General features: G+C 40.4%; 1 protein-coding gene and 1 long non-coding RNA gene across 8 annotated transcripts; one reads left to right on the forward strand and one right to left on the reverse strand.

Moving 5' to 3' along the window:
• Positions 1 to 20,462: 20,462 nt before the first annotated feature.
• On the reverse strand, positions 20,463 to 105,917 carry TNFRSF19 (TNF receptor superfamily member 19). 7 transcript variants are annotated; one of them, XM_037800187.1, is made up of 11 exons: positions 99,855 to 100,016; positions 99,352 to 99,377; positions 98,681 to 98,756; positions 90,382 to 90,480; positions 88,237 to 88,347; positions 77,349 to 77,527; positions 68,441 to 68,526; positions 35,706 to 35,870; positions 35,116 to 35,241; positions 34,031 to 34,130; positions 30,962 to 33,440 (listed from the first exon to the last, which is right to left on the reverse strand). In XM_037800187.1, exons 4-11 carry the CDS (start codon positions 90,448 to 90,450, stop codon positions 33,011 to 33,013), a joined length of 1,266 nt encoding a protein of 421 aa, XP_037656115.1. In that variant the 5' UTR covers positions 90,451 to 90,480; positions 98,681 to 98,756; positions 99,352 to 99,377; positions 99,855 to 100,016; the 3' UTR covers positions 30,962 to 33,010. The 7 variants fall into 7 exon arrangements, with proteins under 7 accessions (XP_037656117.1, XP_037656118.1, XP_037656115.1 ...); XM_037800189.1 differs by lacking the exons at positions 98,681 to 98,756; positions 99,352 to 99,377; positions 99,855 to 100,016 and adding exons at positions 20,463 to 23,132; positions 100,320 to 100,482 and having other exon boundaries at positions 33,038 to 33,440; XM_037800190.1 differs by lacking the exons at positions 98,681 to 98,756; positions 99,352 to 99,377; positions 99,855 to 100,016 and adding exons at positions 28,403 to 30,953; positions 100,320 to 100,482 and having other exon boundaries at positions 33,038 to 33,440.
• LOC119507098 lies at positions 54,722 to 56,980 on the forward strand. The gene is made up of 3 exons (XR_005211136.1): positions 54,722 to 54,755; positions 54,862 to 55,059; positions 56,948 to 56,980. It is a non-coding gene; the product is annotated as an uncharacterized LOC119507098 (long non-coding RNA).
• Positions 105,918 to 144,179: the final 38,262 nt, after the last annotated feature.

Genomic DNA, 144,179 nt, shown 5'->3' on the forward strand with positions numbered 1-144,179 from the left:
CCTCATAAGCTACATTTTTATACAACTGTCTTCGAGATTCATGGGTTCTGGGTTGTAGTTTAATAGTTTCAGGTATCCACCACCAGCTACCCCAATTCTTTAGAACCTAAAAAAGGTTGTCTAAAGTGTGCGTAAGAGTGCCCACCAGAGTGATCTCTCGGCTCGTTTTGGAATCTCTCTGCCACTGAAGCTTATTTCATTTCCTTTCACATCCCCCTTTTGGTCAAGAAGATGTTCTCCATCCCACAATGCCGGGTCTACATTCCTCCCCGGGAGTCATATTCCACGTTGCCAGGGAGATTCGCTTCCCTGGGTGTCTGATCCCACGTAGGGGGGAGGGCAGTGATTTCACCTTTCAAGTTGGCTTAGCCAGAGAGACAGGGCCACATCTGAGCAACAAAGAGGCATTCAGGAGGAGACTCTTAGGCACAAATACAGGGAGGCCTAGCCTCTCCTTTGCAGCAGCCGTCTTCCCAAGGGTAAAACTTATGGTAGAGGGCTCAACCCATCAAACCACCAGTCCCCTATGTCTGTGGTCATGTTAGCAACCATGGAGGTGGGGTAGGCGAATACCCCTGCATTCTCCACAGGCTCCTCAAGGGGGCACTACATCTTTTTTTTTTTTTTTCCTTGTTTGTCTTTTTTCTTTTCTTTTTTTTTTTTTAACTTTCCCTTCTTTTTTCAAATTAACTGTATGAAAAAAAAGTTAAAAAGAAAACAAACATACAATAAAAGAACATTTCAAAGAGACCATAGCAAGGGAGTAAGAAAAAGACAACTAACCTAAGATAACTGCTTAACTTCCAACATGTTCCTACTTTACCCCAAGAAAGTTACATAATATAGCAACATTTCAGTGAACTAGTTCCTACTACATCCATCAGAAATTAACAGACCATAGTCATTTCTGGGCATCCCCAGAACATTAAATAGCTTATCTGTTCTTCTTGGATTATTGTTCCCCCTTCCTTAATTGCTCTCTACTGCTAGTTCCCCTACATTCTACATTATAAACCATTTGTTTTACATTTTTCAAAGTTCACATTAGTGGTAGCATATAATATTTCTCTTTTTGTGCCTGGCTTATTTCGCTCAGCATTATGTCTTCAAGGTTCATCCATGTTGTCATATGTTTCACCAGATCGTTCCTTCTTACTGCCGCGTAGTATTCCATCGTGTGTATATACCACATTTTATTTATCCACTCATCTGTTGAAGGACATTTGGGTTGTTTCCATCTCTTGGCAATTGTGAATAATGCTGCTATGAACATTGGCGTGCAGATATCTGTTCGTGTCACTGCTTTCCGATCTTCCGGGTATATACCGAGAAGTGCAATCGCTGGATCGAATGGTAGCTCTATATCTAGTTTTCTAAGGAACTGCCAGACTGACTTCCAGAGAGGCTGAACCATTATACAGTCCCACCAACAATGAATAAGAGTTCCAATTTCTCCACATCCCCTCCAGCATTTGTAGTTTCCTGTTTGTTTAATGGCAGCCATTCTAACCGGTGTTAGATGGTATCTCATTGTGGTCTTAATTTGCATCTCTCTAATAGCTAGTGAAGCTGAACATTTTTTCATGTGTTTCTTGGCCATTTGTATTTCCTCTTCAGAGAACTGTCTTTTCATATCTTTTGCCCATTTTATAATTGGGCTGTCTGTACTATTGTCATTGAGTTGTAGGATTTCTTTGTATATGCAAGATATCAGTCTTTTGTCAGATACATGGTTTCCAAAAATTTTTTTCCCATTGAGTTGGCTGCCTCTTTACCTTTTTGAGAAATTCCTTTGAGGTGCAGAAACTTCTAAGCTTGAGGAGTTCCCATTTATCTATTTTCTCTTTTGTTGCTTGTGCTTTGGGTGTAAAGTCTAGGAAGTGGCCTCCTAATACAAGGTCTTGAAGATGTTTTCCTACATTATCTTCTAGGAGTTTTATGGTACTTTCTTTTATATTGAGATCTTTGGTCCATTTTGAGTTAATTTTTGTGTAGGGGGTGAGGTAGGGGTCCTCTTTCATTCTTTTGGATATGGATATCCAACTCTCCCAGCCCCATTTGTTGAAAAGACCATTATGGCTCAGTTCGGTGACTTTAGGGGCCTTATCAAAGATCAGTTGGCCATAGATCTGAGGGTCTATCTCTGAATTCTCAATTCGATTCCATTGATCTATATGTCTATCTTTGTGCCAGTACCATGCTGTTTTGGCAACTGTGGCTTTATAATAAGCTTCAAAGTCAGGGAGTGTAAGTCCTCCCACTTCGTTTTTCTTTTTTAGAGTGTCTTTAGCAATTCGAGGCATCTTCCCTTTCCAAATAAATTTGATAACTAGCTTTTCCAAGTCTGCAAAGTAGGTTGTTGGAATTTTGATTGGGATTGCATTGAATCTGTAGATGAGTTTGGGTAGAATTGACATCTTAATGACATTCAGCCTTCCTATCCATGAACATGGAATATTTTTCCATCTTTTAAGGTCCCCTTCTATTTCTTTTAGTAGAGTTATGTAGTTTTCTTTGTATAGGTCTTTTACATCTTTGGTTAAGTTTATTCCTAGGTAATTGATTTTTTTAGTTGCTATTGAAAATGGTATCTTTTTCTTGAGTGTCTCTTCAGTTTGTTCATTTCTAGCATATAGAAACATTACTGACTTATGTGCATTAATCTTGTATCCCGCTACTTTGCTAAATTTGTTTATTAGCTCTAGTAGGTGTATCGTTGATTTCTCAGGGTTTTCTAGATATAAGATCATATCATCTGCAAACAATGACAGTTTTACTTCTTCTTTTCCAATTTGGATGCCTTTTATTTCTTTGTCTTGCCGGATTGCCCTGGCTAGCACTTCCAGCACAATGTTGAATAACAGTGGTGACAGCGGGCATCCTTGTCTTGTTCCTGATCTTAGAGGGAAGGCTTTCAGTCTCTCACCATTGAGTACTATGCTGGCTGTGGGTTTTTCATATATGCTCTTTATCATGTTGAGGAAGTTTCCTTCAATTCCTACCTTTTGAAGTGTTTTTATCAAAAAGGGATGTTGGATTTTGTCAAATGCTTTTTCAGCATCTATTGAGATGATCAATTGATTTTTCCCTTTCGAGTTTTTAATGTGTTGTAATACATTGATTGTTTTTCTTATGTTGAACCATCCTTGCATGCCTGGAATGAACCCCACTTGGTCATGGTGTATGATTTTTTTAATGTGTCTTTGGATTCGATTTGCAAGTATTTTGTTGAGGATTTTTGCATCTATATTCATTAGGGAGATTGGCCGGTAGTTTTCCTTTTTTGTAGCATCTTTGCCTGGTTTTGGTATTAGATTGATGTTAGCTTCATAAAATGAGTTAGGTAGTGTTCCATTTTTTTCAATGTTTTGAAAGAGTTTGAGTAAGATTGGTGTCAGTTCTTTCTGGAAAGTTTGGTAGAATTCCCCTGTGAAGCCATCTGGCCCTGGGCATTTATTTGTGGGAAGATTTTTGATGACTGATTGGATCTCTTTGCTTGTGATGGGTTGGTTGAGGTCTTCTATTTCTTCTCTGGTCAGTCTAGGTTGTTCATATGTTTCCAGGAAATTGTCCATTTCTTCTACATTATCCAGTTTGTTGCCATACAGTTGTTCATAATATCCTCTTATAATTTTTTTAATTTCTTCAGGATCTGCAGTTATGTCACCTTTTTCATTCATTATTTTGTTTATATGGGTCTTCTCTCTTTTTGATTTTGTCAGTCTAGCTAGGGGCTTGTCAATCTTGTTGATCTTCTCAAAGAACCAACTTTTGGTGATATTTATCCTTTCTATTGTTTTTTTGTTCTCTATGTCATTTATTTCTGCTTTAATCCTTGTTATTTCTTTTCTTGTACTTGGTTTAGGATTGGTTTGCTGTTCATTTTCTAGCTTCTTCAGTTGATCCATTAGTTCTTTGATTTTGGCTCTTTCTTCCTTTTTAATATATGCGTTTAGTGCTATAAATTTCCCCCTTAGCACTGCTTTTGCTGCATCCCATAGGTTTTGGTATGTTGTGTTCTCATTTTCATTCTTCTCTATATATTTAGCAATTTCTCTTGCTATTTCTTCTTTAACCCACTGATTGTTTAGGAGTGTGTTGTTTAACCTCCAGGTATTTGTGAATTTTCTAAGTCTCTGATGGTTATTGACTTCTAATTGTATTCCATTGTGGTCAGAGAATGTGCTTTGAATAATTTCAATCTTTTTAAATTTATTGAGGCTTGTTTTATGTCCCAGCATATGATCTATTCTGGAGAAAGTTCCGTGAGCACTAGAAAAGTATGTGTATCCTGGTGATTTGGGATGTAATGTCCTGTAGATGTCTGTTAAATCTAATTCATTTATCAGATTGTTTAGGTTTTCAATTTCCTTATTGGTCTTCTGTCTGGTTGATCTATCTATAGGAGAGAGTGATGTGTTGAAGTCTCCCACAATTATTGTGGAAACATCAATTGCTTCCTTTAGTTTTGCCAATGTTTCTCTCATGTATTTTGTGGCACCTTGATTGGGTGCATAGACATTTACGATTGTTATTTCTTCTTGCTGAATTGCCCCTTTTATTAGTATGTAGTGGCCTTCTTTGTCTCTCAAAACATCCCTGCATTTGAAGTCTATTTTATCTGAGATTAATATTGCTACACCTGCTTTCTTTTGGCTGTAGCTTGCATGAAATATTTTTTTCCATCCTTTCACTTTCAGTTTCTTTGTGTCCCTGTGTCTAAGATGAGTCTCTTGTATGCAACATATTGATGGTTCATTTTTTTTGATCCATTCTGCGAATCTATATCTTTTAATTGGGGAGTTTAATCCATTTACATTCAACGTTAAAACCGTGAAGGCATTTCTTGAATCGGCCATCTTATCCTTTGGATTATGTTTGCCATATTTTTCCCTCTCTCTATTAATATCCTTTATTGTACCCATACCGAATCTCTTTAGTACTGAACCTTTCTCCAGGTCTCTCTGTCCTGTCTTTGTTTCTCTGTCTGTAGGGCTCCCTTTAGTATCTCCAGTAGGGCAGGTCTCTTGTTAGCAAATTCTCTCAGCATTTCTTTGTCTGTGAAAAATTTAAGCTCTGCCTCAAATTTGAAGGAGAGCTTTGCTGGATAAAGTATTCTTGGCTGGAAATTCCTCTCACTCAGAATTTTAAATATATCGTGCCACTGCCTTCTCGCCTCCATGGTGGCTGCTGAGTAGTCACTACTTAGTCTTATGCTGTTTCCTTTGTATGTGGTGAATTGCTTTTCTCTTGCTGCTTTCAGAACTTGCTCCTTCTCTTCTATGTTTGACAGTGTGATCAGTATATGTCTCGGAGTGGGTTTTTTTGGATTTATTCTATTTGGAGTTCGCTGAGCATTTATGATTTGTGTATTTATGTTGTTTAGAAGATTTGGGAAGTTTTCCCCAACAATTTCTTTGAATACTCTTCCTAGACCTTTACCCTTTTCTTCCCCTTCTGGGACACCAATGAGTCTTATATTCGGACGTTTCATATTATCTATCATATCCCTGAGGTCCATTTCGAGTTTTTCAATTTTTTTCCCCATTCTTTCTTTTATGCTTTCATTTTCCATTCTGTCATCTTCCAGGTCACTGATTCGTTGTTCAACTTCCTCTAGTCTTGTACTATGAGTGTCCAGAATCTTTTTAATTTGGTCAACAGTTTCTTTAATTTCCATAAGATCATCCATTTTTTTATTTAGTCTTGCAATGTCTTCTTTATGCTCTTCTAGGGTCTTCTTGATTTCCTTCATATCCCGTACTATGGTCTCATTGTTCATCTTTAGTTCTTTGAGTAGCTGCTCTAGGTGTGTCTCTTCTGGTCTTTTGATTTGGGTGCTTGGGCTTGGGTTATCCATATCGTCTGGTTTTTTCATATGCTTTATAATTTTCTGTTGTTTTTGGCCTCGTGGCATTTGCTGAACTTGATAGGGTTCTTTTAGGGTTTGTAAACCAGTTGAAGTCCTTATCTCTAATTTATCAGATCTACAGCTTCGTGGAGTACACTTTCTCTAACTAACCAGCAGGTGGCGTCCACGAGCCACCTGTTCTCCACAAGCCAGATCTCCCCTGCTTAGCCTTTTTGGTGAGTGGGGGAGTGAGTCTTGTGGGGCCCAATTGGTGTACCAAGCTTGCGTGTGTAGTTGGTGTTGCCTGCCCTGTATGTGGGGCGTGTTTCTGGGCAGTCGGGGAGGGGGCGTGGCCCTAACAGTCAAATCTCCCTGATGATCCTAGAGTTTTAAAGCTACTGCAATAGTCTAATCCTTCAGTTCAGTCCTGCCACAGTTTGTCTCTGCCACTGACCCACAAGTCTTTGGTATTGGCGTATGTCTCCTGAGACTTGCAAGTGGGCCCCTCTTCCAGGCTGTGCACCCCGGGTCCTCTGTTGAGGGATGACTGTGCTATGTCACAGGTGAGTGCCGTCCCCCCAGGGCAGTTCTGGGCTGCTGGGCTGTGTTGGGAGGCTCCCAGTCTGCTCAAATGATGGCTGAATGGGGCTCTGTTAATTCACACTGCTCCCCCTTCCCAGCTCTGGGACATTCAGCTGAGGTTGCAGGGAAGGCTAATGTCCACGCCCAGTTTTGTGGTGTGTGCCTGTTATTTGAAGCACTTCCGTCACACTGGGTTGTCTGGGGCAGCTCTGGGCTATGGGGCTGGCGATGGGCAGGAGTGTTTCCTGTCCACCAGGATGGTGGCTGTGAGCGGACACCCCCCTTTTCTTGGGAAGTTGTGTTGTTTAGTGAATTTTTTCAGCCACTGGATTATTGCCTTTTGTCTCAGAGCTCTCTTAGTTCTGCTCTTGACTTGACGTGCCCAAATTGCAATTCTTTGAAGCTTTCTGTATTGAGCTTCTTAGAGTAATTGTTTTAGAAAAAGCAAAAAGGATTTAAAAAAAAAAAAAAAAAAAAAAACGGCCCTCCTCAGAGATCTAATGGGTTATTGAAATGCTAATAGACAAAGCAACCAGGGCCATTAAGGAAAGGTGCACAGGGCAGAGAGATCAGCCTTGCTTCGGGATTTGCATATGTGCCTCAAGGCCTGATCTCCGCCCTTCCCCTTTCTGTGTTCACCAGAACTCCAAAAATCCTCTGCTTTTATTTTGGAGTTTTTCGTGTTGTTTTTTTTCTATGCCTGTCTCCTCTCTGCTGGGCTGGCTGCTCTGAGAGTCTCTGGTGTCTGGTCTCAGTCTATCTATGGTTGGAGTTTGAATCAGTAGAATGAGTTTCCCATAAGAGCAGCCACTGCAATTCTCCCTTCTCCTTCCTGGAGCTGACAGCCCCTCCTCCCCCGGGACTGAGCCTGGCAGGGAGGGGCGTGGGTCCCCTGGCCGCAAAAACTTACAGATTTCGCTGATCTCAGCAGTTCCACGTTTTCATGAGTGTTGTATGAAGTATGCCCAAAGACAGATTGCTCTGTGGTGTCCAGTCCACGCAGTTCCTGGCTTTTTACCTACTTTCCTGGAGGAGTAACTAAAACATACAGCTCACCAGTCTGCCATCTTGCCCCGCCTCCCCGATCTATTTTTGAACATTTTCCTTATCAAGAAAGAATCAGAATCATCCACTGAGTTTTAAATTTCAATTATTATATTTTTTTCCTTTTTAAAAATTCTGGTTTTTAAAAAAAATCCCAAATCTGCTTGTCTTTTTCCCCTATAATTTTTTTTTATTTTTTTATATATCTTTAATAACTTGAAAAAGGCATTCTATATTCACTTCCAGATTGTGGATCTATTATAGCAAGTTCTTGGATATCAAATCCTGTCCTCTATTGTGTCTGCTGATTTTTGCTCATGGTGGCCAGTTTCCTTTTGTAAGACACTTTGGTGGAAGATGGGGCAGGATGGTTTTGTGCTTGTCTTTCTTAGATTGCCCAATCTGACATCTTTTTTTCCCCTTGGTTCTTTTCTCAGACACACCTCTGTCCCTGCAAATGGAACTCTCCAGCATGTTTGTATGGACAGATCTTCAGCTTGAGGTAAGTTACATAACACCTGTATTCCCTGCCTCTCTGAGCATTCCCTAGTAACTAGTTTTTCCTAAGCCAATTTTCTTTCCTTGAGGGAGAGTATGTAGCTTTATCAAATATGTCTGGTAGATTCCCACATCAATTTCCAAATGAGGATTTGGGAAAACACAAAATGCTACATGGCTCAGGTTATGATAGCTTATATGCCACCACCTATTTCTCAGGTGCTGCCCACTTTTCTGCTGACTCTTGCTGCCTTCCCCATGCCTACCGATCTGGGACCAACAGAACACCCAAAAGCAGTGGCTTTCATTGTCACCAGACACTGGATGATTCCCCTGGGGAGCCTCACCACCCCCTCTCACAGCCCATGGAGTTACACCCTCTCACTGCTACCTTGTTTTTCCCTGCACTTCTAAATTATGGCAGAAAGCCTGGCACCAGGGCCTGGTGCTGGTCCAGTGGAGTTTCTTGCACTAGTATTGGGGTCACTGACTCCAATTTGGAAATCCACCACAGGCCTAGGTATGAAACATCCTGACACCCTCCACCTCATACCTATCCATATATGCACTTCCTTGGAGAGAATGAGGCTGGGCCCCCAGACTACAACCTGGTTATACTATTCCTCCCACCTCCACATTGCTGTGGGAAGCTTCTCAAATTACCCCCTCATGGTTACCTCCTCACAAACCGCAATAGGCAGGTTTGACTCCTTCCATTTTGCTTGCAGAATTTTTCCACACCTTACATATTAGGTTTCTTCAGAGAAACAGAACCAGTAGGACCGATTGCTCTATGTATCTATCCATCCATCCATCTATCTCATAAGATTTATGTTAAGGAATTGGATCATGCAACTGTGAGGCTTTGCAAGTCTGAAATCTGTAGGGCAGGCCAGTAGGCTGGAAACGCAGGCAGGATTCCTATGCTGCTGTCTTGAGTCCTTTCTCTCCGGGAAACCTCAGGTTTTTTGCTCTTAAAGCCTTCAACTGATTGGAAGAGGCCAACCCACATTATTGAGGGTAGTCTTTTTCATAAGTCAACTGATCGTTGATGCTAATCAGTTTATACGTCTTCCATTTCCTGAGCACCTGCTCTGTGACAGAACTTCGTATATTTTATCTCTGATTCTTACTATATTGCATCAGGAAAGTTAAAATTGCCACCATGTTGCCCATGAGCAATTAAAAAGATCAGAGACTTAAATGACTTGCTCAAGGTTACTTGCATTGAGTAAGAGGCCAAGCCTGTCTGACCCCTAGCCTGCACCCTATTCATAAACCCCTGCCAGCTCACCATCACACTGTTTTGTAATTTTAAGTTTACCAGTCTCTCTCTCTCCCACAGGGCTCCTTAATAATAGGGCTCTCCTACTCATCTCTGTTTCAGAGTCTAGCACAGAGCTTGACACCCTAGTAGGATCAGTTATGTTGATTAAACCAGCGAATAGTTGATTATAAATACAATAGAAAAGTAGTCTGTTTTTAAATAATTAGAGTTGGGTTAGGGCTAATTTAACCCAAGCTAAATGGAGTAATAGGTGGGAGCGAGGTGCGGGGGGAGGAGACTGCTCAACAGAGTATCTCACTACGGACCCTAAAAGGAGACCCCCAATGCCAGAGGATATGCTTGGCTTCTACTGCTGGGCTCTTTGTGTTCCCAGGAACCTAGGTCCCCCTGAGCCCCTTTGTGACTGACGCATTCCACAGTGGGCCTAGAATGGCTCCGATTGAGATTGAGAGATTCTGGAAAGCCAAATGCGTTTCAGGTCCAGGGAGCCTGAATCTGGCCCACACATTGCTCAGTTGATGCCTGCAATCGCCTGAGAAGGGGTCACCTGGGATACAGCACAGAGCAGCCTGTCCTTCTGATCTTTCCCCCACAGCCTCAGTGCCAGTGCAACCCCTGCCTGCAGCCCCTGCTCGGTGCAACCCCTGCCTGCAGTCCCCTGCTCAGCAACAGTCTCCGTCTTTCCCAAATCTGGAGGGCAGGTTGGGGGCTGCAGACACACACCACAGCAGAGCCCACTGACAGCTCCCAATTTAGCTTCCCCTTCAAAATTCCACCGGGCTCGTTTGATGGGAAACAGAGCAAGCGAAGTTGGACGTGGCTGTTCTTTTTCCTTTTTCCTGCTAAGGTTTAAGGTTTTATTGCAACAAAGCCCTATTGTCAGCTCCCTGTCTCCGAGGAAAATCGAGCTCTCTGCAGCAGCAGTCTTAATAAGCCGCAGCCACAGTCATGATCCAGCCTAACTTCTGCCTAGAGCATACTTGGGATATTAATGAGTAACACGGCGGGAGGCTGCCCCACCACCTTCTGTTCTGGCTGGCCATTCCCAGCTCTTCTCCTTGCTCCTTTGTGGAGCCATGTCCCCAAATCCAAATTTCTTGGCACAGTGTCGGGAACAAATGTGCTTGCAGAGACGAGTGTTGGACTGGGGGTCTCTCCAGCCTGCTGTATGGCCTCAGGAAAATGGCTCAGGCTTTCTGGCCTCAGTCTTTTCATTTATAAAATGAGGGGATGGATAAGTCGTCCTCATTCTTCAGTTTTATTGAAATCCCTTGGGGAGCTTGTTTGAAGGCAGCTTCTGGGGCCCTGCCTGGAGATTGTCCCTCAGTCTGTCTGGGCTGGACCCAGGGAGTCCTGATTTAGCTAATGGCCTATTTTTTTTTTTTTTTTTTTTTTTTTTTTGAGAAAGAGAGAGAGCAAGAAAGAGTTAGATGACTTCCCAGGGGCCTCCAGTAACTCTAGCATTCTGTAGTCTGCAAGCTTTTTGAGGAGTCTGGAATATTTCTGCTCCAACATCCCTAGGGATGGTGGGTGTGGGTACAAATCACAGCCAGTTTCTCCTGCTTTCCTGGAATAATAATTAAAGAAGGGTGAGGCCGGCTGTGTCCTAGGACTTGAACAGGAAACTAGCCCCCAACTGGCCCATGGCACCTGGGGAAGGTGAGCTTGGCAGAAAGAGGTGGAACCACGCAGGAGATGGGACAGCTTTCCCCTGTGTGTAGCACGCCAGACCCTCCATAACCTAAGATTCTGGATCCAGACCTAAGGACCTGAAAGAGTTTGTGAAATCTGACTCCTTTATTTTAAAGAATAAGAAAAATGAGGCCCAGAGATGTGAAGAGATGTGCTCGAGCTCACTCACTACTGGTGGCAGAGCTCAGATGAGAATGTCATCTCTTTGTGCTTAGTCATAGAGCCTTTTTTCCTCAAGCTATTGCCCACTGGGGAAATATATATAATAATAATGGAAAATTTTCAAATATTAGCTATGGGCTTTTGTGCATTAAATTCTCATTTAATCCTCAAAACAGTGCTACAAGGAAGGTACATTTATCGTCTCCCCTTGGTAATGGAGGAGCCTATTGCTCAAAGAGACAAGGTAACTCCAACAGGGCCATGAGGCTGTGGAGGGCTACAGGGGGGTTCACATTGAGGCCCTCTGACTGCAGAGCCCAAGCTTTTAGCCACTGTTTTATATTATCTTTGTAAAACTATATCCCTCCCCAGGGGAAAAATCTTCACTAGGTCATCTTCACATACAAAGGGCACACATATTGTCTAGCCTGATGTTGGAACAATTTCTGAAGGTGTCAGTGAAGAGCAGAAATAAATGTGTCAGGGGTCAGGGGTAGGCCACAAGAAACTAGCAGCTCAGTAAACCCCAGATGCCCTGCCTCACTAACCATTTACTCAACAAATATTTATTAAGCATCTACTAGGTGCCTGGAAATGTAATGATGAACAAGACAGGCAAGGACCTTCCCTATGTGGAGCTTAATGATATTGAGTTTTCTTATTACCATCATCATTATTATTGCAGATGGTGAGCAAACAGTAAACATTATGCATTATACATTAATAAATGCTGAGCATTGTGATGGATATAAGTTAGGTGGTGGGGATGGTGCAGGCAGCACTTTAGATAAGGGTGGTAGGGAAAGCCACTCTGAGGAGATGCCAGTTGAGCTGAAGTCCTGGGATGAGAATGAGCCAGATATTCATTGGATGCAGAACAAGTGCAAATGCTCCCATCAGAAAAGAAAAGAGCCAGCATGGCAGGACAGAGCCCAGGCGAGCAGAGTGAGATGAGCATGGAGAGGTCAGAAATGAATCCGATGGGAACTTTAGGCCAGACAAAGGGTTGTAACGTATTTCAGGAACCATGAGGTGTTGAGGGATCTGAGACTCATTCATTCACCAAGTAAATATATGTTAAAGACTCACTGTGTGCCAAGCACTATTGTAGGCTAGGAATACAAAGATGATAAGACAAAAATCCCTGCTCAAAATCTGGTGGGAAGAAAGACAAGCACACAAACAATTATGAAATAATATTTAAAAATTGCTAGAATAGAGGTTTGACAAAGTGTTTAGAGAAAACATCACATAGGAATTGGCTAATGATGTGAAGTTTGGATTGCTCAGGGTGATCAGGCGGTGAGAGGTTGGTGAGGATACTGTGAGCAGAGCAGTTATTCTGTGCACAAACTTGGGAAAGCAAGGAGTAATTTGGGAAACTCAGCCATTTCCATAAGCCTGGAGCATAGGTTGGGGACAGGGGAGTAGGAAGTAAGAGACTGAGAGGGAACAGGAGCCTGAGAGAGACAAGCTGAGTTGGTGACAGGGGCCAGGTCAGGAATAGCCTTGTTTTCCCTGCTGAGGAGTTTGGACTTAATGTTGTAAAGATGGAGCGGCATGGAAGAGTTGGAGTGGGAGGTACAAAATCATACCTGCACATCAGAAAGCCCATGTGCAGAGGTGCTATGGACTGTGGAACAGAACTGTCTGTCCCTGGGTCTCTGGTAGTTCGGTCATCTATCTGGTCGTTATGCTGAGGACTGAGTCCCTTTGAAGCCAGTCGGTCTTGTAGCCCTCGGTGATGGTGCGTGCTCACAATAAGCAGAGACGCTGTGCTCCTTTTCCTCGTGGCTCTCCCAGAAAGCACATGGGTAGGCCAAGTGACTCCAGGTATCCAGCACTTGACCCCCTACTAACTGAGAAGATTGGGACATTAGGATGAAATTCAGCCTGGGATGGGAGGAAGATCAGTGGATTTGGAGCTGGGAGACCGAGGATGAAATTGAGATTCTCTAGGTCCAGTTTTCTCCACTGCAAAATAAATATGTTAATGCTCCTGTTTGGAGTCAGGCTGACATCCACCACTTCCTCCCCTTCCAGGCCTCTCTCTCACTTCCTGTGGCCCTTCCTTCAATGTGAAAAGTCAGTTTTTAACAGCATAGCATGGCAGAAAGATCATAAGAGGGAGTCAGAAATCCAGGGTTCAAATCACAGCTCTACCACTTACTGGCTAATTTAGGTTTGGTCATTTAATCTCTTTGAGTCTTGTAAAGTTAGGGAACAGTCCACAAAACTGCCCTCACTTCCGTCACCAATTGCAAGTTCAGCGTTCTCGAGACCACACTTAGTTTTGATAATTCATTAGAAGGACTCACAGAACTCACTGAGAGCTATTATACTCATGGTCACAGTTTATTACAACCAAAGGATACAGATTAAAATCAACCAAGAGAAGAGATACATAGGGTAGAGTCCAAGAAGGTTCCAAATGCAAGCTTCCATTATCATCTCCCATGGAGTCATGGGCACTGTTACTTTTCTGTTATCTGTCTGTGACAAAACACACAGAGTATTGCCAACCAGGAAAGCTCACCTGAGGCTTAGTGTCCACATGGACATGGCTGGTCACCCATATGGCTGATTTCAGTCTCCTGTCTTCTGTAGGTCAAGCTGCTTTTACATGATCCAAAGCCCTCACCCTAAATGATGCTGTTAGACTATCCGGTGTGACCCAAGACCCCCAGGCAAACAAAGACAGATTACCTCCCAGAAGCCAGGGCAAAGGCCAAAATTCTCCTTGGATGAGGTTAAATTCTTTACTACACAAATCTATTTTCTCATTTATAAGATGAAGTTAATAGCACCACTCACGGGACAGTTGTGGAGGTCAAATGAAATAAGGTATGTAAAAGTGCTCAATGAGAGATGGATTATTTTCAAATGTTACATATCATCATTGGCAGAGCCTCACGTGTGGGAGGAATCTGGTTTTGAGTCCAATCATCACTTCTGACAGAAACATCCAGGGTGCCAGGTCTAGCTTCAAAGTATTGAGATTGTTTTGTAACAAACAAACCTTGAATACTAAGATAAATCTCATTATCTTCAAAGATATTCCTTGTTCAGCAATCCGTTATTCCAATAATGTTGCTGTTACTTAAAACTTCTTTAGAACTTAGCTTTTGGCACTATCTCCAAAGCTAGGATACCCTTGGTGATATCTTTATTCATTGGTTGGATTGAAGTTTGGTAAAAAACCAGTAATTATACCTAGAGAGCTCTAGCTTGTGAATATAGGGGCCAATCCAATTAAATAACTCAAATGTGTTTAAAAACAAGGAGGAATATATTCAATGTAATGAGTTTGTTTTCTTGTGTGGTAAATTCTACTGGGCTTTTTAATAATGATTTTTCAAGGCTTCTGGTCTTACACTAACAATTTTTCCATTTGTTTGAAGAAGTGAGGAAAATAACTATATTGGTTTGCTTATGAAATGTCATTTGGGCCTCTAGAACAATAAGAAAAATCCCTTTCTAGAACCTGAAATCCCAAAGTTAGAGAGCAATTTCAGCACGTTTTTAGAATGAAAATTGATCCCCACATGTGATTTATGAGATTGCATAGGTGGGTGTTCCTGTTTCTTAGGGCTGCTGTAACAAAGTCCCATGACTTTAGTCACTTAAAACCTCTGACATTTATTCTCTCACAGTTCTGGAGGCTGAAGCTCAAAGTCAAGGTGCCAGCAGGCCTTTGCCAACTGAGACCTGTGTTTCTTGGCTTGTGGCAGCAGCATTTCAACCTCTACCTTCATCGTCACATGGATTCTTCCCTGGGTCTCAGTGTGTTGGGTCTAAACTTCCTTTCTGTGTAAGGATCTGAGTCATATTGGTTTGGGCCCACCTTAATACAGTTTGGCCTCATCTTAACTAATCACATCTTCAAAAACCCTATTTCCAAATAGGTCACATTCACAGGACCAGGGGTTAGGACTTGAACCTGCCTTCTTTGGAGGGACACAAGTTAACAGTTTGTCAGTGAGTTGGCTGTTGGGGGAGAGAAGAGGTTATGCTGGGCATGGACTCTGCTTTGGATCTAGGGAACAAGTTCCTACTGGACTTATGAAGATGGTGCTTGGGAATGGTGGAAGGCAGGCCTCTTCCTTTGATTCTTTCTCTGAGTCACTGGGAGTCCTCCGGCTCTTTCTGAGCATTATTCTCTTTACAAGAATGTGACTCCCACTTCCTCGACTGCCAAAAAGCTAGACTAATTAAAAGGTCTGGATAGCTGTCAGCAGAACTCATGTTTACAGGCTCCTTTGCATGTCTAATGATAAATGACAATAGTGTGTTGAGGGCTCACCTCAAAAGGAATCATTTTGGCTTTTTTTCCGCAACTTTCTTTCCCTTACTCTCATGGATCTAATGCCTGAACATCATACCAAAACCAACTTGAGCATGACTTTCCCTTAATGGAGAATTTCATCTTGGAGGCACAGTCTACACAGTAAAGTAGAGTAGAGAGTTAAGACCTCAGTCTGGATTACTAGAAGGTAGGAAAGGGGAAGGTGTACAAAGGGATCCCTGCCTGAACTGAAGAAAAAGCCGAGGTGTTCCATTCATTTCAGACGGACATGCTGATTACTTCTGAGTTAAGTGATTTGGGCTCTGAAAAAATTCTTGAGCCCCTTGAGATTCACTGGTTTTCCTTGCAGTGAACATTTCATTCATGTGCTATTCCATAGGTTTTGACAATTGGTGTCTAGTTAGCTCGGGAGTTGTATTTGTTTTCATTTGTTTGTTTTCTAGTCCCCTACACAATATCTAGCTGGGATCCAGTCAGAGAGTGTTCTAGTTTGCTAATGCTGCTGGAATAGAAAACACCAGAAATGGATTGGCTTTTATAAAGGGGTTTATTTGGTTACACAGTTACAGTCTTAAGGCCATAAAGTGTCCAAGGTAACAAACACATCAGCAATTGGATACATTCACTGGAGGATGGCCAGTGGTGTCCAGAAAACCTCTGTTAGCTGGGAAGGCATGTGGCTGGCGTCTGCTCCAAAGTTCTGGTTTCAAAATGGCTTTCTCCCAGGACATTCCTCTCTAGGCTGCAGATCCACAAAAATGTCACCCTTAGTTGCACTTGGGATATTTGCCCTCTCTCAGCTTCTCTGGAGTACGAGTCTGCTTTCAATGGCCATCTTCAAACTGTCTCTCATCTGCAGCTCCTGTGCTTTCTTCAAAGTGTCCCTCTTGGCTGTAGCTCCTCTTCAAAATGCCACTCTCAGCTGCACTGAGTTCCTTTTGTTTGTCAGCTTATTTATATGGCTCCACTGATCAAGGCCCATCCTTAATGGGTGGGGCCATGCCTAAACAGAAATATCTCATCAGAGTTATCACCTACACTTGGGTGGGGCCCATCTCCATGGAAACACTCAAAGAATTCCAATTTAATCAGCACTAAAATGTCTGCCCCACAAGACTGCATCAAAGAATATGGCTTTTCCTGGGGGACCATAATACATTCAAACCGGCACAGAGAGTGACCAAGAATCCATAAAATTCTGGGTATTTGGTTTATAAACTGGGAGAAGAGGCCCCCCCCACCCTCCAAAGAGATATCAGCAGGGACCTGAACTTCCATAACCTTTTTCCCCAGACACCTGCTTCAGACAAGTACATATGCAAACTTGCCTTTTGTTATCTGGTTTGCACACCAAACTCAGATATTCCCATTAGATTTATTAAATTTGAGATTTCCCAAAGCAGTACAAAGTCTACAGTAAGATGTGACTTTGATAAACTCCTGGGTTGCCTTTTCTAATTTTCATTTTTTATACTGCTATGGGAATCTGATCAGTGGTTGTCAAACAATTGGGAAGTCAAGCCCCCAAATTTGGACCCATATTACTAGAAAGCTAGAGATCAAGATTTTAAGTCTTCAGATAATTGGAGAAGGCTGTGAAGGGGAATAGAGGGAAGAGGAGAAAATTCCTTTCTATAAGTGCTGATTCTAATTCCACACCACCCCTCCCAACCCCTGGCAAACCCTGACTTACTGAATCTTGCATTTGAGAAAACACTGTAGATCCTATTTTCCTTAACTTCCTTATCTCTCAAGACCCAGTACTAGTTTTTAGCCACATTAGCTTTAACAATTTCTTTCTACAGAAAGACGTAATCCTCTGGTCACATTGGTGTGGTGCTGCTATTTATTCATTCTAGGCTCTTAGAGAGCACAGAGAGAGAATTAGAATTTTCTGAAGTGTAATAACAGGATTCTGAGTTGGGGTTGCCCAGGGGTCTTGGGTTCTCTGGATGATTCTTCCCCCAGTTTTATGCTTGGGATCCACCTCCAGCTGGTTATTTTTTAACCTAGTTGACTCTCAGTACACTTATTTGTGGTTGAGATCTGTGGAAAATCTCTCCAATGTGGCCAGAATCCTTCTGTAACTTCAGTAATGCCACAGTGCTGGGGAACAGACAGACCAAGATGGATTTCAGCCAGGGCAAAGGATGACTTTATAAGGCGAGGAAGCAGAGAAAAAAGCAACCAGCACGGGCTGCGGCAGTGCTGCCACCCTCCCCAAGCCAGGGGCCAGCCTTCTTGCCTTACAGATTTCCCATGGGAAGGCTAATGATAATTCAGCCATGGGAGGGACAAACAGCAAAGCACCAGCATTTCTAAGACAAATGCATCAGGTTAGAACATATATATATCTGGCAAGATTTTAGTTCGTAGGTAAAGGTGGTTGAGTGAGATTTAGAAATGAGTTGACAATATTTCACCTTGAGTATCCACTCAGATTGGGAGCTCAGGGTTGCCTGGGGCTCAGGGGTGAGCGGGCCCATGAGCTGGAGTCCAGGTGGAGAAGGAGGAGGCCACAGTTGTGATGCCTTCCACCGGCTCAGGAAGGGGAGCAGCTGCACCTGTGGCATGGACGTGCCACTCCTGACTTGTCTTCTCAGGGACGCTGGTGGAATTCTGGCTTGATGTCAGTGGGTGGGTCAGCCAAGTTCTAGATATGTATTTGAATTTGAAATCACAAGTGAACCAAGGGTGACCCACACGCTGAAATGATCTTGGGCTCAGTACCTGCAGACAGGAGACCAGCTGTCTGCTTTTGCCGCCACGTGGGCAGCCACTTCCTCCCAAGTTATTTGAGGTTGCTCTGTTTCTGGAGAGAGGTCTAACTCGCCTGCTATTGAAACTTCCAAGCTTCTGAAAGACTAGAGACTTCAGAGTTTTCATGCCATGTCACTCTTTTACATCAAAGGAAGTAATTTCCCTGCAAGATTAAGTTCAAACTCCTTGGCGGGACCTACTAGACACTTGGCGAGCTGGAGCTTGGTCCCTTTTCTGCTCCATTCACAGAACAAGCTGGGCCTTTTCAGATGCCCTCCCCCCCCCCCCACCTGCCTGGTGAACTCCAAGTAATCCTTCGTGGCCTAGTGCAAATGTCACCTCCCTTCTGGGCCTTCTTCTGACCTCCCCGGAAAGTCACAGAATACGCATTCATGTCTTTGCAATTAAGACCCTATTTTACTTAAAATTGGGTCTTAATTGTACTTAAACAAATAAAATAAATACTTAAGTAGTTGGTCTCCCTCCTATTTCACAGTATCTGCTTTTAGCCCTGGCATTGCATTTGGAACAAACTAAATACTCCAGAGTTCTATATAAATGCATGTTGAATGAATAAATTAAGGGTTGATGTAGGAATCAGCCTCTTATTAGAATGTGTCTTCTGAGAGGATTTAGACTGGTGTTTAGGACTTCAAGGGAAACAAAGTCATATCTAATATATGGAGGTGGGGATGTTGGGCTACAGCGTAGGGCCTACTCCCCTAACCTGCTATTAAAAGATTGCCAGGGGAGTGTTTTGTAGATCTTCTGTTTACTGTAAATAATCATCCTAGGTAAGGAAAATCCCCTGCACAATTCTCTTAGCTAAGTACAACCCCAAACAAAACTTACAGAAGACAGCGATTTCTGTTTTAAGTCAGAATGGCAAATGTCATTAGAAATTTAATAAAAGAGTCCTTTGTCTTTATAGACTAATAATTGAAACCTGCTTTGGAGGACCACCCATGATTCCATAGCCAGCAGTTTTGCTGGTGAGTTCTTTAAATTCAGTCTTTTGGAGAGGCTAATTTGAAAGCAGCCATAAATCACACTAATTCAGATGCCACTGCAGGTTTATGAAATGACCTGCCCCTGGCCTGCTCCATCTCTATAGAGGAAACCTTATGACCTTCCTTTGGCTGAAATGTGACAAAACTAATATTACTGTGAATTGCTGACTAGACTCAGTATAATCATATCTCTATAGCCACAGTCCAGGCTTTATTGAAATTTGTTAGATAGTACAGAAGATTTTTGGAAATTCTGACTACTGCTTAGTTTCAAGATGAACGATAAACAGACCTTATTGTGTGCCAAATTTGTTAAAAATCAAATTGGACAATACTTTCAGAAATGAAAACACACAAAATCAAAAGGACATCTAGCCACCTGCAGACACCTTCATAATAGTGATAATGAAAATATGTTGCTTATGTTACTATATAATAATTCACATTTCCCACTAAAGCCTCAAAAGCTTGGAGTTACCTTCTAGGAGAGCTGATGGATTTGTTCTGAGATGTTCATGAGCTCAACCACTCTCCACTGACACCTGAACCAAGGGGCGGGTGTGGGTACCGTGGTATGTGGAAGAGGGAAAAGTTATTTTTTTCTCTCATGGACTCTCAGGCTAAAGCTGAGAGGACACTGTGGTCACTTTAAAATCACTTTCCCCCAGGAAGTTTAAAGTCCTCTCTCAAAATCTAACAATGTCGTTATAAGTTTTATTGAGGCCAAGGAAGGGAGGGAAGAAATCCCTTGAAAGGAAGATAGGAAGGAAAAAGGACTTCTGTTGCTCTGTGGAAGTGCTTTCCTTCCTTCCTCTTGTCCACTCCAATGCAGGAAAACACCCTATGACTTTCAAAAAGAATGAATACAGTCTTCTCTCTTCATGTCATAAAGTGAAGGAAAAAAATAATGGATCATAAAATCTTGGTACCACAAGCTTCTCATGGTGAGTAATTCACAGCATTTTTCAGTAGCACGACAATGTCTGAGAAATATTGCCAGGTCACTAGTGAGGATTTCAAACCACCCTCTAAAGTTTGAGAGGCCAGAGAGGGTTATATCAGAAGGAGGAGAACTTTGTGAGACCTTTATGCTGGCAAGGAAGGAAAACCTGTCTGTAACCATATACTTATGCAACATAAAATCATTTTTTTCATCAGACACATAAAGATACCAGGTAACACTTTTATTCACAAGTTTTAAAAAAGGCATTACAAAACTATTGTGTAAGGAAACGATAATTTACAGATTAAAAAATCCAGTATGCAACATGGTAAAGATGAAATCTAAATATTGACTCAAGCTGAGTGTTCTACAGCCGTGATAGATTTTTTTTTCCTTTTCTTTTTCTTTTTTTTTTTTTTTAACTAGCACAGACAATAGTGCTTAACCCAGGTAATATCGACATTAACACTTTATCCAAAGTAGAAAAATCCATATTTAAAAAGTATATTCCATATACACAAAGATTAACAAGCTGATGCCTTTTCTTGATTGCTCTCCAGATCCGCGTCTCATTCTTGTCGAAGAGCTTCTACAGTGTTAAGAAGCCACAGTGATCACACACACACTCAGCCACATTATCCGATGCAATTTTCTGGCACAGGCCCCCCAGCAGCTTAGTCCATTGAGTGCTGTAGGATATTACAACAGGAAATGCAAATTGGATTTGTTTTCTCAAGTGTTTACAAAGAGTGTAGGTTATAACATTATTGTATATTTCTATGGTATGTGGTGGTAAAATGTCTTCATCTTGATAAAAAATAACCCAGGGTTTTTCAAATGTAGTATCGAATGAAATTCTCCAGTGATCAAAAGTGATGTTTCAGGACTTTTGGACAAAGTCTTGTGCCCATCGATCTAGCTTTCTCCAGCATGTGTCTGTCTTTGAAGTTACAGGGCTCTACATATGGAAAATATATTCAGGTCACACAAAGGAACACAACCCTGGCATACTTTGATCATCCCTTTGTCATAACAAAAATGATCAGATTGCAAACAACGGCACACACATATGAATTATAGTCAAGACACTCAAGGAAACTCAACTTGCATTTTCTTACAGGCATCTTGTGGTCAATTCCCAAATATTTTGGTGAGTTTCCTAAAGGCAATCCTCCTAAGAGTTGGTAATATTATTGTTTATACTAAAAAAAAAAAAAAAGGGTGAGACTAGGAAAAAGTCAACCAACTATGGTTTTCACTAGGTAGCCATGAAAGATTGGGTTTCTATGAGACACACTGATTTCCTATTCACTGAAAGGGATTCAGGTAATGAGGAGTTCCAATCACAGCCGAGCTAATATACATATATCAGGACACAGAGAAACAGCCACATTTTACTAATGTCTAGTGAAGAAAGAAAACCATGGGGTAATAAATGAGAAGAGAAAAATATCCTAGGTTGGATAGATTTGTAATGTTCGGTTAGGCACAAAATGCTGGTTTCGGAAGGGTAATTCCTAAACAACATATCTTGGTGCACTCTCACATACTTTTACAAGTTTGCTTTTTTTAAAGACCAAGTGTGACAGTCAATAGTAACCAGTTAAAAGACAAAGGCCAGATCTGATCACATAGGTTCAAGCAGGGGGAAAAAAAAATCCCCCTAAATTAATTCCTCTCCAGGGCATAAAGATTAAGAGCAAATGGGCCATTCACTGCTTCCTGACTGAACTGGGTTCATTTCTCTCTTAGTCCTAGAGATAAGCCCAAGGTGGTAGGGGACGAGGCACCTGCTCTGAAATCCAACACCATCTGGCTCCAATAGGAGGTTACGTGTTAGCTAATTTTACAAGACTGGAGGGAACACTTATCACATGCTGAGCCAAGTGCTCTCTGGCAATCACAAACTGCTTACCCCAACGCTGCCTACAAAGTGTGCCTTTTTCCACTGGTCCTAAAACATAGGGCAATCACTAAAGGGTACTCGCCTCTGTTATACTTCAATAGTGAGGGAACCTGATATGTTATAATTTTTAAAGGCCTGCATATAAGCTACAATGCAAAAGAGAAGATAATTATCTTTATGGACACCACCTTTCTATGAAAGAGAAATTCTGGAGTTTCTAAGCTCAGTTACAAGGAGAGATGCAATAAATGCCTCCATATCAACTAATTTTCACCAAAATATGCTAATTTTTGCAAACAAGTCTCAACTAATTAGTGGATCTGGATATTAAGTGGTTTTCAGCTCAGGGTGATAGGCCACCCTGTCCTACCACGTTCTCTAACTGTGTTTGTGAATCACAGGCTAAGATTAGAAATGCAGTTCCTGGAAAAAAAGGCATTCCCCTTTGAGTTCTATTTAGGCCAGTTAACTTAATCCAGTAAACCCTAGATTTAAGCAGACAGTCTAAAGTCACTTCCAGTCACCTAAACTATTCAGCTTAGATGATGAAAAAGTGACCTTCGTCAAAGAGAAACGCTCACTTTTGAACCCATTCAACATAAAAACCAAGTCAGGTAATATGATGTCAGCTTTTAGTTAGATAATTGGCTATATGAAATTCTTTCTGAAAAGAAAATGCAAACGAAAATTTATCCTCTGGGTCTTCAGTCTTGTAAAACCACATTCAACAGGAATAAGCACAGATGCATTTGTTTCTTGTTATACGTCCATAATCTTCTAGGCTGCAAACTCAACCCATCAGGCTTTGAAGTCACTCTTGTAGCACAGAAATTTCTTGTTTAGGAAAGATGAAAAGTATCATGAATCTGTCTGGAGTCTTTCCTCATTACTCCTTGAGGTTTCAGCTTACAGCTGGTCTGGCTCAGATGCAACTGGTTGAAAGGCTGAACATGCTGTCGATTTGATTCAGACTTTTTGTCCCCAGAAGCCATGCAAGGCCCAGACCAAGCTCTGTCCATAAGCCTTAGAGAGGAGTGCCGTTTGGATCCGTACATTTCTATTGTGGAAAAATGACAGTCCTTTAAGCTTCCTAAAATGTCAATAGAAAGAAAGCTTTAGAAACAATTCCTTACAAATTGAGGCTCTTAAATTCTATTTGTAAAAAAAAAGTAATTATGCATAACTTTTACTAGTATATGGACAAAAAGTCCACTACAGGTAGCAGTGGACAAGAAGCTCATCCCACGGTGTTCAAATATCCAGGTACCCCTGTGCGGTCGGGGTTACTGCTTCTAGGGGGAGTGGCGGCCGGTAGCCGAGCCCTCAGCTCTCGGGGCTGCTTAAAGGTTACCGGCGGCGGGGGCTCTTTCCCGGAGGCGAGGGCGAGGCGGAGGACGTTGGCCAGAGTCCTCGGCGAGAGGCGTGCAAGGAGGGCGGCGATAAGGACAAAAACACTCTTCATCCAGTAGGGGTATGCGCCAAAGAGATTTATTCAGGGGTGATTACAGGTTATATAGGCTGGTAAGAGGGGCAGGGCTGGAAAGGAGGTGAAGTAGCCTAAAATGGCAATATTGAAGGGAGAGGGGCTAGGATTGGTTCTGAGAGGACGCAGGAGCCGTTGCAGCGGGCGGGGGTTGTTCTGGCCACGGTGCATGCGCGCTGGCGGTGGCAGGAGTGGCCTTGGCACAAGGGAGCATGTGGGTAAGATAAGGAAGTGGGGAAAGGGCAGTTGGGAGAAAGGCGGTTTCCTCCGGCAAGCCTCCCCTGCCAGTGGCATTTTGGGTGAGGAAAAGGGAGCTGCCTTGACCTCGCTCCTCAGGCTCGGGGGGGCTGCAGAGGGCACTCACGCCCGTACCTACTACCCTCCCCAGGGGGTGATATCAAGTCCCCTGGCCCAGGCCTGGTAAGTCGAGGCACAAGCTCAGCTACCCGCAATTCCCCTTTCTTTTCTAATTAGAGGAAGAGGCTTTACCGGAGAGTCCCGCTAAGGGTGAGGGAAGGGGGAGGTCAGGGAAGGGAAAAAGGGGTTGACGGTGGTTCAGCGAGGCTGGAGCTTAGTGTTGGTGTGGTGCCCGGGCGCTTGACAATGGCTCCGCTGCAGCGGGCTGGGAGAAGGTGAGGGGTTTAAAGTTCAGGGGTTTAAAGTTCAGGGGTTCAGAGAAGCTGGAACTCGAGGTGAGAGCGATGTTCAGGTGATTGAGAAGGGCCTCGCGGTCGGCGGGTCGACCGGTGGCGTTGAGGTCGCGGAGGGTTGACTGTCATCTTGGAGTGGGGGGCGTCAGAGGTGGCGAGTCGCTGATACTGGATTTGCACGAACGAGGAAAAAAGGGCATCTGTTTGTTTTCTTACAAGCTGGACAATTTTGCGGATGATGCAGGGTCCTAAGATGAGAGCTAGAATAATTATTAATAGGGGGCCAAGAAAAGGAAGGATGTATGGGAGGATGGGAGTGAAAAAACTGGACCAATAATTGGTGGCTTCACGATCTCTTTTACGCTTTTCCAGTCCCTCTCGGACCCTTTTCAGACTGTCCTCGACGAGACCTGTGGAATTGGCATAAACACAGCACTCTTCTCCTAGGGCGGCGCAGAGGCCTCCTTCTTTGAGGAGGAGAAGGTCAAGACCTCGGCGGTTTTGGAGCACGACTTCAGAGAGGGAATTGACAGAATTTTTTAGATGGTAAATAGCGTTTTGTAGGTGACGAATGTCCTCGTCAACAGCCGCCCTGAGGTGAGTTAGGGCGGAGCCTTGACTGGCTAGTGCAGCGATTCCGGTGCCAGCGCCGGCAAGACCTAGGAGGGAGGCAATTGTAAGGACGGTGATGGGCTCTCGCTTTTGCAGAAGGGCAGGAGCTGCAGTTCTTTCCAGACGGAGGAAGAAGTCTTCTTCGCTGTGATATAAGACCCTAGGGATAAGGACAATTAGGAGGCAAGTTTCTTTATATTCGCTGATGATATTCGTGCTGAGACAGGGGGTAAGTCCTGTAGAGGAGCAGAGCCATTGGGAGGAGTTATGAGGAATGAGAAATTTTGCCGAGCTACTGGGAGATGAGTAGCTGGCACAGGCAGTGAGGTCGGGAGAGTTACTGGAGCGAGGGCGGACGCACTTTCCTGTATAGGAGACTGAATGAAAGGTCAGGGGGACGGCAGAGGTATTCCAACTGCATTCCGAGGGGCTGTCTTCTGTGCTTTCTGAAAAGGAGAGGTTGGAGGCAACGGGCTCGTACAGTGAGGAAGAGATGGAGAGGCAGAGCCAGCAGGAGGAGGTAAAATTGGGGTTGGAGGAGTTCACTGAGGCAAAGGCGGCTTGGATGAGGCTGAGGAGGGGAGAGGAATAACGAGAAGGGGGCAGAGGAAGCTGGGGTGGTGGGGTTGGCGATGCGCTGTTTGCAGCTGAGGTGCGGCCTCCGGATGCGCTGCTTGTACTTGAAGTGCGGCTGGAGGGCTGTGGAAAAAGGGGTTTAATGACTTGGTTGGAACCTATGCTAGAGGGTGTTTTTAATGCAGTATTTTGGCATGGTTGGCTTACAGCCTCCTTTTTTGTAAGAATAAGTGATTCTCGGTTGGCTCCTTTCTCATAGATTTTGAAGCCCCAAGTTTGACCGAGTAACCAGGAGGGATTAGTGGGGAGCTGCACTGTAAGATTAAGATGTGTGCAGGATCCCTTACTTTCTTGGCCGAGCCAGTTAACAGTAGGGAGTTTGCACCCTGTAGGGGCCCACTTTAGGGTAAGGTAATGATCAGGAACAGGAGGCTTCCAATTAGTGGTTAGTGTTTCATACCCCCAGTATGCACAGTGGTACTTGTTGGGGGAATTACAGTATGATTTTTCAGGATTTGAGGATGGGCACATGTAATATTGGGCTTGGGGATCACTTACCTTTTGAGCGCAGGTTTCTTCGACTCTGGAGACAAAGGTGGCGAAAGGCTTACTCGGTTCCTGGAAAAGCTTGGTGAATTTATTAGGCGGACAGGCAGAGCAATTGGCAAACGTGCGTAAGGCGATGCCTCTGAGGACAGTCCAGAAGGCAGCAGGGGCATTAATATAAGCAGATGCATTTAGAAATGCTCTAGTGCCTAAATAGGCTTCAGGGGGATGATAGACTCCAAGGGCTGCGTTTTGCTCACTTTGCTTAGCTGCTTCTGTCTGGAAGTGAGCACGCCAGTCAACAAACTGACCGGGGTTAAAAATTGAACGGGCAAGCGAGGCCCAGTCTTGGGGGATGCAATAGTTCATGGCGAGATCCTGTAGTATTTGGGAAGCATATGGGCTACCTAACCCGTCCTCCTTGACGGCCTTGCGAAGCTGCTTGATAGTATCTAAGTCAATGGGATACCAGTCATGCGGCCTCTGTGGGGTGGGGGCAAGGTTAAGAGGAAAACAGCGAAAAGCACGAGAGAAAGGAGGACACGCTTGCAGAGGACTTGACGCGGGAGTGGGGGTAGGGGGAGCGTTGCCCCAAGGGTTGCCTTGAGGTGTAGAAGGCAGCCAGGGGTTGTTAGTCTGCAGGGTGGGAGGAGCGGCGGCAGCTGCCGGTAGCGGCTCCGAAGGGGAGCTCGCCGGAGGGAGAGGCGGGAGTGGGAGGCCCCAAGCGTCGCAAGATGGCGGCGCGGTAGGCGTGGCTAAGACACAAGATGGTGGATCAGCCCCGCCCTGTGAAAGGGTGGGGCCCAAGGCATAAGATGGTGGACTAGCTCCGCCCTGTGGAAGGGCGGGGTAAAGCATATGCGGTTTCCGGTCCAGCTTAGGGCTGATGTCATCGCCGGAGCATTTCCTCCCCCCGATGGAAGAAGAAGGAGGAAGTTCGCCATCTTGGCGTGGCGCAGTGTTATTTTGCTTTTTGGGAGTCACCTCGAGCGCGTTGTTAATCTGCTCGACTAAGGACTCCGTGTCTGAGTCATGATTTGAATTAGTATCGCTATCTGAGTCTGTTGGCTGGGTTGATAGGGCCTCTTTGGATTTAACGGGGCCTCTATCAGGGGGGAGGGAGCCTTGAAGGCAGGAGCGGATGGTTATCAGAGTGGGGAGCAAGCCGGGAGGGAAGCGCTTGCTCTCATGTTCCATGGAGTTAGTGACTCGATCAATAAGGCGATCATAAGTAACAGGGTCCCAAAGATGGCAAGTGGTGAGCCATGGGTTAAAGGGCAGCAGGAGATCCCAGTATATCTGCAGCTGCCGGACAGACACTTTACAGCTATGCGTATCTAGGAGACCAGCCAGAGCACGAACTTGAGGTGCCTGACATGTAGATATACGATTACCCATAGCTGAGGGGAGAGGAGGGGGAGTTGCTCCCGAGCCGGGCCGGCCGGCTGGCAGGGAGGAGAAGGAGGAGTTGTTTATCGAGCAGAGAGAATGAGATAAACTGTGGCTGCAAGGCCGAAGGAGACTGCGAGAGCGGAAAGCAGTGCCCTTTGGCAACGAGAGCAGTCAGGGGGGGGGCGGTTGCAAAGAGGCACACGGCACCAAATGAGGAAATAAAGATACAAAGAACTACAGCAAAGTAATGGAGGGGAAGAGGGAGAGTGTTAGGAGGAACGGGGGTCATAGAAGTGCGCATACAAGAGGACGAAGAGAGCGTGGGGGAAGGGAGGAGTTCCTACTGGATGAAGAGAGCGTGGGGGAAGGGAGGAGCGGCTTCGGAGCAAAGAACCTCACACGGCTCCGGAAGCGGCGAGGGAGAGGCGGCCCTACCTTGCAGGCGAGGAAACGGGAAGCTGGAGGGGCATCCGGGCGAGCGGGTGACCTGCCAAACTGTCGTGTGGAGACGTTCCTCACACGGGGGCACCAGTTGCGGTCGGGGTTACTGCTTCTAGGGGGAGTGGCGGCCGGTAGCCGAGCCCTCAGCTCTCGGGGCTGCTTAAAGGTTACCGGCGGCGGGGGCTCTTTCCCGGAGGCGAGGGCGAGGCGGAGGACGTTGGCCAGAGTCCTCGGCGAGAGGCGTGCAAGGAGGGCGGCGATAAGGACAAAAACACTCTTCATCCAGTAGGGGTATGCGCCAAAGAGATTTATTCAGGGGTGATTACAGGTTATATAGGCTGGTAAGAGGGGCAGGGCTGGAAAGGAGGTGAAGTAGCCTAAAATGGCAATATTGAAGGGAGAGGGGCTAGGATTGGTTCTGAGAGGACGCAGGAGCCGTTGCAGCGGGCGGGGGTTGTTCTGGCCACGGTGCATGCGCGCTGGCGGTGGCAGGAGTGGCCTTGGCACAAGGGAGCATGTGGGTAAGATAAGGAAGTGGGGAAAGGGCAGTTGGGAGAAAGGCGGTTTCCTCCGGCAAGCCTCCCCTGCCAGTGGCATTTTGGGTGAGGAAAAGGGAGCTGCCTTGACCTCGCTCCTCAGGCTCGGGGGGGCTGCAGAGGGCACTCACGCCCGTACCTACTACCCTCCCCAGGGGGTGATATCAAGTCCCCTGGCCCAGGCCTGGTAAGTCGAGGCACAAGCTCAGCTACCCGCACCCCTGTACTCTGAGAATAAAATTAAAGTTTTCCTAACAACCACTATCAAGTCACCCACTATCTGCAATTAGTTCTTAAGAGATGATGTTATAACCCACTACAAACAAACTATAAACAAAAAATAATTTTACTACTTTTCAACCTCATGCAAAGTGTCCTATTCAAAGCTTGTTTATGTGTTATGCTGCTGTAAAGCATTTGTAGGTGAAGATTTTAGAATTCTTTCAACCCTCTTTTCAAAGAACTAAGATTGATGAATCATGCCATTCTTAAACGCCAAAAGTCTTTGAATTTAGAATTCCATTAAATAATTGGTAAAAGTTTGGAAATAGTCTGGGAATGGGATTTCTCTTACAGTGAACTCACCGGAACATAGGCAGTCATCATGGGGCAGCTACCCTCAGCAAAGTGGGGCCAACTGGGCACATCCTTGTGAAAAAGGGCACAGACCTCACTTTGGGAGGTGACAAGGCGTCAGCCAACTCGCATCACCGAGAGTGAGTAAAACCTTAATTGTTTAATGCAGTAAACCTTCCTGAACTCACTCACCACTAATCTGGCATTGCTGACATATCACATAAGACTTAGTTTATGAAAGCAATTTTTTTCCTAGATCAAGGAGATTTCCTGGAAATAAGAGCTTCCAAAGTACTCTTGATAATAGGAGATCATTTTATCAAATATGCTGATCAACTGACATGACAATAATAACCACATTAACCTACTGTGACAGGCAAACGATCCTCATTTTGCAGTTAAGTAAGTAGACATTTCAAAAGATTAAGAAACTAGAATCCAGGTCGTCTGGTATCTTTTCTAATGTTCTTTCCATTCTTTCAGGTTGAAATTGAAAACGTTGGATTAAAAAAACAACCAAAAGAAATTTTTTTAAGTAAATAGGCTGTCTTCTTTCTCTCAGATATCTCAGCAAATGATATCTCAAATATCTCAGTTCTGTTCCCGTTGGGAGATATTTGAATAATTGATTTATTTAAAAGTAAACTGATTTGATTACATTTTGATTGATTTTAATAAAGTTGAAATGGAGCTTGATTAAAATTGAGTCATATAGACTCAAGAAGGCTCTCACATCTATTTGCTTTATTCTGAACCATGAATATCATTATCAGATTCCAGGCGGTCTTAACCACCCACAAGAAAACTGGTATGTAAAAATACAGTTTTGGGAAACAAATGCATCATGCATTACAAATTGCAGCCTCACATCAAGCAAAGACACAAGAGCAGTCACGGCTATTGCTACCCCTTGTGTATCTCCCAGACATAAATACAGGGAGGGCTTTCTTGAATTAGGAATGAGCCCTGGTCATGGAGCCATGCTAACTCAGCATGAACTTAAGGAGTGGACAAAATTAACTAGAAGCTTTTTGGCTTTGGTTTATAATAGCAAGTTGGTTTATAATAGCAAGTTGCTGAAATCAGTTCCTTTATGAGGCATAAAGGTATTCTCCACCTTGGAAAATCAGCCTGGTAGGGGGAGATCTGAATTGCTTTTTGGAACATAGTAGACTGGGGGGTGGGGGGACTAGCTGAGTTAAACATTGGTGGACCCTTGAAATAAAGAAGAAGGCTGAGACCCCCAGCTATTTTCTTCTGAAGCTTGAGGTTCATTCACCAACTCTCACACAGTAAATTCAACTGAAGAGAAAGTGCTTTTCAGAATCTGGAAGAGATGATCTCTTAAAATGGGGCTTGTTTTTGCTGTTTTTAATTGTCGGAGGGAAATTGAAATTATTTATATTTTAGCAGTTCCTTTCATGACTTCAGAATGTCATATTTAGATTTACCTAAATAATTAGAAGATAATACTTATCTCAGAAAGTTAATACAGCTGTTCTTTAATAAGTTATATTGCACAACTTGAACTCTATTATGCACTAATGAATTATACTGTGTGCCTGCTCATCAGATTCATTTTATATGTAATTATAAACTTTCTTTTCATAATAATTTGAGTTGAAAGTACCTTTACTAAGATCTTAATCCCTTGACAACTGTCTTTGTAAAGAAATTAATATGCCATATCATTATATACTTACATACTAAATGTATTTCTAAAGTTTTACATACATATAGCTATGATGATAGTGTTTATAAAGGCTTCCCACACCAAAAATAAAAATAAACAGAAAAACATGGTGAATGAGCTTGTACTGATATGACTTAGCATCAAGATGTTTCATTCCTTTGTATTACAATTTACATCACAAACTTGGAGACAGGCTACAAGATTATGCTAAGAGGTAATTCTATTTACTGACAATACACTGAAAAACTGTGGTTAGTCAGCTGGTGGCCCAGTAATCCTAGTTATTCACACCTTGCCCTAAGAATACAGGTGCAGGAAGATGCAACCAATGTGCATGCAGGTAACACAAGCACGTTTTTCATCAAAATCAACTGCTGGTCACTTGATATCTAAGGAACTACAGCATCTGTGCAATGAAAATGAATTCATGTTAGAGTCGTTAGCAAGGCATCCAGTTGCTCTTCCGGGGTCACTTGCTGAAGGGGGAGAAAGCTGCCTTCATCCCGGGCTCTGCTTTTCTCTCGCCTTTAAGTTTCCGCCCTGTGTTGGGCAGGACTGTCACCTGCACTGGGCTGCTGGGTTTTCTTGGTCCCTCAGTTTTATCTGGCACGGTCCATCCTTCAGACTTAAGCTCAACCAGCCCAATTCTTAATCTTTGCTTCTTCTACTTATGAAACAATCTAAAGTAATAAAATTAAAGGATGGCTCCAAAGAACAAGATTAGTAAACAATCTTTCCTTACTAGAAGGTGAGCTCAGAGATACATATTTTATGTTTTATAACAGCCTAATTCGCTTGTCTTTCCTCTCTTCACTTACTTCCTTTCCCTTTCCCTAATTTTGAGAACAAAACCAACGAAATGTTTTTTTTGATACAATTCTCTACTGTTTCTCAATGGAACTTTTTTTTTCATGTTATTTACTTTATTTCTACTGAATTTCATTATATGGATACTCCATGGTTTATTCAACCAATCTCCTGCTATGGACATTTATGTTTTGCCAATATTTTCACATTACAAACTACAATTAAGATCTCTATAGACACTATTTGAACATGTCTTTAATTATTTACTTAGAACTGATAATGAAAATTGGAATTGCTGTGTCTCAGGGTGTTTATATTTTTAGAGTTCTGGATCCCCTTGCGGAGTTGAACTCCAGAAAATCGGAACCATTTATATTTCGACAAGCAGCATAAAACCATGCCCAAGTCTCTTTAATTCTCCCCAAATTAATCCATAGATTTAGCATAATCCCACTTAAAAATTCTAAAGGAATATTTGGAGGAAATAAAGATTTGGAATATTTAGGGCACACAGAAGTATAAATGATCCTAAAGTTCATCTGAGAAATAAGTGTGCAAGAATATCCAGGATAAGGAGGGCTTATCCTGTTGGGTATTAAAATTTATTTCCAAGCTTCAAACAATAATGGAAATTTTTTTAATAATTAAAAAAAAAGTACTGCAGAATTGAGATCCATACGTAACGTATGTATTGATCTAAAAAGAACATATCCGCACTCACACTTTAGATTCAGTTTCTGGTCCAATCAGCTACGGATATAAAATCCAGTGGAAGCAGAGGCCCCCTCGGGACAGGTGTCCATGCAGCAGGGTTTGGAGCTGCCTGAGCAGCCTGGGACCCTGATCTGGGGCAGGGAGGAGCAAGCAAGGAGAACAGCACGATCTGCGCAGGGGAGGGCCTTGAGGGACCTGTGAGCTGACTTGTTGCTGACACTCTACCCTTTTATACTCAGGGCTGATCTTGTTCTTCCCAGGAGAACTTATACTGACAGTACATGTGCTTCCATTTAAGGAAGTATTTATGGACAATGTGCTCTCCTGGTTCTTAAGGCCATACCCTCATCTGGAGGAGAAGAAAGACATGGTGTCCAAGGATCCCTAAGAGCTCAGTGCCTTCAGCTCTGCAGCAGGCCAGAAAGCCCCCATCTCTCTGCCTTCCACCACCTCCCCCTGACTCTGACTTGAAGCCATTCTACCTGGAAGGTTCTTATGTCACATTTGGTCCCAGGATCATAGCCACCAATCACAAACTGATCCGTCAGTCAAAGCAGAGATCCAGCAGACAACAGCACAAGAGGGAGGAAGGAATCCACTGAGGAGATCTAAATTCCAAATAACTTGGGAGAATGAAGATTAGGAGTTGTCTGCAAGATGCTCCAGTAATTCATCTCTCTCAATCAGGGAAGGAGGCAGGTGCCACTGTGCTGGGTGGTTGTATTTACAAAGAAGAATCAAAGAATGTAGCCACCCTTTATGGCCTTACAGATCAGCTCAGTTTTTTAAAAAAGAGACAGAGAGACTACAAATCTATTAAAAATGTCTTCTTATACCATAGAAGCTACAGAAGATGGAAACCCTTCTCATTAGGTTCCCCCAAATTTTAAGGGTGGGAAAAGAATGTCCATTTCCCAGGGTCTACCCTAAGCCAGTGCTGGTTCACACAGTCGTCATTCGGTGCCTTACCTGGAGGGGAGTCTGAACAGTTAGGTTAGTGATCTCTTCACAGTCGTGACCTTGCTGGCTTCTAGTGGTTAGTATGTCCTGGGTTTGTGCTGGTTCTGCCAGTGTGTTATTTTTTGATACATCAGTTGTTTCTGTTAGGTTTTCAGAACGAGTTTGAATTGGAGCAGCTCTGCCAACCAAATCCTGACTACTGTCTGAATCCAAAGATGTTGCGGTTTCATTTTCTGCATTGAGAGCACTGATATCTTCTCCGGTGAGTTCAGGATAAGATTCACAAAAAGAGATGCTGTCTCCACAGATGGGACTTCGCATCAGCGGCCAGGCGTCTGAAAATTCACCCCCGATGGAGGGCGAGAGGGACCCGAAGAACGTTGGCATCATCTCCCCCACTGGGCCTGCGGGTCTGGACACATTTCAAAGACATCTTTACACAGTGTACAGAGAAGAAAAGCACGACTGCAAAGCAGCATTTCAACTATAATGTTACGTCTTCCAGATAAAATAGTAATTTATTGAGAAGGAATTCTATGGCTTCCCGTTGTTAAAAACTTGCCTTAACACAATAAGTTAAATTACCCAATTTACTTTTAAACTGATTTTTTATACCCATTTCTAATTATTATAGTTATACTTAATCTAATCTAAAGCATTTACTATGTCACAACTAAGTTTCCTTGATTGCAGTTTTAAAAGTCTATGAGACCAGGATGTGTTAAAAGTTCCTTACTGATGACAGATGTGTCACAGATCATGAATATGAGGGAAAATAATATTCCTGGAGAGGAAAGTGTAAAGAATGTTCTTTGGATTATCAGCAACCTCGAGAGACCTACTTAATTCTTGCCAATGCCCCCAAATCCAGAATGTCATTAACAATATTAAAAAAAAAATCACCATCAGTGCACTGAAGTCCTCAGAGTTTTGCATGAAAATTGGTAAGCAAGTAGAAGGTCAAGGAATCTGAAATCCAGCTGATGAAAAAACCACCGTTACCTGTCCTGGAGCATGGCCTGGGGATGCACGGCACAGCCCGGTGGCCGGTCTGAGCTGCAGGCCTCCTCCTGGCCCAGGGACGGAATCAGATGCACAGGCCCTGCAGAGGCCAACATGGGTTTTAAACACAAGCCTTTTCTTTAGGAACTTTCCCTTTAATAGGACTGCAACATTCTTCTTTTTGAAAAGCTAGCTATTTTCCTTTGGCTGGCTTTTTGGGAGGGGGAGGGGGTAGGAGGTTTAATGTTTGGTAATAATTGAGCCAGTGAGAATGCATGTGAAATAAGACTCTTGTGCACTGCTGATGGTGGTGCAAATGGTAAAACGTCTCTGTTGAGTGGTCCAGGCATAAAACAAAGACCAGAGAAAAACAGTCACACCCTTTAATCGAACACACACACCCCCTTTTTTTTTTTTACGGCCAGGACTTCAGGAAGATGTTTAGGAGGGGTTGTTGGCCATGTTGTGGAGAAGGATGATTCATTATAGTGGGGATAGGAGTGAGAAGTGTAAATGAAATTTCTACCTTGTGTTGTTGAATATAAAAAGTGGCAAAGAAAGTTTGTATTACCTTTGCCCTTCTTTGCCTGAGTTAGAAGCCCATTTCCAACTACTTTTCCCAACCTTCATTTCTGCTGATAGCCCAAGAGGCAAGGATGGTTTATGGAAAACTGTGGCAGAGACCTCCCTCCTCTCTTTTATTCAAATCAAAAAAGACTTGAAAATGCACACATTAATTTTCAGTTGGAATCCAACAAAGAACAAAGGCTACAAACTTCTACACTACAGACAGTTAATATTATTTTTAATCAACTGACTCAAAACAATGGAGGCAAGCTTGTCTAAAAAGTTATCAAAAAATTCTAGAATGTTCATGAGATGCTTATTTTCATTTTAATACTTAGAAGAGACTCAAAACACCCAACCTATTGATGGACAGAAGAGAATATTTTAACAAGATTGGCTTTGACTAGAAAACCAGGCATAGCAACCTAGCTGGGAGAAGAATGAGAAGAGTTCTTTGTCGCTCAGATTTCTCAGTTCCTTTTGTTCCTCTAGCAGGCCCATAACCCGAATGAACCTACCACAGGTCTGCGCTGAGTCCCAGCGGCACTGACAGCACGTTCTCGGGCCGTACTCGTTGAGCCTAGGCCTGTCAAAACATGACAGCTCGGAACTGTTGTACCGAATGTCCTGTGATCTCACAGACCCTAAAGGACAGGAAGAGAATTCTGTCAGTGGACACAGGCTTCTTTACCAAGGAACACCCACCAATATCACAACGCAGACCCGTAGCCTTCCAACTTTTAAGTTTTAAAGAAAAAAGATGCCTGTCATTCAAATTTCTTCATATTTCTTCTTATATTGAGGCACAGTTAGGGAAATAATTTATTAAGAGAGCTCCAAATGTAGGGTACTTATGTGGCCAGAACTTAGAAAGTTTTTTATTTTTATCTGGTGGTACTGGGACATCACAGCTGGTTTCATATCCTTTTAAAGTCACGCCACCCCTCAGTCCTTCTCCCCAGAAGGGCTGCGAGTTTATGCCCACGTGCGCCTTGGTCCTCCACCAGCTCACTGAACCTCCTCTTAAGTTTCTGGTCAAACTTGAATGGCAGTGATGATAAACTCCCTTCACCAAAATACTAAGAAATATAAAGAGCTCAAAACTCACAGCTGGGTTTCTTCTCCATGAACTGCCTCTTGCAGTAGATGACACAGAGAATGAGCAGGGCCAGCAGGACGGTGGCCAGGGCACTGCAGATGACAGCGGCCAGGGCTGTGTCCCGCGGGCTGGAGGCCGTGGATGGGATCTTCACCAGGTTGACCTTGATGGTACCTGAGAACCACAGGAAGGAATCAGCAGGCTCTGAACAATCCAGGAGATGCAGGGCTTAGACCCAAAAGGATGGTCACCTTTAGTAATGGCCTTTGTGTGATATAAATAAAAACCGAGAAAAAAGAGTGCTGGGTGTTTTAAGATGGTTCATTCACAGCCTTCTCTGCCTCTGTACCTTTACCCCAAAATGTGTTGGATATGCCTCTTCTCTTCCCTCAACACTTGGGACATACAGCCCTTAATATGTTGTATTGCGGTAATTCGCTTTTAGGTTCACTAGACCAGAAATTCTTTGAGAGCTGGGAATTTGTCATCTCCATCCTTGTATCCTCAGCACTGAGTACAGTGCCTGGCACACAGTATGTGCTTACTATTTCTGATTTAATTGGAATCAGACTAAGATAGATAAGCTTTTAAGATATGCCATTTTGGGTAACTTTAGGAAAAACGAGCTGGCTCCTTCACGACCCTACAGTAGGCCCCCAATATCTCAGACAGTAAACATTTTTGAATGCCTTAGCTGTAAAATTACTAAAAAAACATCTAACTTTTGGAGAAAAGACTTGTTATAATATGGAGAGGCAGGCATGGTACTGTGAGAAGAAGAAAGTCTAGAAAAAGGCACTATTTTGGAGGGTGATATAATGTCGGGGTTAAGAGCAGAGATTCTGAAGCCTCTTGCCTGAGCCCACCATGAGATGGGAGCCCTTGAGCCAATTACTTAATCTCTTTGGGTCTCCATATGGGCGTCTGTCGCCATGGAGATGATGATATCCCTGCCTCTTCTGGCAGTCGAGAGGGTTAAATGAGTTGTCCTGAGAGTGCTAAATAATCATTAGCTACAGCAGTGATAGTGATTATGATTAGCATTTGCATTCTCTTTAAGGGTACTGAGATGAACAACCTTGTTTAAATCAGAAATCTATATTCAGTGGAGTCACATCACGTCCTATTCAATTAACACCAAATGAGTTTGAGAGAGAAATGGAATTTGTATAGAGGGCGATTATGGCTTTTTTTCCACCCAACTGGAAGGTGACCCACAGTGAGCTGAGGTGGGACCTCTTTCTGCTTCAGCTGCTCTCAGCGTCTTGTTGAGCTCACAGGCCATGAACCTTCCACTCTGCTGAGGGTTACTCCAGACCAGCGCTGGCTGATAGAAATGTAATTCTAAGTTGTTAAGGTGCCACATTAAAAACAAACAAACAAACAAAAACACTAAAAAGCAGGAAAAATTAATTTTAATATTTTACTTAACCCAAAATATCTAACATATTATCATTTCAACATGTCTTAATTAGGTATTTTACATTCTTTATGGCATACTAACATTTCAAAATATACTCATAGCACATCTCAATGTGGACTAGTCACATTTCAAGTGCATGAGAGCCACCTGTGGCTAACGGCTATCAAATTGGACATTGCAACTCCAGAGATTAGAGACTTGTACCTATATCTGTGCAACATGGCTTGTTGTTTGGTGTCTTTCTCCTTGTCCCTGACTCCACCTTTACCACCAAATAAGATATGTCTCCACTGTATGTATGGAGGCTAGAACCAGAAGGGGAACTTTCAGATTGATATTATTTCATCATAAAAATAGGGTAGTAGGAGCTTGCAAAGTCGTCATCTTGGAATGTGAGTTTTGGTTTTCTAGGCTCAGTGATTCAGGGCCACACTGATAAGAGTTCTTGACTGACACCTGGAAAGGCACATAAGCATATGCCTTGGGCTTGGATAAATAGGAATCACAATCCAGTCACACATTTTAAATGACATTTATTTGTAAACATGTTTAATATTTATAAAATGTATTTTATCACTTAGAGCTATGCAGAGATATTATTATAATAATCAGATAGTGCACATTAAATGTTCATCTCTTCATACAGCAAGTTAAACAAATTAGGTCCCTGACCTGATGCAGATTAAAATCTAAAATAGTCTCCATCAGTGGACAAATTCACAATAGGATGTACGAAGACAGGCACAGCTGTACAAACACAGACAAATAAGTAACTAAATAGGAATTTATATCCCATGCAAGTAACACAGCAGGCTACGTTGTGGGGGTGGGGGGGAGTGACTTGGAAAATGGAAGATTACCTTTTTGGACCAAATGATAAAGTTGTAAAAAACTGCTGCTGCTTTGATGCTTGTGAGAAAGGCAGTTTATTTCAGGCTGAGAACTGGTTTCTTTAGCTTAAATTTTCAGTCAAATAACCCAGCCCCACTCAATACAGGGTTTTCGAATGGCTTCCATCAAAATGAGGCACACTACATGATTTGAGTGGAAGAGCTCCAAGTTCCTAACTGTTGTAACTATTAAGTTAGGGTCACCCACTGATAAAGCATTATAGATTCAGAAAAACCCGAGTAAGCATAAGGATTTCAGGTTCAAGTGGAATTGTGATTGGAGTCCTTTAATTTAAATTCTCATTCTTTAAACTCTTTCTGAAATGTGTTAATCTATTTGCGTTAATATAAAAGGAATTGTTCCCAACTTATAAATATCCTCAAGTGGGGCTTTTATTTTTAATTTGGTGGTTTATGACTCAGGATTTATTTTCTCCAAGACTATAAACACAGAAGTCTTTTTAATGCATTTCTTTCTGAGGTAGGGTGCTGAGGTTGTAATTTCAGTGATATCTAATTGCCATAATAACATCATCTTTAAAGGAGAGTACATCCAATATTCTCCTTCTCTAAACATCTCCCCAAACAAGAAAGATCCAGAAGCTTTCTCTCTCAATTCTTGGACACCTATTTAAGAAAAAATATCTCGTTCACTCAGTAACCTTCTCAGAGAGTCCTCATGGGAAGCAGAACTCTGGAACTAGCATTTGGAATTCTTGTTTATAGGCACCAGCTTCTGACACTTACAGTGAATGTAATCTTTTTTAGAGTAAGTGGGCTCATCTCTCTTAGCTTTACTTCTCATATACAGCAATATAGACATAAATATGGAAGCTATGGGAGATTGGGCTGAATATCATTTGATTCTAGAACATTCCCCAAAATTCTCACATACATTCCTGATAAAAGCCTGTTTTTAAAGATTCATTTTAGACTTGAGCAGTAAAAGAGGACATGACACGGTGTTTCCGGCTAGATGAATTGATTTGCACTCTATTAAATTCTGGTTAACTAAGCTGTTGGTTGACTGAGAATTCCTCAAAAAGGACTTATCTACCACAAACGAAAAAGCACTGACCTGGTGTGTGGCTGTTGCATGATACTGAGATAAAGATTCTTTATAACTGTTTGCCATGACTGAATTCCCTGTCCACAGTTCCCTGGGCATACGGAATGCCTGACAGGAATTCTCCTCATACCTCATTATTAGGATTCTGACCGTACTTAGAAGAATCAGGAATAGGACTATTCACATTCTTTGGAAAGTTTTTAACTTTTCCAGCACACAAAGATATCTCTCACCATAGCCAAACATGTTATTATAGTCTACCATAATCTTAGCACTATGCTTTGGTAGTTGACTTCAGAGCAAGAACTAGTCCCTTAGCTGTGACTTTACATTCCATCCCATACATTACATAGCTTCGATTTTATATTATATGTTTCCTTGGGAGTTCAAAAACCAGTTGAGGGCGGGGCAAGATGGCAGACTGGTGAGCTGTATGTTTTAGTTACTCCTCCAGGAAAGTAGGTAAAAAGCCAGGAACTGCGTGGACTGGACACCACAGAGCAATCTGTCTTTGGGCATACTTCATACAACACTCATGAAAACGTGGAACTGCTGAGATCAGCGAAATCTGTAAGTTTTTGCGGCCAGGGGACCCGCGCCCCTCCCTGCCAGGCTCAGTCCCGGGGGAGGAGGGGCTGTCAGCTCCAGGAAGGAGAAGGGAGAATTGCAGTGGCTGCTCTTACCGGAAACTCATTCTACTGATTCAAACTCCAACCATAGATAGACTGAGACCAGACACCAGAGACTCTGAGAGCAGCCAGCCCAGCAGAGAGGAGACAGGCATAGAAAAAAAACAACACGAAAAACTCCAAAATAAAAGCAGAGGATTTTTGGAGTTCTGGTGAACACAGAAAGGGGAAGGGCGGAGATCAGGCCTTGAGGCGCATATGCAAATCCCGAAGCAAGGCTGATCTCTCTGCCCTGTGCACCTTTCCTTAATGGCCCTGGTTGCTTTGTCTATTAGCATTTCAATAACCCATTAGATCTCTGAGGAGGGCCGTTTTTTTTTTTTTTTTTTTTTTTTAAATCCTTTTTGCTTTTTCTAAAACAATTACTCTAAGAAGCTCAATACAGAAAGCTTCAAAGAATTGAAATTTGGGCACGTCAAGTCAAGAGCAGAACTAAGAGAGCTCTGAGACAAAAGGCAATAATCCAGTGGCTGAGAAAATTCACTAAACAACACAACTTCCCAAGAAAAGGGGGGTGTCCGCTCACAGCCACCATCCTGGTGGACAGGAAACACTCCTGCCCATCGCCAGCCCCATAGCCCAGAGCTGCCCCAGACAACCCAGTGTGACGGAAGTGCTTCAAATAACAGGCACACACCACAAAACTGGGCGTGGACATTAGCCTTCCCTGCAACCTCAGCTGAATGTCCCAGAGCTGGGAAGGGGGAGCAGTGTGAATTAACAGAGCCCCATTCAGCCATCATTTGAGCAGACTGGGAGCCTCCCAACACAGCCCAGCAGCCCAGAACTGCCCTGGGGGGACGGCACTCACCTGTGACATAGCACAGTCATCCCTCAACAGAGGACCCGGGGTGCACAGCCTGGAAGAGGGGCCCACTTGCAAGTCTCAGGAGCCATACGCCAATACCAAAGACTTGTGGGTCAGTGGCAGAGACAAACTGTGGCAGGACTGAACTGAAGGATTAGACTATTGCAGTAGCTTTAAAACTCTAGGATCATCAGGGAGATTTGATTGTTAGGGCCACCCCCCCTCCCCGACTGCCCAGAAACACGCCCCACATACAGGGCAGGCAACACCAACTACACACGCAAGCTTGGGACACCAGTTGGGCCCCACAAGACTCACTCCCCCACTCACCAAAAAGGCTAAGCAGGGGAGATCTGGCTTGTGGAGAACAGGTGGCTCGTGGACGCCACCTGCTGGTTAGTTAGAGAAAGTGTACTCCACGAAGCTGTAGATCTGATAAATTAGAGATAAGGACTTCAACTGGTCTACAAACCCTAAAAGAACCCTATCAAGGTCAGCAAATGCCACGAGGCCAAAAACAACAGAAAATTATAAAGCATATGAAAAAACCAGACGATATGGATAACCCAAGCCCAAGCACCCAAATCAAAAGACCAGAAGAGACACACCTAGAGCAGCTACTCAAAGAACTAAAGATGAACAATGAGACCCTAGTACGGGATATGAAGGAAATCAAGAAGACCCTAGAAGAGCATAAAGAAGACATTGCAAGACTAAATAAAAAAATGGATGATCTTATGGAAATTAAAGAAACTGTTGACCAAATTAAAAAGATTCTGGACACTCATAGTACAAGACTAGAGGAAGTTGAACAACGAATCAGTGACCTGGAAGATGACAGAATGGAAAATGAAAACATAAAAGAAAGAATGGGGAAAAAAATTGAAAAACTCGAAATGGACCTCAGGGATATGATAGATAATATGAAACGTCCGAATATAAGACTCATTGGTGTCCCAGAAGGGGAAGAAAAGGGTAAAGGTCTAGGAAGAGTATTCAAAGAAATTGTTGGGGAAAACTTCCCAAATCTCCTAAACAACATAAATACACAAATCATAAATGCTCAGCGAACTCCAAATAGAATAAATCCAAAAAAAACCCACTCCGAGACATATACTGATCACACTGTCAAACATAGAAGAGAAGGAGCAAGTTCTGAAAGCAGCAAGAGAAAAGCAATTCACCACATACAAAGGAAACAGCATAAGACTAAGTAGTGACTACTCAGCAGCCACCATGGAGGCGAGAAGGCAGTGGCACGATATATTTAAAATTCTGAGTGAGAGGAATTTCCAGCCAAGAATACTTTATCCAGCAAAGCTCTCCTTCAAATTTGAGGGAGAGCTTAAATTTTTCACAGACAAAGAAATGCTGAGAGAATTTGCTAACAAGAGACCTGCCCTACTGGAGATACTAAAGGGAGCCCTACAGACAGAGAAACAAAGACAGGACAGAGAGACTTGGAGAAAGGTTCAGTACTAAAGAGATTCGGTATGGGTACAATAAAGGATATTAATAGAGAGAGGGAAAAATATGGCAAACATAATCCAAAGGATAAGATGGCCGATTCAAGAAATGCCTTCACGGTTTTAACGTTGAATGTAATGGATTAAACTCCCCAATTAAAAGATATAGATTCGCAGAATGGATCAAAAAAAATGAACCATCAATATGTTGCATACAAGAGACTCATCTTAGACACAGGGACACAAAGAAACTGAAAGTGAAAGGATGGAAAAAATATTTCATGCAAGCTACAGCCAAAAGAAAGCAGGTGTAGCAATATTAATCTCAGATAAAATAGACTTCAAATGCAGGGATGTTTTGAGAGACAAAGAAGGCCACTACATACTAATAAAAGGGGCAATTCAGCAAGAAGAAATAACAATCGTAAATGTCTATGCACCCAATCAAGGTGCCACAAAATACATGAGAGAAACATTGGCAAAACTAAAGGAAGCAATTGATGTTTCCACAATAATTGTGGGAGACTTCAACACATCACTCTCTCCTATAGATAGATCAACCAGACAGAAGACCAATAAGGAAATTGAAAACCTAAACAATCTGATAAATGAATTAGATTTAACAGACATCTACAGGACATTACATCCCAAATCACCAGGATACACATACTTTTCTAGTGCTCACGGAACTTTCTCCAGAATAGATCATATGCTGGGACATAAAACAAGCCTCAATAAATTTAAAAAGATTGAAATTATTCAAAGCACATTCTCTGACCACAATGGAATACAATTAGAAGTCAATAACCATCAGAGACTTAGAAAATTCACAAATACCTGGAGGTTAAACAACACACTCCTAAACAATCAGTGGGTTAAAGAAGAAATAGCAAGAGAAATTGCTAAATATATAGAGAAGAATGAAAATGAGAACACAACATACCAAAACCTATGGGATGCAGCAAAAGCAGTGCTAAGGGGAAAATTTATAGCACTAAACGCATATATTAAAAAGGAAGAAAGAGCCAAAATCAAAGAACTAATGGATCAACTGAAGAAGCTAGAAAATGAACAGCAAACCAATCCTAAACCAAGTACAAGAAAAGAAATAACAAGGATTAAAGCAGAAATAAATGACATAGAGAACAAAAAAAACAATAGAAAGGATAAATATCACCAAAAGTTGGTTCTTTGAGAAGATCAACAAGATTGACAAGCCCCTAGCTAGACTGACAAAATCAAAAAGAGAGAAGACCCATATAAACAAAATAATGAATGAAAAAGGTGACATAACTGCAGATCCTGAAGAAATTAAAAAAATTATAAGAGGATATTATGAACAACTGTATGGCAACAAACTGGATAATGTAGAAGAAATGGACAATTTCCTGGAAACATATGAACAACCTAGACTGACCAGAGAAGAAATAGAAGACCTCAACCAACCCATCACAAGCAAAGAGATCCAATCAGTCATCAAAAATCTTCCCACAAATAAATGCCCAGGGCCAGATGGCTTCACAGGGGAATTCTACCAAACTTTCCAGAAAGAACTGACACCAATCTTACTCAAACTCTTTCAAAACATTGAAAAAAATGGAACACTACCTAATTCATTTTATGAAGCTAACATCAATCTAATACCAAAACCAGGCAAAGATGCTACAAAAAAGGAAAACTACCGGCCAATCTCCCTAATGAATATAGATGCAAAAATCCTCAACAAAATACTTGCAAATCGAATCCAAAGACACATTAAAAAAATCATACACCATGACCAAGTGGGGTTCATTCCAGGCATGCAAGGATGGTTCAACATAAGAAAAACAATCAATGTATTACAACACATTAAAAACTCGAAAGGGAAAAATCAATTGATCATCTCAATAGATGCTGAAAAAGCATTTGACAAAATCCAACATCCGTTTTTGATAAAAACACTTCAAAAGGTAGGAATTGAAGGAAACTTCCTCAACATGATAAAGAGCATATATGAAAAACCCACAGCCAGCATAGTAGTCAATGGTGAGAGACTGAAAGCCTTCCCTCTAAGATCAGGAACAAGACAAGGATGCCCGCTGTCACCACTGTTATTCAACATTGTGCTGGAAGTGCTAGCCAGGGCAATCCGGCAAGACAAAGAAATAAAAGGCATCCAAATTGGAAAAGAAGAAGTAAAACTGTCATTGTTTGCAGATGATATGATCTTATATCTAGAAAACCCTGAGAAATCAACGATACACCTACTAGAGCTAATAAACAAATTTAGCAAAGTAGCGGGATACAAGATTAATGCACATAAGTCAGTAATGTTTCTATATGCTAGAAATGAACAAACTGAAGAGACACTCAAGAAAAAGATACCATTTTCAATAGCAACTAAAAAATCAAGTACCTAGGAATAAACTTAACCAAAGATGTAAAAGACCTATACAAAGAAAACTACATAACTCTACTAAAAGAAATAGAAGGGGACCTTAAAAGATGGAAAAATATTCCATGTTCATGGATAGGAAGGCTAAATGTCATTAAGATGTCAATTCTACCCAAACTCATCTACAGATTCAATGCAATCCCAATCAAAATTCCAACAACCTACTTTGCAGACTTGGAAAAGCTAGTTATCAAATTTATTTGGAAAGGGAAGATGCCTCGAATTGCTAAAGACACTTTAAAAAAGAAAAACGAAGTGGGAGGACTTACACTCCCTGACTTTGAAGCTTATTATAAAGCCACAGTTGTCAAAACAGCATGGTACTGGCACAAAGATAGACATATAGATCAATGGAATCGAATTGAGAATTCAGAGATAGACCCTCAGATCTATGGCCGACTGATCTTTGATAAGGCCCCCAAAGTCACCGAACTGAGCCATAATGGTCTTTTCAACAAATGGGGCTGGGAGAGTTGGATATCCATATCCAAAAGAATGAAAGAGGACCCCTACCTCACCCCCTACACAAAAATTAACTCAAAATGGACCAAAGATCTCAATATAAAAGAAAGTACCATTAAACTCCTAGAAGATAATGTAGGAAAACATCTTCAAGACCTTGTATTAGGAGGCCACTTCCTAGACTTTACACCCAAAGCACAAGCAACAAAAGAGAAAATCGATAAATGGGAACTCCTCAAGCTTAGAAGTTTCTGCACCTCAAAGGAATTTCTCAAAAAGGTAAAGAGGCAGCCAACTCAATGGGAAAAAATTTTTGGAAACCATGTATCTGACAAAAGACTGATATCTTGCATATATAAAGAAATCCTACAACTCAATGACAATAGTACAGACAGCCCAATTATAAAATGGGCAAAAGATATGAAAAGACAGTTCTCTGAAGAGGAAATACAAATGGCCAAGAAACACATGAAAAAATGTTCAGCTTCACTAGCTATTAGAGAGATGCAAATTAAGACCACAATGAGATACCATCTAACACCGGTTAGAATGGCTGCCATTAAACAAACAGGAAACTACAAATGCTGGAGGGGATGTGGAGAAATTGGAACTCTTATTCATTGTTGGTGGGACTGTATAATGGTTCAGCCACTCTGGAAGTCAGTCTGGCAGTTCCTTAGAAAACTAGAGATAGAGCTACCATTCGATCCAGCGATTGCACTTCTCGGTATATACCCGGAAGATCGGAAAGCAGTGACACGAACAGATATCTGCACGCCAATGTTCATAGCAGCATTATTCACAATTGCCAAGAGATGGAAACAACCCAAATGTCCATCAACAGATGAGTGGATAAATAAAATGTGGTATATACACACGATGGAATACTACGCGGCAGTAAGAAGGAACGATCTGGTGAAACATATGACAACATGGATGAACCTTGAAGACATAATGCTGAGCGAAATAAGCCAGGCACAAAAAGAGAAATATTATATGCTACCACTAATGTGAACTTTGAAAAATGTAAAACAAATGATTTATAATGTAGAATGTAGGGGAACTAGCAGTAGAGAGCAATTAAGGAAGGGGGAACAATAATCCAAGAAGAACAGATAAGCTATTTAACGTTCTGGGGATGCCCAGAAATGACTATGGTCTGTTAATTTCTGATGGATGTAGTAGGAACAAGTTCACTGAAATGTTGCTATAGTATGTAACTTTCTTGGGGTAAAGTAGGAACATGTTGGAAGTTAAGCAGTTATCTTAGGTTAGTTGTCTTTTTCTTACTCCCTTGCTATGGTCTCTTTGAAATGTTCTTTTATTGTATGTTTGTTTTCTTTTTAACTTTTTTTTTCATACAGTTGATTTGAAAAAAGAAGGGAAAGTTAAAAAAAAAAAAAAAGAAAAAAGACAAACAAGGAAAAAAAAAAAAAAAAAAAAAAACGATGTAGTGCCCCCTTGAGGAGCCTGTGGAGAATGCAGGGGTATTCGCCTACCCCACCTCCATGGTTGCTAACATGACCACAGACATAGGGGACTGGTGGTTTGATGGGTTGAGCCCTCTACCATAAGTTTTACCCTTGGGAAGACGGTTGCGGCAAAGGAGAGGCTAGGCCTCCCTGTATTTGTGCGTAAGAGTCTCCTCCTGAATGCCTCTTTGTTGCTCAGATGTGGCCCTCTCTCTCTGGCTAAGCCAACTTGAAAGGTGAAATCACTGCCCTCCCCCCTACGTGGGATCAGACACCCAGGGAAGTGAATCTCCCTGGCAACGTGGAATATGACTCCCGGGGAGGAATGTAGACCCGGCATCGTGGGATGGAGAACATCTTCTTGACCAAAAGGGGGATGTGAAAGGAAATGAAATAAGCTTCAGTGGCAGAGAGATTCCAAAACGAGCCGAGAGATCACTCTGGTGGGCACTCTTACGCACACTTTAGACAACCTTTTTTAGGTTCTAAAGAATTGGGGTAGCTGGTGGTGGATACCTGAAACTATTAAACTACAACCCAGAACCCATGAATCTCGAAGACAGTTGTATAAAAATGTAGCTTATGAGGGGTGACAGTGGGATTGGGAATGCCATAAGGACCAAACTCCACTTTGTCTAGTTTATGGATCGATGTGTAGAAAAGTAGGGGAAGCAAACAAACAGACAAAGGTACCTAGTGTTCTTTTTTACTTCAATTGCTCTTTTTCACTCTAATTATTATTCTTGTTATTTTTGTGTGTGTGCTAATGAAGGTGTCAGGGATTGATTTAGGTGATGAATGTACAACTATGTAATGGTACTGTAAACAATCGAAAGTACGATTTGTTTTGTATGACTGCGTGGTATGTGAATATATCTCAATAAAATGATGATTAAAAAAAAAAAAAAAAAAAAAAACCAGTTGAACAATCACATACTGAGTACCTATTATGAGTGAGATATCCTACAAGTTCATTGAAGTTGAATGAGGATCTGAATAAAAGAATAGAAAACAGAGGTCACTGGCTAGGTTTGGCAAGTTTTTTTATAAAGTCTGTTTTTACCTTCTTTGGAGTCACACAGAAATCCAAATTGCAGAGATGCTTTCCTCTCAGTTTACCCCACCCCCACCCCCGGTCCCCCCAGAGCTTTGGAATGTGGCTGGAGAGACATCAGAGAGACGGGTGCAGCGGGAAAGCAACACCCTCATCTTCTCCAGTGCCACCGTGGACTGGGCCTAGCAGTGGAGAAGCCGTACAAGAGAACACCGCAGATGGTGCAAATGAGCTACACATTTGCAGGCACAGAATTGACCAAAATGTGCACATGTGCTCCCACAGACTTCTGTATGCTTTTGGATCTACGTACATGGCTAACACCGTCAGTGATGTTTTTACCAGAGCGTGCTTCTCACAAAGGGCTCTGCTCAGGAAGGTGTGGTTTGGGAGGAAGGGAAACTTGGACTCTCACCACTTTCCAGGAACAAGGCCTTTCACCTCGCGAATCTCAGTTTCCTCACAGGGTTATTGGGAAGACCAAACAGTATATCATGATTCAGACACAAGATCCACAGTGAGGCAGCCGCGCCACCGAAACCTTCTCTCAGGGCAGATCACCTCACGCGGGACTAGCTTCCGTGTCCGCAGCTCAGGATTTAGTTAAGGAGGTCCCAGGATCTCTCAATGACCTAGCTCATTTCTCCCTACAGAAATGAACATCACCTTTACATTCAAGATGAAGATTATATAGGATGCTGTATTTCACTACCCCGAAATTTATCTTTCCAGCCAGAATTACTTTCTTGATACTCATATATCCTGCCGCCTACTGGATATGTCCACTTGGATGTCAAGTATTTTAAACTTGTCCAAAAAATTAGCTCCCCATTCAACCTTGTCTCCCACCCCCTGCAAATCCTTGCTCCACCCACAGATCTTTCCTGCCTTACCCAGACGTAAAAGCCAAAGTCCTGCCATTGCCTCTGCCTGCCACATGATTCCCAGATTGCCGCGTGGATTACTGTAGGTCTTTCCTCAAACATCCCTGATTCAGTGAGGCTTCCCCACCAAACTATTTAAAATTGTGTTCTCTCTCCAATGCTCCCTACCCCCTTCCCTGCCTGCTTTTTTCCCCATTGCACTTATCACCATCTGGCATCTTAGAGATTTTACTCCTTTGGTTCACTGTCATCCTCCGGTAGGGGGGGAGTAATAGAACCCGCCCCCCTTCTCCAACACGCCCACCTGCCTTGAGGTTAAGCGGGGCCCAGCAAGAGGCCACATTTCCCAGCCTCCTTTGCAGCTATGTGAGCCAACATGATCAAGGTAGAGTCAACAGGGGTGAGCAGAAGTGATGGGCGCAACTTCTGGGTCATCTCCAATTGAGGAATACGTTGCTTGCCCCAGACTTGCCTTTCACCATGAGCTGGAAGCTGGGAGTCTCAGCAGCCCAGCCCGGATGCTAAGATGAGGAAGACAGCCAAAGGCTGGCAAGGCAGACGAGGAGGGGGCCCTGGGTCTCTGAGCAGCACCCCGAAGCAGAGCTGCTCACCCAGGCTGCACTGGCTGGACTATTATATAAAGGAAGGATGGAATTCTATCTTATTTAGGCCTCAATATTTCGGGGTCTTTTTGTTACAGCAGCTTAGCCTTTACCTCACCCCAGCACATCTCGCATTAAAACACAGGTCCCACCAGGACTAGGGACCTTTGTCAGTTTTATTCAGTATTACATTTATAATGTCAATCATAGTTCCTTGCACATAGTTGGTGCCCAATAAATATATGTTAAATGATGGAATGAATATTTATGAAAGAAAATGGAAAACCCTAAGTATTATAAAAAGTTATTTAATAGAGAATCATCCAATCAAGAAGCGGAACATCTAGTAACTATAGTAGGGAAGAACAAGTCATAAATAAGTTATGCTTGTCTGGGCTTCTATTTTCAAGATTTTACTAATGGTTTGCGTTTTGATCAGAGGTATGAGCACATGAACATAATTAATACATCTAGTTTTCTGCTGTATGACATATCACCTTGGAAATTCCAACATAATAGGAAATGTGAGCATTTTTACTCCTGGATGGCCATGTTTTGCACATGAAATTGAATTAAAAATTAATTGAGATATAAATATGCAACGCAGACATTTTCTAGCATTTTGCACTAAAATTTTTTATCCTTGACATTCGTATTTATTTCAATAAACTACAAGCCATTGCTTTCTGTGCTCTTCCAACAATAACAACAACAAAACCACCCATATCTAATAAAAGTTAAACAAAATTAAAACCTGATGAATCCATTATACTAGTCATATTCTTTAATAAAAAATATTAACAAAAGGCTCTTTGCAGTCTTAACCGTTGCAAGGTTATAGTTCTGGAGTATAAACTTTATCTTGCTAATCAAAACTGGTTAAGCAAAAATAGCTATGGCAACACTCAACATATGAATTCCAGATGTGTCACAAAAGAAGCCTGCCAATAAACAAAATAGATTTTGTATCCACTTTATACCAAGCACTTTGACATGGATAAATACAAATCCATGCAGACGTCGAGGGTCGACAGAGAAGAGGAGCTAGGACAGAACTCAGGTACACTCTGAAATTAGGAAATTAGATAGAAGAGGAAGAGCCAGCCTCTGAGATAGGAAAAAATTAGGCAGGGAGTGCCAAGGATGCCTGGAAAAAGACGTAGAGAAGAAGGAAACCGAAACTTAACGGAATTCTTCTGATTATTAAATAACTAGGATACATCAGGATATTTTATTTTGGGAATTAGTTACAGAAAGCAAATTTCAACATTCGGGAAGATCAATCTGTGATTTTAAAAAAATAGTGACCTGCCCATTGTAGCTGCTTACAAATATTTATTTTTTAAGTAAACATTAAAATTAAAATAAAAAATAAAATAAAACATTAAAATTTCAAATGTGGTTTGGGATTGTGATGCCACAGGTAGAGCGAAAGGAACGAAGCCTAGTGTACATTTATAATAAATACTAAACATGATCTATTATTTAAGCAAGATTAAGTACTTAAATTAAGAAAATAACATTTTTCAAGTGAATGAAAGTGGAAGGATGATACTAATATTTGCACCTTTTTCCTAAGAGTCATTTTGACCTTACTTTGGAAGCATCCCCCAAATAAATATACATAGACAGATAGATACTTTTGATCTGACATCTCTGTACCAGCATCTGTAACTGGCAAACGTTGGAGAGACTATTTTCCAATGTCTGTGCCCAGGATGCCAGCTGCGGGCATGGAATAGGTTGTCATGTCAGATCACAGTTTCAAATGTGCTCTGAGTTAGTGCCCTATGCTGTTTTTATTTTGTTTATTTTTTTTGAACCGAGAGCACATCAATAAAAAGTACATCTGTGGTTGAGAAATGTTGTAACATTTGTTTATAAATAAAGGCCTTCTGAGTTGATTCTTCTTTTTAAGTTCCCATCTCAGGCACTGCCTAATTACCGTGGCTGTCCTTTGATGATTTAAATCTAAGTGAATGAAGGCAGACCCCCGAGGTTGTCCCAGCTTTCCTTGGTTTTAACACTAATTCAGAAGACTCACAAGTAAATGCTTTTATTCTGAGCAGAGCCCATCCCTAAGAAACTTTTATGTCTTTTTTCTCACTTGGATTATTTTTGTCACATTGTATCTAAGGGCTAGGCACTGAATGTAAATAAAGTGAAATTGTAAAAGCTGAAGCAATATCCCTGGAAGAAAAGAAATGCATAATATGGCAATGGCACTTTTAGGGTCCCGAGTCTTGTATTATGGGATGGAGGCCATTTAGAACAATACCTTCAGGAAGACCTTTGAGTTCTTTCTCCATCCAGCAATTCTGATTTTATCAAGTTCTGGTTTTCTCCTGGCAGCCTGCCTGTCACTGAAGAAAATGTGAAACGTCCTTCTTGAAACACTCAAGAAGAAAAGTTGGGGGGTGGGGGTGGTTATATTTATAGCCATTCTCAAATGTGAAGCACTAAGGAGCAGCCTTCATATTTGTATTTGTTCTCCTATTATATGAGGAGTCGCTTAAAATATATTCCCTTTAGATTGTTAGTAAACATTACTCTCTGTTACAAAAGACATTTAAAAAGATAGAATTATAGCCAGTGTTCTAAAATGGTTCCCGTTATCCCATTATAATCTTTTGAATTATAGAAGGAAAGGTCCAAATCTTGCAATTAATGTACTCATTATATGAATCAAAGCCATCAAAATAGTTTGCTGAATTGCATATAACAATAGAGACACACTGTAAGAAAAAGTAGAAACTTCTTGGAATGGCAGCTTCTTACCCTTTCAGTTCTTATCTGCTATGTCATCTCTGCTCTTGGAAAATATTAAAGTCAGTGGCTTAAAATTATGACTCAGAGAGAGAAATAGGTAGCTGACTAATAATCATTTGGTAATGATAGAACACTATTACAAAGCAAAAGGTCAAAAATAAAGATGTAGTATGGATATTTTCATTATATGGAAGAATAGTTGCTTTTAATTAGACCTACTGAGGAAGTAGAAAATGGTAGCAGTAACTGTCCAGATACATAATATACATAATAACAATCTGAATTAGCAGATACTATGTGGTATACAGTTCATATATGTAAAACATATTAAAGCTGTGTTTGCATGAACCTGATTTTACTAAGTGAGGAGTAAAATCTCAAAAACACATAATCCAAAAAACTGGTGGTAACTTTTTTTGGTGCTCTTTTATAGGGAGACACTGCTTAAATTGGAATCTTTGCTCACTGATCTTTGCTTCTGAAGGATCATGGATTAAATTTTTAAAAGGGTTAAGGTAGACGCTTAGCTCCACTGGATCCATGAATATCACCTAGCTGTCATCTTCCTGGCTTTGAAACGGTGCACACTGTAATGGTTAAGAGCTTTGTAGTAAACAGTCTGGGTTCAAATCCTGGCTTTGCTATTTACTAGCTGTGTTATCTATCACAGGCAAAAGACAGTCTCCAGCCTCAGTTTCCTTATCAGTAAGCCCATGAAATAATAGTACTTACTCCATAGGATTTTTGTGGGAACTGAATGAAGTAATGCATGTAAAGGGTTAAGCACGGTACCTGGCACATATTAAACCTCCATAAATGCTAGCCATTCTTTCCCTCACTATTATTAGGAACCACATGGAGTATCTCTTAACGCAATAGAAATCTCCTACATAGGAGGCAGGCCACTGAATAAATTGATGGGATGAGTTACTTGCAATTGATTGTGCACACGTGTGCCCTCATAACACATCCCTAAAGCACTGGAAAGTAAGAAGGAAAATGAATAATAAAAAAACCAAAATGGTTCTTTCCAGAAGCACAGATTCATTTCCTCTAAAAGACAGCCACACCAACTTTCCTCTAAGTAACTCAAAGGGATTTACCAACATGATCTAATTGGGAACATCAAGCACTGTTATGTAACAATAAGCAACAATCAGCAAAATAATGAAACATCAGGGAATTTGGTTAAAGAAATGCTAAAGCCATTAGTAACAAAATCTTTTAGAAAAATATCTTTGATAGACAAATAAGAAAAAATTGTAATTATTTGTCCATTACAGATAGCTTTTAGGAGACATAGCAGAGGCACACTTTGCTAATTCTTTAAAGAAACCTCTCTGTTTAAGGAGTAGGCAAGACAAGCCATAGTACCTGCCTTTACTTTTCCTTAAATACTTTTAGAGAATTCAGCATGGATGAGATGCAAGCTGGTGGTACCATAATTGAGCATAATTTTTGAACAAGATTTCCAAATCTTTTTCAAAGGTTTTTTTCCTTAAACTTTTTATTTTGAAATAATTTCAAACTTACAGGACAGTTGTAAAAATAACATAAAACCCACACAGAGAATTACAACATACCCCTCCCCAAGATACTCAAATCCATCAATGTTAACATTTTACCACATTTGATGTGTCATTCCATCTATTCATCCATACATCCATACATCTATCCATCCTTCCATCTATCTATGAATTTTCTAAACATTTGAGAGTAGGTTGTATACATCATGTGCCTTAAAATGTAATACTTCCAGGTACATTTCCTAAGAGCAAGGATATTCGCTTATATAACCACATTAAGTATGGTTAGCAAGTTCAAGAACTTTAACACTAATAAAAAGCCTTCAGTCTATATGGCATTTTTTTCAAATGTCCCAATAATGTCCTTTTGAGCCTTTTCTCCATTATTAGATCCCTTCCAGGATTGTGTGTTGCATTTAATTGTCCTGTCTCTTTAGTTGCTCTTTCTTTTTTAAAAATTGTGTTTAAAAAGCTTTTATTAAGTATTGTTGGTATAGATATTTGGATAGAATGGTCTAAAGCAATACGATTCTTTCATCCCTACCTGCTTGAGCACTAAGAGAGTAATGTGGACTTATTAACTACATAGTGGCAAATAAGTAAAAATGTAGACAAACACTAAGCTAAGTGACAGTACATGTTTAAGTTGCATGCACATAAAAAGGCACTGAAGGACAAGAGATTGATAGAAATTACGGTCTGAAAGGAAGACACAGAAGGAATCTTCTCGGTCTCATCAGTATATTTTTCTGGTTCTTCTGTCCATATTTAAATGGTCTCCCTTACTGCAAAACTATGGCAGAAAAAGAGACCAGTTCACTGGACATACGATATTTCTCTCTGGGACTTAATTTATTAATCCATAAATTACCAAGTCTCTACTTTGTGTGTGTAGATATGGGCTTGGTTCCCTGTCAACTGGAACCATTCGTTTCCACTGCAGACCTCCTCTAACGGAAGGAACTGCCCCCCAGAGCATGTTTTAACAGAGTCCCTTGGGCAGCCACGCTCTTTTCTTCTTTGGGACAGCACCACCCACATCTCCCACCACTGTGCATTCGCCACCACCCAGTGTCTTCGAGTGGTGTCAGGCTGCCTGAAGACTATCAGGTAACTTGACAGCACAGCTTAAGACAGAGCATTGTTACCATGCCAATGTAGCTTTGTTTTGGTCTTAGACAAAAAAACCACAGTATCGTCATTCATTCTGATTGCAGTAATAAGAACTTTGTGCTTCAATCACTAGAAAAATAAAGGATGATTTTAGCATATCCTTTCAAATCCAGCAGTGTATGCTGCCGTGTAAATAGTCTTTCCACACACTTTTCTTGAATGTCTCTCCTCTTCTCCCTTCTGTACCTTACTGCCATGGTTCTCACTCACCACTTCCCCCTCCAGGGACGACAGGGAGGGACAGGCTGAGAGCTGAGCCCCACCCCACCACGCCTGTCCTCACTCAAGAGCGTGGACGACTGCCCATGAATCCTTGAATCTATTATCACCTGTCAATGGTAAAGACTGTTTTGTAATTCTCTAAACTTGGCTTTGGATTTTATTTATTAATAAACAATGTGAATATTTATGCTGAAAACTGAAAATTAATTGGTATTTATGAAGAGCTGAAATGAACAGATACTATTTCTTCTCAACATGACCGAAGAAAATATAGATGGACATGAGAGAGACAAGAGTTTTCTGCTCCCATAACACAGTTGTACCATCAAGCCCACCACCGGAAACGCCAACGTGAGGTCATAATTAATCTAAAGGAAGATGGGATTTAACAGTCCTCGGCAGCCCAGAGGCAGGACTGGGGTGAGTGTGATGGGAAGTTGGGGGAAAAGACATCACAAGTATTGTTAGGAGAGTTGCTGAAGTGAGCGGTGATGGGACTCGGGCTGGGCAGAGATGGAGATAGATCTAGAAGCCCCGGGAGAGAGCGGCAGGGCAGGACAAGGGCATTCACTCCACGGGGCAGAAGGAGTGTGACCCCAGGGCCTGGAGCTCACAGAGGGGGATCCTGAAGTTCAGCCAGGAGCTAAAGAGTTTTCAGAATGGAAGAAATCCAAGGTGGGAGACGGACTACTCAGGAACAGCGATGTCTTCCAGGAAGTTGAGGGCTGGTGCCAATTCCCTGGAAAACATGGGATGCAAATAGGGGCAGCAACGAGAAGGGGAAGCATAGGACAAAGCCAGGTTTTCCCCCACCTTCCAAAGAGGCGTGCTTTTTTCATTGGAGGCTGGGAACCATAGTGTGGATGCAAAGAGTAAGATAAACTATTCTTCAAGGCCTGGGGTTTGTTTTGCATTTTTCTTTTCCAAAGCATGTTTCGATGCATGCATACTCACAAAGACTTTTCTTCCTGATTCTGCAAGTGGTCTTCATGCTCATAAATGACTTAAACTCAGAGGGTTTCTGCTGTTCTTTATCTTGCGTCCAGATCATTTGGCCTAGAGAACTGCTAAACAGAAGTCTCTATACTCAGTTTCTTGCTAGGATTATGTAGGTCAAATACCACCATGCATGTCTTTGAGGGGAAAAAGAAGGAAAAGAAAGGAAGGCAAAGAATGCAATTACCAGGGGAGAGGTGGCCCTGGCAGGGAGGTGAACAGCAAGCTTGCACCCACAATCCTGCCCAGGGGGCTGACTGGTGCAGTTCAAAGATGCTCTATAATGCCAAGAGGGAGATCACTGCTTTAGCTTCTTTGTAGCTCTAACTTCAGCACTTGGTGGATAATAGGGAGAACAGTTTAATTTTTGTACTTTAATTACCATAAATACCATAATTAACACTTAAAAAATTATGAGCCCCCAAACAGCAGATTGTCTACAACAGCTCTCTGCAAAGATGGCAAAGTAAATGGGTTTTTCCTCCTTTCAATGATATTTTCCTTCTTTTATATTTTTCCAGTCCTGGAAGGTCCGGCTGTGTTTATTTGTCTGATGAAACAATGAAGCTTTTAAACTTCTACACCAAGAAACAGAAAGGACACCATAAAAGAAATATGTTATTATGGCCCCAAACATCTGTGCTGAGGCATATGCAAGCTCAAAAATAGTTTTGCTTCAATTGGGACAAACAGGATGGCCACTTGGGAAAGGAACAAAGATATGAAACTTGGGCCACTGCCCTGCCAGTCCCCTGTGCCTGCCTCTCCTTAACCCTTTGGGCGCCAGTCTCCATTTGTGGCCCTGGGCTTCATGAAAGCAGAGCCTTCCTTCCTTTACCTGATCTTTGGAGAAGGCACCGTGGAGAGGCACACTCTCACCTAAGTACCCGGCGTCCTGTAATTCTCCAGCTCCCTGTCATTAGTAAAGTAGGATAATTCGTATTTACCTCACCATAGTATTTAAAGGAGTAATCTTCTGTGAAATTATTCTAAGATGATGAAAGTCAAATTATTTCTGCCCATTAGCTTCCAACTAAGGAAAAATTGTGTGTATGACTATGCACAGTTTAATTTGGCTGATCCGGTCCAGATAGAAAAGAAAATCTGGGTTTAGATTGAGTTTCTTGCTATCCCCTATTCCAGAAGAACTGACACCACTATTAATTTATTTATAACTTTACAGTTGCCAGGACATACAGTAAAGAGAAACACTATGGGTTAGGACAGAAAGAGTCACTTCTCTGTAGGCTTGGAACATGAAGCTAACTCAGGAATTTAATCTATGCTTTAATGCCTCTCTTGAAATTCTTAGGATCTTCTTTTAGGACTTGAAGAAATTGGAGCAATTAAATAACTTATGAAACAACTTGTCTGAAAGTCACACTGCTCTTGGATGGAACAAGACTTAAATCAAGCCTTCTTCACAGTGAAGATTAAATGAGCTAATCCATGAAAAGCATCAAGTGAATATTGGCTCCTATTGGCCTTGGGATAAATAAATGAGGTTGTTATGCGAAAGTATCCTTTTGATACTAATTAGTATTAAAGACTAGAGAGACATTTTCCTCTTTTTCAGTTCTTCATCTGAGTCCCTGGGGCCTAAAGTAATAGGAAACATTGATGATGATATAAAATGAGTTAAGTTAATCTCTTCCAAATTTGTGCTTGCCAGAGTTGAGAAAAAATCAACCAAAAGCTATTCTTCCATAATTTTTATTGACAGCACAATAAAATATAAACCTATCCAATAACTCTTGAGAAAGAGGTGGAAAGCCTGTTCTTCAAACTGCATACATTTATTTTGTATCCACTAAAAACACTGTGCTTACCTAGTTCCCCTACCTCTTCCTTTAGCCTGCTGACGTCTCTTCTCAACAGCAACCAGAAGGATCTTCTTAAACTAAGTTGGATCACATCACTCCTGTATTAAACACTTCTCATCTCATTCAGAGTGAAAACCGGGGTCCTGACACTGGCCTCCGTCCAGCTGCACCTGATCTACAGCCCCCTCCCCAAATTCACCTACGCACTTGCTCTGCCCCAGCCTTGGTGAGAGCAGCTGCTGCCTGGAACATTCTTGCTCCCACCCCGCTCAGGGCCCCGCTCAAGACCCGCCTTATTAGGAGGCCTTCCAGGATCACCTTGTTTTGAATAACACCCCTCTTAGCATCCTCAGGCAGTAGAATGTCAGTTCCTGAGGGCTGGGAATTTAATTCGTTTTACATAGTGCTCAGAACATAGTAGGCGGTAGCTATATTTGTTAATTATTGAGAATACCAGCTCATATGCAGATAATTTACCACATGGAGCGATGCTTTTATGAAGCACTGTCCTGATATCTAGACTAGCCCTAGGCACTCCAGAGGTCCTCCACAACATGCTTCCTGAGTTAGACGGCCTACCATCAAGAATTTCCAAAGTAATTTTCTCACTTTAAAGGAAAGCACACACCCTATGACCAATGACAAACTCTTCAGAAACTACTGATTTTCAGTTGCACTTTTAAGTGCAATGGTCAAGATTTTGCAGAAAATCATTTGAAGACAAAATTTCATAGCCTTTGGTCTCTTGGTAGAAAATGAAACGTGGATAGGAAACAATAATATATACATATATTTTTTTTAAATGCAAGAGAACAAAAAGATGTCCAAACCATATCTTCAAGACAGTTTATAAAGAGTACCCAGAGGCTACTCCAAGAAAGTCAAGAATTTAAAAATCATTTCCTCTCTTTAATTACAATTAAACTAGTATCAAGAAAAAGATGTTTCTTGAATATTTAATTAAGAAAAGGGCTACATAATTCATAATGTAGATCAAACTCTCATGAGTACTTAACATAGTTTCTGTGTGATGGCGAAAGGAGTAAATGGAACAGTTAAACTAAGATTTTATGTTTAAAAACCCTAAGTGGGATATTACCTTAAAAAATATTTTTTTTTTTGAAATTTGACTTCAAGCTTCCATTTTTTTTTTTACTTTCTAATATCTTTTCAAACTTATGAGTTATCTTACACCATTTTTTCAAGTAGGATGATCCAATTATATTTTACTTTATTTTGTATTTTCTTTTTTCAATTTGTAAAGTCTCTTGTTCCTAGTCCTTCTGAGTTCCCCTTGAGCTCAGCACTTCTCTGCTGTCAGATAGATGTGGGTTAGAATCCCATCTCCTCTTCCACGAGTCAGTCAAGTCTCCTCAGCCGTGAAGTGAGGGCATTAATGTATCCACACCACAGAGAATGACAGAGAATCACTGGGAGGTCTGTATTTGGCCCCTCCCTGGCTGAATAAAGCTCCTCTGGCCCAGCAAAAAAAAAAAAAAAAAAAAGGTGCAGATGCAGTGTCTGGCACATTTCAGAATTCTAGAAATACTGCTTTTCTCAACTCTCCAGGTTATTCTCTTTTCCCCTTCAAAATGCAGTTTCTCCAATTCAAACCCCTTCCTTAGGCATCTGACCAAGGAAGGCCAGACACTGCCATTTGAAAATAAAGGCATTCCAGTCGATGGGCTCAGGTCACATACTCGACTTCCCTTTCGGATGTGAATCCACAGAGTTCAAAGAGTTTGTCTCCTGGCTCAACGGGAGTCCTCAAATAACCATCTCGTGATCAGTGAGTGCTCTGCTGGGTGAAAAAGAATGCTCGCTGAGCCTAAAATGTGAGTGTTTCCACTACAGATTTGGCATAAACTGTTAGACTGTTTTTTCCCATCAGCTCACATTCATTTCTCTGAAGCATTTAATAGGTACACACACAAATCACTGGTCAATCTGTAAAAAGTCCACAACTTCAAGAAATAGGCCTGCTGGATTTCACATTTTTTAAATAAACTAGACAATCTAAAATTCATTGAATTTAATGATCACCTTTAACAAACAACCTGTTTCTTCAGGAGTAAATATTTAAGCCAGCTCATTGGCTTTAAATGACTCAAAGAGATGGGAGATAAAAGCCAGAGAAGTTAGATTTATGGCTAACTGGGTAATAATCAACTGCTACTGGTTTTCAGAGGTCCAGATCAAAGTCTCGTGGTCTCCCTCTGAACCTTCGGTTCAGGACGACTGACCCTCTTCCTGACAGTCACAGGCAAACAAGACCTCCCCAAACATCTCCAGATCCAAAGGATGCTGTCAACTTAGGACTGAGTCGAAGCATTTCAGTGTTTCTATTTTTGTTTTTGTTTTTTAAAATTTGTAACAGACAAAGTTGATGGCTTGAAAATATTTATGCAATTTCATATTGGAAAAGAAAAATGAATGTAGAGCACATACGTTTAAGAAACTTTCTCTTTTAGGAATTTCCAAATTTCTAAAGCTTTCATCAGCTAGAAGCTAGGGCCAAGGAAAGACACTTGGAGGACAAATGTTGGAAAGAGCTAAACAAACAGAGGTGGTAATTACATTTATGGTGCAATTTTTCTCTAAAGAGGACAAGAAATTCAAGTTGCCCAGCTATTTTTTCAGCATCCTCAGAAAATAAGGAGTTTTATATAACAAATTTTCAACATATTTTCAGATCACAGTTGTTTACTTCAATAAGTAAATACGCTAAAAAAAAAAAAGAGGATTAATCACTCCAAAATGAATTAGTGTTTTCTGCTATCTTAAAAAGACTTCAACAAACGGAATTTGATCAGCCCCCGCACCCCTTTTTAGAGTCCAGAATAATAACGAGAACTGTAATTATCTTCCTGAGTGGAATCAGAGGGAAAACCTCGGGGTCAGTCAGGAGGGACGCGTCTGTTTGTTCAACACTAAATGACACAAAATTACAGTGTGTTTTGAGCTCTTGCAGCCGCCTTTTGTGGTTTTCCTGCCTCTTTCCTGCTGACCTGCAGGCTTCCCTTTTGCTTCTTGCTGTGTGCATCTAGCTGCTTCTATTAGCTGATTCCCTGACTTACGCTCTTCTCCACCGCTGCTTTGGCTCGTTCCAGCCATGTTTACAATAGAACTAAATAGGCTCCAAAGGGAGGCCTTAAAAGGCTGACCTCTCAGTAAAGCGAGTTTCAGTGCAGACTTGGTTGATTTTTGCATTTTCAGCTGCATTCATTTAGTTCCACATAACCAACCTTTGACCGCTAGTATTTTAGCATATTTTTCAATAAATTAATTAAATTACATAATGTTGGCAAAAAGAAAGAAAGATATCAAATAAAAGTGGGGAACTATAGACAATGGAAGGAAGAGAAGAAGGAGCAATAGAACCCTAAATCAGAAAATAAATTGGCAAGTAATAGAGGGAATCTCTGCTTCAGATGCTGGGGTGGAAGGCTGGGTTGTCATCTGTCTCCCACACACCATGGAATGTTTTGTCCACACTGAGCTGTACTCCTAATCCCTAGCCTGAAATTTCTGGAAACAGCTACCTTTTCAAGACCCTTCTATAAGAAGCTCCCCTTCTCTATTGCATTAGAGATTTATTTAAAATGTACAGTGGCACTCATCTCTTCCTCAAACGATCCTCAAAGCAAGGCTCCATAAACAAAATCCAAGCTAGCAACCCCCAATACAAGCACCTTGGCCTGAGGACCGCAGACCACTTGAAAACCCTCAGTAAACGGAACCCTTAATTAGTACATAGCACTCTGTGGGCCATCCCACTGAGGATCCAGGAAGTACTCTGGAAAACCAGGCAAACTACTAGCAAACTCAAGAAGAAGTCTGGGGCAGAAACAAAAAAAAAGAAAGTCCATGAACAAAAAAATATACCATATACCATAAAAATCTCAAGATGCTGCCACTGCCAAATTTAAAAGATTCTTGGATTATAGCTATATGTCTTCTGCACCCCATTATACAGTATTTACTCTTATCAATTTCAGTAAATGCCTGAGTGCTGCTGGATGGAGAGAACTAGGTGTTGGGTAAATGCCAGGAACTGATTCCTCAACCTCAGGAGTTCAAGAGGAGAAAATCTTCAGATAAAGGCTAAAGCCAGCTTGCAATTCCCATGAGTCACTTGCTGCATGACACTCCCTCTTGCTCCCCCTCCTTAAATAAAACCCGAAATCCCATATTGGTAATGGTTTCCAAACACCCTCAATTTATTTCCTTTTAAATTTGCTGTTTTTGTTTCCTTTAAAAGAGGTGTTTACCAGGCTGTCTTAAGTTAAAATAATTTAGCATTGCATGCCAAGGGACAAAGATATTAGCACCCCTGGACATATAAAGCTGCCTTACAGGAATCGATCTGCAAGTGCACAAATACGGAAAAGTGCCCTGCACAGATAACGTGCACGGCGGCAAAGCCTAGAGGCAAACTTAAAAGTCCAAAAGTAGTAAAATACCCATTTGATACTTTTACTCAATAATGTCATTAAAATAATGCTTATGAATAGTACATAAAATATTTATAACTTAAGTAGAAAAATGATACAAATAGTATATACCGCATAATTATATCTATTTAACAAGTCAGTGCTATGGATAGAAAAAAGACTGGAAAGAAAAATTCCAAAATGCTCCTTTGTTTAGGTGCTTTTTGCTACTGGATTTTAAAATTATCATTAATGAGCAAATACTTTTAAAACTTTTCAATGTTTTTTGTCAAATTGCTTTTATTCTTTATTCAGAAGACATTTTGAATTTCCTGTGAAAATAATAATTTCTTTCTATCTTGAAGTTCTTAGTGGAAAAGAGGGCAAATCTTCTCACAAAGAGGAAATAATTATTTTTTAATAATGTGATTTATTACTTTATTGGTACAAAGGACTTTTAAATGTTTCCTGATTGTATTAAGCCATGTAAAATTCCTAAATTGCTACAGGTCAATATAGCTCATAGCTTTTCTTTCTCCAGCACAATGCAATTTATTTGTTCACTTATCTCTTTAGAATCACGTGGCTTGTTTTACAAAGCCCCGTGGGAGAAAGCAAACATCTAGGTTAAATGCCCTTAAATAATGCCGTACTCTGGTGAAAACCACTTTGAATTTTTCCAAAACCAACTTGTTTCAACCACAGATTTGTTCCAAATAAAGTAAACACTGCTAAAAGAAATCACACAAAAACTGTATTTCTTATCAGACCCAGGGCAGGATAGAGTACTTCTAACATTTCTGATGTATTTTTCCCTATTTCTCCTTAATGTTCTAAATGGGCCCATTTTATTAGGAAGTAAAGGCACAATGAGGAGCAGAAGCCAGAAGCAGTGATTTCCATATAAAGGGTCTTTTATTTAGCTGCAGTTTAGGTAGACACTAATCATGTTCCAAGTTCCATGCCCAACCAGGTACTTCTACAAATTAATGTGACAAAGAAGTCATGGATGGACTGGACGATTGTTATCACACATGCAACCATTATTTGGGGAGCGGTCCATAAAGCTCATATCTTTTGGGCATGGGAAAGCCTAGGGCAATGGGATAGAGAGGAAGGAGATCAGCCCACTAACCCACCAAGTAGGGTCTCTTCAACCTGGTATTCTAAACATTTGAGGTAATCAACACAAAAATACACTACAGCTCCTTTCTAGGCATCCTTCATTGCTTCCCCACCAATGGAGGTGAAGGGCCAGCAAGACAAACCACAAAGCATCACAAGAACCTTCAAGTACCAGTCGACTCCCAACCGCCCGACCCCGAAGAGCACAGCTGGCATCAGGAGGGCGTGAGGGACAGAAGCCAGCATGGAGCCATAGTGTGGAAGACGGCCAGCCCAGGGTGGATGACAACTACCGAGCTTGTTCTGTGGTGGGTGTCATGACACCAGAGACTATCTCATTTAAGTTTTTCCAAAGTCTGCAGACATGAGTATTATTATCCCCCATGAGGGTAACTGAAGGTTCAAAGAGGTGGGGTGGTTCATCCACAGTGATCCAGTCATTATGATGGCAGAATCAAAATTTGAAGCCAAAACTTCTGGCAACAGATCTCATTGTGGGTTGAATTGTGACTCCCCAAAAGACACGCTGAAGTCCTAATCCCCAGGACCTCGGAATGTGACCTTGTCTGGAAAGAGGGTCACCGCTGATGGAATGAGGCAAGTTAACCCAATACGACAAGTGTCCTTACAAGAAGAGGACATTTGGACACAGCGACAGAGAGAGGGAAAAAAGCCACGTGACACCTGAGGCAGAGACTGAAACCCAAGAATTGCCAGCAAACTAGGAAGATGCAAGCAATTGTTCTATCCTACAGATTTCTGACCTCTGGCCTCCAGAACTGTGAGACAAACTGGTTGTTTTAAGCCACCCAGTTTGTGGTGCTTGTTTTGGCAGCCCAAGGAAACTAAGGCAGGTCCCAGGCTGTTTTTTATTCTATTGCCTCCAGTAAACACCAACTTTTTGAGGACTTTTCTAGACTGGGCTTTTATACAAACATTCATACAAACAGAAAGAATCATGAGGGCAAACTTCTTTCTTGTTTTTCAAATCACTTTATAGGAAATACAGGCACACCCTACAAAGAGAGAAAATGTAGATGTTCATTATTACAAATTTAAACTGTAGAGAACTTGTCTGATATATGATAACTGAATTTTAACCCATTTCCCATGCTGCTCTTCCTGTTGAGTGGAGCAGATCCCATGAGGGGCTTCACTGCTGTCCCTGATCCACAAGTCCTGTGCTGTCACCAGCCATTTCCCAAGTCAGCAACTCCTCCAAATGCTGTGAGATAAGATCTAAGCATCCCAGGGGCCCTGCATGCTAGAAGGAGCAAGAAAGGGAGTCAACATACATGCGACCCTGCTGGTTGTCAGACACCTCCCTAGGCAATTTATACATACTAACTCATTTAATCTTCCAGCCACCTTAGGAGGTGGCATTACCCACTTCACAGAGGAAGAAACCCCACCCTAGAGGACTTAGGTAACTTGCCAAACTCACACCAGCCACAAGCAAGTTTGGAATTGAGGTGCAACCTTGCAGAGTTGACAGAAACTCAGGAAGTTTTCAATCTCTTATTTTCTGTTGTCATTTTGGTTTGCAGCAGGTATTATATAAATGTAAGAAAATGTATTCACATTCACTTAACCATTCTTGTGTTATGAACACTGAGACAGCCCTCCTTTTTAAAAATTTGTTTACAGCTTGTTATAGGCTGCACACTTAGGTATAAGTTAAGTATGTCTTGGGGGCATCCTCTGTGGGGACTGATTCGCCCCAGCAGTGGAGGCTCCTAGAGACGGTCACACAAGAAACAAACCAGTAGTTAGCCAAGATCACAGACTTCCCCTGGATCCTTGATGTCATGGGGAACGCCACTATTTTCTCTCATCCACTTTGCCTCCCACTCTCTGTAAGGAGAACCTCAAACGTGCGCTCCTCCAGCCTCACCTCGGTAGAACCCCTCACCTCCCACTTCACAGAAACAGGCGCCATCTCCAAGAACTGCTTCAACTCCTGCCACTGACCGTACACACCCTGTTCATCTGCCCCCACCCACCGCCCCCTCCCTCTGGTAAGAGACCCTGAGAGACCCCTTCCACCTAAGGCCACACCCGCCACCCACGTCTTCCCCAACGGCCCACTCGGGAACATCATGCTACTGATTCTTCATTTGTTCTCTCATATCAAATGGTCAACCTCTCTCAACTGGATCCTTCCCTTCAACCTTCAAACATGCAGATATGTCTTCTCTCACCTCAAAAACAAAATAAAACAAAAACCCTCCCTCATCTACACAGCTCCCTCCGTCACCCTATTCCTTCTTCAATCAGGCAGAGCTGTCCATAACTGCCACCTCCATTCTTCCCTTTTCACCAACATCTCATTTCATTATAATTTGGCTTCCATTTCCATCATCAACCGAAATGGCTTTTGTTAAGGTCATCAGAGGCCTCCATGGTGCTAAATCCAAAGGACATCGCCAGTGCTGATCTACTTGCCTTGCTAACAGCATTCAGCATCACATGCTACAGGTGACTCCTGGACTCCCTAGTTCACAGGGCCCTCTTTTGGGGCTCATCCTCCTCTAACTGATGCTTCAAATGACGGCTCAAAAGTCACTTGTTCAGGAAAGCCTGGTCACAATTTCGCATCTTTTTGTGAATTATCTGAATGCTGTTTTAATTCTGAGTTGTTACTCAACAACTCAAGGACAAGGGTCTGCCCTCCCTGTCATGCTCCAAGGACCCAGCACTGTGCTTGGCATCCCATAGGCAATCAAATACTTGTTCAACTGGCAGAGGAAAGAGGCCTTGCTACACCGGATGATAGTATTTAAGTAGGTCCATCAGATCCTCTCCTTCAGGAGAGTGGACAGGAAGTACAGACCAACACAGGATGTTGGAGGTGTAAGGAGGACCTAAAATATATGAAAGTCCCAAAGATACATCGAGGGCCGAGCACCAGGAAGGGCTTAGGGCCTCCTGCTACAGCAAGTTAGAATCTCCCAGACTCCAGAGCTGCCTTGGATCCTGAGTAAAGGCTGCTTTAGGTACCAGGAGGTTCCAGGTTCTGGAAGGTTCTGGTCTCTCTCACTACCACGTATATCCCTGAAATAAAACCTATTGCCTGAGGTAGCTTGAGTGGTGTCTCTTTCTAATAGCTGAGAGTCTAAATAATACAGGGACTCTTCAGGAAAAAAAAGTCACTAAAGAAGCAGTTCTTTGTGTGGAGGGTTGAAAAGCCCAAAGTAGAAGAAAGGAAAACAAACATAAGGCGCCTTACATAATTTCCCCAAAAGGCTTCAAGATCTCTTTTGAAGAGATTAGTTGTGCTCTGGAATTATTCCCAAAGATGGTGCCAAAGGCAGCAAACTTTTCTTTTCAGAGATAAGGATTACTGCTCACTCAAGACCCCCAGACTGACTGAATTTATGATTCGAAAGGTTACTGTGTAAACTGCATTTCTGACTTTGACAAATAATTTCTTTTTCTTTGCCTTCTAAAAAGTTTCATATATCAAGAAGTATATATCTACAGAAATTAAACTAGTTAATTTTCATTTCAAAATCATAACTTACTAAGGGCTTCACATGAAAGTTAACATGTGAATTCTGTGTTCAAAGGGTAATATATGATGTCCGAGCTTAGCCAGAACCCCTTAGGCGAAACATTCCAATGCCTCAGACTTTTGACTAGAATATATTAAATTTAAATGCAATAAATTAAACCCTAGATCTTTCCAACTTTATACTGGGCAATTTCAATTTCTTAACTAAATCTCATCAAGGTAGGTTGGGATGCAGTTCATAATTTTAAACTGCATTCTGTACAAAAAGGTAGCTGAGTTGACACCTGGGTAGGACGATGTTGCTGCCCAGTTTTAGTTGGCAAGCAGGGGATGTCCTTTTGTGGACTGTGTAGTGTCAAGAGGCTCTCTCAGTATCTCCTATATTTTAAACTTTTAGAGACTTCATTAAATGGCAAACGTCAAAGCAAACAATATGAGAGAAAGTCAACATGTGGTATATCAGCTAACAAAGGATGGATTAGGGAGTTTGATTTTTCTCAAGGAGACAGTAGAAGGTGGTGGAAACAGCAGGACACTTGAAGTGAGACAGGCCTGGGTTTGAATACTCTGTCACTTAGCAGCCAACAATGGAAAGTCATACCTCTCAGCTAGAGTCTCACTGACAAATAGGATTACTGAGAAAATTAAGTAAATCAGAATAGATAAGGTGCCTGTATTATGCCTGACACACAATAGGTATTGATATTTCATATGATATTTTATTTGATAATTGTGATGAATATAGAGCAAATGTTCACATATGATAAAAATGAGGGTCACTATACATTCTATCAATATTAGTCTTTGTTTTTTTTGCCTTCAAATAAAGAATAGAAAGGAATGCACTTTGGTAAAGGATATAATAAAATGGGCTGCAAAATTCCACAATGTTCTTGGAAAGAGATGTATAAGCGTCCTTATTAAATAATGCAGTAACTTTCCACTAGTTCAGAGGGGGCTTTCATATTAGAAAGAAGCATGAAGACAGATCAAACACATAGAAAACTGCATCATGACAACCGTAGATACAGATGTCCATATTCACTTTCAGTGCTCCCAGAGACACACATGCAGCCCGGACATGGGACAAACCACCTTCCCCCAACCTGCCTCCTGGACTGAGCACAGCCCCCCAAACCCCCCTCAGACACACAGGGGCATGTCCTGAGAACACCAGTGAGCCCACCTGCTGATTCCTTTCCTTTCCCTCACCTTTGGCTTTTCATACCTAGGCTTCAGAAGAGTGAGAAGCCACTGTTGATACAAAAATCAATGCAGGTTGATAATAACTTGTAACCAATAACTTTTACATCTGAGGAAAAACAGTCATAGATGAACGCTAATATAAAGAGGAAATGGCACAATTTTCTCATTTACAGCTGCATCCCAAGCAGGCAATGGCTTCTCTGCTCTCAATTGTTAGATGAGAAAATGAACAAATGAATGAAATAAACTAAAATTCACTTAACAATACAATTAATTAGGTGATTCACGGAGAGAAATGTCTCTGGAAAAGCCTGACAAGCCACCAGAATCAAGTGTCTGGGGATTAAGAGGAGAAAATTGTGGGGTCACATCACGAAGACTTTATGTGTCATGGTTTGGACCACGGACTTAACTGGAGTGGCCTGTGTGAGTTATCTAGAATGAAGGATGAGACGCACATGGTGCTAGTGGCAACTAGATATCTGTGTTTCACTTTGGGATTCAAATCAGTGAACCTAGTCTGCTGCCTGAAGCACCCCACAATGGGGCTGTATGTCCTGCGAGAAAGCTTGATAAAAGGACTGTGCACTGTTCAGCTACACAGTGGAGATGGATTTTACACCATTTGCCTATTGAACAAAGGTTAAAAAAGAAAAAAAAAGGCCAAGAATCCCTTCCACTGTGTTTAGATAGAGTTCACTCACAGTGTGGTTCATAAGGAGGAGGAGGATCTCCACATGGTACACACTCCATGTCTTGAAAACCAACAAGCTTTGTCTTCCTGTAAAATCTAGAAGAGAAAGGACAATGATACATGTTAGCTCTTTCATCAGACTTCACCGTTGTAGTACACAGATTTATGTCATAAATTACCGGTAAGCTCCATGACCAGTTCTATTGCTTAAAAAAAACAGGTACTCAAGGGGTTAAAAAAGAGTAGATCTTAAATAGACATTTCCTTGATAAAGCCTTCCCGGACATGCAGCAAACACTTTATAAATACCAATTCCACTAAACACAATTTTGCAGATTGTATTAAGTCTCCACTTTTTCTATATTGGGGTTGGGGACTGGTGAGGAAATAGGAAATCAGTGGTCTTTGCCATTTATATTGAAATTTAAACTTCAAAACTTCTTACAAATCAAGTGCTAGCTTTTAACATTTGGAATTCAGGAAACAAAAAAGCCAAGGAAACCAAAAAAGCAAAGGATATATGTGGGGAGATATGTATCCAATCTTGATATGGGGAAGTCTTTCTAAGTATGACAAGAAACTCTGGAGGCAGGGGGAAGAAATTAACAGCTTTGCCCACTCACAAAAAATTTTATGACATCTGAAGAGCAAATAGATAAGTAAATTAAAGCATCATCAACACAGTTGACAGGCGAAAGAAAAGTGAAAAATATTTCTAATCCTAGTACTGTTATAGTCAATAACTTAAAATTTCAAAATCATTATGGCTAAAGTTAACACTGCAATTGAAAATTAGGCAACGGATGCTAACTCCCAAATGAAGAACATTTCATAATTTAACTTTTTCATCATTCAAACTAAAATCATGATGCAATTAAAATTTTTAAATTTAACATTAAAATGTATAGCCTCACTACTAACCAAATAAATGCAATTTGAAATGAAAATATACCATCTTTGCTTAGACAATTGGGAAAGAATAAAGTAATGTCTTTTACCAGTGTTGGTTCGAGTGTAGGCAAATAAGCACTCGTATATATTGCCAGTGGTAATAAAAAGTGATGCTGTGTCATCAGAACTTAATAAAATAGCTTACATCTTTTATCCCCCACTTTTTGAAATTTATCCTAGAGAAATTAAGTGTGTAAAGGTGTATGTACAAGAATGCATTCACAAGACTGTTTATGAAAGAAAAAAAAACACCACTTGGGAACAATCCTAGTATCTGACAGTAAAAATGACCAACCCAATGCAATGGTTAACAAAATAGCCACTAGAAATGACAAGGCAAATTTACCATATAAATATTTAATTCAAGAAATAGTATTGGGTAAAAAAAGAAGAAATGTATATAATGCGATTACATTTTGTAAAAATGCACACTTAGGTATAGTTTCTTTCAGATTATTACCAATGCAAATAAAAAAATTCACATATATATATTTGCATTGAAAAAAGTTTGGAAGGATATTTATACTAAATATTAACAGTGATTATTTCTAGATGGTAATAACTCAAGTGATTTTCTTTTTCTTTTTTCTTTTTTTCTTCTATAGAATTTCCAACTTTTCTACGGCAAAAACAGTGATATGGAGAATAATTCACAGATCAAGTCTACAGAGGAAAGGTAGATGCAATCAGTTTGTGAAACTGGATAATGTAGGTAGCCAATCTGTATAATTTATGGTTGAAACCATATTTGCACAAATTTGAAACAACCAGGTTAAGTTACCTTAAATGCCCAGAAACACTCAGTAATTGTTCAACCTTCCATTTTAATTTGACTATAAAAATCTGTCCAAAAGATAAGCAATAAGGTGACTGACTTCCCATCAGACTTTAAATAAAAATTATTTGGGGCTTTATAAAGTAAAAATCATAGGACATATGAAAAATATAAGGGAAAGTTCTTCTTTAAGATGTATGTTGTGCTAAACATGGTAACATACACAGACCAGTATTTTTTTTATACTCAAAGCCTGAAAACGTGCCAAATTATAAGTTGATCATATTAAATATAGAAAAAGTCTAAAATAGTATTTTTATAAATAAAAACTCTTTATATGTATACAAGCAAAGCAAAAAGTGAACTGGGAAGTATTATAATATCCAACAATTTTAAACAGTAAATACTGAAGATTTAAAAATACACAAATGAAAACTTTAAAAATTGGGGAAATATAAGGTATTGGGATTCAAATGTAGCTGTTAATATTTTTAAATAAGGAGATCTACTTGTGCCAAAACAGTTCTATGTTCTACGCTTTCCCTGACAATCAAACAGAATATATTTGCTCAAAATATATGTATTAAAATATACTATGATGATTTGAGGACCCCTGCACAAGATGAGCAAATCATGTCATGCTTTAAATGACCATTAGAAACTAACTGGAAACAGTGGACATTGTACAGTAAGTACAATTCATGGGAATCCCAAGTAGTGATGTATTGGTGGGACTATGACAGCTGTCAGCTGCTGTACAGATTATACAGAAGCATTCAGAACCTGTTCTGTTTGTTCTTTGTTCCAATGACTTGATGGCTGAATCTAAGAACTTTATATAACTGCTATAAGATTTTCCAAACCATCAAGTGAATCTAACTTTTTCACTCAATACAAAGAATAAGATCAGAATCTTTAAGAATAGGATAATGATTAAACTACCAATTATGTACTAATGATCAAAGACATTGTTTCTTTTTTTAAATTCATGTCCCTGAAAATTATCACAATCTATGGTGATTACAACTTGAAGATGAAGATACTGAAATCAGAGTTCAAAATGTGACTTTAAAAGACTTAGCTGGATAAAGAAATCTATGTATCTTTTAAAATTATTCTACTTTCTCTTTATTTTGTTAATACAACTGTAGTTTTTGAAACATAGTAATATTTGCAACTCTGCTCCTGCCCAAGTGTGCTGGTTTGCAGCTGTTATATACCCCAGAAAAGATGATGTTCTTTTAATCCATTCTTGTGGAGGCAGACCTATGGTGGGTGGGACCTTTTGATTAGGTTGTTTCCATGGTGATGTGACCCTGCCCATTCAAGGTGGGTCTTAATCCTCTTGCTGGTGTCTTCTATGAGAGGATAAAAGGCAGAGACATTTTGGAGAGAGCTCAGAGACGCTTAGAGAGAAAACATCCAGAGACATTTTGGAGAGAGAGAGAGAGCCATTTTGAAACCAAAACCCAGGAGAAGAAGACTAGCAGACATCACCATGTGCCTTCCCCTGTGATAGAGGAACCTGGATGCCATCAGCCTTTCCTCAGAGAAGGTATCTTCCTCTTGATGCCTTAATTTGGACATTTTCATGGCCTTAGAACTGTAAATTTGCAACCAAATCAATCCCCATTGAAAAAGCCAACCCATTTCTGGTATATTGCATTCAGAAGCTTTAGCAAACCAAAATATCAAGTAAGACAGGACACAATTTTTATAATAAAATGGTCTCTATAGCTGAACTTTAAATTTACTCTGGGCTTTCAGATGCAAAAGTGCAAAAAGACAAAGGAAACTACATTGGATTTTACTTAATCCCTGATGAAAGACAGCATATAAATAATTTGCATCTTGGAACATAAATAATATATTATAAATAATATAAATTTTAATTTGAAGAGGAATTTTTAATTGAACTGAATCCAAATAACACTGATTAGCCTAATGAACACCATGTTTGAAAACTACTTTGGTAAGTCTACAGAAGGTTTCTTCAAACCATTATTTTAATATAGTGTGAATGTAAGACCATCAATTCTTCAACCAGTGAGAGCATTTCAGCAAGTGTGACATAAAGTAGTCCTGCTCTGGTCTCATGATGACCCTGTGTGCCAGTTTGAATGTACTGTGTCCCCCAAAATGCCATGTTCTTTGATGCGGTCTTGTGGGGGTAGATGTATTAGTGTTGACTAGGTTGGAACCTATTGGTTTAGTGTTTCCATGGAGATGTGACTCAATCAACTGTGGGTGAGACCTTTCATTGTATTATTTCCATGGAGGTGTTGCCTCACCCATTCTGGGTGGGTCTTTATTGGATCACTGGAGTACTTTAAAAAGAGCCACACAGGCCCAGACGCAGAGCAGCTGCAGCTAAGAAAGAATAAAACACCCAAGAGCAACACTTGGGAGCAAGCAGAAGCCAGCCATGTGCTTTCAAAGCTAACAGAGGTTTTCCGGACACCAGTGGCCATCCTTCAGTGACATTTTATGGCCTTAAGACTGTAACTTTGTAACCAAATAAACCTCCTTTCTAAAAGCCAATCCATTTCTGGTGTTTTGTATTCTGGCAGCATTAGCAAACTGGAACGCCCTGCTTCATTCATTTTGAATGCAGTTGCCACATCCTGGTCATTGCAATCAAGTGCCTGTATTAGATACTGGAGACAACTTCATTCTTCCAGGACTCTTGCTCATACATTGCTTCTTATTGATCGGGTAGCTGGCTGCTCTTGTTTCTCAGCCATCTGCTGCTTTGGCGCCTTATTTGAAATTCAACCAGTGTTAATGAAAAGCCGCATCATTAGGGTAAGAGTGATTTCACCAATGGTGTGGTGGCTGCTGGAAGGCACCCCAGGAATGGGCCATGGGGAACTGAGCAAGAGGATGGAGAAAGTTGACCATGGAGATTCAGGTGGTTGTCAGGATCCCAGGGAGCTGAGGAATGGGAAAGGGGCACAGATGGACAGAGGCGGTTCTTGTGACCTGGTCACCAGTCAGGGAAGCCCTAGTTGAGGCCCCCTGTGAAATTAGACATGTGGTTAAGCTCTGCATCAGGCTACCTAGGGGTGAATTCCAGTTCTGAGACATATAAGCTGTGCGATTTTGGGCAAGTTGTTTATCTAACCTAAGGATCAATCTCTGCCATGCTAAAGAGAGGCTAAGATGAACCCCTACTTTACAAAGTGGTTTAGGTGATTAAATAAACTAATCTGCATAGTAAAGTTCTCGGTGCATAGTAAGTGCTTGTATTAGCTAGGGTTCTCCAAGGAAACAGAACCAACAGGATGTGTGTGTGTGTGTGTGTGTGTGTGTGTGTGTGTGTGTGTGTGTGTGTGTGTGTGTGTGTGACTATTAAGAAATTTATTACAGAAATGGGCTCACGCAACCATGGGGGGATTGACAAGTCTGAATTTCTTAGGGCAGGCTGCAAATTAGAAACTCAATGAAAGTGACATGAATTTCCCAGAAGCCGCAAGTTAGAAACTCCAATAAAGGTGATGTTAATTTCTCCAGAAGAAGAAAGCAGGAATTCTTCTCCCTGACTTCTAAATCCTCAGTTCTGCTTTAAGGCCTCTAGCTGACTGGATGAAGAGACTCCCTCATTGCTAAAGGCAGTGTTCTTTGTTGACTGTAGATCAGTAGACTGACTAATGATGTAAATCCATCTATGGAATTCCCTAACCCTCACAATCAGGCCAGAGTTTGCTTGATCAAACAACTGGACACCATCACCTAGCCCAGTTGACACATGAAATTAACCATCACATTGCTCAATAAATGTCAGCTATCATCATTACGAGAAGCAGCAAAGAACTGGCAGGAGCCAGGTTATTCTTTTGGGACTGGGTTCCAGCTCTGCTTAGCAGAGAAGGGACCGATGCATTGGGGTTAGGCAGAGGAGGCTGTGGGTCCACTGGCCACAGTCTGAAGAAACAGTCGTGCAAATCTTTCACATGAATTGGTAATACTGTCAAATATTTACTGAGCACTTACTATGGGCTAGGCACTCTGCAAGGCCCTTTATATGCACTATATTTTTAATTCTTCCAGCAATTCTGCAGGTCGGTGTTATTATCAGATGATAGATTTACAGGTGAGAAGAGTAGGTGTCAGAGAAATTGAAGTCATTGAATGTGCTCAGGAACAAGGCTACTGGCTCTGTCTAATAACAGACTATTTTCGCACCCCACTTGCTCTTGGGAAGAAGGCAGATAGGATTCATCTTGTTGGGGCTGAGCCATGGGTAGCAGAAGATCCTTATCGTAGTGAGGTCGAAGCTGCAGAAGGCAGGAGAGACACCAGAAGTAACAATGCCACCTTATGCCTGGCATTGGCATTTTGATGGGAGCAATATACAATTTGCTTATTTTCTTTATGCCTCGGTTTCCTTGTCTGCAAAATGGGTTTCGAACATTTGCCTTCTTGACAGAAATGTAGACAAGCTGAAAAAGTATAAAAGTAATTGCATACATAAACTGTTAAATATCATTCAACTATTTACTCATTTATTACTTTCCTGCATCTGTAAGTACTTATCGAAAGGCTGAACCCAAGCAACAACTAATCTGCTCTCTGTCGCTATGGATTTGTCTCTGCTGGACATTTCATATAAATAAAATCCTATTATATGTGGTCTTCTGTGACTGGCTTCTTTCAGCTGGCATAATGTCTTCAAGGTTCACCCATATTGTCGCATGTTTCAGAATTTCATTTCTTTTATGGATGAATAATATTCCAGTGCCTGGACAGACCACATTTTTGTTTATCCATTCCTCCGTGGATGGACATTTGGGTTGCTTCCACCTTTTGGATATTATGAGTAATGCTGCTATGAACAGCTGTCTACAAGTTGAATGCCTTTTCACTTTTTTGATGGTGCTCTTTGAAGCACAATAGTTTATACTCTTGATGAAGTGTAACATAGCTATTTTTTTTCTTACTTACGTTTTTGGTGTTAGTTCATTTCTTTTTCACCTCCTTAGATATAGGGTCTTTGCATAAGACCAGTTGATCCACAGGTACTTCCTACCCTCTTTCTTCCCTTCGGGCTGAGATTTGATCACCCCCCTCTGCCTTCTACAAGGCCCTGGAACTAGTCAAGACCACCCTGATCTTGTGAGCATGTTCTGGTCAACTCCAGTGAGAGGCCTTTGTCCACAGGGACTGAAAGCATGCATTCTGATGTACTCAGGTTAGTACCTGGAACAATACAATAGTCCATAAATGTTTGCTGCTCCTACAATGTTGTTGTTTCTGGTTATTTCTTACTTGGTAATAAAGTCTGGCTGCTGTGGCCCTGGGAATTCTGGTTCTTCTCTCTCTTCTGTTTTGGTCCTCTTTTCTGCCCAGTATATAACCATTAAATGAATCAATTATCATGGTCTTCTGCTGAGCACTTCCTTCTGCACCCAGAGCAACAATGCCACTTCACTCCTTACCTGATGTCCCCCTGCGGCCCTGAGTCCAGCTCCTCAGACAGATTCTGGCCTTCAACAGTCTGGTTTTCAAGGCATCTTGGTCCCTCGGCCACTCAGAAGCTCTCCCCCCAGGTTTCACCCTTCCACCTGGGCCCAGGTGTATACCCATGGCCTGGGTACATTTTCAACATGCACATATCCACATATCCACTACCTTTTACCCACTGTGTTCTAGTTTGCTAATGCTGCTGGAATGCAAAACACCAGAGACGGACTGGCTTTTATAAAAGGGGGTTTATTTGTCACACAGTTTACAGTCTTAGGCCATAAAGTGTCAAGGTAATGCATCAAACAAGCAGGTAACCTTCACTGGTGGATGGCCAATGGTGTCCAGAAAACTTCTGTTAGCTGGGAAGGCACATGGCTTTGGCGTCTGCTTCAAAGTTCTGGTTTCAAAATGGCTTTCTTCTCTCAGGATGTTCCATCTCTAGGCTGCAGAGTTCCTCAAAAATGTCACTCTTAGTTGCCACTTGGGATATTTGTCCTCTCTCAGCTCTCCGGAGCAAGAGTCTGCTTTCAATGGCCGTCTTCAAACTGTCTCTCATCTGCAGCTCCTGTGCTTTCTTCAAGTGTCCCTCTTGGCTGTAGCTCCTCTTCAAAACATCAGTTTCAGCTGCACTGAGTTCCTTCTGTTTGTCAGCTCATTTATATGGCTCCACTGATTACAAGGCCCACCCTGAATGGGTGGGGCCACACCTCCATGGGAATATCTCATCAGAATTATCACCTACAGCTGGGTGGGGTGGATTTCCAAGCAAATCTAATCAGCACCAAAACGTCTGCCCCACAAGACTGCATCCAAGAATATGGCCTTTTCTGGGAGACATAATACATTCAAACCGGCACATCCTGTCTTTGACTCTTCCCTTCTCCTACAGCACCCCTGGTCTCTTTGCCCTGTGCCCACCTTAGACCTGTCTCTACCTTAGACCTGGTCCTTCTGCCAACCACGTTCTTCCCCCAGACATCATGGCTAATTGCCTCACCTTCCTCAGGTCTTCACTCAGATCTCCCAATAACGGCCACCCTGCTCACCCAGTTGAATGCTGGAACTTGCCTGCTCACCACCATGGGCACTCTGATGCCCCTTCTCTGCTCTTAGTTTTCTTTTTCTCATAGCAGTTATCATCTCCTACCAGCCTACATAATTTACTTATTTATTATTGACTGCTTAGGATTTTTAAAATCCTACTGAAGATAAGCTCCTCCTGGCCTAGGATCTTTGCTTCTTTTATTCCCTGGCATGTCTCAAGCACCTAAAACAATGCCGATTTGCAGCTCCACAGTTATTGGTTGAAACAGTTGAGGGGATGTGATTTGCACTTCTCTGATCACTGATGAGGATGCACATGCTCAGATGATTATGGGGCATATGATTTCCTCTTCTGTGAACTGCCTGACCATTCCTTTGTCCCTCTGTCCATATTTTTCTTTTTTATTGATTTGCAGGAGCTTTTTACTTTTTCACAACACTAATCCTCTGTTGACCTGCTTATTTGTTTTATTTTATAATCAGAGCCTGGCAGGGTGCATGCCACATAGCAGCCACAAACGATCTAGTGAGTAAAGACTGAGAGAAGACAGAAACCCTTGACAGATATCTCAGGGTCAGTAGGAGTGTTATTCATGTGCAGAACAGAACAAGAAAAAAATAATGCCTTTCAAAAAATCACCCCATGAAGTGATTAGGAGGGAAGAGAGATGGTCTGACGTACCCGGGCAGGCAGTCCCCACAGACGGCGTCACTGGTCTGAGAGCAGTTCGCTTTCTGGAAGCGGTTGCCCAGGGCACAGTCTAGGCACGGCTTGCACTTCTGAAAGCCCCAGTCCTCCTTGAACCTGTGCGGCCGGCACGCCACGCACTGGGCGTCCTCCCCGTAGCCAAAGCCACATTCCTGGGGGATTAACAGACAATAGAAAGCTGTTCAGTCACTGCAAGGGTGAAGAAGGAAGGACTGCCGGGTCCGTGGGAGACCTGGGGGGATGATGGTGGAGTGAGGGCCATGCCAGATCCAAAGGCAGCTCTATCAGCACGTTCCCATGCGGCTTCTGAAAGCCACTGCAGTCAAGTAGCTGTGAGTATCTGAGTGACAAAGGGTCTCGAGGGACCCCCATTGCTGCGTTACTACCTACTTATGGCCAGTTTATGGTGCTTTCTTCTTTTCTACTTAAGGCAGTCATGTGAATGTTCAGAATCTAAACATCAAGGCAGAAAATCTGTACATCAATATTAAAGGGCCCTATTTCCAGTATATATATAGGTTCTATTTAACACAGCAAGATGCCTGAAAGGTTACGTGCACAAAATGTTAACACTGGTTATCCGTACTTTGTGATGTTTTTTATAAAACATGTGCTGCTTGGTCATCGAACAAAATGGACGGCAGTTTAAGACCCACCAAAAGGGCATCTCTGTAGGTGGCTTGCCGAGCAAGTCCACAAACGTAGGCTCACGGCCACAGAGGAGGGGCGGGTGTGGACAGAAACATCTCTCAGTGCCTCAGTGTCTTCATCTATAAACTAGGGATGCCAGAAAGCAAGTCTCAACTAGGTCTCAATTCCCTTTTTTCTGCAAAATGTGTATATTTTAATTTCTTTTCACATACTTACATATAAAATCAACTAAGAAGTGCTTATTGGCCAAAAGTTAAATCAGAACTGACATAAAGGATAGTAGTTCCTCAGTTTCAATTGGGTAATATCATTTCAATCTAGATGTTTTACCAAAATTAACTCATGTGCATTTTGGAAGAGTGATCTGAACTTTTGTCCTCTCAGTTAAAAGTGTGTATCTTGAAAATGCATAACAAAGGGGTAGGGAGTTAAAAAAAGACAAATCCCAAAATCTTCACCATGTCCCAGTTAGGCAATGTCCTAAGCTAAAGGCACAATCAGGGTGGGAAAAAAAACAAACGAACAAAAACAACAACAACAAAAAGATCTGATTTCAAAAACCAATTCACAAATCAGAATTTCTTTAAAACTGTTAACAGGGATTATCTCTTGGGGTGGGGGTGGGGAGTGGAATTATGAGGCATTTCCAAATTTTGTGATTCTGAAATGATTTAATTTTCACAATAAGCATTATTTCTCCCATAAGCAGGAGAACCATAAAGATACATATAAGAAAGAGTTTCTTTGGAAATGTACTTGGTCTTTGCGGGAAGGTCACTGTTACTGTTGGGAAGCATCACACATGGGCGACGTGGTTCTGAACTGAGACAGATTTGTGGTTTTGCTGAGTACTTTGGTTGCTGAGAGAGCTATGTGTGCAGCCAAAGACTTCCTTTGAGTGAGAAAGCCTCTCACTCACAAAGTAAGCATTCCAGGATCAAAGCGGGGTACAAGGGACGTTCTGGGGGTGGGGGAATCACCGCTGACATGCTAGCTACCTCTGTAGCAAAGGCTCTTTCTTGCAAGAGCAGAATGTTTCAAAATTGCGCTTTGATCCAGGCAGCTTGGGCTCTGAGAGCTGCATGTACAAGTTACAATGCAACAAAACAGGAAAGGAAGAAGGAAGAGTACAAGAAGGGGAAGCAAAGTGAAAGAAAGGAGAAAGCAGAAGAAATGTGTATTAGCTGGGAGTAAATGGTGTCTGAATTGTTTTTTTCAAGCTAGCCTGATGCAGGACAAAAACTGTATTTTTTGATATTGGAGCCAAACACGCATGAGTTTGAATGTCAGCTCTACCACTTGTTGGCTAAGTTATCTGGGGAACTCTGAATCTTAGTCTCTTCATCTGTGAAATGGGGATCATAATACCTGGTGGTTTTGAGGATTAAATGGGAGAACATATAGAGCCCCTAAACTACAAGACAAGCACAGAGCAGGCACTCAGTAAACAAATACACCGATAGTTATTATTTTGGATCCTCTATACCCAATAAACCACCTTTTCTGAATCAAATGTAATTAAGCCTCACTGGGGACAAAGGGAGTTTCAGACCCAAATTTTCTAGGGTTGAAACATATCACTTTCCATGTAAAATATTTTTACAGAATAAAAATCTTTCATTTTTAAGATAAATCACAACTAAGCACCTTCTTAAAAGAGGTGAACAAAATATCATTTAACCTCACCTTGGTGAATCAACTACTGCATTGGACTATAATACAAAAAATGATGGAACCCTTGTGTCCACACTGGAGTTCTCCTGTTTTAATCCCCTGCCAGGGAGGCAGGCGACGATCATTCCTTGCTCCTAGAGTCTGGTTGTCCCCAAGAGTTGCTTCCACCCTCCATTCCTGAGACACTAGATAAATGATCCAACTAAAAATGAACTTCAAAGAAATAAATACAGGAGTTTCAGTGACCTCATCTCTTTTGAAAAAGAACATACACCTTAGTGTCAGGGCGGTCTTTGTGCTTATTTTTTGATTCCCGACAGCATTCTAGAGTTTATACTGAACATGTGGACTATTCTGATCACTGTGTTTTTGCCTTATGTGGTTCTGTGTCATTACATGTCACTGCATTTTGTAGAATGAGCATTTATGAAACTTTTTCTTTTAATCCATCTATAATAGCAAATCCATGCAAAGAAAGAAAACAAAGCCAGACTCCAAATGCTTCATATTTTACTGCCATTATCTGGATATTAACTATTTCTACCTAGAGTTTAGATGTTTTTGTGGAAGCAATGGTAATTTTCTTTGGGGTGGGTTTAGTTGGGGTGAGATTAGTGTTGCAAAATAGTGCTAAGGTTTATTGACCATGTACTATGAACGATACACTCTCCTGGAGACTTGATGATAGAGAATGCTTAATTTGGGAGAATTTTACCTATAGTATATTTTCCCTAAAGCATTTGCCATTTTCAGAAAGATTATATTAGAAACCTAGCCTAATAATATTTTTAAACACTAAAAATAGCTTGCAGTTTGTGATATTCTAAGAAATTCATGAAGTGACCATTCTACCTGTTCATACAATCCTTTAACTAGAAATTGAGAAGCTTTTTCCAAGGAGTTAAATTACAGTATAGTGTCGATGGCAGCAACCACTTTTAGAGCCGACTGTCACATTTCTAAAGCATCATAAACATAGAGACTGTAATTATTTTAAATCCAGGTTATAAAGTAAACAGCACATAAACATTAAATTGCTCCCAATATAAATGTCTGCTTTGATATGTTTTTATATCATTCAGTAAAAGTGGGCAGTTAAAATGCTTTGAAATTGCCCCCGTTAAATTCAGTAAGTAACCACCAAGAGAAAAAGACCCAATGATAACAGCTTTCTGTCCATCACAATACTTAATAGCATAGATGGGAACAGTGTGTTCACAAACTTGTTCCACCATTCTGGCAATAGACCATTCTTTTCCCCTTTTCTTTTTGATCACTTTTTATATTAAAAAAATAACTACACACAAGATTGGCTGTTTGTTTCTTAAAATAATCAAACAGTGCTCCCTTCTTCCTACTACTGGTCCCCAACTCCTACCCCCTCCACATAGGCAAACACTGTTACCAGGTTTTGGGGTAACCTGAGAGAAATTTTCTATTCCTGTGTATGTGTGTGTGTGTACGCATGTGTGTGTGTTTACTGTTCTGCACCTACTTTTAGTTTTCACCCCACTCTATGCCTCTTGGGGAGTGTTCTATGGCAGGACATGGAGAGAACCCCATGAAGCTTCCCCTCGGACTGATATAGTCTCATTTCTTTACTGGACCTGTTCTGGAACGGAGAAAGCATCCAGAAACGTTTGTTGAGTTGCACTTGGCATTGATCAGATGATGAAATAGTGCATCTGGTGAAAAGAGCATAAAATCTTGTGAATCTTTTCTCCATAAGTTTTAGGTAAAAAGGGACAATTTCCCCAGGCATAGAATTTTCCTCAACAAGCTGGTAGGGGACATTTGGAAATAGAAAAAAGGTATGAATGGATTTTTGGTGACGTAAAACAAAGAGCACTTAGAGAAGGAGAGGCCAAGCTAATAATGCTGACTGCGTTTGGGTTTAGCCCTTACAGGTTGCCCTGGGTGCACACCTTCCATTATTTTATTAGCAGGATTGTATATGTGTGTGTGTGTGTGTGTGTGTGTGTGTGTGTGTGTGTGTGTGTGTGCATGCGCGTGCTTGGCTGAGGGGGACCGGGAATAAAAAGGTAATGGAGTGAAGGGGGACTTGGGAAAGACTAAGCGAGTCACATGGCCTGGGCATCAAAATTAGATAGATGTATTTTCTTTTCATAGAACATGGTCTACCATTAAATTAGTGGCAGACATGCATTTGGGGTTTAAACTACTCTAGTCTTTATTTCTGAAATTATGACCTGAACTTTAAAAGCCAGAAGGAAGAAGGTAGGGTGTCCCTGAGTCACTGAGAAGCCCTTTTTAAAATAAAATCTGAGATGGAAAAATATTTAAATGCATTGTGATTTTTTAAGGTTCCCACTTAATTCCTAAAATCGTACAATAAAGCAACAATCCTTGATATCTGACGCCTGCCTCCCTTCATCTCTCCTTCCCAAAAGCCCACGTAGTATCTGGTACATAACAGGCTAATAAGCAATAAGTAAATGCTTGCTGAATACACACATGGATGGACAAATACTGTTGAAGACAGTATTTCTAAAGTTTTATTTATTTTTTATGCCAGGGAGCAAAAGTCTGTAAGGCCTCCAGCAGTGGCTGTGTGGGCAGGCCAGCCGGTCTCCTGGCATGGTTCTCCTGGGCTGGGGGTGGGCTGGGGGCTGCAGAACAGCCATCCCCACCTTGGTCCCAAGGCAGGAGGGGCTGGATCCAGCTGGACTGCTTCCACCCAAGCTGGCGGCAGTGGTAGTTCTGTCACGCTGCCCAATATTTTTAAGCCACGTTTGGTGGCTTTCCAGTAGCGAAATGACTCAAAGTAAACAGTCCCTAAATCCCCTTCTCTCTCTCTCTCTTCCCTCTGCAAATCCAGCACTTAACAAAAACACTAGCAGACTCCCACGTCCACTTTAGAGCAAGTCCACAGACCACAGGAGGGAACCTCACAGGCCATCAGTTGTCCCTGGAACCCACTCCAGGCCCTCTGCTCTAAACACTATTTATTTGTACAGCCAATAAGTTATTAACTTGGGTTCTCTGAGCTTTAAAAGTTAGATGTTAAATTTCAAATTTGGACAGAGAAGAAGTCATTGGTGGGGAAAATCTAGGGCCCATAAATGGAAATGGCAAATTAGCTTTAAGTCACCAGTGTTTAAATATCAGCTTTTTAATTTCCTTTAATAAAACGACACCAAAGCGATATTTCTGCCCCTCCCCCCAACTTTCAGTTTACGAAAATCTGTAGTTGAGTTTTTAAAAGACAAATGACAAGCTAGAGCTTGTTAGTATCTGCCAAACATTGTGAGCTCTATTGGGTATAATTAAACATAAAGTGAGCAACTCTAATTAAATGGCAGAAATAAATCGTTTTTATGCTTATGAATTACATTAAGTTTTCATAAATTTCTTCAGAGGGACAAAACGGTTTTGTGAAAAGTAGTCATCTTTAAAAATATGAAGCTGGACATGCCTCCAGGTGGAGGAAAGGATGTTGTTTATAAGAGTAAGTTCTTCACCTTAACAAAAGTCATCCCAATAATTGGTTAGAAAAGCTTACTTTGAATACTGTGCCAGAGACTTGAAGCCTGTTTCAAGTGGTTCATGCAAAAACTAGTTTCCTGATGTACTGCTGTGAGGCAATCATGTTTAAAGCACGTTGTTGGCATTGATTCGTGGTAAGGAGGTGGAGCCATGGCTGGGCAAATTCTAGACAGTAAAAATTAAAAGTCTAATGTGGTTACTTCAGGAAAACAAAAACCATCCTCTCCCACAGATCCTGATGAGATGTTTATCTTTACGAATCGAAAGGATGCTAAAGGCTGTGTAAAGTTCAAGCTGTGGAAGCAGGCTCAAAATGCCCAGGGTACCCTCTTTATGTAGCAACAGAAACAATATTTTGTATTTTTGCCTCAGAAATAGGAAAAAGCCATTCTTAATTATTTTTCTCACAGAATCTCAACAACTAAACACTGTCTTGAAAGAGAGACTAAATATGGCCCAATGGGAAAAAAAAAAATCCTCCAAAGCAGACTCCAAATGGCTCAGCAACCTGTAATACACTTTTCTAAAGATACAAAGGAAAATTAACCTGTTCATTAAGCTGAATTACTAAAAAGACCCTAAATGAGAAGAAATGATGCTTGGGGCTCTCAGGGAGGACCCTGGTTGGTGGTGAAGACAGTGACATGTGAGGGGCAGGGGGTACCGCTGAGCGTGAGGAAGGCGAGGGGTCCCGGGTTCAGAAACAGATGCGTGTTTGCAAACTGGGGACAAGGCAAGGGCGGCAGCAGGAAGAAGGCAAGGAAGAAGGCTGGCCAGGGAGACAGCTCCCGTGCTGCAAGGGTAGCTGGGTCAACATGATTTGAATATTGCTTTGTTTTAGAAGCTGGTCCTGAGACAGAATTTCTTGGGGAACATCCATCATTCTGGATCTGCACTCTTCAATACAATAGCCGTAGTCACGCATAGCTAAATTTAAATTTAATTAAGTGAAATTAAATACTCAGTTCCTCATTGACACTAGCTACATGTCAAATGCTCAATAACCACGTGTGGCTAGTGGCTGCCATATTGGACAGAGCAAGTATAGACCATTTCCATCACTGCGGAAAGTTCAACTGGACAACACAGAACTGGAGCATTAACAAAATAAGAAATGGCTCATTACCCCCAAGGAGCCCCACCAAAATACCCCCGACACTGCCCCTTATTAGCAGTGACAATGGACAAATCAATTAACCTCTTTGTGTCCCAGTTTCCCCATCTAGTAAATGGAGATAATCGTACTATTTAGGAAGAATGCTGTGTTGTAAGATATCCATTATTTAATATATGAAGAATACGAAGAGAGTACCTGGTTCGTTATGATAAATGTTAGCCAATATTTCTACTCTGGTTTCATGATATCTAGATACCGAATAAAAATTAACAGCATTCATATTTGTTATGTAAAGAGATATCCTTCAAATGAACATAACCCAAAGTATCAAAGCTGAAAGGTTAAAAAAAAAAAAAGGCAAACATTTGAAAGAAGAGCCAAAGGAGGGGAGGGTATTTGTCTAAATAAACAACATGATATTATTGGACCTGGAGCTGCTCTTCAGATGTCTTATTATCTAACACTTTAAAGGAAGTAAAAAGATGATGGGGGAACCGCTGACCACACACAGTGACATGCCAAAGCTCACCCCATTTCCAGGAACTCTGCCCCTGCACCTTCCAGCAAGCTCCCACTGCATGTTTTAAATGCTGAGACTTAACAGTGGGGAATTAAGCCCAGACACCTTGAGAAAAAAAGAGCTGAACAACTTCCAGAGAAAATAATAATTAGGAGTAATAAAACCACAGAAGGAAATTTTAACTGTACCTGCTTACCCAAAGCACTCCCCAGCTTTAGTTTTAAGACACAGATACATGTTTGTAATTCAGAGAACCTCTGAGCACTAATGTCCATGGCTAGAATTTGCTATTTTAGATAGAGACCTGATAATAGAAAAATGGACAGACGTTTCAAGTTATGTTTAGCAAAGCGGAACAATAACATTTAGGATAAAGGTTATTTAAAAGCTTTTTTAGCTGGTGAAATGCACTTTTTTTAACTCTTGATATAAAACCCACTTTAGTAGGGAATATCAGTTAATTTGACCTAGCATTTCTACTTTTTCATAGCTAACTTCAGAATGTTTACTGTTTACCGTGCTTTCAAGATTTGAAACACACGGGGTAACCAAAATCATAAGCCTCATCCTTTCATTACAAATTAACAGGTATCTCTCAAAACTATACATTTAGTATTCCAAGTGAAAAAAAAATTATCTGGCAGGGAACTAAAAAAAAGGTTACTCTTTGTCAAAAGAATAAATTTTCTCTTGATTTGTAAAGCTTGGAGGTGATGATTAACCAAGCTGAATATATTTGTTCATTTAAGTGATTTGTCTAATTTTAATATGCCCCGAACTCACTTTTTTTTCCTCTGAAAGATCTATGTTATTGCTAAAGACTGAATATAGGCAGCCTGGAAGGGAGGAACTGCCAGTTGATAAATGAGAAGTTTTGAAATTTCTAGTCCCCAAAGTAATTGCTTATAAAAATCTCAAGCTCTCTTTGCCTTGATCAGCTACTTGGGAAATAAGCTTATATTTATATTTTCCTTTGTAGGCTTGCTTTTTTTTTTTTGCCCCTCTTATGTTTTTGCATCTTGGAGCAAGGCTCAGTCTCTAATTTTATTCATTATGAGCTAAAACCAAGACAAAAGTCGTAAAGTAAATATATTATTTGTGATACATACACACACGCAAACACATACACACACTCATTAACTTCTTTATTACTAGATTAGATTTGTCACCTTTTTTGTTTTCAAAATATACCTGAGATTGATTGATTTCTTCAGCAATCTTGTGCCATGTACTCATCAGGAGGTAGGCATTATGTTAGGTTTTAGGGATTCAAAGCTGAATAAGATGAGCTGCCAGCCCTCAGAGTGGAAACATCAAAACATGCAGTACTGTGGTTTATATCTGTGCATCTGAGTGGGTCAGAAGAATCAAATTTTTAAGCAATATCATTACCTTTACTTTTACTCCAACTCATTCAATTTGTCCTCATCTTTACTTTTAATGAAGACAATAATAAAAATTGAAACAGAAATATTAATAAATAAATTAAATGCATAAGGGCAGATAACTAGAATTACTTCTCTTTGGTTGCTTTCAATGTAATAGAGTTGGACAGTATTTTAATACTTAGGGAAAACTGCTATTTAAAGAAAAATATTTCTTCTGGATATCCATGGGAAATTATGAATGCAGAAATTGCTAACAGATAATGTTCTCGGAAGATGGTTTTTTTTTAATTTTAAAAAAATTAAAGCTGATAGGACCTTCATTTTTTCTTCTGTGTCTACAGAATTTCTTTTGAGATAATGTTGTCTATATTCAAGGATGAAGGGTAAGGGAGGAATTCCTTAGAAATGATTTCTTCATCTTTCAGAATCTGTGATGTTTCATCCAGATTTTCACAGAGATTTGGGAAAAGGAGGACATTTGAGGAGTAGAAAATTCAAGATCTGTTTTCCTCATGGGCACTGTCACATTTCCAACTACTTTGCTCATTGATCCCTCGTTATGTAGATGGGCTATAAATGGATCTTCTCATACCTAACATAGCAAAGCATTTGTCTGAACATGCATACTACTGCAATCAACAGGAATTGGAAAATATCTGTTGAGATGCTATAGTTAAAATCAGGTATCACATGGAGTTCAAGGGTCAGCCAGTTTTAATCCAAATGCAAATCCCAGTGTACTCACAACTTAGCACTTGGTGAACACAACCACCAAAGAGGCCCTCTAGCAGGAATCCACTCACTGAATGCATAACTTTGTTTCCTGCTGCTTGTAGATCATTGATCAAAACTCTATGAATGACAAAACTCAACTTTAGATAATGGTGGGCTGCGTAGAGAAAGGACTTCGCTTTTAAAAGTCACTTTAAATCAAAACAAAAATCTATTGTTCCTTTTCTGACAAGACTTTGATCCTTTCTTTAGTACATCAAATTCTCCACAACTAGTAACATCTTCAAAAGATCAGAAAGTAAAGCAACTGAATATATAGCTTTGGAGATTATTTTAAAATAGGGAAGCTAGCTCCCAAGACTATCTAAGAACTGTAATACATGTCCTGATTTAAAATACTTTTTTTAAAATAGGAATATATTTAAAGTGTTCCTGGGAGTACCTTAAACTCAATGTGTACAGACTAATAAGACTAGAATTGTCAAAGGAACATTCAAAACTCTGGTTCAGAAAAGAACTGCATTTTGAAGCTTCTTTACTTACAACCAATTGTCCTCTTGACTTCTTGACCAGGGATAGTAATATCCATTTTAAGGGAAAGGAGCTCTGATCAGTGGTGGCATTTCTGTTAGCAATGCTTTATTTTTCAATTTTCAGTGGAATATGGATTCTTTTTAATTAATGCAAATAAACTTCAAAAACTTGATTCTTTTAATGAAATACTACAAATGTTAAACTACATAAAAAATGGCATTTGTTGAATTCTGGTTATTAGAATCTACTTCTCTTATCTCAGTAAGACAAATGAATCAAAAGTATTGAAAAGGAATTGTATCATATTTGGCTAATGTGACATAATGAACCAAGAATTCTGTCCTACAGATGAGTAGAAAAATGGGAACAAAAATTAAATGAATAATAGGGGAGATGGGGGATAGGATATTTTGGGTGTTCTTCTTTACTTGTATTTTTATTCTTGTTTTCAATTTTTTATTTTATTATTATTTTTGTTTTTTTGGAGTAATGAAAATGCTCAAAAATTTATTTTGGGGAAGAATGCACATTATCTGATGGTACTGTGAAAAGTTGATTGTACACGGTAGATGATTGCAGGGTATATGAAAATATCTCAATAAAACTGAATTTTAAAAAAGAGAATTCTGTCCTAGTCGCCTAAGATCACTAGTAATTCACAACAAGAGTTTAGTTGAAGGGAACGCACTGTAGAAATAGGACGCTCCACTACACCACGTGCCCCCCAGGCCCACGTACCTTAGACAGCTCCATGCCTGGGCCACACTGTTGGCAGAGAACGCAATTTCCAGACCGATCCCTGAATTCTTGTTGTCTGCAGTCTCCCGTTTCACAAATCACTTTACATGACTAGAAAAAAACGTTTCACAAAACGTTACCCTAAAGTACTTTATATTTGTTTGTGAGAAAGGAACAACATCTTCAGTATTATTTGCATGATCACAAAGTCTCCCTTCTTCCTGACATTAACTGCTATCTTCCCCTGACACTCTCCTGATGCCATAGGGGCTGTGGCTCCTTCCCTAAGAGGATGCATGAGAAATGCAGAGACCCCAAGGTTCTTTCACTATCTGAACATTTCTGAATTCAAAAGTATTTTTTGATCTTCAAGAAACATAAACATGTGCATGTATAAGGGACTGAATAAATAAATGGAAGAGATTAGTAGAGCCACAGGAACTTTGCAATTATCCTTCAGACACATCTTGAGCATGGCTACATATGCCCAAAGTTTGATGTAGAAGTTTTGATGTAGAAGTTTCAGCCTTTTCAAGCCGAACTACATTTCTTTCAAAAAAAATACCTTCTGACAATCACAAGATCAGTAACATTCTTGATGATGATGACAACCACAGTGGCCAAACTCTCTGAACTCTTCAAAGTAAAAGTACCATATAAATATGAGGTAACATTCTTACTGATTACCATTTAATCAATTACTGGGATCCAACAGTAGTATACTTTGGTTCTTAGCAAAGGGCTTAAATGGAAAGATTATGCTTTGGCAAAAACAAAGCTTGTAAGCCATTTTCCAAAATATAGCTTTTTTTCTTATTTTATCTAAAAATGATGACATGTTCGCCTTATATACTATCATCCTACGAAACTGTGTTTATCCACCTCTTAACAGAGAGTATTTCATGAAAAATATTGGTATTAATAGAATCTCAGAATTGGTGAAGGCATTCAGTTCACCCTCATATTTTTGACTATACATTTCTGACTATACTTCTGTTTTCCAAATTGAAAGCTGAAAACAGGGAGCACTGGGCGAACAGAAACTGCTGTTAATGTGTGTTACCTTACCGCAGCTTTATGTACACAAAGTTGCACAGTGAATTATTTTTTATGATTAAAATAATGAGCAATTATTCAGTACAAACTACCACCACCTTGAAGTAGGGATACCTATAATGATATCTGTCAACTTCCTTAAATAAAAGCAATACCTGTTAACCTCTAGGGCAGGCAGGAGAATTCAAGGTGAAGTCTGGGACTCCAAATTATTTAGGACTATGGTCTAATAATCTCTTCCCACCTCCCTAACGCCTCCTTAACCACCAATCTTGGAGAAGTCTGATTTTATTTAAAGGGAAGCTGTAGATTCCCTTTCCCCCACAAAGAGATTATAATCTCTTTGAAAAAGAAATTCCACAACCTCCTTCCCAGATTTCTTCATTCCAATATTTAACAACCTTAATTGGCAGAAGGGAAGTTTTCCATATATATATCTGGATCCCAGACTCCAATTTCACCCTATTTTCTCTTACTTTGCCTTCGAAGATTTTCAGTACCGTCTTCAGTGTAAATAGTCAATATAGTTATAGATCATTATTTTATCTCCAGATTAAATAAATTTCTTTTTTTTTTAAATTCTTTTAGTTCTTTTTGAATGCATTCATGGGTCACCTGTGTCAAACTTTCAAACATTAAAATTCTCCATTTGTCTTTAAACTCTTTTTTTTTTTGTAACAAGAAGGATATGAATAACTATAAAAAATAATTGCTCTAAAAAAATCTATTCTAAATTCTCCACACACCATGCAAGTCATGGGCCCAGAAGTAAAATGTACAGTCTTGTGGGGTTTAGGATGTGTTATATGAAATATATGCCTATAAATCCAAAATAACATCACTGTCATTACTTGTCCTACAAGTAATGTTGCAATTTTATGACTTCCTCTAAATTTAAATAATATTATTTTGGCAATTGTTACAAAAGTCAAGACTGAGCAACAGTTTGCATTTAGTTATAAATGCAAAAATGATAAAATGGAATTTGAAGGAAATAAACAATACGGGATCAGAAATAGAAGGCAGTTTGGGTATTTTTGTTCATTCTTCCACCATAGTTTTTATGAAAGAAAAGAGGAATTTACTTACCAAGTAGGCTAGTAAAACTGCAACAGTGAAAAATGTCTTCTCTTGTTCTAGTGACACTTGTAAAGCCATGGCTCTTGGTCAGTGTATTTAGTAAGAGATCTGAATCAAAGAGAAGATACAGTTCACATTAAAAAGCAGGAATGGCTGTGTGCTGTTTATTCTATAATGTTGCCCGTTACCATATATGCTAGGTCATAAATAGTATCTATGTTCTAAAAGAACTACCTTTTTGAAAGATACAAGAGACAAATAACAAATAATTCTTTTAAAATTTAGATTTTGAGAATTGAAGCTGGCGCTGAATTCCCAGGCTGTTGAAGCCTAGATTCAATTACTCAAGCAACGACAGCATGGTAGAGAACTGCTCTCAAACAGTGACTACATAAACTTTCCATTTATCTGGGTTTAGACCATGCCAACAGGATAATCATAGCGATAAAAGGGCAATTAACACGTACTAAGCACTACTATTTGCCAGGCACTATTCTTAGCATGTTAACTCATTTAATCCTCACAACTCCTCCAGAAGGTAGGGTATGAGGAGTTAACCCCAGTTTAAGGATGAGGAAACGGAGGCTCAGAGAGGATGAAGGAAGTTGCTTCAAGGTCACCCTGGAGAAGACGCAGAGGTGGGATTCAAACCCAGTTGGTCTGGGTCCAGTGTCCCTGTTCTTACACAGCCTGGGCCACACACACCCTGCAAAACTGTTTAAAAGGATGCCCGGAACAGGGTTCTCATCTCCACTAAGAAGCAGACAGCTGACCTGTGGGCATTTGTGATTTCTTCCTGGAACTAGTACACAGTGCACATTTTCTCTTAGCAGAAACATAAGCATCCTTTAAAAACATCTAAAGATCATTTACAAATGATGAAATCTGAGGCACTGATCTGACATTCCAACATAAGAAAAACCAAGCCTATTCTTTTTCACCAGAAATGACCTAAAATGTAGAAGCAAATCTGGTTGTGTTTTTTGTTTCCTTTTAACAGATCCACATAATAGCAAGAAAATAAATTTATTTAAGAGAAAAAACAAACAAACATACAAAAACAAGTATCGTCTGGTGGCTCCATCTAGTAGGTAGAGAAACAACAGTTCAGTTTCCCTTTAAAGTTGATTCTTCCAAAACTAACAGAGACCCAGAGTGGATAATCTGACCACTTAGAAAGAAACCAGAGCAGAGAACCAATGGCCAAATAGCTCAAGAAAAGCAATAACAAAGAAGCCAGGAGGGCAGGCCTGCTGTTTCAACTGCTGGTTGAGCAGTGCCTGGGGTTGAGCCCACAGACAGCACAGAATTTGTTCAAACCCAGATGAATCCCTCTAGCTGTCTTAGCAGGACCAGTGACCAAGGCAGGCGGCCATGATTTTATGTCTGTTGAATGAATGACCCATTTTGAGTGAATTCAAGTGGCTTTTTCTTTTTTGCTTTTCCAGCTTCTTGGTCAGAGCTTTTGGTCCTACATATCTCAAAATCATCCTGCAATTACCCAACCATGCAATTTACTGCTCGTGGAGATTCAGGCTTGTGGTCAGAAGATAAAATCGCACTCCCTGAAAGGTAGGCTCCAGGTTATCTCCTCCTGACTTGGATTTAGGAGGAGCAAAGTGATATTCATAGTCCTAAATTTTTAAAATGGTTATTAGTTGTTGAAAGTAAAAGTGTATAATATATACAGAACTAAACTAAAATGGAAAAGACTATAGTGCCAAAGCATTTACACAAAATATGAGAAAAAAGGGTCCGTCAGCACATAGCGTAATCACACAAGAGTTTGGACAGAACGCTCCACTGGGGATACTATCCCAAGTACTGTGGAGAGAAGACAATTAGTATCTTTCTTTAAAGGCAATCATGGATATGCATACCACGTTTAAAGTCATAGCAAAACTAGGCAGGTGAACTCACTGTCCTCCCGCCTACATGGGGGTGTAAATCTCCCTGGCAACACAGGATATGACTCCCAGGGATGAATCTGGACCCAACATCGTGGGATTGAGAAAATCTTCTTGACCAAAAGGGGGAAGCGGAATGAAACAAAATAAAGATTCAATGACTGAGAGATTTCAAAGCGCGTCAAGAGGTCACTCTGGTGGGCATTCTTGTGCGCTATATAGATATCCCTTTCTAGGTTTTAGTGAATTGGAATTGCTAGAAGTAAGTACCTGAAACTATCAAACTCCAAACCAGTGGCTTGACCCTTGAAGACGACTGTATAACTATGTAGCTTACAAGGGGTGACAGTGTGGTTGTGAAAACCTTGTGGATGGCACTCCCTTTACCCAATGTAAGGATGGATGAGTAGAAAAATGGGGACAGGGACTAAATGAAGATTGGGGTGGGATGGGGGGGATGATTTGGGTGTTCTTTTTTACTTTTATTTTTTATTGTTATTCTTATTCTTTCTGGTGTAAGGAAAATGTTCAAAAATAGATTGGGATGATGAATGCACAACTATATGATGGTACTGTGAACAGTTGATTGTACACCATGGATGACTGTAGGGTATGTGAATATATTTCAAAAACACTGAATTTAGTAAAAAAAAATTTTTTTTAAGTCATGGCAATATGATTTTGACTCCACAAGATATACCACTTTTATGAACAAAAAGAAAATATACCAAAATATTAACAGTGGTTGGGTTCATATGGCAGAATTCTGGGTCAATTTTTTTCCCCTCATTTTCCTAAAGATTCTTCATAGTTTATATATCTGATTAATACTGAAAAAATATGCATAATGTTTGGGGCAAAAAGGTAAGTGACATAGTGCTGTTCCTTGAAAAGTTTAGAAATTAGAAGAGGTAATGACAAAAAAAAAAACTGTCAAAGGAAGAAATGCAACAAAATAGAATGATGTTTGCTTTATAAAGAGATGTTTTTTAGATGACAGGGTAGAAAAAAATTAATGGAATTATAGCCTAGGTGCTGATTTGTATTATTCCTCCAGCACACATGCTAAATTGAATATTTTGAATGGCAAATACAAAATTACCCATTCTATTCTTCAATTTTCAGGGGAACAGGTGGGTCTGCCCAAATCATCTTGTAAACACTGTAGCCTGGTACCTAAGCCCTTTGTCTTCTCTACCTATTCCCATCACTGCTCATTTCTCTCATTGCCCTCTCACTCAGCCACACCAAAATACTCATGGATCTCCTGAGCATCCAAGACCTTTCCTCTTGCACAGTTTTTGGTCTAAGAGCCTTTTTCCTACTAGATTTCTTCCAGAACCAGCTCAACTGTCACCCCTGCCAAGAAGCCTTCCAGGACCAAGCCTCAGAGGAGGGAGTGGCCCCTTGTCGTCCTCCAGCCCCTTCTATGCTTCTGTGCGGCATTTAGCACCTTACAGAGCATTTTCTTTACTTATACATAAGTTATGTTCACCAGGTTGTACACTCCTTTGAAACAAGGACAGTGCTGTTTTTACTCTTTGCACCCCCAGTGTCTAACATAACACCTGGCACATAAAGATGCTTAATAAATGCTGAATTAACAAAGTGAGTGAAGAAGCACCAGAAAAAGAATATGCTGTGAGAAACAAGTGAGATTTAGTTGCACCTAACAGACTTAATTCTTGTGTACAGAACAGAATAAACATTCTGTTTTGGATGCATATAAACTAGGTGGTTGCATCGTCAAGATATTTTGTGCATTAGGTTAGTAGATAGCATTAAATGACAGTGATGTATTTAAAAAAAATACTAACTTGTTTTAAAAACGAGAGCAGTTCCTTTACAGATTTCTTACGTTAGGAGCTGGAGATCTACATGTGCCGCAGAAATACATCACTCTCTTTCCTGTGATTTCTCTCTTAATGGGGCTTCTTATACCAGGAATAGTTTAGCCTGTGTAGACAGGCCTCAAGAAGCTGGGAAGACTGAAAGTCCATTTCTGATGACCAGGTTCTGAGAATTTTCTGCACTCAAATCCAATATGGGTAAAAATTGCCTGGGTTTTATTGGGAATTGTCAGGGGAACATGGAAACCAGAGGACGCGGGTGTTCAGACCCATTTCCACCATTTCTTGGCAATGTCACTCTAAGAGTGCACATCTGTAAAAGGGAGGTAGCAATAGCACCTCCAGCTCATAGGGATGTTGTGAGAGCTAACTGGGCTAATGCATAGAAAGGGCTCTGCCCAGTGCTTGGAACCAATCAGAGCCCAGCAGATGATAGCTCCTGATGCTGCAGTTGATGGTATTGAAAACACCACTTACGAGCTGTGTGAACTTGGCTAAGTTACCAAACCTACATCTCAGCTCTTCATTTCTAAAGTGGGCGTAGTAATAGTACCTCCCTCCTGAGATTGCATGAAGACTAAATGAGTTAACTGGTTGAAAACCATTCATGTCTATTAAGAAGTTAATTGATAGAAACCATTTCGGGGACAAAGCAAATGCTATGTAAGTGCTAGCAATTATTGTTGCTGTGTTGAATGCTATTATTAGTGAGGAGCAAATGATCCAACATATGTGATGCTCCTTGAAATCTGTGACCATTAGACCAATGAGAGACAATATTTAGATGGTCACAGTCAAGTATTAGGCAGCACCCCAGATCTCCAGGCCCAATGCCTACAGGAATCGTGCAAAGACTAAAAATAGTTTGCAAGTTTGAACTAAGCATTTCTAATGGTGAGTATCATCTTAAATGCTTTATGACAATGATAACTTTTTCCCTTGACCAACATACTCATATTCATCCTGATAGGATGGGAGAGAAAACTGAGGATCAAAGGACATTCATCTTAGAACTGGTGAAGAACGAGTCCTAATCCATGCCTGGGTGACCCCCAAACAGGGCTCTTAACCAGTAGGACACATTGGCTTAGGGCTATGTCTTATTCATGGCAGCATCCAATGACTCCTTCCATTTAGGGAGAGCAGGACTACACCAACAAAACTGATGACAAGTATGTAATAAAATGATCTATGTAATGATTTATACATTTGTTCCACAAACTTTTATTACAGGGATTAGGTGCCTGAAAAATTGTAGGTAAGGGGCTTATACTTCAGCAGGAGTGATAATCTCATAAATATTTTTTTAATATATCCTAGCCAAAGGATATTTTAGAAATAAACAGTTTAGCTGATGGAGTGTTATAACTGTGACCTTGAATTTCCTGGAATAAAATTAAATACCCTATGAAATTCTTTGGCATTCATAAAAAGCAGGAAAATTTAATGAAATAACTTAAGCATTTGAGTAATAATATTTAAAATAAAAATAAAGCAATAAAAAGGTTATTTATTAAGATTGCTTTTAACTTCTGGGCATTTAAGGTCTGGCCTAAAGACAGAAAAATGCCTCTATAAGCTTCGGTGTTCTATTTCTTTGGGGATGATTTATCAAGCATGAGGCATACAAGTTACTGAGATATGTACAATGGGCTCACTGGGGTCGGGAGGTTCTAAATTTTGCTAAAATATCCAGACTATACAACATGTACCAACAACCTAGCATCCAATTTTGCAAAATGTGTGCAGAGAAACTGGCTGTAGCTAAGCGGTTGAGAAGGCTGATAATGCCTTGTTTAGTGCACTCTAGAAGCACAGCTGATGCTATTAGGGGAACTAGGCACACAAAATAGAGAGGATGCAGTCTAAACCCCCGAGTCGGCAACAATTAGCTAGAGCTGAGTGTCAGCTGTTCGTTGCATGAAGAATAGACCATTTGTGGTACCCCCCCAACCGCCACCACTCCCTAACGCCTCAATCTGGGTGCCTTCCCACATTTTAGGATCATCCCACTTTGAGTACTTACAGACAAGAACTGTGATTTCTCTCCAGAACTGTCACACACTCAAAATAGGTCCCCAATAAATGTTGAATGAATTCATTCATTCATTATTTAGGAGTAATGTTTTACCTCTTAGGGCTGCTGTGAGGGCTGAATCAATATATGTGAAGTATGTGTGTAATTATAACTTGAGATTGAAATATAAGTTACTGTGGGAGAACAAATTTCAGATTAGGACCCTGAAAGTCATGCTCTAATAGTGACAAAGATGACCAAGGAGGAAGACTGATCTTTATCTTTCTAATATTAACTATTTAGTAAACTTTCTTGAGAATGATCTTTATTTTTGGTCTTGAAAATGCCCCAAACATATGGATCTTGGAATAATTCAAACAATCTTGATCATTTTTTCAGTAATAATGATTTAATTTTCTTTATTTTTCCTGCCCTTAAAAGCTATTTGATTTATTATCCAACAGATGTAGTGCATGAAATACGTGTTGGCATTATGTAACGAAGCTACAGTCAACCCATACATTTTCCAATATGCAACAACCTGAAACATTTAAAAATAGTTAACACTAAAGTAACCTGGCAGGCTTACAATTTATAAAACCAGCACTGAAATAAAGCCAGTGTAATGTTATAAATACAGTCTTTTATGCTTTAATGCTAGAACATGATAATAAATTAAACATAATGTGAGTCCTACATGCTAAGAGAATGAAAGATTAACTAGCAATGTAGAATTCTCCTATTTCTACAAAGGACTATAACCTTTAGCTTCTATCTATACTGCTTCTTAGCCTTCACTTCACTATATTCTGCCAAACATTCTTCTTAGATAGTAGAGTTGGCAGTCCTTTTTGTAAGCAAAGAAGCTCACAGAGGTGTGTTGTAATAAGAATCTAACATGCTGTTGGCTGTGAAATGAAAATGATTTCCTTTTTTTTAAATCATGAAATATTTTCTACTAAAAACTCCAAAAGCCTTAAAATTTTCTGCTGCCAAATACAATAGCTTCAATTCCCCAAAAGTTCAAAAACATTAAGGGTTAATGTCAGGCTCCTAGTTTTTTTTTTTTTTTAAGCAGGATTAAAGTGGGATAGGGTTTTCCAAGACTAATTCTATTTATTTTTCTGAGTTGTAAACTCAATCAGCCTATGGGAACCTTTTCCAAAACTTTTAAATCTACCTCCTCCTAAAATAAAGAATGTTTTTATTTTAGGATAGAGAAAAACAGACCAGTTGTATCATCAGGGGCAAAGGAGGCCTCCAACAGCCACACGTCTGCAGAGAATTTTGCATCACCATCTCTAAAATACAGCTGTTTAAATTTTTATTTTAGAAGGAAGTCTGGATAGATTCCAAAACCATGTTTTATACCATTTGTAATGTTCTTCTCCAGTGTAAGCAGCCTCCATTCTTTTAGAGTTTTCCTTGTATTAGACCCATCCCAGCAGACTGCAATGAGGCTACATCACATGCAATCTTCAGATAGACAAGTTCCCTCGTCTTGTATAATTGCTGATGGGTGGTTGTTGTCCAGGTTTAAAAACTTCAGTTTGAAAGGTATGTATTAAGTGATGTGTGAACTAAGAGATAACACAATCCTGTTTAAACATCTTTCAAGTGTCAACATTTTAGACAGATAAAATACGATGCTGCTCAACCAGTAAATTATGAACAGCAAGTTTGTTCATACTGCCTTACTTTCCTTTTTTTTTCAGCTAGAAGGTATCTTTAAGAAGCCTATGAACATTTAATAATCTGTTGCCATGAGACAAATGTATTTAATGTACACATCTCTTATCACATAGGCAGCTGTCAACTTATTTATTTGGAGTATACATTTATTTAAGGTGTGTATACTTATTCAATCCGTAGTCAACACATGCTGGCCTTTTCCAGAAGTTTAAATGTTTGACCTCAAATATTGGTTCATCAGATTTAAAAGGGGCTGACTTTTTCCATGTATTAAAGATGTCTGGAGTTTGTGTATGTGTGTGTGTGTGTCTGTGCATGCCTGTGTGTTTTAATGTTTGAAGGGTAGAACTGGTCACAGGGGATTGGGTTAAGCTTGGGTTCGGAGATTTAAATAGGTATGAAAAAAGAGAACAAACTTCTCTTCATGAGTGTTCTAAGAATGCCTTACTTATGTTTTAAAAGTCCCCAAAATGCCCTAATTTCATATGATAGAGCTATGACAAATTAGTATATTAGGTCATTATGTGACTATTACATGTCTCAATTCATTTTCTACTCTAAAATATATGTAAATCATCTGAAGTAAAATATTTAATTTTCTGTTCTTTTTAAACACCTCTTCTATAGCTACATAGACGTTCGCAATGTTACTTATTCAAGTCTTCTGAATAGAGAGGGCACTTTACACTGCAACTACAAGTGCATAGAGTTTTCATAGACCCCTAACTTCAAAATCAAAGTCCAGCCTCAAGATAAAGTCTTAATTAAGGCACTGCTGTCAAAGAACCAAACAACTTCCATGACTGTCCCAGAAAAGACCAACACAACACCCCAGAACTCACATTTAGTATGGAAAAAAATTTCTGAAGTCAATACAGGCACATAGCTTATGGGAATAAAGCAGACGTCAAGTCATTTCTGTAGAGTATAAAGTAAAAAGAAAAAAAAAAAAACTTACAGAACTCAAATACACATCCTTGTATTAACATTAAGGCAATATTTTCAAAATGAAGTTGCATTTCTCTGGTTTGTATTATTTTCAGAACAACTTGATAAACATTATGCAAAGAAAAATTATTTTAAAGTAATCACATCTCTGAATAATTAATGTCAATAACTGTCTTCCACAGTGAGACTCAATTCAAGATACAAACATCTCTTTAGTTACATACTTTAAATTGGATAGTAAGTAGTGCTTGAAAAAGAGTACCTTTTAAAACCACATGAAAGTAGCATCGGCATAAAAGTCTAAGGTGAAACTACACAACAGAAAACGTATTGAATAAATCCTGAACTAATGCAATATAATCTCTTTTGCATATAAGCATCTGATCATGAAATAACATTAAAATAAATTCTTCTGTTTGCATAAGTCACATTTAACAATATCTGTTTCCTGTTTATATAAAGAAATTGCCTTCGAATCAAGAAAAGCTGTCTCTGGAGTAAAAACTACAACTTCATAAATATCTTTAAACTGTTTTAATTAAAGAAATACTGGACCAATGGTTACCGTTTTATTTGTCCGCAGACTGAGCCCTTTATTAAAATGCAAAAGAAAGTGACATGGATTTTTTTACAACAGTAAATGTAGGCTTGATGAAAAGTTCACTACCAACAAAATATCACAGAATTTTGATCTTGGCAAGCTTCTTCTCCAAGAGTATATTAACTACATTTCTACTCCATGAAATAGCATCAGAAAATTTAAAAGCCCTGTGAGAGCTGACCTATTACCTGCTCTACTCATCACTGCACTAATAAATACTGCTGACATTTATGAAACTTTCTTTTCTCACAGAAAGGATATGTTTATGGGCTACTTATAAATCTTTTAAATGTTCTCTTTTCACCTCCTCTAGAGCCTGGGCCTGCAGTTCCCTCCTCATGGGAGGCTGGCCCAACGCGGAACCCACCCAGGGGCGCTCCAGTCCCCGACGCCACGCGGGCTCAAAGGGACACCAGCTATCACTTAGAGCCGAGCTGAGCATCCTTCAGATCTATTTATATACTCACATATTTTTGTCTTACAACCAGATTTTCTATTTACAAGGTCTGGAGAGAAGACTAAGTGCTGTAATTCCCATCGCCAGCAGGACTAGGCGTTCACACCCTCTGGTCCCCCAGCTTCTGTGGCTCGGCTCCAACATCTCCTGCGCCCCTGCCCGGCTCAGCTCCAGCATCCCTGCGCCCCTCCCCGGGTCAGCTCCAGCATCCCTGTGCCCCGCCACGTGCTCAACTCCAGCATCCCCTCGGGCCCCCCCTCCGGCAGCCCCGGCTGTCACCCTCCTGCGGCCGCCAGCTCGCGGCGCCGCCCGCCTACTCCCCTCCGCCACCCGCAAACAGCCCCGGCCCGCGCCCTTCTCCCCAGCGCCTGGCAGTCGCCTCTTCTCCGGCTTCCATCCCGCAGGGATCTCCCAGGGCGAGGGCTGGAGATTCCCGCGCCGCGCTGCGCAGCCCCGGGCCAGAGCCGGCGCCTACCTTCCGCGTCACCTGGTAGGCTCTGCCGGCCGCGCGCCCCGTCCTGCACCCAAGTTCCGGGCCGCGTCGGAGGCGCTGGGACGCGCGGAGCTGCGCGCGGGTCCTCTTCCCGCAGCGCACCACACAGTGTAGGCGCCGCCAGCTCCGCTCTCTCCCGTAGCCCGGCAACGGCCGCCGCTTCTCGGCCCCGCCCCTAGCCGTGCCTGTCCCGCCCCCTCCTGGCGCCCCGCCCCCTCGACTGTCAGGCCCCGCCCCTCGGCCTGCGCGCCCCACCGCCCTCAGGATGCTTTGTCCCTTGCGGTGTTGGCCTCATATTACTAATTAAACTACGTTTCCTGGGATGCGTGCCACGTCCTGTGTTCCTTTTCTATATCCCAAGGCCCATAGTAGGCCCTCAGTAAATATTTGTTGAATGAATGAAGGAATGAATGAATTGATTTAATTGTCAGTAAGCACGTCTCGTGATCCTGGCCTACAAACTATGTAATACTGCACTGGGAATTTGTGAAAAGTATGTTAAAAATATCATTCCAAGTGTCACACCTCAAAGATGTGTACTTCAAATTTAACACATCCAGAAAACAAATCATAAAATAATTTAAGTGCAAATGATTTACAGATGATATGCCTGGTCTTATGTGAACCTCAGGACAACTATATAGGATTCCTCACTTTACAGATAAGGAAACTGAGGCTCAGAGAGGGTCAGGTGAATTGCCCCGCAGCACAGAGCCGGTAGGTAAGGTAGCACAGCTAGCGATTCAACTTGCTCGAGGTCACACATTAAGTTAATAAAGCTGGTATCAAAATCCAGGCTCCCTGAATCCTAACAGACTCTTCACCATGCCAGTGGTGCACAAACCCACAGACATGAAAAGGCCAAGGAGATTACTAATTAGTTTATGTAATGCCAAACTCTGACATTTATAGGATGAAGTTGTTATAAATTGCAGCACTTGCACTGGTCCTCTGAGTGTGTGGCATCTTTGCCCCCAGCATCCTCGCTGGCCAGACTCTTCATGTGCTTTATCTGAGTAGAGAGGAGCCCTTGACTGTCTTCTTCTTCCAGTAAATATGGCGGACGCGCTGCAAGAGGTGACTCAAGGAACAGGCTCGCTTGGCAGGAGCTCACGTGGCTAGGCTGTAGGGCTACCAAAATATTGGGGAAATTTAACAGGACGGAGAAGGCCCTTCTTGTCACAACTCCTCTCAAAGTTGAAAGGAAAGCTTTGACAAAGTGGCTGGAAACCTCACCAGGTCTCTCCCTCCCCCTTCTCACAAAGGAGCACATTTACGTCACAATGGATGGTGCTAACTACCTTCTAAGTCTAAGGACAGGAGTTCTGGTAACTTGTGGTTTCAGCAGGTTGGTGGGGTGGGGAGACAACTTTGTTGCTAAAGCTGGATGGCTTGTGACAAGAGGAGAACTGAGGCTCAGCTGCCCAGAAGTCCCCTTCTGCCTTCTGTTCATAGAGCTTGACCCTTCCTCTAATCACCACTGACAAATTTTTAAAGAATTACTCGTTAAAGTGGAACCAAATGATTAATTTGCCCAGTGCATCTTGGACTGGCCCCGACATCACAGGGGAAATTGTCTAACCAAACCAAAGGTGGATCCTTGAATTAGGTCCAGTCCTGAAGCAGAAGAAGAATGGACTATGGCTTGAGTTCCATTATGATTTAAGATTCTAGGCCAACGGATAGAAAACTCTATCAAGAATTCCCAGTAGATTTCAAATAATATATTGAAAGAAAAAAATTGGAGCCCATTTTTTGCCCAAAAATTTGGCTATAACTTTTGCTAACAGTCTCTATGTGATTGTTAACGACGGAAAGAACTAGTTGCCAGGCCCTAGAACAAAAGAACCCAGACTTAAAATCAGGTAGGCTGAGAATAAAATCTAGTTTTGCCACCTGTGAAGCTTGTACACATTGTTTAGGCCCTCTGAGATTCACTTGCCTCATCTATAGAATGGGGTTGACAAATTTATTTGTGGTGGATGTAAATGAGACAATGTTTTGAAATTACTGTTGCAGTATTTGGCACTCAAGTACTCAAATATTAGTGAATGTCATTCAGTTATAAACTGGAATCTTTGTAAATCTTTAGATAAATCTTTAGGGGAGTGATAAGACATTGTAAGTGACAGCTATTTGGCTTCAAGAGCAGTGTATAAGTGTATAATTTATAATCAACAACTAAATTTAAATTTTCACAAGAAACATTTAACTTTTTCCAAGAAAGGAAAAAAAACAGACAGAGTTATTAGACACAGGTCCAAGAATTCTTAACATAATCAAACAGTATGAAACACATACCATGTGATGTGCACACTCCATGTAGAATTTGCAAATTGAATCTCACAAAATCCCACTTGAAATCCCCCTTGAGGAATAATGACCTTTAATTAACTATTAAATTTTTTATAGACCCCATTGGCAACTTCTAAGGAAATATTAATTCCCTGAAAACACAAAGATGTATGTATGCGTATATACATACACAGAGACACACAAATATATATAAACTCAAATTACATTGATATATTAAATTTTTTGAACATTATTTTATATACTATTATAAATTAGGTGTAGCGTTAATTGCATTTAGACAGTTTAGAAATGTAGATGCAAGAGGGACAGCTGGGAAATAATCAGACTAATCCAGTTGGCTGACATATCTAAGATGGAAACAAAAAGATACACTGCAATAGGAAGTGGCTCTATCTTTCAACCTAACATTTTTCCTCTGGTCAGCTACACTGTGCATTTTTAAAGCAGTTTTTGGAAAGTAGACCATTGGACTAGGACTTAGAAAACTAGTCATGCAACCTCAGGTAGAAGACTCAAGTTATTTTCTATAGTCTCGGTTTCCTCGTCTGTAAAATGGCTATAAAAATTCCAGCACTGCTTATTTCAGAAAGATAATCTGACCAACTTCCTCATTTTACACATAAGAAAACTGAGTATTGAAGTGACTAGCTTAAGGTCATATAGCTAATCAGTGACAGAATCAGGACAAGAAATAAAAGTCTTTTGAAGAGTTGAGCTTTTTGCCTTAACAAAGCTGCCATTGAAAAAAATAGATATGAAAGTGCTTTGAAAAATGTAATAGAAGGGTTTCATTCTGTAGTTATTGTGGAGTATATCTACTTAAACCCCAATCAAGATCATCTTGTGGCAATTAATGAAGAAATCCCTTTTGAGACTGTACCTGCACATTCAGCAATAGCTATCTTTATTTTAAAATCAAATACAATCTGTTTCATTTCTCAGCAGAGACACAAGGAGTAAACAATCAACTGGGTTGATTGAGACCCTGAAGTGGCTTTTCAAGGACTTGACTAGCCCAAGCTAGTTTCTACAAAGCTTAAATTAATCAGATAATTGCTAATTCTCCCCCTTTGTTTGGTGATGAGGAGTGCCTGTGTTTGTTAAAATGAAACTAGTAGCAGAATAAAATGATCATGTTAAAAATTTGGAAATCCCAAACACAAACCAAATGACCGAGGTTCTCAGCGCCCTACTTCTTTAGGCATCTTCTCCAGTCATTTCTTTAAAATGTTAATTTTCTTTATCTGAATGAGAACATTAATACTGCTTTTGTGATTTAAAGAGGACTTGTTAAACAAACAAATTAAAAATCAACCTAATCTGATACTCCAGGGTATTACGGACATGATTTCTTGCACTGTTAGTAGAATAAAAATTTAAATGCCTCTCTTGGCGTGAGTCAAAACAACATTTAAATCTTTTAGATTAGATTCTTACTGGCACACTTTAAAAATATGGTCAGTTTAGCATGTTTTTAAATAATCTCCATTTAACTATCCATGTTTTAAAATTAGGCAAACAATGCTAATTACCCTCCACCTAATATCAGGAAGAAAACTTAGAAAGTAATTTTAATTAATTGGCTCTAAAAAATTAATTACATATGAAATGAGACTCATTAGATGCCTCTTGTTTCAATCGGGATTTCAGACTAAATGATAACTGGTCTTATCACTTACAATTTTCTTGTGGTTCCGCTAGCATGAAATAGGCTATTGTGATAATAACTAAATATTTTGCCCCAATAAACTTCACACTAGAATATTAAAATGAACCAGCATGATGATGGAGTTCTTAATTTTCTACTGTAGTTTATAAGCTCTTGCATCTCCATGTAAAGATTTTTCTGTGTCTGTGTCTGTGTGTGTGTGTGTGTGTGTGTGTGTGTGTGTGCTCATTGAATTGACCAAGAATTAACAATTAACTTTCAAATTCAGTACAGCAATGTAATTTGGTTATACCGTGCTGGGCATTAACCAAAGTGAAAATGTGACTAAACAACTTTGTGTAACATAATAAGTGTTGATTACTCAGACACTTTTCATAAACAGTAGGCATATTTTAACTTACAACAGCTGTCACTATAAATTTAAGGTAAATGTTAATTAAGGAATATTAATGTTGTGAATGTTTCTGTAAATAAGGTTGGTGTTAATTCCAAAGGTTACAGAGAATTACCACAGTATTTTTAGCCAAACTTTGTGCAACTTTGCCTTTGCTGTTTTTAAATTCTTTAATTTTACACATAAAAGGCTTTAATTGAATGCCTTTTCTGTGCTTTCCTTGAGTACACAAAATGCATAGGGAAGTGTATTTAATCAGTTTACATCTTTGAAGTAAGAGAATAAACTAAATAAACAGTATTGTAAGAGCTGCAAGTTATCCTTTGATGTAAGAAAAAAAAAAAAGGAAAGTATTTGCATCAAGTAAACTTCCACTGACTGTTGACTAAATAAAGTAACATGTAAATACTTAGAGCAATTACAGCTTACAACTTTCAGGGTCTGAAGTACTGGTTGCACGCTAAAGTTAGCCCTCTTCTGTTTTGTCCTGTTTAAACAACCCCTTTACAAGTAAATTCTGCATGACAGATTGCAAATCCTCTTGTCCTAAAACTGCATGGAGTATTATATTTAGTCTGAGGCATACATGTAGCATAATGTACTATTTAAATACAGAAAAGCTTGTTTTTAATTGACTAAATCCATCTTTTTCTGAGGACACACAAAAAGTGCAGTGAAAAGTACAAGGAAATATAAAATGTAATACCTGTAACTTGCTGAGCTCTTTCCAGTACTCGCCCTCTCAGCAACTTAGTTTCTCCTTGGCAGCACTTAGATGCCGAATGCTTCTACCTTCCCAAACATGTATGTCAGCACAAGCCCAGACGAAACTTCAAATCCCGGAAAATAAAATTAACCATGCAGATCAAAGGCAGAGGAGCAGGGAGATGAAATGCCTGTAATCTGATCGGTGATCAGTTCCGAACATCAAAGGCAGGGCTCAGTTTATATATATGCATGAATATCCAGAAAGTTCACTTTCAGCAGGTAGCTACCCTCCCGCCTCCTAACCCACACATTCTTTTGTTAGACGTGGTTCTCCTTGTTTTCCGCCTCTTTTTTTTTTTTTTTTTTTTTATAGTGAGGGAATGCTGATGGGCTCTCCCAGGCTGGGACTGAGTGGCCGGATCTGTAGCTCTCTTGGTTCCCAAGCTGTGCTGTGGATTGTGTGTGCGTTGGAAGCTTTTCCTAGTGCCAGCGGGTTCTGCTTTATCCCTTTCATCTCACTGAACTGCAGATCCCATGACATCATCCAGCGCTGTGGGACTAGTAGGAGAGCTGTAATTCAGCCTGTGGGGGAGTGCAGCTCCAGGGAAGCCAGGGTTTGCTTGGTTTCTAATCACGTAAACTGGACAGTTTCTGTTATCTGTCTTCCAGCTGGAAAGGACAGCAACTGCTGCCAGAGGTTTCCTGGGTGACAAGATCCCTGATGGAGCTTGTTCCCAAATAACAGCATGTAATTGCCTCTTCACTGATGAAGATCACGATTTCTCACAAAGTCTGGGTGGCAGATATTCAGAATAGCTAAATATCCTTATAAACCAGTTCCCCAGGGACATTGCCAGATGGCCAGGATAACATTTTAAATTTTTGTTTTAAATGTGTCATGTCTTTTATGATTTTAAGTTAACTGTCTTTTCTTTGAAACCCAGATTATTAGGATTTGACTGCCAATCAAATGGTGGCACTTTAATTAAAGTAGTTAACCCGCAGATAACCAAGAATTCCCCAGGGGTCTTGATACTGTCCACATCTCACTTAAGACCTTAGGCATGGACGTAATCAATCTTAGTCTTAGTCTTAATCTGGGAATCTGAAAATTAGATTTGAAAACACTTTGTTTTTAGGCATAACTCATTAATACTTGTTAAGCATTTTTACATTCTCAAAAGAAAGGAACTATATAGGGGAAAGCATTTGCCCCATGACTACCCCGGAGCTGTGCTTCTTATCTTTTACAGGGGTGTTTCCCACAAAGCAAGGACTCTTTCTTCCAAGTCCCATGGTTTGGACTCAACTTAGTTAAAAAATCACCACTTTAGTCTAACTCTCCACATTTTTAAATTAAATCCGCTGCACTTTAAAATTCTCTCACCATTTTCCTTAACAGTGGCAGATTCCATTAAATAAGATTATTTTATTTGCAGTATTTAGTAAAACAGAAAATAATAAGAAATGTAATCTTCATTACAATTCAGGGTATAGTGCATTTCTGAATTCCAGACAATTCTTCCATGGAAGGAAGGACACTTTTCTACTTTATAATGGAAACCTATTAACTTTTAGAAGATCGGTTGAAAATATTTTCACAAAACTTAAAGAAGACAGTGGAAATCAAACATTTCTTTATGGTACTTCCCTCCCTAGTTACTTTCATCTGAGTTTTCCTGTTGTGATATCTGAAAAATGTGGTTTATGATGTGTTTATTTCCAGACTTCCATGATTTTAGTACAAATTTTAGGAGCACGGCATTTGCTTTGAACAGTTCATGAGTTCAGTATGAACTATAAATAGTCAAGCTTATTTCTCAGTGTTTCTTTTATAATTTTTCCACTTCACCCGTCATTTCTCAAAGATTCACAGAGTCCAGATAGGGTTTCAGTGGCAGGTGTGATGCTAGATGACATCTTTAAAGCAGACCAGAAAAATTCTTGTAATACCTAGATACCAGATAACATTTCCTGCACTCCACAAACTATGACTACAAAGGAAGTATTTAAAAGGATGAAATATTTTCAAGAGGCTTTGGGTGCATTTCTTCTCTGCCCCAGCATAAAGTCAATACTCCATCAACATGAATGAAGGAATAAGATTTACTGAGTACTGATCTATGAAATCGTAACAACTAGATGCTCTGTAAAGTTCCTTGAATAAGTAAGTAGACCCTCAAGTATGTATCAATTTCAATACCCATAGAAATAGGCCAGGAAGGGAATTAGGATCCTGAACATCCGCTGGAAGCTTGCGGGAAGAATTTGGATGCAGGGACTCAAAGGAAAATGAATCAAATGATCCTCGATTTATACAAAGCTCATCAAGGAAGGCTTATAGTTGGAAATATATGTAGCAGTGCAATATCATCACTAGTGGAAGAGTTTATTCAACAAGTAGCTAAAAATTATTTTATCTCCTATTATTATCTTGCACCCAAGTGTCCTCCTGCGTGAGATGAAAGCAGCCTGAGGCGAGGGCCCCAGCTGTGGCCTGGGAGCCTGGGGTGTCAACCCGCCCAGCTCCACGTGGAGTGAACTCCTGACCCAGGGCTCCTTAGCAACGTGCTCCACCAAAGGGAGCTCACTTCATTACCGACGTGCTGCAGAGACCATTGTTATTTCTGAACAGCGCCAGGAAGAGGAGCTACTATAAAGCTTTCCTCTTTTCTCTCCAAGCAGCTGAGATGAGTGACATGAAATCTGATGCTATGGTGATAAGGAATCTAACTACACTCTACATAACTATCCATTTAAACAACGCCAACTTACAGTATTTGTTGATTATTCCTAGCACTATGCCACAGTATAATTGGTTGATCTTAATACACTCTTCACCAAATTGTGTTTCAGCCACTTGGCTTTGTAATGGGGCTGCAATCTGGTAGAAAGTGCGGGAATTTGATGCTGCATCATCACAGCACTTAAGACTGAGAAAACTTCAGTTGTTCACATCAAAGAGGGGAGGGGGGATTCCTGAGATTCTTGATTCTCCAAAATTGCCTCTGTGTGCTATTTTCCTTCTAAAACCTGGAGAATACTTTCTTTGTTTCTTACCTCGGTAGGTAGAAGATCACATAACTTCCTTCGACTGAGTTATAGATTCAGGTGATACACGTTATTTTTTCTGTAAGTTTCAAAGTTCTTGGAGTTAACTATAACTCTTTTCTAATACCATCTTTTCAAAGCTTTCTGTTCAGAGGATACATTCTAGATTATATCAGATAATCACAGCTTTGTATACAGTACTTAAATCGAAAGGAATAATTTTAGAATTTGTTTCATTTTAACACTTTTTGGGTGTGTAAAGTAGCTTAATGTTATGAATGGAACATGGACTCTGGAGTCAGAAATTCCTTGATGTGGGTGTATATTTTCATTTCATTTCTCTTTGGTAAATTCCTAGAAGTAGAATTTCTGGGGGTCTCAGTTTGCCAGGGCTGCCATGACAGATCCCGCACACACTGGTTGCTTAAGCAACAGGGACTTGATTGTATCATGGTTTTGAATGCTAGAAATGCAATATCAGGTATTGGCAGGCTGGCTTTCTCCCACACTAGCATTCTGGCAGTTCTCCCTCTCATGGCCCTCTCTCTCTCTCCTGTGTCTGCTCCTCTGATTTCTGCTGACTTCTGGCTCCCACTTCTGGCTTCTTCTGACTTCTGGTTTCTTCTGACCCACAGTGACTGAATATTCTCTGTTTATAAGATCTCTTATCATATGGATCAAGGCCCACACTAATTCAATTTGGCTGCATCTAAATATGATCTTTGAAGATCCTATTCATAAATGACTCCGCACCTTAACTAATAATATCTCCAAAAGTCCTATATACAAATGTGTTCACAGCCACACAAACAGGTATTAAGACATGCCTTTCTGGGGGACATGAGTCACTCTCCAGTGCTGGATTATAGTTTAATTTTATAAGAAACTGCCACACTGTTTTCCAAAGTGGTTGTACCATTTTGTAACCTCACCAGGCAGTGTATGTGATTTGCTCTACTTCATTGACATTTATTATTGTCAGTCTTCATCATTTTAGTCATTCAAATGGAATGGTTTTAATTTACATTTTACTGATGCTAGTGCTTAATTTATATAGACTTTATTTTTTAGAGCAATTTTAGATTGATACAAAAAAATAAGCAGGTAGTACAGAGATTTCCCATACACTCCCCGTGGCCCTCATACAGTTTCCAAGACAATATTGTTGTCTTTGGGTCTGGCTAGTTTCACTTAGCAAAATGCATTTAAGATTTATATATGTTGTTGTAAGTATCAGTATCTTGTTCATTTTTGTTACTGAGTAGTATACCATTGAATGGATATACCACAGTTTGTTTATTCATTCTCCAGTTGTAGGACATCTTTGCTGTTTCCAGTATTTGGCAATTATGAATGAAGCTGCTATGAACTTTCATGTACAGTTTTTTGTTTGAACACAAATTTCATTTCTCTTGTATAGATAGCTAGGTGTGGGGTTGATGAGTTAAATGAGAGGTATATGCTTAGTTTTATAAAAAGCTGCGAACTCTTTCCCAACATGGCTATGCCATTTTGCATTCCTTCAAGTGTTGTATGAGGGTACTAGTTGTTCCACATTCTTACCAGCATTTGCTATTGCCAATTTAAAAAAATTCTAGCCATCCTAATAGGTAGGTAGTGATATGTCATTGTGATTTTTAACTTGCTTATACCTAATGATTAATATATTGCACATTTTTCATATGCTTAAGAAAGATCTTCTCTATTCCTATTTTTTCTGAAAGGCTTTATCATGAGTGGATATTGATTCTTTTTTTATTTAGCTGATATTTTATTTTTGAAGAGGTAATACATTCACATAATACTAAATCCACAAGGTACATAGGTGGTCGATCATATAATTTATCATACAAACCAGGACAAATATGATATTGAAAGAGGGTTCTATTGAGAATAATTTGGGGGCATAAGCCTGGCTTCTCTTTATCATCTTATATCTAAGAATCTACAATGTTATTCCCTTTTTACTGTATCCGCACTCCACTTTCCCCTCTTCAAAGGCAGTCAGTGCATCACTTTCCTTTTGTGTCTTTTAAAAGATATTTTCTTCAAAAATAAGCAAAATAGTCTTCTCTCATCTTGGATGTTGACTTTTAGATGACCTTTGTGACTTTAGTCAAATGCCTTTTCTGCATCTATTGTTAGGATCATATGTTTTTTCTTTAGTTTATTAATATGGTGACTTGCATTGATTGAATTTTGAATGTTGAACTAGCCTTGCATTCCTGGGGCTTCATTATGATATATGAGCCTTTATATATGTTGCTGGATTCAATATGCTAACATTTTGTTGAAGATTTTTGCAACTATATTAATAAAAGATAGTGATTGCTGGTTTTCTTTTCTTGTAATGTCTTTTTCTGGTTTTGGTATAAGGTGACACTGGCTGGATTACGGAACTTCCCTGACTTTATTCAAAAGTCCCAGCCCATGTGTTGCATGAGCCTTAGAGTTTAGTTTCTATTGCTTTTCCAGCTTCACAGATCGTTGAAAAGCAAATAGGAGATACACATATTGCTGGAAATAGATTTAAGGAAATTTGCAACCCAGTCAACCTTCCGCCTTCTAATGCACAGACTCCTTTTGTGCCAGGCTGCCTTGGCTCAAACTCCAGTACTTCTCCATAAATTCCTGAGTGTGAATAAATCATTTTAAACTTCAGCTTCCTTTTCTCTAAAACGGGGATAGTAAGAGCACTTACACCTAAGATTCTTGTGAGTATTAGAACAGTCCTGTCACATAGTAATTACAGAACATGCCTTAACTCGCGGATTTTCAAAGCATTGCTAAAAAAACAACTATGCCATTTTTTATCGTAACTGGTAAGAAATATAGTTCTCTTTGAAGAGATAGGCACCCTGTTATCTTGCCTTTTCTAAGTGTTCCCCATGTTAAAGCCAAAAGACAATTTTGCATTTTGGCAAACTACCTGTTTTGTAGCATTTGAAAGAGGATAACTTTGATTTTTTAAATTGCTACCATGATACTGCAGTACTATACAGTCAAAAATCCAAAGTGTGTCATCACAGTTTTCAGGGGGATACATTATTCATGCTAGAATTCAAGGTGAAGTATGCACCAGTCTGCAGATGAGCCTATAAGGGTGTAAATAAGACTCTCTTGAATTAAGAAGGAAAATGTATGTGTGTGTGTGTTTAAACATCAATGATTGGCAAGGACTTTCATGTACAGGTACAGCTAGATAGTGAGGAGGCATGTCACCATCAGAGAGTCCAAGAGCCCCAGAGAGAGAAGGAGGTTCAGTCCCCAACTAACGGTGCTGTAGAGAGGAGCCGTCTCCATGGAGACAGGGAGGAGTAACTTTGGGACACAATAGAGGCTGGTCTGCGTGTGCATGCATGTGTGCACACGTGCATATGTGTGTGCCTAATGGGCAGGTCTGCATTTTGTGATTCTGCTCTCCTGGGGTTCTGTGGGCTCCCTAGAGATAGAGGCAGCAATCTCGAGACGCTGAGGAGGAGTAGGCCTGAGGGGCGCTCTCCAAGGCCTTCCCTGATGCCGGTGAATGGCAAAGGCTCCAGTGAGTCAAAGGCGGAGGAAGTTCAACAGGTGAAAAAGTAAGGACAGTGATCAAAAGCCAAGGATGCCAAAGCAGAGCGCCCCCAGGACACGGGCAGGAGAGGCTTGGTGGCGGAGACCAGGATGTTTCCAGCATTCTCTCTCAAAGGACTTGATTGTCTGGCAGCTCATTTTGGGTTTCCAGGAGGTTGGGAAATACTGTGGAGCTCCCAGTTTTCATATGCATTCTGAGGAGCCAGGGCACTCTCTCTTACCCACAGCTACTGGCTGTTTCTCTTCAAACCAGGGCTGGGGCACAGATGAGGGGACTAAGGACTAGAAAGTCTCCAAGTAGCTTTCCAGGGTCTTGTGGCTAAAATCATCCTCAGGGATATGTGACACGAAAGCTGGTGTTCCTGTCACAAGATCACACCATTTCGCTGTTGTTTTCTGTTCATTAAATATCTTTTTAAATGCTGTTTTCATTTTCACAAGTAGGAAGCCCTGCCAACCTAAGTGTTAATAGCCTTTGTGAATTAACCTAGGTCTCTCCGGCCGCAGCAATCCCCAACATGAGACTGAAGAATCTTGCCTTGTAAAAATGTTAAATTTCAAGTACTGGCTTTTTTTTTTCCTGATTATAAAGCAACGCTTATTTATTTTAGAAAAGTAGATAATTACAGAAAAACAAAAAAGTAAAACAAAAATTACCCGTAATTTTCTAATTTCTTCTTCTTTAAAAAAATACTATAAAGTTTTAAATAATTAAAGTAAGAAGCAAAAGCCTCCAGGAGTAACTGTCAACAGCTGGTTGACATACTTCCGGACAGATACTCTTTTGATTTGAGAAAACGAACATCAATCAACCCTCCCTTCTCACGTATGCCTTTATGCCCTTTTTATGACTGGCAAATGCTGTATGGAAAAGGTCACTAACGTCCTGTGGTTTCGGCCAAGGGTGTCCTTCCTCTCCTATTTATTTAACCTTCTGGTTGGTCTCTGAAGTGCTACTGTAGTGTGATATTTAATCCATGAAATGTGTTGCTGCTGCTTTGTCTTGCAATTGCTTTTATGAAGCAAACCTCTCCGACAATCACTCCCTTTATTTGGAACTTCTCTGGACCCTGGTGGAAAGACTGCAAACTCAGAGGCTGTCCTCAAATGAGGTGCCCAAGAGAAAGATCTCTTATGTTGGAATTAGAATGGAGATTACACCATTTCCTCTCTAAAGGTCTAGCATAAAAAGAGAAACATGACTCAGAAATCAGAACATCAGAAGGCATCCATCATAAAAAGTCAAAGGGCACCGAAATGTGCACAGTGTAAAGAAGCTCCTTCTTTGCTCATTTCCATTCTAATCCCATTACACAGGGCTAACAGTGCAGCAGTGTAATGGGAGAACTTCAAAGGTTTTTCTGTGCAGAAACACACGCACAGGCATACCAAACAACTGCATGCACACAAACACACAGAACGCACACATGCACACACAGGTTTGGATCTTTTTTAAACAAAATGGTGGTTATGCTATACTCTGCTCTACTACTTAATAGCTTACTTTTTCTAAACTAAATATATCAGAGTGCTAGCACAGTATTCCCTTATCAGTGGTCTTTAAATTATTCTTACACTGTTGTTCTAAAAGATAGGATAGCACAGTTAATATCTTTGCTAGTGTGTGCTTGCATTTCTGTAGGTAAGATTCCTGGAAGATTACTAGGTCAAATGATATACACATTTAAAGTTTTATGTTCCACCACATTTCCCTGGTGCAAAAGTTGTACCAATTGTCAGCTGTGTATGAAAATGAAAATACACTGTTTACTCCAAGCTGCACCTTTGCTAGCATTGAATTCTCAGGTATTTTCAAATTTGTTTGTCAGTTAGGTGAATGTATTATCTCATTGCTTTAATTTGCGTTTCTTACTAGATTTTATGTGTAGTTAGGAACTTTTAACATGTTTGAGGCTGTTTGTATTTCCACTATTGTGATTTTATATCTCTTTCTATTATTTATAATTTTCTGATTGATTTGAATCAGCTATTTTATATTACAAATATTAATAATTTATCTATTAAATATGCAACAGTCTCCAGCTCTGCTGCTTAATCTCAAATTTGTGTGTGTTTGTATATGCACATAGCACAATCAGTCAAATTGATTATTCTCAGCTCATGATGTACTATTACTGTGCACAGACTCTTCTGATTTATTTTATTTCATTGCATTGTATTGTATTTTATACATTTTCCCCTACTTTTCTCATTTCTAATTTCATTCCTTATTCCCTTCCCCAGCATCTACTTTTGTGGAACAATGAATAATGAAAAATTTTTTCATTTTCTTTTATCCCTGGTTTCCAGATTTTGTATGATGACTCAGAAGACCTTAAAGTCGCTGAAGTATGCTATTCTTGTTTTTAACAGCAACATCCAGCTGTTGAATCACTTTCAGAGTAATTTAGCTTATGTACGAAAGGGTTTCCAGTGTATGTCTATGATATTTTTTGAGATTTTTCAAAAAGTAAGTTGCATAACATGTGTGTGATATAAACCCATTAGAGTCTCCATGTGAATATTTATTGTGTGTGTGTGTGTGTGTGTGTGTGTGTGTGTGTGTGTGTAGAACAGAAAACATTCTTAACAAAAGAAAGTCTCCTCTTGTAGGATGCTTTCCCTAAACTTGCTAGGGCATGGTGTCTCTTTTCTTTGCTCTGGAATGCCCTGTCATAGCACCTATTAGAGTCTTATAAACTGGTTTCTCTTTCCATTTCACATATTATATCCTGTGCTCTTTGAAGGCAGAAACTATGTCATACTCATCTGAATTAATCAGGGTTCTCCAGAGAAATAGAACCGATAGGAGATACTGTGTGTGTATGTATGTGTGTGAGTGTGAGTGTGTGTGTGTGATCAAGTCCTGTTTATTTTATAAGCATAAACAGAGGAACTGGGAAAGAGTGATGAGAACAAGGCCCCAGTTCCCTTGACAGGGTCAGATCCAGACCCCCACCCTACCCCCAGTTCCCCAGAGCCATGCCAGCACAGGTGAGACAGAGAGGGAGAGAGAGAGGAATTTATTGTGGGAATTGGTTTCTGTGACAGTGGGGATTGGCATGTCAAAATCCCACAGGGCAGGTCACAGGCTGGAAACTCTGATGAAGGCAAGGTTGAATTCCCCAGGAGAGGCTAACTGGCTAAAGTAGAGGCAGAAATTCTTCCTGACTTCCAAAATCCTCAGTTCTCACTTTAAGACCTCTGTCTGAATGGATGAAGAGGCAGCATCCTTTGTTGATTGTAGATGCAATCAGCCATAGATGCAATCTACTTATTAATAATGCAAGTCTATCTATGAAATACCCTCACAGGAACAATCAGACCAGTGTTTGCTTGACCAAACAACTGGAAACCATAACCTAGACAAGTTAACACATGGACTTAACCATCACACTCATTTCTGCCCCCCCGCCATGTCTAACTCAGTGCTGTGACCAAATTGGTAGTTAATGAAGTGTGTATTCAGTGGCAGAACCATACCATTCATTACTGTATGATGAATAATCTTGCCACTATTGAAGTTTTTAGGTAAAAAAGAAATAACCATAATCCTAACTTTTAGAAAAAAGCTTGGTTTGGCATGAATGTTCCAAAGTATTGCTAGAATGGCATAGTGGTTCTCGGCAGCTCAAGGTCTTCCTGTTTCAGACTTGTGTCCCCCCTTTGAAGCTGGCCCAAGCTAGAGAAGTCCTGCTGAGCAGAGCTTCTTACTTGTGTGTGAGGAAAAGCCCTTCTCTCTCGGTTCAAACATCTCACTGTGCAAAAGACAATAGATGGGTTGAGTCTGGGGAGGACTTGTTGCAAGGTCATTCTTCCATCAGAGTAAGAGCTATACCATTAATAAATCTAGTTTGCAACTCAAAATACAGCAATCCTAAGCAATAACAAAAGTGTGGATATTTGGAAATTTTGCAAAGAAAAATATTCCTCAAATTCGCTAATCATAGCTTTCAAGAAAACAGAAAGTGAGCGTGTCACACACAGCCAGATAGTATTGCATTTTTGAAAGAAAAAGTTAATGCCATCTGGTGATAATTAGGCTTTGCCAAGTCACTTGGCTGTGTGCATTTTGAAGATGTAACCTTGCCTCTCTAAGAGGGGGTCACCTCGAGTTTGCTTATGGTTCTTTAAAGTCGATGATGCGATCTCTCAATTTCCCAGTTGTATCCTTACATCAATCCCTTTTACAAAGCTGGGTAGAGACACGTTTTCTTCACGTGACTTAACTTTGACCCCTCATACTGTCTAAGTACATCCAAACTTCTTCCCTTGCTTCAGGATTGGCTTTCCCATAGCTCAGCTATCCCTTGTTCTCCTATATTTTCATTCACCATCAATGAAGACATGTCGTGTCAGTCTTGGGGGTATTCTTAACTTTGAAAATATCCCTTGTTTCCCAAACCACTCATTTCCAAGTAGATTTTTCAGTTCTTCCGATCTTCCCACCACTGGCTTGACTCATTGCTTTGGACCTTGGTCATTTGTGAGCATTATCAAGAGTTGTGGAGTCCATCAAAAGACCAGTTTGCTTTTTGTACGGTATATACATGCCAGTAGTAGGAAAATCCTTTAAATTGTACTATATTTGATGTTTTAAAGCTTCTTAAGTTTAGCCTTATACACTAAGAAGTAGATTCAGAAAAATAAGAGAACTACCCCCAGACTCTGCCAGCTCCTTGACCTACTATTTAGGCACAAAGCTGATTAAGTAATAGGTGTATTATCTTTCCATTACTTTGAATGGGTCAAGTTTTGAAGAATACCAATGCAAACAGTTTAAACTGGTAAAAAGATGCCAAACCAGATTTATATGTTGTGTTTAACCTAAAGACATCTTTAAAAACCATTGCCCACATTCCATTCTTTCCTCATGTTTACTTAAAGAACAAGGATAAACATTAGTTAGTTGCCTAGAGAAATTAGTAATAAGAAGCCTATTTTTACAAAATAAACCTGTTGAAATGGGCTTTATAAGACATCAAAATAGTCAGTTATCATGTGTTGACTCTATGTAGATGCAGGCATAATATAGAAAATACTTCTTTAAAGCTCTACTTGTACAAAAATAAAACTATATCATGCTACCTCAAAGAATGTATGATACATGATTTTAAGACTATCATGTGGAATAAAGGGAAGGGAGTCAGGATTTAAAACTTTGGATGCTAAAAGGTGATTTTCTACTAAGCTCTATAATTGTGTGTGGAATTACAAAAAATGTAAGAGGATACAGTTGGGTTAGTTATGCAATATTTTCAGTTGTCTGGCCCTTATGTATTGTTCTAAAAACTAAACTTTAAATCTTTGTGGTGTTGCCTGCTGGTTATACTGTTCTTTGGTAGAAAATTCCTGTAGTCTGTACTCAAGAAGTGCCTAAAATTGATCTGTGATGATTTTTGAGTCCATCTAGTAAATTATATGTGTTTTCTATAGCAAAAAAAAAAAAAAAAGCAAACAAACTCTATGATGTGAAACTCTGCACTGCTTGGGTAACAAAGACATTACATATGGAACACATACAGAGATGGCAATTATTCAAATGCTTCTCTCTTTGTATATGTCATTGGGACCCATAAAGATGTGAAAGAGTTGGTTAATGGGCAGAAGGGGGTGGGTTAATAAAGGCAAAGAGAGTTAATAGAGTACAAAAAGGCAGTGACATAGAATGATTTGCCAACAAGGAAAATTACTCAGAGTCAATTTCTTCATATTGTCTGATTTTGCAAAAACTTCATAATCCTTTGTTGGAAACATTCCTGATATTCTGGCTATGCTATTCTTTCTTTTTTTTTAATTAAAAAAAATTTTTTTATTGTGACCCCCAACATATATATATAACAGTGATAACTTTCAAAGTATGATTTAACTAGTAGAGAACAAATTTCAAAGAATGTCATGGGTCACAACTCCACAACTTCAGCTATTTCCACTATTGTAAAATATATCATACATACAGAAAGGTGTTAACTTTTGATTTACAGCTCAACAAGCAGTTATATAAGTAATTTCAAAAATTGTTATGCATTATATTTCCACAGTTTTAATTCTTTCCTTACTATGCAATACAAGGTATATACAGAAAGGTGAAGACTTTCAAAGCACAATTCGATGAGTAGCTGTAGAGCAAATTTTAAAAGATCTTATAGGTTACAGTTCCATCATGTCATTTGCCTCCTTCCAGCTATTCCAACACCCCAGCACCCAAAAAATATGTATGTTTATATAAAGTTTCTGTATTCATAGACCTTTGCTAAATCTTATCTTGTTTGTTGCTATCCCTTCCTCTCACTTAATCTCTTTCTCCGTCTTCAGGGGTGTCTGAAGGGTGCGGTGAGCATCCTAATTTGTTCATATTGAAAGGGGGTGTCGACAGTATGGAGAAGGGGGCTGCACTTGATTGCTGATCTTAAAGAAGCTGTTGCCTCTGGGTTTTAGGACTTGTCTGGCATAGGAACGCTCTAGTGGATTTAAGTTTCTGAAATATAAAACTTAGCAAGTGAATCTTTTATAGACTCTCAGGTGGGCAACTAGGTATTTGGAGACCACTTTTGGTAAGGGCAAGGCATACTGCGGCCATTTGGGGTGTCTAGCTGGAGCTTACATAAGAGAAACCTCCAGGATAGCCTCTCAACTCTATTTGAGATCTCTTAGCCACTGTGACCTCAGCTTGTTACCTTTCTTTTTTCCCCTTTTGGTCAAGCAGGCATTTTCAATCCTTTGCTGCCAGGGCCAGTTTTCTTTAGTTTTACCTTTATGGTTTCACATTATGTCACCGCTAAGCAGGCAAAATGAAGACTTGCCTTCATCAGTGTAAAGACCTTTTCAATATTTGTAGACTCTTATCGGGTGCCTCAGCCTTTGCACAGCCAATCAGCACATGGCCAGATCTTTTAATCTTAATGCACAAGCCTCTCTTTTGATCCTTTTGGTGCCTTGCTCTGGACCCCCTCAACGATATCAACTTACTTCTGTTAACAAATATTGTTCCGAGCATTCCAACTGTGGTCTTTGGAGAAGCAGATTGCAAAGAAAATATTTCTTTACTGTTCCGTGATGTAAATCCGTAGAGTATTTGACCCAACCTGAGACTCTTTTCGGCTATAACTAAAGTTGTTTCAAGTCTACAGTTAAATAAGCTACCCCTTCAAGTCCTTAGCAATAATAAACTGTTACTTGGGGGGTGATTTCAGGGTAACAGAAAAGGCCCTTTGTATTCCTCTTCTGCTAATTGATTTGTCTTTGCCTTTTTCTGATTTTCTTTGCTGGAGGCAACTAAGTGTCTCAATTGAAACAGGTAAGCTTTCTAATATGAATAATATTGGCAGAGTGGACACTGACCTACATTCCCACTAAAAAGCAATGACACTAACTATACATCTATTTCTAGAATAAGTTTTTAACTCTGGTGCCCAGACTTGGAAAATAAGCCACAGACAGTGGAAAAGGACTGGCAGAAATTTGCAGAAAGAAGAGTAGGTAATGGAGGAGATTTGGTAATGGATGGCAGTGATGGTAGCAGAACATTGTGAATGTAATTAAAGCATTGAATTATACATTTGAATGTGGGGAAAGGGGAAATTTTAGGTTGTATATATGTTGCCAGGTTAAAAAATTTTAAATACCATAGGCTGTACAATGCAGTGAACCCTAATGTAAATCATGGACTGTAATTAATAGCACAATTATAATAGTATTCTTTAATCAATTATAACAAAGTTGCCATGCTAATGCAAGACATTAATAGGGGAGTATATGGGAACTTGGCATTTTCTGCATGATTTTTATGTAAACCTACAATGTCTCTAATAAAAAAAAAGTTTATACTAAAAAAGAAGAGTGAGAAAACTGAAGGTGAATATTGTTTTTTCCTAATTTTGCTTGGGTCTAGCCCTACCTTTGATCTCAGGATCAATGTTTCATAAAAATCAATAGCCATTCTCAGCATCTAATATGATATGTGGCACAATTGACATTCAATAAATACTTGTTGAATAAATAAATGACTAGTTTGTATTAGGAATTATCTGTTTCTAAATTTGATCCCCTTGATTCTGTTACTCCTTTGATGGGTAGATTAACACGTATTCTTTTTTTTCTAAAATTTCCCTTTATTCCTAAAATTTCTCTGTTTTTCTCTATAAATCCTTTGGCATTATTCTCCAAACTTATCTGCTTTTTACAATGCTCCTCAATTTCATGTGAAAATTTCACCAGCCTACGTATTCATTCCCAGAAGACAGACAGTTAGAATTGTGCCTGCTTAACCTAATTTGAATTAATGCTTGGGATATTCGTAAGAGGATACTCTTTTCTTCAAGTCGACATTTCATGTTCTCTGAAATTCAGATCTTTGCAGCATAAGCATCTTAATTGCCATAAAAAGTGTGCCCAGGAAAGCAGAGATCTCTAAGGCATTTGTTACCCAGACAATACAGCTTTGTAGATTAAAATCAGCCCCTTTGAGTTACCCTCAGAAGTAAAATAAAAAGCTTCTATTAGAGGCCAGAGAATCCAGAATTCTGCATGATTAACTTTCCAAAGCAGACATTGCTACTTAAGGCAATTGTTGAAGTTTGTGGGCGAGATGCAGAGAAATTCCCAAAGGAATATTCATTCTGGGAACTGCAAATGGACAGACTGTTGTGGGGGTTGGTATTTAGGATCGGGATTTTTAAAAGACACAAGCTGTTCTAAGAAGTTTGGAAGTTAGAAATATGCTTTTCTCTCCTAGCACATTTATCCTGCAAATTTTATGTGCTGCACCTGGAAAAGGGGCATTTTTCCAAGAGGAATTGGTCCTTGTTCTTAAAGTGGAAAGAATCCTTCTTCACATATACAATGTTTAGGAAAAGGCTTGTGTCTTGGTCTCCTGGGTGATCAGAAGTTTAGTTAGTTAAAACACATGTATTAAGCAAAATATTGTGCTCAATACAGAGGGTGTAAACCACTCCCTGACCTTAAATAAATTTTTATTTCATGGCAGAGACAGATGTGTCCTTAAATAATACGGAGGCGTGACCAAAATAGAGGTGACAGTAAGCATGCAAATGAGGGCTCCGGATGGAACAAATTTGCACCATTCCAAATTGAAATGCCAAGGTGGAAAAGTCCGCTGGTATGGTTGATACCGCAGGGACCCGCAGGTGTTATTTTCAGCTTTGAATATGTTTTCCCGCTCTCCGTGAAGTAATGACTTTAATTTTCATCTCCTCTTTCTGTGGCCCAGGCAATGATTTGGACTGTAGATCTGCCCGAATGTTAAGCCCACTGAGTTCGTCAACCATAACGCTCGTTTCCTCCCTGTACCTTCTGCGTGAGCCACACGCTTCTCAGCACACTCGTCAAACAGGAAAAGTTCTGTTTACGTCCATCGCTCTTCCTGAGGCTGATGTGCAGAGTATTCTCCAAAGAATTGGCCTCCTCTGTTCAAGCAGAATCGAAAATATTTATTCTAAAAATGTGAGTGTGTGTCCTGGGCCCAACTTGTGTCTAGAGCATGTTGTATTGACAGTATTTTCCAAGGCTGACTGTGCAGGATCTCCACGGCACAGGATCCTCAGAACTCTTTGCTGTCTGCTCCTTGGTGCACGTTTCTGCTTCTAAAGCACCTGTCAAGCCCGCTGTGGCAGGGGTTGCTCCCTTTTCCACGTGCAGAGGTGGCTGTGGAGGCTGTGGGTCCCGGTGCCTCATGCCCGTGGTGGTTGCTGGCAGAGGAGACAAAGGCTTTTACAGAAGAGGGATCAGCAGCCAAGGGGGAAAGGAGCCGGGGGAGAAATGAGAGCGGCCAGCCTGGTGGTTTGGACTGGGAGCCACATGGCTGAATTCTGGTGTGTTTTGAGGGTTTGTATAGCCCCTAGGTCTGCATGAACAATATATATCATCATTTTGTGTGCTTGGCAAATTTGCCTATGTGATGTTCTACTCCAGAAATTCTTTAATTCTTTGAGACTCATCAGTGTCAGTAGGTGAAGATTGTTTTATCGTCTGAATAATATAACATGCATTTATTTATACCCTTGACAAGTGTTTATTGAGCACCTACTACTGCATGTCAGGCATTGTTCTAAGTGGCAGGATTCAGGTAAGGAAAAACGAAACAGACAGCACTGCCCGCTGGCATCTCGATGTTCATTCATTTCCCTTGTGGGTGAGCATTTAGGGTGCTCCCAGATTTTCACTATTATAAAATGCTGCAGTGGACATCCAAGCACCTTTATGTATGCCTCTAAGTGTACATAAATGAATATTTTACTGGGGTGATTCTTAAGGCAGAATTTAAGGGTTTACTAGCCATTGCCAAGATTGCCAAATTGCTCTCCAAAGTGGTTGCTCTGATTACCAGTGCTCCATTATATCTCATTTCTCTTCAGCCCCCGGCCAATGCTTGGATTTAAGCTTTGGGCAGCTAATGAGTATGAAATAACATTTCATTATTGTTAGCTTGCATTTCCCAGTCATTACTAGTAAAGTTGAATATCTTTTCAAATGCACAATAGCCGTTTATATTTCTTCTTCTATGAGCATATATTTTGCCAGTTTTCCCCTTGGTTTGTCTTTTACTTGTTGGTTTGCTGAATGTTAAGTATAAATTTTTGATACTAATTCGTGGCTGGTTATATGTGTAGCAATGATCTTTAATCTTTGTCTAAGGTGTCTTTTCAATACCGACATTAAATAATATTAATGTAATAAAATTTGTCAATCCTTATGATATTTGTTTTTCTATCTTGTTTAAGTAATATTTATTGTTTAAATAATATTTCCCTGTCCCAAGGTCATAAAGATATTCTCCAGTATTTTCTTCTACTTTTCAACCTTTTACTTTTCATACCTCAATTTTTAAATGCATTTGGAATTTACTTTTGCATATGGAATAAAATCAGTCTATTTTCCCTCAAGGGACAGCCAATTGTTCCAGCGTAGAGAATGTATCAATTAACAAGCAATAGAATGTATCTGCAGTATTACCATTTAGAGGTGAAGTATTTAGTCTGTTTGACTTCCTATTAAAGTAGGTTAGGTATTTTATCAAAGGTTGCTAGGACTTTTAGATTACTATAGGAAAAAAAGAACGTGTGTCAAATTCCCTCTGGATAGCAAAAGGAGCACAGTTTGTTTAACAGTTCATACTTTTCTCACTGATTGATTAGGAAAGTTAGCTCTTTAGAATTACATAAATGTCATATGTAAAACAAACTGTTTTTTGCTTTTCACTTCTTTTCATAGAACTATTTAATTTTTCAAGTCAAGTAGTTCCCTTCTATTTCTAGTTTGCCAAATTTTCTTTTAAATCATGAATTTGTTTGAAATTGTACATCATAAGTATGTCTTCTGAGATGAGAAACTCATTTTCTCCTTTTATCTATTAATAAGATGAATCACATTACTAGATTAAGACAGGGAAAAGAAAACTCTAAGATTGAAAAAACAGGAAAACTGTCTTTAACCATTTACAGTGACACCCAAAACATGAAGTATCTAAGAATAAATTTAATAAAATACTGCAAGCCCTCTATGCTGAAAACTCAAAACATTGCTTTGAGTAATTAAAGAATGTCTGAACAAATGGAGTATATATTCCCTCCTGGAATAACCATTATTTTGTGACTGAGCCAGGTGGGAGAATAAAGGCCCTGACATTTTGGCCCACCTCTGGCCAGTTCTAGTGTCCAATTTCCTGCTCTCAAGCTCTCTGCCCCGTGAACCAAGATTTTGTCAGTCCCGCCTCACTGTTTGCTTTGCCCTCGACCCAATCCTGCTTCCTCATCCTTCTTTCCACAGGTGTTGAAATAAACACAGATCACCAATAAATGCCTTGTGTCCCAAACGTTACCTAAGCTGCTTCTGGAGAATCCAGCCTGAAAATAAAACCCCAAGACCCAAATGTCCCTTGTCTGGAGGGTGGATAAACACATTGTGGTGCATCCATACAATGGAATGGTATTCAGCAATGAGAAGGAGCAAAATACCAATGTATGTAATGAATGCATTGTGCTGAGTGAAGGAAGCCCGACATGATGGAGTTCATATTGCATGAATCCATTGACACAAAATTCTAGAACCAGCAAACCCGCTCTAGAGGAAGAGAAAGCTGATCATTGGTTGGCTGTTGCTGGGGAATTGATGACAAAGGGGCACAGAGAACTTTTTGGGGTGATGGACCTGTTCTTGATTGTGGTAGTGGTTTCATGGATAGTTTCTTAGAGGTTTAGTGAACTCATAGAACCATCTGAGGAGGGCCTGGGGCTTCTGTCTTTGGTAGGTTTTTTTCTTCTCCACTGATTTGATTTCTTTAATGGCTATGGGGTTTTTCTTTTGAGATTTTAAAATGTTTGAGTCAATTATGATCATTTTTCTAGGAATTTGTGTGTTTTGTGTTAGTTTTCCAATGTGTAATAAAATACAGATGTTCATAATGTTATCTTGCTATTTTAGGCCTTTTCCTTTCTATATCCTTTGGTAGCAAAGTTCCAAAATGGAGCATTGCAGCGCAACTCTCTGGAATCTTACATAAAAAGACATAATTGTAAATGACCTGAAATAACATGATTTCTCTGCCATATATCAATGAAAATACATCCTAGTGATGACTATAATGTAGGAATTACAAAACATCCTGTTTTATAAAAATCATTAGAAAAGATCTTTTTTTCCAAAAAGAAGAAAGCAAAATTTGTGGTTGTCTTCTGACACTGACCATGTGTAATTCTAGTCAATCCATTTAATATTTCTGCTCCCTCTCTACTGTAAAAAGAGGGCATTCACTTTGATTTTGTTTGCCTCTTCCAGCCCTGCTATTCTGAAATTATACTGAGTATTGTGTGTCTTTCTATGGGTCTAAATGTGAATACACAGGTGTATGTGTGTGTGTGTGTGTGTGTGTGTGTGAAATAAAGGTGACTGAGTTGAATAATTGCCAGATTTTTCATTTACCCAGATTGAAAAGCTCTCAAATTGAACATATTCCTGCCAGAATTTTTAGACATTTTTCTGTATGTTCCCTTTTCTTTGGGATAAAGCTGAGTCTACTACCACATTTCTTAGATTCTAAGACATAATTGTAATCTGCACCATCAAGTCAATAATATATTTTCAGGAAAAAAGAAACATTTTAATATTAAGTGTACACATTGATTGTAAGATGTATCATGATTTCAGAAATGTTAAACTATGAAACAATAATCATAACCAAAATATATGGTAGTTTCCTTCCCTGCTCAAATGATTTCTTAAATTGGTAGAGATAAAACAATGACACGAGTAGAGTTAAAGGGGTTAGGACAGTAGAGTTAAGCCAGGAACGATTATGGTTGCAAACAATACAATAGCTAATCAACAATGTATTGAACTATGAGGAAAAAGTATTGTCTCCCACAACAAGGAATACAGAAATTGGGCAGTTAAATGGATAATTCAGCAGCTCAGTGGTATTATGAAGCCCCCAGTTCTCTCCAGCTTTCTTCTGTGGCTTGACATGTTGGGTTGGCTCTTCCCAGTTGTAGAACAGCCCAGTTCCATGCGTCACATACAGACCACACAATGCCCAACCTAAGAAGGCTCTTTTTCCCCTTGCATCCCCTCATATTGAGAAAATAAACCTGTCCTCATAAATCCTCCAACAAACTTCTTTTCTCACATCATTGAGCAGAACTGGGTAGCCCCGCCCCCTTAAGTCAATCACTGGTGAAGGTAAATGGAATCACCATGGTGCCTTCAGACAATGATGATTAACCACCTGGGCCTGGGAATGCACCCACCTTCCCTGAGCACATTGTAAGATACGTCAACAAAGCCGGCTTCTTCTGAAGAAAGAATAGGGAGTGATGGTTGGGTAAGCGTCTTAGTTTGCCCAGCTGCTCTGACAAACAGCATACAAACAGCATACAATGGGGTGGCTTCAACAACAGGAATTGATTGTCTCATGGTTTTGGAGGCTAGAAGACTTGCTTCCTCCCAAGGTCAGTAGTGTTCTGGTGCTGACTTGTTGCAACCCTTGGGGTCTTCTGGTTTGCATCTCTGACTCATGTCGAATGGCATGGTCCTTTCCTTTCTGGCTTCTGTGACTTCTGGGTTCTCTCTGTAAGGCCTCTAGTTATCCAGATTAAGGCCCACCTCGTTTCAATCAGCCACAACTTAACTAAAAATAACAACTTCAAGAGGTCCTATTTACAATGGGTTCACACCCCCAGGAATGGGGACTAAGATTAAGAACACGTCTATGTTGGGGTGCATAATTCACCGTTCCACAGAGGGCAAATAGCAACATCTGCAACCTATGTCTAGAATAAAACATCACTCCTTTAAAGATTCTCATGTGTGAGATAAGCAAGATCTGATACAATATCATCCTGTGGATATCCACACACACAAACATCCACACATAAAAAGCCTTATTTGAACTGATGAGCTTCAGTAGTCTTTACATCTACTGGTTTTCATCACTACCGCTGGATCTTGAAATGCGCTCATGTTTTGAAGTAGAATCTTAAAGAACTAACGGGCCAGATTGATTTGCTGCATCTTGTTTTTAGTAAATGAAACACCACTCCTTTTCCTCACCACCGATCTCTGTTTTCTAAGATTGTTCAGGTAGAAATTTTTCATAATTTGTACTTTATGATTTCAACTTTATCTACTGGATCTTCTGAAAAATTAGGAAACTTCATTTATTTCTCCAAAAGTTCATATCTCTTCCTTTCTTCTTCTCTCCTGTCTTCTGTAAATTTGTCAAATAATTAAGCACCTCCTGTGTGTGAGATTTTGTGGGGATTAGACATAAATGGTAAAATCCCAACCTCAAGGAAGTTATAGCCATATTGGCTGACATATAAGGTTTAAATAGAGGAGCTAAGGCTGAAAGGGTAGGCGGAACCTAAAACATAATGGCCAATAATGCCTCCTGTCACACTCTTCCCTTCTGCATCTTACTTTTTGTCGACTTACTTTTATAAGCTTTAATTTTGAGGACAGTTCCAGATTTACAGAAAAATTGTGAAGCATGTGAAGAGAGTTCCCATATAACCCATACCCTGTTTCCCCACTGTTAACATTTGTCAAAATTAATGAGCCAATATCAATATATTATTATTAACTGATTGGGATTTGTCCAATGAGGTTAGTGGGTTTTGGAAAGAAGTCCCAAGAGCTCAAATGCTGTTCTCATCACTTCATATCAAAGGTACATATTATCAATATACCTTCTCATTGTTGATGTTGACTTAGATCACCTGTGTGAGGTGGTTATTTATCAGCTTTCTCTACTGTAAAGTTACTCCACCCCCTACCTCCCCAAATTTCTATATTGCTTTCTTTGGAAGGAAGCTTGCTGCTCTTTTTAAAGGTGATACTGTTGGTTACATTCATCTATGATTCAGAGTGAGGACAGGAACTCCGTTGGTGTCAGAGCCCTTCAGACCAGGCTTTCTTTGTCAGGTCCTTTCTAGTGTGACATAGCCATTTTGCTTTTTCCAGGTCTACTGCGCAAGCAAGGTTAGCACTGGGAAAGGGGGTGCTGAGAGGCCCCACTTGACCAAAACTATTCTTCTGGGGGCCATTATGTCATCATCCTTCCTCCCTATTTGTCCTAAAAAATTCCCTTTAGTGTTAAACATCCGGGAAGAGTTATATAGAGTATAATATTAATGGTGCCCCCTGGAGTAGTGCAGTGAGATAACCAAAGAAGGCTGAATGTCTGTTTCCCAGAGGAAACCATTAAAATGCCTGTGTGCTTTCGGCATCAGGGTATATGCACTCCCTCACATAATCACTGTGGAAAGCAAAGAGAGAGCCCGATTCTGAGGCAACACAATTGTGTAGAGGACCAACACAGGAGGATGTGGAGGGCAGGCACAGAGTTCTGGGAGATTCCAGCGTGAGGAGCTGGGAATGAACAGAGAGCAGATAAAGGGGAGGTGTGGGTTCTGGTGGTGGCCGGTGGTCCGTGGCCAGTGGCTTAACTCAATCCTGCTTCATCACAAGGCCAACTTCTCCCCTCTGTCCGGCCGTATCCAATCCTCCCCTTCTCATAGGGACACCAGACAGATTGGCTCAGGGCCCACCCTAATCCAGTGTGACCCCATCTTAACTAATCACATCTTCAAAGACCCTCTTTCAAAACAGGGTCACATTGACGAGACCAGGGGTAAGAACTTGAACATGACTTCTGAGGGACACAATCCAACCCATGACACCAGGGCTAAATGAGAGCCAGGGGTATTGCAAAACTGATCTGTTTTAAAACTAAAGAGTAGACACAGATACAAAACACATCACCAAAGAGAAGCCTACAGAGATGCGGTGATAATAGTAGGCTAACATCTAGTGAGCGCTAATCCTGTATCAGGCACATTTTACATGCTTTAGAAGGTGTAACTCAAGGGTTCTCAAACTTCTGTTGGGAGAATCTAGTTCAGGCAGGAACATTTGCATTTCTGACAAGTCTCCAGGTGCTGTTTCTGCTGGTTTGGGGACCACACTTGAAGAATGACTCATTTAATTTTGGCAAATGCCTTTGAGGAGGTACTACTATTATTCCCATTTTACAAGCAAGGAAACTGAGGCATAGAAGGATTGAGTAACTTGACAAGGCGCCCTCTCCCCCACCAGCACCACACAGGATGCTGTCAGGCTGGATCTGAACCCAGGCCATCTGACCAGTGTCTGTATTTTAAATGCTATGATGCACAGTGTCCTATGTAGTTTGTTCCACTGGAGAAATCTTATCCATCTAACACAGCATCCTGGCAGATCTTATTACCATTTAATATAGTTTATTTAAAAAATATTCACAAAAGACAGCAAATGATTGAAAGTAGAGAAATAAAAATATATTGTCAAAATCTTGGTTTAAAAAAAACCAATACAGCAAACAGCCATTGTGATAATTGCCTTACAAAGCATTTAAGTTGAATACCAAAAAAGAGGTAGAAGTTAACCTAATGGGTGGGTAAACCTTATAAAACCTTCAAATCTTTCTGGAATTTCAAGGTTTAACCCTGAGTGTGGATTACTGTTTGCACTGAATTGAAAAACTTTTTAAATGTTTTTACAATTTTCTGTTCTTGCCTTCTGCTGGGCTGAACAGGTCAAAACATGTTATATAAACTCCACAGAAAACATTTTAATGTGAAATTTAGTTTTTGTGGAGTCCACAATTCAAGGCATAATGGGCAGATAGACCACATCTCAGATCTAATGATGATTGTGATAATTAAATGAAACAACATACCATATACTCTAATTGGCTATCGTGGCTTTTAGGCTCTGAAGCCAGAGTAAATATAACATTGAATCTGGGGTCAAGTCAGTTCAGAATATGGAAGAGGACAAGAGAAGTCCAGATCAGAAGCTCTAAAGTTGGATGGCTCTTCAAAAAACCTTTTACAAGTCTGCTTTCCACAAAATCTCGTCAAAGAGAAGAGCAACTTGTAAAGGAATCCATGTATGTGCAATCCTGTGATTAAGGATCTCAAGTTAGTTTGTAATTACTACACTGAATCAGCTGCTGGTGACATGGAATGCAAACACTCATCACCAATCCTTGTTTTCTCTGTTCCAAAAGATTGGTAAAATTCCCTTGGGGATGGCCTTCAGTGTCTAAGTGGTGGTCAGGAAACTATGCCTTCAACCTAATTTTTGTCCTTGCAGGTACAATTTGGACCAAGGTTTCTCAACTTTGACATTGCTGATATTTAGGACAGGATAATTTTCTGTTGTGGGAAGCTGTCTTGTATGTTGTCAGATGCTTATCTGCATCCTTGGCCTCTACTTACTAGATGCCAGGAGATCCTGCCCTCCTTCCCCACTTGTGGTGATGAAAAATATCTCCAGACGTTGCAAATGAAATGTCTCCAGGAGTGGTTGGGGGTGGGGGTGGGGGAGGGTGGTCACCCTCATTGGAGAACCACTGCATTAGACCCTTTCACTCTCTCCTTCTCTTTCTCTGTCTCTCTTTTAAATCATTGCCACTAAGGAAAGGTCATATTTTACAGATTCTGAAAAGAGTTAAGTAATTCCCTTGCCTTTTTTCTCTCTCTCTTCAGATGAAACAACTTCTAATCACAAGAGTTACCTCCTCCACCTACTGCTTGCCCCAGTCTTCAGATTGCAGAGGATTGTTAGAGAGCCTGTACTCTAAAGACCACACATTTCAGATTAGGCTCATGAAATAATATTTTTGAGCTCGTTCAATAAGAGGACAGATTTATAATGTTTCGAAAATGTTTGCAAAGGGTACTAATGAATTATAGAAGAAAGTTGGGTATTACTAGGACCACCAAGAAAAAGCAATTGTAACCAGGTAACTGTCTGGCCATGTAGGGAGGAAGAGCTCAAAAAACATTCATCGAAACCATGAGCGTTTGATTAATTTATGTCAAGCCAGTGACTCCATTTGGTAGTTTCTGTTTTCCTGAGAAAAAATAGGGGTGGTTTGCCTTTCCAGAAGCAGCTTGGTAAAGAATCAAATAAAAACCATTGTGGAGCCATTGAACTGAGGCAAAGAAATTAGAGAAAAAAATAGAGAAGTCAGAGAGATTTCAGGGGCATGGTATACGCAGCCTCCGAGAGGGGATTCTGGTCTCTTACGGGTATGCAAATCAATCCAAAGAGGGAAAACATGCTTCATGAATTGACATATTTGTTTATTCTTGGGGGGACATAATTGTATGCTCAATAACGTGTGCATGTTGTTCACTATTTAAACGAATCAAGCATTAAGCAGTGCTTGGTGAGAGAAAAATAACATTTCTGCGAGCATGCAGTTAAACTGTTCTGACCACTTCCTTATGGCAGCTGCTACTCCAGGTGCAGGTGCAGACAGCTTGCAGAGAACCCAGTTGCTGTAGCAAGAGAAAACTGCAGTGGTTTCTTTACTTCTGTCTCCAGAGCTGGTGTTTTCCCATCTGCACTGTGGTAGAGCAATACTGTAGCAAGGGGCTTTGGTGCCTCCACCTCTTAAACCTTCAGCTATAGTGAGTGCCATTCACCTTTAGAAAGATCCGATGATATCCAGGCTTCCAGGGCAATGGATTTAGACTTAGTGTTACTGTTGAAGTGGGCACCAAACTTAACTTGCCCCCTGAACTCCATGCTAGGAATAATTCTATAAAATATTGAAATAGCAGAATAGGGAAGAGTGGGAAAGAATAGTTTTAGAATGTCAGAATAGTAAGGATTCTGCCACTTATGAGTTGTGGACTCCTCTGAACCTCAGTCTCCTCATCTGTGACATAAGCACAGTACTAATGATACCTGCCCTTGTTACCTCAGTTCTAGCCTTGAATGAGTTAAAATGTAGGAAAGTGCCTTGCATATTATTAAGATGTACATAGGGCTGTTTAACAATCATCACAACATAATGACATTGTGGAAGTCAGTTTCCTTTTATTTTAAAAGCTCAGATGCACAAAGTATTTGAAGTGTAGAGTTTAATTCATGTCATAATTCTGAGTATGAAAAACCAGGATTAAGAGACACCTGAATGGTTTTCTCTCTACTTTCGGCATTTCAATGGGAAAGTGGCAAATGAGATATCTGTAAAACCTCCCACGCACAGTCTGGTTCAGGAGTTAACTTCACCTGGCTCTCCATCCCTGAAACTGGTCACTACAAAGGCACTCCCTTGCTTTGGAGTGGACTATGGGTACACATAAAGGTGAGGAGCATTTTCCTCAGGGCAGAAGAGTTTTGCCCCCAGAAAACATGCCATGTACATTTTCCCTTAAGCCTGCAGTCAAAGCACTGTGCTGTTGCTTGTGACTTTCACCCAGCTCTTTTCCCTGTGGTAGAGTTTTCAAAAGGAAACAGGTGTCTCCAGGGCCACCCATGGCCAGCTCTTTGCCACCAGCAAGCCTAAGATTTGAACACACAAGCCTAAGATTAGGATGATCTCGCATCTAGGTCACATTAAAAGCATTTATCCTCTATTTAGTATATATTTAAATTGACTCCACTATATTCTTAGATATTCCTTGCATGTGTGTGGTTTTCTAATCCCATTATTATCTTTTGGTGGGATGGTCCTAGTGATTACCTGTGACAGGTAGTTTTTAAAAATGCCAAGGATTTCAAGAATGGGCTCAGTAAATAATCATAGAGTGCCTTCCAACAAAACTAACAAAATCCAAGAATCTAGACATCAAAGAAGTGAAAAGAGTAAACATTAAGTGAACTACCTGTGCATTAGGAGAGAATTTTAGAAACCCTAAGTTGCACTTAGCTTTCCTGAAAATGGGAATTATCACTGTTGGATACTGCAATGTCCTGAGCAAGACTCTTTACCTTGTTTTGGTAACATTCTTTAGTTTCAACCCATAGCGACTTAATTACCCTTTGCTTCTTTTGAGTGACATACAACTGTCCTGTACCATCTTGAATAATTCTGAACTTTCCAGAAATGCTCAGTAAAATAAGATCAGTTTTGGATGCTGATGTGCTCGCAGACATGGGGGACTGATGGTTTGATGGGTTGAGCCCTCTACCACAGGACTTGCCCTTGGGAAGACGGTTGCTGCAAAGGAGAGGCTAGGCCTCCCTATAATTGTGCCTAAGAGCCTCCTCCCGAATGCCTCTTTGTTGCTCAGATGTGGCCTCTCTCTCTAGCTAAGCCAACTTGAAAGGTGAAATCACTGCCTTCCTCCCTACGTGGGATCAGACACCCAGGGGAGTGAATCTCCCTGGCAACGTGGAATATGACTCCCAGGGAGGAATGTAGACCTGGCATCGTGGGACAGAGAACATCTTCTTGACCAAAAGTGGAAAGTGAAAGGAAATGAAATAAGCTTCAGTGGCAGAGAGATTCCAAAAGGGGCCGAGAGGTCACTCTGGTGGGCACTCTTACGCCCAATATAGACAACCCTTTTAGGTTCTAATCAGTTAGGGTAGCTGGCAGTAGATACCTGAAACAATCAAACTACAGCCCAGAACCCATGAATCTTGAAGACGATTGTATAAAAATGTAGCTTATGAGGGTTGACAATGTGATTGGGAAGACCATATGGACCACACTTCTCTTTGTCTAGTTTATGGATGGATAAGTAGAAAAATGGGGGAAGGGAAAAAACAAACAAACAAACAAACAAAGGCACCCAGTGTTCTTTTTTACTTTAATTGCTCTTTTTCACTTTAATTATTGTTCTTGTTATTTTTGTGTGTGTGGTAATGAAGGTGTCGGGGATTGAAGTTGTGATGAATGCACAACTATGTAATGGTACTGTGAACAATCCAATGTACGATTTGTTTTGTATGACTTCATGGTATGTAAATATATCTCAATAAAATGAATTAAAAAAATAAGATCAATTTATTAGAGCTTTTTCCAGTAGGATGCTTCATAACCTTTAAATATCACTGTCTTTGAAATAAAATAATGGGAATATTCCCAGAGAGATTCTGCAGAGGGTGGTTGTAAATAGCACATTGGCTGTGAGTCTATGATGTCAGTCTGTTCTCTGATTTGGAGACAATGGACAAAAATAAGATAAAGAAATCTCAATTTTTTTAATGTAAAAACAACACATTCATTAAGTACTCAATTTCTACTGCACCATGATATACACATGAAACCTCCTGGTTCTTAGATATTAGACTTCACATTGCAATGCCATCATTAGTTACATTTTTTTATGGCAGGGATAACCAAGTCCTAGTTACTCAGTTAGTCCTCTGTGGAGTTACCGAGGTGCCCTGGTCTAACAGTGATGCCTTACCGAGCAAATGCACAGTGAAAAGTAAAACTAACCTCAGGAACAGATTCAGCTAAGAGTTCTTCCACTGTCAGCATTTATGAAGGGATGGCAGTGACCCAGCTTATATTTCGCATTTTCAGTCTCCTAGGGCTCACATCTTGGCTTCCCAGCAGGCAACAGTCAGAACAAAATCACTTCAGGGTTTGCAAGAATCTGCTGGGACGTGCAGGACTTCAAAAGGCACCACTGATAGCAACTCTTTTAATGGATACTAATGGGTATGACCTGAACTGATTAAATCCAGTCACAGCTATCTGACCCCTACAGGTTTTATATTCAGGTCTTTTTTCTCCCTCTGCCTGCCCAGAGTTTTCCACAAATGAGTGAATGGAACTACTTGTGCTTCTCTGAGTGAGTTCTGCTGTTGCCTTTGAGGCAGTGGTTCTCCAGAAAGGCCATTAAAGCGCTGGCAGTTCAGCAGTCAAGGAGACCCAGAGAGAGAGTGACCTTCTGTGTGCTGGGCCTCCATCTCCTCAACACCCAACTTGCTACTTAGCCGTTTGTAAGACGGCTTCCAGTCTGTCTTGTTTTGAAGATCAGTAACTACTTAGTCACCACTTCCAACAGTCGCCCCCCCTTCCTTCTTGAATGAAGTCATAAACTTCAGGTCAGATAGGACTAGTTTGACTCACACGGGTATTGGCTGTGATGTTTCATTTTTTATTTCGTAACTTAAATTTGTTGCTAAGGTGGAATAACTTACATGAGAATCTAGATTCTGACTTGCCTTGGAAATTAAGAAGTTTGAATACACCGAGTCAGTAGTTGCTCAGAACCGAGTCCTGGCTGGTCACTGACTTCCCCTATTCTAACTCGTACCAGCCACTTCCAAGCACCTTCCATTCCCAGCCCTCTCTCAGCACAGGGTGGCATTGAGCTCTCCTTTAGGAAGACTTCTGTTTTGGCTGCTCTGATGCAGAACTCGACTCTCCACCTTCCGCTCTGTTCTCTGTCCCTCTATGCCCTCCTTCTCCCATTGTTTAAATGTCTGTATCCACTGAGGGGAGACCTCTCTTTGGTCTTCTCTTTCCTCTCTTTTTCCACTGATCCTTGAAACCTCATACATCTCCATGTCTTAAATTAGCAAAACTCTAAAGATGATGTTTATATTCATTTGCCAATTCAACCAAATATTGCTGAGCATAAATACAAAGATGCAAACAAGATACCACTACTTTCTTTAAGGAGCTCAGTGTGACAGATGTACAAACAAATAATGCCAGTGCCAGTTGATTAATGCCCTGATAGTGGGGTGAACCAAGTCTAGGGGACCCCCAGAAGCAAGGAACGGATGTCAGCCCATCCGGGTCAGGGGCGTCTTCACAGAGGCCTCTGAGGTGCATCTTGAAGGCTGAGCAGAAATCCCCCCACAGGGATCATGGTAAAGTGTAAATCTCATAGAGTTTTGCTTCTTCTGTGTTTTAGGGAGCATTTCAAACTGCTTGCTACACATTTCTACTTGGATATTCCTCTAGCAATTGCATTAAGCATACCGTTATCTTATCTTTTATCTTTTTTGCTACCATCCCCCCACCCCATACACTCCTCCAAACACCAGTTCTTTCCTTGGACTTCCTGTACCTGTTGTTGGTACCCTCACTGTCCCAGTATTCTAGACTTAGAGATAGAAATCATCCTTGCCTTTTCCCTCATACCCAATTAGTTATCAAATTCTGGGAATTCTAATTCTTCCATTAAAAGTCCATTTAATCCACATCCTCTGTGCCAGTTTGAATGTATTGTGTCCTCCAAAATGTTATTATTTTTGATGCAGTCTGTGTGGGCAGACATATTAGTGCTGATTAGATTGTAATTCCTTGATTGAGTGTTTCCATGGAGATGTGATGTACCCAACTGTAGGTGATAACTCTGATTGGATAATTTCCATGGAGGTGTGACCCTGCCCATTAGCTTGGACCTTGATTAGTTTACTGGAGCACTATATAAGCTCAGACAGAAGGAGCGAACTTGCTACATCCAAGAGGGACACTTTGAAGAAAGCACAGGAACTGAGAGAGGAGCTTCAGTTTATAGAGACATTTTGGAGATGGTCTTTGAAAGCAGACTTTTGCTCTGGAGAAGCTAAGAGAGGACAAACGCCCCAAGAGCAACTAAGAGTGACATTTTTGAGGAGCTGAAGCTTAGGGAGGAATGTCCTGGGAGAAAGCCATTTTGAAAACAGAACTTTGGAGCAGATGCCAGCCACGTGCCTTCCCAGCTAACAGAGGTTTTCTGGATGCCATTGGCCATCCTCCAGTGAAGGTACCCAACTGTTGATGTGTTACCTTGGACACTTTATGGCCTTAAGACTGTAACTGTGTAACCAAATAAACCCCCTTTTATAAAAGCCAATTCATTTCTGGTGTTTTGCATTCTGGCAGCATTAGCAAACTGAAACACCCATTTCATTTCTGTAGCTATATCCGAGTTTATGTCCTCAGTACAGCATCTCAACAGACAACTTCCATGGGACTGGTAAATGCCCACCCCTTCCTGGTTTCTTCCCATCCTGTACACCTGCTTTCTGTCCTGCCTGGAGCCTAGCTCTGAAAACTCAGGGCATACCAGGTCCTGCTCAGAATGTTTTACATGTATTAACTCATTTAGTCCTCACAACACCCTTACTGGATAGGACTATTATTATCCTCCTAGTAATTTGCCCAAGTTTACACATCTTGTAGGTAACAGAGCCAGCATTCAAGCCCAGACAGCCTGACTCCAGAGCCCACCCACTTACCTATCACCCCGCATTGCCTTAGCCCATTCTGGCTCAAAATCTATCAGTGAGTCCCATTTTTCTACATGTTGGGGATTGAATCTTCCCCACAAAAGATATGTTCAAGTCCCAACTCCTGGTCCTAGGGGGTGTGAACCCATTTGTAAATAGGGAATTTGAAGATGTTATAAGTTAAGGTGTGGCCAAACTAAATGAGGGTGGGCCTTAAACCAATATGGTTGAGGTCTTTACAAGCAAAGGAAATTGGACACAGAAGCAGTGGCCAGAGGAGAAGACAGAAAGAGAGAGATTGCAATGCGATGGAGGGTTGACAGAAAGCTACATAGGTGTGCTATTTACTCCTCATAACCAATCAACTGTCAGCTTCTGAGAAGTCTTCCTTTAAATGTGTATTGACTCCACACCTTCCTTTTCAATCCAGTGGCTATTGGTATTATCCACCTCTGTCCACCACACACCCTGTGCTTTAATAACAAATTAATTACAGTTCCTGAACGTGCCATGTCCTTTCCTCTTCTGTGACTGATCTTCTGGAACATCCTCTCCAAACATTTTGGCCAATGCGAACGCTACCATCCTCTAACAGCACCAAGTGCACCCCTCCTTGATTACTTTTCTGATTGGGTTTTTGAACTCTAGTCCTGTACTCTGCCAGAATTCTTCTCTCCCTCTTCTGTGTTTCTCGACCACTTGTGCTGATGCTTCTGAGACAGTCTTACCTTATTCTGCATGTTGCTTGTTGATGTACTCTGTCTTCCCCTTACTACATAGTAAATTCTTTGAGGACTGGGAGTGGCACTTTTTCATTTTTTTTCTCCTCCAGAGCTGTGCTTTATTCTATACTTAATAAATATGTACTGAATAATAAAACAATGATATGTGGTTCTGGTATAACATGGATGGTTCATTTGATAAATTTAATGCAAATGCTGAGTAGACAAATTAGACACAGGTAGAATTAGCAATGTAAAGGATAAAAAATCTATCATGTCAAACATGTATATCCTTGAATGTATTTTTAGAGCATAAAGTCATCTGCAAATATCACAGGGGTCAATGGGATAATGTGAGTCAATATAAAATATGCTCTGTACACACAATTTCATAGGTTTATGGATAAGACCTATACTCACACTATAGGTAAATAAAGGAAAACTGCATTTATGGAGCATATCAGGTTCTTGGGTGTCGTCAGAATCGGGCTGGAGGAAGTAACTTTTGGGGGTGAGTCTGAGCTGCCACAAATCCTTTGTGGAAGGTAAGTGCACATAAACACACTGTAACACACCGTAACTCAATGAAGTTGGGGCTGGTTTGACAAGGAGAACCTCAGAGAGTCAAGAGACTTGGGGCGACCGTTTCAGGTCCACCAGGAACGAAAACAGACCGCAGGAGGAGGGCAGGTTAAACGGGTTTGCCTGGAGCCAGTCGGACAGACTGGAATGTGGTGTAGATAAGAGAAGTGGGCGATGGGAGGGCAGGCAAGGGTCGGCTTTGAAGCTGAAGAGGCGGATCTTGGAAGGGGTCCTGGTGGCAGTGAGATCATTTCAGGTGCCTCTGGGTTACCAAGGATATCTCTATCACCGGAGGGTGGGGAGTAAGGAGAAATGTGTTTAGTCTCCTACTTGAGTTCTGAGTTTATAGTCCTGGAGTGATATAAGATGAAAGGAAACAGGATCAATTTTCGGGCAGCCAGCTGTGTCTATGACCTCAGATGGAAGGTCCAGGCCTTCCAGGATCAGTGTTTGTGCTGTACAGTTAGAGTGCACTGTGAAGTGAACCCCTTGAATGTGTGTGTGTGTGGGGGGGTAGGGGTGGGGACAGGGGTGGGGTTGGGAGTGCTCCCTCCCGGGTGGGCAGCCCTGTAACAGCCCTCTCAGCTGCCGAGGAGAACCAAGCATCGGATGTCACTTTTAACCTCTGGGATCGCTCAGATCTGACTTCTAAAGCCTGAAATTTAGAATTGAATTAGCATCGATGAGTCAAAATATGAAGAGGAAGAGGAACACATTGGAAGATAGAAGACTCGGATTCGAATTCTGGCACTACCACTTAATAGCTGTTTTACTGAAGTTTGTGGAAGTCCTCTGCACAGTGCCTGCTATAGGGAACAGTTAAATCTAGATCCAGTTCATTCCTTTTCCTCTGGTGTTTACAATTCAAGAGACTTCCCCCAGACCCTCTCTGGTCAGGGGACAAAAATCTATGATGCTTGTTAAATAAAGAAATAAATCAAGGTACAGAAAAATTGAGGAATTTGAATGAGAGCATATAGGAAATAGGCAGATCTTAAGTAAATAAAACGACTCAAAATTTCTATGGTAATTTGTACTGACAAAGGCTTTACATTTTTGAATTGATCTTGTTTATTCTCCACAACACATCCCACACTCCAATATTTCTGTCACCAAACAATAACAGTAAATTACATTGGCTCGTGTCTCTGATTGGAAGCAGAGACTGAGGTGGAGACTGGCCTGCAGAAGCCCATAAACAGGGCAGGCTCCGGGACATCAGATGTGGGAACTGTGATTTAACCCTCAGTCTGGGGTGGGAAAAAGGTATAGAGAGCATGGAGTCAAGTCATAAATATCTTGCCTCCCTTGGGGATGGCTAATGTTCTCGTGCAGGTCAGGAGTCAACTTCAGGTACCTGGGGAAAGGAGAGGTGATGAGATGAGAGCTAACAAATAGGAAATTTGGGGCCATTCTAATGACTAAAATGCAGCAATTTTATGTCCAACCAAATGTGTTGAATTGGCATGATGGTCAGGGTGGGACAGAGGAGATCCATTCTGGAAGTAGCTTAAATTGGTGTTAAATAAGGAGCTGAGCCATCACTTCCCAGAAAAGCAAAGTCCACGTGTACCACACATGCAGACCTTGAGAGACACTATTGTTTTTCTGTATTTGTACAATATGGTTTTTGCACCACCTGCTGGCAAAGAACAGTGATTCTACCTATCACCGAGGAAAGTCTATTACATGGATTTAAATTGCTGGTGTGTGAGGCATTGGGGAGATCAAAATTGACTTCGTTTATTGGAAATGTTGCTACCGCTGCTAACTGGCGTCCAATTCTTTGTCACCACATTATTAACAAGCTTTAAATTGTGCCAGGTGATATGCACAGGTGAGTTCTTTCTAAAAGTGTCATAATAATATGAGAAGATTATTCTGGATTAAGTTAGTGGGAAAGGGAATATTATGTTCAGTGATTAAGAGAAACAGTTTATCTTGATCTTGTACACCTGTCCATAACACAGACTAATCTTTTTTTTGGAAAGCATTTCCAAGCTACTCCTATTTAAAAATGCTGAAGCAACATTATTGATGTACTTGTATATTGCCAAGGAGTCCCTTAGATTGTCATGATTGAGCAACACTTCTGGAAAAATCCAAGAGTATTATGTTCTACCTTGTGTATTTGAAGTGAGTTTTTTGGGTGAGGCTTTGGAGAACAGATTAGGATATTTTCATTGGGTTCTTCTTGCCACCTGGAAGGAATTTGGCTCTTCTTTTTTCTTTTTTCTTTTTTTTTTTTTTGGTAGGAATGAGAAGTCTGAGTTAATTTAATAGGGACTCAAATAGATCTCAAAGACTTCACCCATAACCTTTTTAGAGTCAACCCCTCTACCACTGCTCTTTGAACTTCAAAGTAGGCTGGGAACTATTCCCACTGTCTAAGGCTGGAAGTCAGGGTTGGGGAACAGAAATACAAGAAATGCTGCAAGTGCCCCTGGGGTTCAAACAGAAGTCATCCCTCACTCCCTTCTCCACACACAAACCTTGCTTGTATGAGGTGGAAATGGTTTTATGAGTAAATGTGATCGAACTCAAATACTTTTCTTTAAAAGAATAGCCACCCTATTTCCTAATTTATTTGCACTGCATAATTAAAACAAATGTCTTTATCTTTTGAGTACATTTTTGTGAACTTCTTTTGATTTTGAATAAATGCCTCCAACTTCCTTTCCATTTTCATGTTTTAGACCCTCTTTAACCATTCTGTTCTGTTCCATTCCATTCCATTCCGCTTTAACTCAACAAACATTTATTGAATGTTTACCACATAAAAGGCTCAGTACTTGAAGACACTAGAGGAAGCACAGATGAAAATGTGGTTCACGCTCGTAAAGAACCCTAGAGCTTGGTTTTGGAGAAAAGACTTCAAAATCTTTTTACTAGAATGATATCATTCTTGGAGGAACACTTAAATATCACAGAAATGCCAAAGAGAGGCAGATCACTTTGGCTGCATGAATTAGAGAAGGGCCTACAGATGAGAACCAAGCAAGAATGTTTAAAAGGAAATCTGTATCTTGAATCCTTATTCTTACTAACAGACTTCTCTGTATCCCTATTTTTTCTAAAGAAACTATTATCTCCAGAGTCAGTCTCTTACCTTTCCATGCCACTGGTCCTTTCTCCTAGAGTACAGGCTCGGTGCCTCAGGAGAGGGACATGGAAGGAGTGGGAGCTTTTAATGGACTCTGTGAAAATCCTCTTTTGACAGGTACAAAGTCCTCCGGTAGTCTTTAGAAAAGAGCAGACTGATGTTTCTAATCAGCAAAAGCTGGAGTTGTTAACGTTAAGCGTTGTTTCAAACGTTGCCTCCACAAAAGGAAGTAAACTATAAACCACTGTTTGTTATTTTAAAGTGGCATCTGGAAATATATTTTTGATCTAATTTTGAAGCGCTCTTGGATTGCCTAAGCTGTTCCACATGGAACAAAATTCATGGAGTGTGTCTTGGGACACTGTTTCAAAGACTGAGGAATCGAGTTCATGTTTGGTGGCAGCATCAGTGTCTTCCGGGCTCTCACAGCCCTTTCGTTTTCCAAATAAATCCATGAAACAGATGTGACTAGAGGATACTGAAGATGCCAGCTTGAAGCAAACCTGCCATGTTAAAACACAAGTGGCTTCTTTTAGAAATAATGCTTGGGTTTTAGATCTCAAAAATTGGAATATGACTCAATAGCAATTGCATAAAAAGTAAATGAACTCATAGTTGGTGCTTTTGGAAACAAAGGCACTAATACAAAAAGTGACAGGATTTTGTAATCATTTATACAAATCTGAACAACGAAAGGTGACTGGAAATCTGAACAGTTTTCTGACATGGGAGTTAAATAATTACAAGGACTATGTCTTCTCTTAAAATATATTTTATATTTTTAGTCCAATAAAAAATTCTCTGATCAAATAAAACAGTGTTTTTAAATGAATGAAAAAAATGTTTGAGGGAAGAGAAAAGACAATTTTAATAATTAATAAATATATCTACATTCAGACTAACACTTATTAAAGAATAAATATGCAGTCAGCTAATTGATAAGGATTAGTTAGCATAAGACATAAGATTGTGAAATTGGATGATCTATTATAAATGCTTAAAGAAAGCTTATTACATTCTTGTCCAAAAGTTACATTTTGGGATATGGTCTGGTTTAGGTAAAACACCTTGTCCATCCAGTCTTGTTTTTTTTTTTTTTTTTCTTTCTAAATGTGTTTCCTATCTAAACAAAGGATTGGCTCATCTTCTCATTTAGATAAACAGTTGTGATTCACCTCTTCTCTGGAGAGGGATTTGACAGCACGTTCCAGCTCCATCATTCTTAATTGCAAAGGAAAATTCACAAAGCTGAGCACCTGAGAAATTCTTTTCCCTGTTCCACTAACACTGAATCATAAATTCAAAAGAGAGTGCTTTCTCTATCAGACAGGATCCGTCTTGGGCTGGTCTTCCTTAGATCTGAGCCCGGTTTCTCCCCATGAAGGACAGGCAGGCAGAATCCAGCTCGTGGGAACATGCCCAGTGCCCAACTAGCTCCCCACAAGTCTTAGCCACATGAGGCCCTGCCCTGAGCTCTGCCCACTTTCTCTAGCTATAACACTCAACTGAAAAAGCACATGCTCTCTGTTTGGCATTCTAGTATTTGTGATGCCAAAATTCAAGGCTTTGATTATAAGAGTTTGACTTCTGGTGCTTGTAATTTGAACTATAAAAAATTGCTGCATATGTCCCTACAATGCGGTAACTGTATTTATAACACTTTTTATTAGGAAGAGCAAGTCATCTGCAATTATTTACACTTAAGACTACTTGGTTCAAAACTTTTAACAATATCATTTTGGAGTGTGCAATCCTCAAGCAAGTTAGCATAAAAGTTGGTGTTAATCTTACTGCTATAGTGTAATAGCTCAAGTAGTTCTTTTACTTGCTTTCTCCAGGTCTGATATAATACAAACCAAAAACATAAGCCATACAAGGACAGCAAGTTAACATAGAAAAAAAATAGATAATAAGAACATGATTATGAGTAAAGATATTTTTATAATGGCCTCCATGGTTTGAAAAAATAAAATAATTTTCCAGAAGGTACCAATCCTCCATTTTCCATAGGAGTCTAAATATATTTTCCCGAATCCCAAAACTCAAGACAAAGTATAAATCTGTTAAGTGCTGATCCACACAAGCCAAGCATATGGTATCTTAAGATAACTAATATCACAGAGGCTTAAATTATTCAGCTTGACTATGTTAATTAAATGACTTACTATTAAATACTAAAATAATTAATCTCCATTTCACTTTGTTTTGTATAGGACTTGTACTTGCTCTTCAAATACTCTGTTGTGAGAATTTATGCGGTCTTGCCAAGATACTACCCTGATGTGAAAAGTGATAACAGTGTAGGAGTTTCAGATTTTCTACTCCTATCTCATAATCTGATTTAGGCAAGACATGCATTTAACATCAGGGTGGCTACTTAGCCTGGAGCTGAAAGCAAGGTACAGAGAAAAACCACAGGTGTGGGTTTGGTCGGTACGTGAACCCTGTCACCACATCAAAGCCTTGGTGTCTTCGTTTGCCAGGCTGCTGTGACAAATACCATACAGTGGGTTGGCTTAAACAACAAGAATTTATTGGCTCATGGTTTTGAGGCTATCAGAAATCCAAATTGGAGGCATCAGCAAGCCAATGCTTTCTCTCCCCAGAGACTGTAGCTTTCTGTTGCTGGCCATCCCTGATCCTTGAGGTTCCTTGGCTTGTATCTCTACCTTGTGTCACATGGCAATGTTCTTTCCTTTCTCTTCTGGTTCCCTTGACTTCCAGGTTCTGCCTCCTCCTTGTGCTTTTCTCTTGACAAGGCCTCCAGTAACCCAGGCTAAGACCCACGCTGTTTAGATTGGCCACAACTTAACTAAAAATAAAATCTTCAAAAGGTCTTATTTACAAGGGGTTCACACCTACAGGGATGTGGATTAAGATGAAGAACATGTCTAAACTTGGGCACATGATTCAATCCACCACACTTGGCTAGTTACTTTCAATATGTGCTTTTGGATGCAGGGAGTGCAAGCAACAGCCTGTGAAGAGAGGGGCCCCTAGAGCCAAGGTAGTAGCAGCAAACCAACTCAATGCACACACCCAACTGGCAGTTCAAAATGCCACCTTCAGGGAGTTTTACTTCCCCTTAGGGTGCAGAAAACTGTACAAGAGCACAGCTCCCCCCTTACAACAACAAGAAACTGGATAATACACAAAACAGCAAATTTTCTTGAGCCCATCAGAGAGCTGAGGCCACAAAGCAACAAGTGAACTGATTTGCAGATTGAGAAGCCTTTCCAAGGTGCAC

Source organism: Choloepus didactylus, chromosome 12 (genome assembly GCF_015220235.1).
Source record: "Choloepus didactylus isolate mChoDid1 chromosome 12, mChoDid1.pri, whole genome shotgun sequence".
Lineage (NCBI taxonomy): Eukaryota > Metazoa > Chordata > Mammalia > Pilosa > Megalonychidae > Choloepus > Choloepus didactylus.

Excerpts from the sequence above, each read along its gene's own strand:
- TNFRSF19 (XM_037800185.1), bottom strand. The coding sequence starts at position 90,450 with ATGGCTTTACAAGTGTCACTAGAACAAGAGAAGACATTTTTCACTGTT. Across the intron at positions 68,527-77,348 it reads TGTGGGGACTGCCTGCCCGG|ATTTTACAGGAAGACAAAGC; the intron begins GTACGTCAGACC and ends TTTCTCTTCTAG. Across the intron at positions 35,871-68,440 it reads TCCTCCTTATGAACCACACT|GTACCATCAAGGTCAACCTG; the intron begins GTGAGTGAACTC and ends TGTGGTTCTCAG.